We start from the raw sequence: 120380 nt of genomic DNA, 5'->3' as shown, positions 1-120380 counted from the left end.
AAGAGAACTGTAGTTACAATCTTCTATACACTTTTCACTGCATTGTTAGTAGTTACTTATTCTTATATCCTTGCTAAAGGTAACTGGTGTGACCTGGATATCTTGGTCTCAGCAGCCACTTTAGTCAAAAGGAAACCACCATAACTTAAGCACAGGCCTAACTGCAAAATAGGACACCCAGCCCTTTAGTCTTTAAACCTTGTGTTTTAAAGCAAAATGAAAATTTCTGAGATAACTAACTATAACACCAGTGAGATTAAAGATTAAACTCTGTGAGAAAGCTTCAGTGCGCGAAATGTGTTGTTTGTCGCTTTTGTCCAGCAGAGGTCACTGTTCATTAAATTTCAGCCCCACTTTCATTTTCACTGCCTTTCACGGGCCGCAAAAGCTAGTGCGCAGCCGCACTCAGCTGCACTGAGTCAAAAAAAAAAAAAAGAAGAAGAAATGCGGCGTGAGACCGGAAACACTGTTTTCAAAATAAAAATCGTAGCGCAGTAGAATATCGTCAGTCATCTTTATATAATAGATTATAAGAACAGAGTTGAGGCCACATAACCACTTACACAATTGCATTAACAGTGCTTTACTTATACATTTGCAATCATGGTTTATTAATTCCCCCTCGTATCTGGATTTAGAACCACATTTCAATGCTAAGACCTTTACATTTGTGTCTGAAATATTTAATTTGAAATTTAAAAAATGAATATCTAAATTATACCCGAAACGGCTTCGTATTTATTATTTCATTCCACCGTAACATTGGCCTGGTCGGTGTACAATTTTGAAATTTGTTCCCCGGATGTCGCACCGTCCAACTGAGACGCTTGACGACACGCGCAGACCTCCAGGCAGACGCGGCGGCGACAATCACGAAGTCAGAACGCGCGGCACGGCCACGGACGTCTGTGAAGTCAGTGTCCCGCTGTTTACCTGAACGTAGCCAACCCCGCGCGCTCTCTCGGACATAACCGATACACGGACACGCGCAGCGGAGAGGCGGAAAATTATGGCGACGTTGGGACCGGAGTCGGCTCGCCCCCCTCTGGGTTCTTCTCCGTTAGTCCAGGCTCACATCGGCAGCGCCAACCTGCCTCCCAACCGGGGCTTGGAGCGGGCGCTGGAGGAGGCGGCGGCCAGCGGCGTCCTCAACCTCAGCTGCCGAAAACTGAAGGAGTTTCCCCGGACAGCAGCCAACCACGACCTGTCGGACACGGTGGAAGCAGGTAGGTTGTTCTTTGGTGTATTGCACTCCCCCAACAGCCCATCCCGGTTAGCTTTTAAGAAGGGGGGGCACACCGGTGCTGGGCGGTAACTGCTCCCCGCTATAAACGCGTCACGGCGGCGTGGAGACTCCTTTAAGTAACCGCTGGACGTTATTTACAACATTGGCATTTCCGTTATCCACGAGGACTAACTGAGCGTTTACTCACGAAGCTGCACGGGTGGTGTGCCGAGCCCTCAGCCCTAGTGGTGTTTGCAAGTTGGAACTTTGGCTTCACCTGAACCGGATGCACAGTTGACTTTAACCCCTCCACTGAGTCGTGTTTAGCCTCCTGACTGGCCTCATTGTGACCTGAGATTTGTTCATTATTGAGAGAACAGTCATAGGAAAAGTTTCAAGTTTCCAAATGACTGAAGCCCTGTGTTTATGGAGGGCTATAGTGAAAGTGGGCACTGGAGCATTTATCACTGATCCGACTGTTCAGTGGAAATCCCCACTACTTCCTTTTAATCCATTACAAGATGTAAACAGGCATGGAGAGTTGGCTGAACCCCGACACACTCAGTCTGTGCTGTTTTAGGCACAACATAGCTATTTTCTTTCCAACCCAATCCCCTATCACGTTAATTACCAGAACACAAAAGGTTATGTGTGTAAAGTTTTCTAACATAAAGGTAAACAATAAAAAAAAGATGTATTTTTGCGCTGTAAAAGCTGAAGGAAAGGGTCTTTAAGAAAAGCAGATGTTGTTTTATATGAGGGTTCTTTGTTACAAAGAAGGCTTGATATAGGAGTCATGAGTTTAAATGTGTTTGCGCTCTAACAGACCAGTTACCTATCCATGTCATAGACTGTAGGTAAAAGATGGATGTAGCCACCATGCAACCATCAGTTGCTTACTGAAGACTGATTATGAAGTCCTGAGCTGAGTTTTTTGTTATTGTTGTCATGTTTTGATACTAGACAAGGACAAAGGGGTGGAGCTGACTGTGAAAGAACTATGCATACACCTAGGGTGATGTCTTGTGATTCATAAATAACTAGCTAATTAGCATACCCTAAATCAGGGGTGTCAAACTCAAATACACAGTGGGCCAAAATTCAAAACTGGAACAATGTTGCGGGCTAACATTAATATTTATTGAAAAGAAAAACTTCCTCCAGATATAAGAATGAATCTTTTCTTATTGACTCAAACAAGTTTTGCTGAAAAACTGAATATGGAACAAGCAAGGCTTAATACTAAACGATATATATATTAGCTGTGTAATACCAGTAGGCCAGCTCTAATAGTAATTTGGTATGGCTTCGCGGGCCAAATGTAATTACACTGCAGGCCAAATGTGGCCCACGGGCCAGAGTTTGACACCTATGCCCTAAATAATCCTGATTTATGACTCTAAAAATGATAATAATTTGGATTTAAACTTGAACTTTATTCAGTATGATCCAAAATCAACAACCAAGCCCATAAACTCATCAGGAAAGTGTTTACTCTGGTCAGAGAATAAAGGAGTCGAGGGCAATTTTAATGAACTTCTGTACAACATATGTACATATATGTAATAGCTTCCTGTCTGTGTGCTGGTAAGGCTTAAATTTGGCTCTGTGGCTGCATTAAATGACAATAATATGACTTGCTAAGTGGAACAGGCTTTTCAGAAGTTTGTGCCTCAGTCTTTGTGAATAAAATTATAGTGTGGGTTTAATATGTTATGTAGAACTAACTAGCAGTGTTCCGTATCTTTGCAATATATGTGTACAGGCTATAGAAGCAGTTAGCTTATGAAGTAGCGCTCCACTCTCTTGTTCATATGTGATCACTTAGGACTTAAAAATAAATAAATAACATGGTAGCAGCCAAAATGCTAACATTGAGCTTTCAGTGTGCTTTAGTGGTCCTAAACCAATGGCTGATGTCATGGTGGCTGCATCAGTCTTCTAAATACAGTCTATGATCTTGGTGTATAGGGCTTTGGAGTTGACGTCACGCCGCAGTGCATTGTGGGATCGCGGCGCCATGTCAGAAGGCCACAAATCAAAACAAACACACTGTGTTGGAAGCGGGACTGCCAGAACCTTGCTTAAAATCAACGCAAAAGACAAAGGGCTGTATCGCGACCGATTGCGCCCAGACGCCAAGAGATGGTACTTGGAAAAAATAGCGTGTGGACCCGTATGAAATAAGGCAGTGGAGTGGAAACCCAGACAGCCTACCGCCGTTGTCCTATCCCGATATCTTCGCTTACCCTGTCTGTGGAGTCAGCGCATACACGGCGAATCATTTTCGGAATTATAAATTCCTGGAGACACACATCAAGATTTGGCCATTTTTAAGCCTCCACGTTGTGAGTACGTTGACCATATGACCAAGATACAGCCAGCTTGCCAGCTGTGCGTTGCCATGTAAATAGTTTGCATTTCATGTGTATGTACTTGCTAAGTACAGGTGAACAGATCTTGAATAAAAAAAATAAACATACTTTTCTTTTCTGTTTCATATTTCATATGCTGGTTTGCCTGCAATAATGCCAAATAATAAGCTACTCCGTCAACATGACGTGATTCTATAGCATCACACATTACGATGTTTTATCTAATTATCTATGACCTCAGCGCATTCGAAATACACTAAAAGTCTATTAAGAGAGATATGAATTTATTTAGAACTCACCGGAAAGAAAATGCTGCGAGCAAACCAACAAAAAATTGGGGATGGCAGAGAACTCGATATCCGCTCATCTGACCGCTGCAATCCAAGCCTGACATCTTCGTTTAGTAATATCGGATACATGAAATCCCTCCCGTTGCCTCCAGGAGGGGAAACGATTAAAAGTGAGCCCATTTTCCAGCTTCTTGCCTTCCCTATCGTGTGATCTAACGTTGCAACCGACAACACAGCACGTACGAACCATAGCTGACGCTTCCGTGTACTTTCTTTGGCCTACTGTCATGGCGGGAGGGGGCGTGGCCCAGCTCCCGTGACATCACGCTCCAAAGCCCTATATTGTGAGTCTTGATAAGTATGGCCAGAAGCAGGACTGCCTTTATCCATACTGGGGTTCATGATTGGCATTTTCTTATTGATACATACCAGGTCAAACGGAGTATAGGATATAAGGTGCAGGTCTCTGTGGTTATCAAACAGTCAAGTTTTCATCACTGACCTACTGCCCTGATCCACATAATAGTTTTCAGTGTTCGCTCTGACATCATGTGGATTCATAAGGATAGATTTGGGGGCATGCTGGTTAAGCTGATTTGCTGTACTGTGCAGGCATTTTATCTTTCAGCTTTTAAAAGTAGTAGAAACACTGGGTTAGACACGTGCTCTAAATGTTGCCTGCTAATGCCATTGGCAACAAAAACTAAGTTGTGGCTGTCTTTGCTCTTCAGAGTAAGTGAATAAATGGGTTGGCTGTGCTACAGTGAAGACAAGTGACGTTACTTTGCTGCACTTCGGTCTCTAACTTTGTTTATGTACACTAAAAAAGAAATGTGGATTACGTAACTGCTGCGGAGCTCACGTTTACAGAACCATACACCCACCCACCCACGCATGCATGCACACACACGCACACCGCAGCAGCAGTATGAAGTCAAGCGATAGAAGTGATGGCAGTAAAATGAGAGTGTGAAGATTGCGTGCTACAGTTTAACAGCGTTCCTGCAGTATATATTAGGGATTCCTGGTCATGGACAAGACTTTGTGATCTGGGATGTTTTGTGTCACTTACATACCAAATGGCCTTTAGAGAATCCTTCTTATAAATCTAAGAGGGTGCTTGTCCTGCCTCTTATCCCTAAGAGTCAGTCAAGAGAAAAATATAAAGCAGGTAAAACTGGGCCCTAACAGTTTGCAAGCTGTAGATGTTTGTGCAATATGTGTCAGGACGCTGAAGACATTTTCCTTTAAAGTGACAAGATGTTGTTGTACAAAAATGTTGTTCCAGAGATTTATAGAATTGCTGTCAAGGGCCATTGAATCTGTTCTGGCAGCACGTGGTAGCAAAACTTCTTACTCCTAACACTCCTAACACTCTGTTTATTTTTTCTCTTTAATTTGATGCCAGTTTATTTAATGCTTTCTTACCATGACAGTCTCAAGGTGCATCATCCTGATGTAGTGGCTTACACATCCATCCTGGAGGAGACAGAAATCCCATTGGGGTTGTGTCAGGAAGGGCATCTGGTGTGAAAGTCTGCCAAAACAAACATGCAGCGTTACCTGCTGCGATGGCTCTATGAATGAGGGATTAGCCGAAAATAGCTTTTAAGGTGCATTATCTTAACCACTTCAGGAAACAGAAGGAGGTGTCAGATTAATGAGATTAATGATTTCATGTACATAGTTAGGTCATAAGTGTTTATTTAATAGTTTGTTGAGTTGTCACAGCAAATATTTGGCAAATAGGCCAAATGAGAAACAGTCTTTCTTTCCGTGTAAAAAAGTTGAACTACATATTTAATCCTTGAGTTATCTTTGTATGAGGAAAAAGAAGGCCAGTCTCATCAGGACATATCAGTTTTTTTCTGCACAATAAGGAAATGCTGCTGCAGGAAATGAAAGAACTGTCACAACTCTCTGGCTTTAAATTGTAAGAAACAAAACATGTAAAATAAGAGAAAAGGTCCTGATGCTCATTATACAATAGATAAAAGCTGTAAAACTTAGTCCAAACATATGCCTTTCATCACATTTCATCACATTTTCCAGAGCTGTCCACTGGGGCCAGATTGGAGCAGTTGGCAGGGTGATTTTGACCCCCCCCAGGCCATATGTATGACACCCCTGTTTTAGGATAAAGGAAGGGTTCAAAAAAGCCAGAGAAAACAGTGCAGCCATGAGGATTATCAGCCTTACGGGCTTCATGCATTAAGATACGTGGGTTCAAAATATCTGTATCAGCCAATATTGGCCCTACTGACTGGTACCTCCTGCAAATTCTGGCTCAATACTCGAAGATCATGGGATAAAGGGATAAAAAATTATAAATGGTCATTTTAAACATTTGGTTGCATGTCAGCGTATGGGTGTATCAAAGTATCTCTGGCACTGGGAAAAAGAACCGAAGAGGCTTGAAAATCCTGCTGTAGACATTTTGGAGTGGATATGACCGACATGCTGGTGTGACAGTAGTAAACAGTGGCGTGTTGAGTTTTCTGTAGTGAAGATGGAGGCGTCTCTGATCACACAGCAACTGTGATCAGTTCCCATGAAAAGAAATGAGATGAGACAGAACAAAGTGAGTCACTGTGACAGACGAGCGTGCTGTGGAAGCACTCGTCTTTAAATGCACACATGCACACGTGTATTTATATAAATCAGCTAAAGTGCACACAGAAGCAGTGTGTCAGAGTCGACAGAAGTGCAAGGACTCACACTGTGCTTCCTCCTAGTTTCATATCAGCAGCCGCGCAAGTCTCGGCTTGTAGTGAAACACAAGCTGGAGCTGCTTTCCTTACAGCCTCCTCCCACTAATGGCTTCTCTCAAACTAAGAGGTGGCTTTTTGTTGGAAAAGAGCTACTTTTAGAGTGTTTACAGTCACTCGGGTGAACCACGCTGAAAGGCGGGCTGAAGAAACACAGAAAGATGGCGGGTTTAACTCCTTTCTGCAGTTGCTGTTTTGGGCCTGCTTCTGCCTGTTCTCAAACCTCTATTTAATACTTAATCACACCTGATTCATACAACACACAGATGAAGAAGAGATTTGAAACATCACATCATAAAGCATCATTATAATTTTGTATGGTGCTGAAAAGTGTAAGGCACATTTTCAAAAGCTTCCTCGTGGAAGATGTTGCACATGGTTGTGATCAAGGAAGAGGGACTGAAACAGTTATAAAGGATAAAGAAAAAGAACATTGAGAACGAGGCCGATGTTGATTGTTAACAGGGTAAAATGTGGTATATCTAATTGAACGTGAGATAAGATTTATTAATATGACACGCTCAGGGAGGGGCTGCATATGTGTGGTTGCAGGTATTTATTTTAGGGTAGATTATATCACTTGTGTCCAGGAACTGAAAGGTGAAGGAAGGTGATTTTCAAACCAAACCAACCAGTCAGTCTGCTTTCAAATGTGGTGGGATCAACAGCAACTACCGAACCGTGTGTGTGTGTCTGTTTGTGTGTTTGGGGTGTTAAACATCCCTTAACTGCCAGACAGTTGAAAGATAAACAGAATGACATAATGTTTAGTTCTGAGGAATGACAAAATTTTAACCGCAGATTTTATTTATTTATTTTTTAAATCGCAATCATCCACAGCAATAACACGTAACTGATTTTGCTTTCATTTTATGCGCTTACAAATCCTCTTCTGTACCGTTCCTGATATAATTGCTATATATAAAAGTTCTAGCACTCAGGGTGAAAGTGTTTGGGAAAAATCTGAGAACTTGAAGGGGATTTCTGTTTAAAGATGATTCCAGGAAAGAGGAAGAGAGTAGGGAGATGATTTTTTTTCAGTAATAAAACTGATTCTTTCTGGTCACCACTGTACAGTTGTGAGAATGGCATGAATATTATTTTTCACAAAGTCTGTTTATGTGAAGAGTCAATATTTGCAGTGTTGGCCCTTCTTTTTCAAGAACTCTGCAGTTGGCCCTGAGATGCTGTCAATCAACTTCTGGGCCAAATCTTGGCTGATGGCAACCCATTCTTTCATAATCAAAGTTTGGAGTTTGTCAGAATTACGGTAGTGGGTTGTTGTTTGTCCATCTGCCTCTTGAGGATTGGCCACAAGTTCTCAATTGGCTTAAGGTCTGGGGAGTTTCCTGGCTATGGACCGAAAATTTCAATGTTTTTTTTCCTTTGCTACTTAGTTATCACTTTGGCCTTATGGCACGGTGCTCCATCGTGCTGAACCATTGTTCCTTACCAAACTGTTCTTGGATGGTTGGAAGAAGTTGCTGTCGGAGGATGTTTTGGTACCATTCTTTATTCATAGCTGTGTTCTTTGGCAAAATTGTGAGAAAGCGACCCCACGCATGAATAGTCTCAGGATGCTTTACTGTTGAGATGAGACAGGGCTGATGGTAGCGCTCACCTTTTTTCCCCCAGGCATTCTTTTTTCCAGATGCTCCAAACAATCGGAATGGGGCTTTATCAGAAAAAATGACTTTACGCCTGTCCTCAGCAGTCCACTCGCTGTACTTTTTTACAGAATATCAGTCTGTCCCTGATGTTTTTTGAAGAGAAGTGGCTTCTTTGCTGCTCTTCTTGACACCAGGCCATCTTCCAAAAGTCTTGGCCTCACTGTGCATGCAGATGCACTCACACCTGCCTGCTGCCAGTCCTGAGCAAACTCTGCACTGGTGGCACTCAGATCCCGCAGTTGAATCATCTTTAGGAGCCAGTCCTGGTTCTTCTCGACTTTCTTGGGCAACCTGAAGCCTTCTTCACAACAACTGAATCTTTACCCCTGAAGTTCTTGATGATCCGATAGTGGTAGATTTACGTGCAATCTTAGTAGCAACAACATCCTTGCCTGTGAAGCCCTATTTGTGCACCGCGATGATAGCTGCACGTGTTTCCTTGCAGATAACCATGGTTAACAGGAAGAACAATGATTTCAAACATCACCCTCCTTTTTAACACATCCAGTTCACTATTCTAACTCAGATAGCATGACATAATCTCCAGCATGCATTCCCACAAAAGATCCACGATCTCATTCTTTTGCCTTCTCAATAACTAATAATAATAGGCTTAAAGTTGGGGTGGCTGTAGCTCAGGTGGCAGAGCAAGTCAGCCACTAATCAGAAGGTCGGTGGTTCTATCCCAGGCTGCCTCCTGGCTGCATGCCAAATATCCTTAGGCAAGATACTAACCCCATGTTTGCCTACTGGTGGTGGTCAGAGGGCCCGGTGGCGCCTGTGTCCGGCAGCCTCGCCTCTGTCAGTGCGCCCCAGGGCAGCTGTGGCTTCAACGTAGCTTGCCATTGCCAGTGTGTGAATGGGTGAATGACTGAATGTAGTAGTGTAAAGCGCTTTGGGGTCCTTAGGGACTGAGTAAAGCGCTATACAAATGCAGGCCATTTTACCATTTAAAGTTATGACGGTTTTGTACAACAGTATCGGAGCTGCAGCATCATCTGGTGGCAGATGGCCACCAATTTAGTGACAATTTAATGACCTTGGCAATCAATTAAAATATTAACACTTAGATTCACCGAGTTGTACGTCTGGTACCTTCTAGTGACAATAACGATAATTAGTCCTCTAGTGATGGGCTAATGTATAAGGTGATCAGTTCAATTCAGTTTCATGTTCTTTGTTGGCTGCTCTACTTGCAGCCGTGCACTGATATCTAGCCCGAGAGCTAACATGGCATGGAGGAAACAATCAGCAGAGGGTCAGCAGGATCCAGCTCCACGGTTAAGTGTAAAAAATGTTGACTTACTCATAAGCCCTGTACCTCACTGAAAAAGGGACCTGGAGGTATTCCTTCAACACCGGTGTCTAAATGGTCCTCGGCCATGGAGCGCTCGTTTTGTAATAAATGTATCACTAATATACAAACATGTTTATATCTGGAAGGCTTGAATCAGAGGTGTACAATGTATGATGGGGCTATGAATTATTCAGTTAATTTCTTCATCAATTAATCATCTTCTCCTCATATTACTACATAGATGCAGAAAAACACTGTAGCTGTCTCTGTGCTGCTGTGTGGTTGTGTTACTGTCCTACAGTGGACACACTGATGAGCTTTTTGGTGTTAATGCTCTGCCTGTCTGCTGTGGGTTTTATGTGTGTGAGCATGTGCTTCCCACCACATACCCAGCTCTAGACAATACACATTTCTGCAGTGTTTGGCAGTTTTTTTAGTGGACAGACACGAACACACAGACACGCACACAAAGAGCTTTACAATATGTGTGTAAACTGACAGCAACAACCTCCCTGCGTTTGTCAGGTGTACTGTGCAAATTTTTATATGGAGTTAAAAAGTTCAAATTGTTCTCCACTTGTACTTAAATGCATTTGCACATAGAAGCATGTTCATCAGTATATCTGCGATTTATTCTGTTAATAGGCAGTTTTTTTTGTTGACCATCAACCCTAACGGAGTGAGACATTCTCTGACCATCAGCAGGTTGGATTGCCATATCTCAGCATTTTTTATTGCACTGTGGTTACTTTCCAAGTGTGTACATGAAAGGTGGAGGAAGTCCCAGAGCACAGACCAAGTTACCAATCAAAAGTGACTACAATGATAATAATAATAATGATAATAGTTTTTTTTTCATTTTTTGTTTAATAGCCAACCCAACTGAAATCATACCTTTAAATTATGTAGATCAAATTTTAGTTGGGACATTCACTATTTGCAGCAAGATGCTTTTGGAAAATTAGCTGCACAATACACAGTTAATAAATGCTTGTTTTCTGTTGCTATATGAATGCAGTTTATTTATTTCTACTAATATTTCTTTACTTTAGACTTTTCTTTGAGGAGGAATTTGAGAAGTTTGTAGTTTTTGTAGTGGTGCAACTGCCCAAACTTTAAGCCACGATTGTATTTTTTTATCCTAAAACTGCTGCATGAGAAGCGCTGTCACTGGACTGGTGACGTTCAGGGTGTACCCGCCTATCGCTATAATGTCAGCTGGGATAGGAGCAGATGCAGAGTGATTGGGGGAAAAGAAAATGAATACAGTAAAACAGCAGTCCGGGGTTTGCAGAGGTCTTAGATGCTGAAATTATTTACAGGGAATTTTTTTTTCTTTCCAATTTAAGTATGTTTTCCATATTTGTTGAAGAAATCTGTCAACACGACTTGTACTTATAGTCAGGTCTATTTATTTCACCAGATACCAGATGTAACGCAGAACGGGTCCTGACCCCGGGTCTGTAAGCAAAACTCTAAAGGGCCCTCCGACCTGACCAAAGAACCATTTGCCATTGTCACAGGGAGGACAGGTTTACTCGATCGCTCTTCCCGCAGTTTACTCTCATGGTGATTTTTCTTTTTTTCTGAAGAAAAGAATATTTTTTTTCTTTTTCTCATAGAAACTGTAAACAATGATGTGGGGTCCTTGTATAATTTGTGGGCAACTTGCTTATTGATCTGACTATGCAATATTTTACCAGTCAATAGACCAACAAGCTGCCACGTTGGCCCGATAGTGGTTTACAATATTATAGAAGTCATTAATGACACAGAAAGAGTGCAATAAAGGTTTGAAGGATGCAGCTGTGTGTGTGTCTGTGTGTGTTTAATGTGTGTAGATGGATGCATAATGTGTGCCTGAGGCATGATTTCTCCCCCATGACATTACCACCCTCACTTCCTATACCTCAGTGCTGTTCCTTCCCTTTCAGGAAGCGTTGGATTTCCAGGAATGTGTTGGGATGTGGGGTTAGAGGAGGCACTGTCTGCTCAGTGTTCGCGCCACACCTGAACGTAGTGACAGCTGTGACGGAAACACACACCCTCAGATCCTCAAACACTTTTATACTTGGAGGACAGAGTAACCACAGCAGAGTGGTCTTTTGAAAGTGTCAAAAAGCACAATTTTAATTAACACATTTTAACAATTTAGGGAACCAAAAGACAGAAGTGCATGCTTTCCTTCCTCATGATTAGATGCCTTAACATTACCCCTCACTGTGAGCTTCACCTTCAGCCGCCTCCTATTGATTTGTTCTCAGAGGACTCTGAGAGGGAGGACCAGCGGCTCATGCATATAGAATGAGGCAGTTAAAGAAGCACTTAATGGAGCATTTAATGGTTTTCTCTCTGAGGGATGAAGAGCTACAGAGACGCCAGTCGGAGAGTGAGGAGCTCAGGGACATCAGAAAAGAGCTCAGTGGACTGAGATGGAAAGTGCAATCTAACAGGACCGAGTCCAGGTTCTGTCAGCTTGGATCAGCGCATGGATGGGCAAGATTTTTGGAAACTGGTTTCACCTGATATATTGACAGCTCCTCAGAATATTTATCAAGTTTTTTTTTAATCATCCATCCAAAATGGTGATGTGATCCATCAGCTACTGCAACCTTCCCTTCTCTTACTCTGAAAGTTCAGCTGCTGCCAGTCTTCAGTGTCATTCAGCTGTGTTGAGTCTCTTGTCTTGTGGTCATTGTTCTCATCTGGAGAACCACTGCATGAAAGTTTAACATCCGTCTAACATCAGCCAGCAGCAAGTGCTGAGCCTTTTCTCATGCTGCTACGCTGTGCTCACAGACTCGGACTGCTTACATATCTTAGCATGCCTCCATACTACCACCACGAATGTAGGTTAATTCTGAGGGGAAGGATGATCTGATATCGTCGTGTTGGTGTTGTTCCCAGATCATCATGAAAATGTTGTTCCAGGTTCAACATTGCAACTGACCAATCACATTGTTGTGACGTTATTCTTTGGCGCGCCAAGCCATTCGTGCATTTATGAAATTCCAGTGTTGCAAGGACTATATCAATTCTGCTTACCGTTTATTAAAGGGTTAGGGTCAGGGTCCGTTGATCAGCGGACAGAGGCGGTTTCTCGCAGCTTAAGTACAGTTTTTTTTTTTACGGTGGTTTTTCCCGAAGTCGCAAAAGTCTGACATCACAACATTCTGATTGGTCACTTGCAACTGGAACAACATTTAGTATGATGATCTGGGAACAACACCAACATGACGATATCAGATCGTGCCTGAGGGGAAACACTGTCGTGTTTACTAAGTTAAAGGAAAGACAGTGGCTTGATGCCTTGCCTGAATATGTGTGTGTGTGTTTGTGAGAGAGAATATTGGGCAAAAACACTGAGACATAGAAAAAAGCACTTCTATGAAAAAACAACAACAACTTCATTAATGGTGGAAAAAAGATTCCTGATGAAGTAATAATGTCTTAGTCTTTGTTACAACTAACAGAGGTTTAGGAAGGATCTCATCAGAGGAGGCCATGACATATGGAACACATCTTTTTACACATCGAAACTGTCACACTGATGTCACATATTACATCATCTCTGAGAAATTCTGTGTAATTGTAGAAAAGACAGCAAACTCAGACAAAGTTCTAAAATGAGGTCAAGCTAACATTGAAGTTAGATCTGCCCAAACTAGGGATGTTCCTAGTGACTAATTTCTTACTCCATTATGAACATTATATGTTATACTCCAGACAAATGTAGAAGTGGATAGGAAAATTGATAGATCACTTCTGGATACATCAGCTTTTTTAATATAAGATAAAGAATAGAATAAACACAATGTCTTATTATCTCTCAGGTTTGCCACCAAGGACCTACTGTTCTAGGTTACTCAATTTTACAATCTCTTTTTTCCCACCTATTTTACAAAGTTGTTTGTCTACTGTGGTAGCCGTGGCAATGTCACTATTATCAATTAATTACTCATTAATAGTGATGATAATGGTGAACTGTATGTCTGTGTTTTATTTTATTATTGTAAGTGTAGTTAATGACAAAGATGTCCAGAGGCTTGCAGACCTTGCAGAGCTGTAAGTGTCTTTGCACTAGCTTTGCTCTTAGTCAGTGGAGCAAAAGCTAACCTGAAGATGGGTGGAGTTGTGATAATGATACTGTAAGGCGGGGAAATGAGGGTGGAGATGCTGGTTTTCTCACCAGCACAGAGGAGGGAAGTAACTGCTCCCCACTACATTGTGTTCAGGAGGCAGTGCCTTGGAGCTTTTCCTGTTAAGGAAGCCCAGTATCTCCCCACCCCCTCACCACAACTGTAAAGCGTAGCCGCAGCTACAGCTGGACTTATATAATTATTACTTCATGGCTGCCTAATGCAATGCTGATTTTTTTTTTATTCTCCTAGTGAAGTAAAACACAGCAAACATAAATTTAACAATAACACTGGAGGGTCACATACTTGCTGGCAGCTCTGAGAGGCTATCATTGGAGCTAAATGCTAACTTCTGTAAACTAACACAGTCCTTTTGTGGCCCACATGTGCTGCGCTTCCTGTGAGCAGCCTTTTGGACATTTACCGATAACGAAATTGAAATATACTTTTTCCACTTTGTGTATGATACCTCGGCTTTGGGTGTCCACTAATATCATCGCTCTGAGGAAGAGACTAGCAATGCTTTGCTCTTTAATTTAGCATTGATTGGTTATTAAAAGGCCCCGCGACAGACTGGTTATCTGGATGATATGAGGAAAGCCTTCGATGTGCAGTTGCATTATTCAGAACACCAGTGACAGTGACTTACAGTGTTGCTTAAGCAAAAGTCATTGAACTCGATTTAGTTGAAATCATGCGATACACTGTAGCCCCTCTGTTTTAAGGTGGTCTTTGGTATCAAGGCCCTCCTGTGTTATAACATTAAGGTCAGAACTTCCCAGTCAAAGCTAAAGACTCTGGGAGTCTGTGACAGGTTAATATTTCACAGATCAAACAATTATTTCATTAATGGTGGGAAAATATTTTAAGTAACCGTTAGTTACGGCTCTAACAGAAAGGATTAGGAAGGATCAGGAAGGCATGACTTGTGGGACACTCGATCACTGAGCATATAAGGAAAAGGTTTTTGCTTTTGATACCTGACACTTACCCATAAGCCAGGATTTGACTTGAGGCAGTATCATCGCTTTGCACATTGCTTGACACTGATGTCATACATTACATCATGTTTTAAGCATTTTTCCCCTCTTCTTCTTTCATGTTCACGTTTTGTCCTGTAGTCTACTATGTGCTTGCGATTACGGCAGTGCAGCATGTGTGTGGTCACATCTTGTGCGCCTGTAACTGAATTAGATCTTTTGAGGCTTTCTTCTATCAGTGTTTGTCATCTGCTGCTGCGCGCTGCACAGATCAGACGTGTCTCTGAAGCTGCTCTGTGGAGCTGAAAATACAAACACACTGACAGACCAAAGACCAGCCTCAGTCAGCTCATGTAAACCTGCTTCTCCTCCTTCAGCACATGGATTTATTACCTCAGGTTTGGCAGGGTTAGCTACCACCCTTCACTGATTCATGAATGGCGGTTGCAGATGTTAATGTTAACATTTAGACATGTACAGCAAAACAGAATGATTTTTTTTTTTTAAAGCTTTTGCTGCTCATTTAAAATCTTCTGCTAAAGAAATTCCAGAGAAGTGCAATGTACTAATGGTCCACATTTGCTGCAGGTGAAACACTGTCTTGCTGTGTGGTGTCCTGGAGTAACACTTACACCCCCACCCCAGCAGTCATGACATGGGAAGGTCCAAGGAAAATACCTAATTATTTGAACCGCTCGTCTGCATCAGGACGTCCCCACCTGCATTCTTGTTGGATAGTGTGCCCCTCTGAGCGGTCTCTCTAGATAACCTTGGAAGGGAACTAATTTCCTTCCTCAGGCCTTTTTGCAATCTGAAGGTCACTTCCTTCTGTTCTCTGCTGCACAGTGCACCGTGTGATTACACGTATAAACTATGTCTGCCTGTGTGTTAATTATTGTGAGCTCACTAAATCATCACTCTGCTATAGTGTCATTGTTATGCTTAGGGATACGCTCAGTTCTGGTTTTATACCAGTGGTCAGCTGAGAGAAACTGCTTCTTTTGTATTTAGTTTGTTTAGCTTCACATTGACTAATCACACCTCATCCAGCTGACTTACAGCAAGCTTTTTGTATTGAAGAGCAATAACATAACCTGACAGTTACAGATGAGCAGTGTTGGGAAGGTTACTTTTAAAATGTATTCCATTACAGAATACAGAATACATGCCCCAAAATGTATTCTGTAACGTATTCCGTTACGTTACTCAATGACAGTAACGTATTCTGAATACTTTGGATTACTTAATATATTATCATGCTTTTTACAACAACGTGAATGTAGTATTGCTGTGTGATTTATTACTATTACTGAAGGTCCGCGACTCCGAACTGTAGTAAAGGGACCTCTGACTAATACGGCGGGGTCCCTGTCGGCTCGTAGCCGAAAAATAGCTTTACTTTTTTGTGTGGGTCAACTTTGCTTGCGAGAGACAGAGAGAGGCGTTGAAAGGCTGCTCCAACGGAACTTATTGTTTTCGGAGGAAAACACGAACACGGTGTACAGTCGAGTCTTAATAGCTTACTTACAACTGGGCTCGTCAGGCACTCTTCTTGGCTGAAGTGGTTATTATTATATTTACATGCTTCCAGCTCCCGTTTTTCCTCGATGACAGCTCGTACCTTTCCACTCCCCTTTTTCTCCCTCCTCGCGCTCACAGACACATAACGCGTATGGCAGTCCATTCTCCCTGCAACACGGACTACACTGCCCATGATGCTACATTCTTTAGAGCTATGCTTGTAGCATTCTGCCTGTTAGCTTAGCACAACAACAACAACAACAACAACGAAAAGGCGCTCTCTCACCCAGGAAACACACAGTCGCAGAGAGAGAGAGAGAGAGAGAGGGAGAGCGTCGCCCTGTAACCATGGCAACCGTAACGCTGCCGCCTGGAACAACAGAACGTAACTGTCAAACAAAACCCAAACAGTCCTGACCCGCAACAAAATGAAACAGGAAAGTACCGCAGTGTAATCCATTTATTTCAACAAAGTAACTGTATTCTAAATACCACCTTTTTAAACGGTAACTGTAACGGAATACAGTTACTCATATTTTGTATTTTAAATACGTAACGGCGGTACATGTATTCCGTTACTCCCCAACACTGCAGATGAGCCTGGTGCCCCTATTCTTAATAGTCTCCTCTGGACCAGTTAAAGGGGGTGTCTTATATTTTTTTTTGTCTTTTTTTATGTTTTCTGCTCTCACTGAGTCTGACCTTTTGGCTTACAGGATTTACTTGTACATACTCTAATCTTATTATTAGAAATGCTGACTATGTTTAATAGGACCTACAACCCTGGGGCAGCACACACATGAAGAATCAGTCAAGCGATGGTGGCATTCGTCTTCCTCCGATGGTGCCTCTGGAAGTAGACAGACGTAACCTTCATCACCAAATCCGCTGGTGCCGCACACTGGTATTGCCCATTCTTCTCTATGGATCCGAGATCTGGGTAATCCTCTACCACGACCTCAACAAGCTCGAGGTCTTCCAAATGCGTGTTTGCGTTAGATTCTCCAAGTGTCCCTCCGCGATCGTCTCAGCAACAGTGCAATACGTAGTCAATGTCACCAGGAGCCCTCAATAGAAGAGGTGATGGAAAAGCAATGATTGCAATGGTTTGACCACGTCTGCCGCATGAGCAGCCGTCGCTTGCTATATCGCCCTCCTCTGCAGCAGCACCTCGCCCACTGGAGAATCAAGCATGGCATGCCCAAGAAGAGTTGGATCAAGCAAATTGAAAACAATCTTAAACAACGACGTCTAACCCTCAAGCAAGCAAAGGTCAAGGCCAGAGATTGCAAGGCCTGGAAGTGCATAGTTGACTGGGATGGAAACCCTACGGCACCCCCTGCCAACCGTCAACCAGGGACAAAAGAAGAAGAAAGATACACGCATGAACTACTTTGTTAGGTACACCTGTTCAATTCAGTGTTAATGCAAATACCTAATAAGCCAATCAGATGGTAACGTAGTTCATTTTGACATGCAGACATGGTCAAGATGACCTGCTGAAGTTCAAACAGAACAGCAGAAAGGGAGAAAAAGGTGAATTAAGTGATTTTTGAATGTGTTATGATTGGTGCAGCTGCTGGGATTTACACTAGTAAACCTTTACAGAGAAAAAAGAAGCAAAATATCCAGTGAGCAGCAGTTCTCTGAGCAAAAAATGCTTTTAGAAATGTTAAATATTGTTCTGTTAATTGTCCCTGAGGTTAAAGAGGAATGGAAAGACTGGTTCAAACTGATAGGAAAACAACAATAAGTCAAATGACCACTCGTTACACCCAAGGTATGCAGAAGATCATCTCTGAAAACGCTCTACGCTGAAGCAGATGAGAGATTTACATCAAAAATGTGCGGTTCACAAATCTGCTGAAACGGTGATACTGTCATGTCAATATGGAACAGAATGTGGGAGGACTAATGTCTCTAGCACCTTGTTGAATCCATGGCACAAAGAATTAAGACAGTTATGAAGGTGCAACCTGGTATGAAGCGTACAGAGAGCGTATACGAGAGAAAACGAGGTGAAGCATGCGTGGTCCCCTTTCAGACGATTATTTGGACACCAGTGCAGTTCTGCTTTTTGTTCATGTAGATCTGACACCTTCTGCAGTTTGTAATCTGTTATATGGTGCCACAGTCCATATAGCACTCTAGTTTATAAAAAAAAATTAACATATTCAGTGGAGTGGTGGCACAGTGGATTGCACTGTTGCCTCACAGCAAGAAGATCCTTAGTTCAATTCCACCATCAGGCCGGGGTCTTTCTGTTTGGAGTTTGCATGTTCTCGGGTACTCCGGCTTCTTCTCACAGTCAAAAGACGTGCAGTTAGTGGGGATAGGGTTAATATAGGTGTGAATGTGAGTGCAAATGGTTGTCTCTATGTGTTAGCCCTGCGACATACTGGCAACCTGTCCAGGGTGTACCCTGCCTCTCGCCCCAAGACAGTTGGGATAGGGACCCTGAAAAAGTCATTCAGTGAAGTGTGACCTATTGTGATCCAGTGAAATTTTAAAAATGTGTACTGCATAATAAAAAAATGAAATTGCATCCCAGCTTTAAAACAAAATGAGACCACCTTGTGTCTTTCTAAATCAGAGATGTACAGTTTTGGTCTGTCCTGACAGACGCTTTGAATAAATAAAGAGGAACTCTCTCTCATCCCTCCAAATGTAGGCCAGATTCACCCCCAAAACCAACACACACACACCTCTCTCTATCTCCCACTTAAATCCTCTTGGCATCATACTGTCATCCAGACACATACACACACACATCCATATCAATAACCAGTTCACTGTGATGAGCGCACACACTTTCCATACCCCTCTGCTTCAGGCTTATCCTAATTCACCATGAAGCACATCCCAGCATACATAAATAAGCGTTCACATATGCTCAAACACATACGCACACACATGCGTGAAATAAAATAAATCCACATCCCGTCTGATAAAGAGCTTGTAGCATTAAGTCGCATAACGTAAAGTCTGCTTGGATATAAACTTGACTGTTTGGCTCTCTCACCTGTCCAAGTGTTACAGTAGGTGAGGCGTTTGTGATGTTTGTGGATGCTGGAGTTATATTAATGATACTTTATTTCTGACTAGTGTTGTTGTTGTAATGTCTGTGGGCTTCATCTTTTCCTCGTTTGAGGTTGATGCTAAGAGAGTGTTTCATTTTTTCGCCTCTGTGCAGACTTTGACACACAGGATTGTCGAGATGGTGGGTTTTTTGTGGCGTGCCAGCCAATCAGTGTCTGGGCAATTAAATTATTTAGGAAAGCTTTGAATGTCTGAAGGAGGAGTTATGAAGGGTACCCCGGAGAATTAACATGCTGTACCAACTAAAAGCAGCACTTTTTCCAAGCTGAAAACGGCATCATTAAGCTAATGATGCTAACTAAGGAAATCAGTTTTCTGTGAGGGACAGAGCCCCTCCCTGGACGCTCCCTGCAGTTGTAGTATTTTGAATTTGAAGGCTTCATAACCTAACATTTCTACAATGCCAGGAATCATGTCTGTGTGTCAGTGTGCCAGGGTTTTGGTGGGAGTGGGTGCTGTTTTGTAAGCATGCCATCCCCTGCAGCCCTGCCAGTGGCCACACACACACACACACACACACACACACACACACTTGGCCTCACAGTTTAGTGATATGCCGACAGCAGAGAAAGATGTGGGTCAGTAGTGGGGGGTTTGTTGTTGCATTTGATGATGATGATGAGTGTGAGTGTGCGTGTGTGTGTATATGTGTTGACAGTGTGCCTGGTGGGTTGCCAGTTTGAGGAAACTCCCCCTCACTAATCCTGTTAATGTCCCTGCCTGCCAGCTCTCTTCCCCTTCTTCCTCCATGTTCCTTTTTTCTCGCTATTTTTAAAGGTAACATTTTTTCCCCTCACCATCTCTCACACTGTCTGAGTTCATCTTTACTGTAAAATCTCCGCTTCTATCTCTCTCCTCCCTTTTTTGTAAAACAAGTAAAACCTCTCTTTTTTTGATTGTTCGAGACTTTCAGTGTTTATCTGGGTTTTTTTTATTCTGTTCTATGTATTTTTTTTAAGTGTAGGGTCTGTTTTTGACTTATTGAAACAAATTTGAGTGGGTTTTTGTGTCTGAAGCTTCTCCATGAAAATAATTTGCACATCTTGGCTTTCAAATGAGAAACTTTGGTAGGAAAAAATAATAATACACAATGAATGACAACTGTTGGACAGTTTGTTTCTTGAAATCAGTGAAATGTCAGCATTGGTTTGGATTTAAAAAAAAGAGTCACATACAGTGTATTTGTAATCATCACTGACTGTCACTTTTACTCCCCTGTCTGCCCTGACAATAATCACACCAACTCCCTAAATCTAAATACTAATCTGTGATTGTCAGCTGGTCACTGGGTCAGACAGACAGATCCCCCAGCTTCTCTCACACACACACACACACACACACACACACACACACACACACACACACACACACAAAAGCTCAGAGGCGGTACATTTTCCTACTGGTCTGTGCAAAAGAGTTGTTGTACTTAGTCCAAAGTATACTGATTAAAACAGGCTAGCGTCTTGGAGTGTATATATTGCCTCGGCTTTGTGTCAACATGTGAACTTGCATAGATATGACTGAATGTGAGCATAGTAACTAGGGCTGCCACGATTAGTCGACTAGTCACGACTACGTCGACTATCAAAATCGTCGACGACTAATTTAATATTCGACATGTCGTTTGAAGCTTTGTAAGATCACAAAAGACGCAGGAATAAGCAGTAGGATTTAAGAGTGTAATAACGGACTGAAACAGAAGATGGCAGCACTGCATGTACAAGGATGCCAGCTGCCGTTAAGCCCCGAAGAAGAAGAAGAAGCTGTGTCCCAGAATTCATAGCGCAGCCCAGCTCAGTTTCCAACAATGGCGGCAGCTAGTTAGTTTTAATATTACTCTTATTATTCTTTCTGGGTCACAAAATAAAAGTTTAACATATTTTCAGGCGAGAATGTAGCTGTGTAAACCTCAAATATCTGCTCGGTTTATCAAGACACCACATATTTTCAAAAGCGCTCCGACGTTTTCGGAGACGTCTGTTACCCACTAGCTCGATAGCTAGCCGGGGGCAAGGCTCACTAGAGCCCGTGAGAACACCGGACTCCCAGCAAATCGTTTTCAAACCCACCGCCGTCTTTCGCTACTCAGGTTAAACATTAGGGGTGCAACGATACACAAAATTCACGGTTCGGTTCGGTTCGATACTTTGGTGTCACGGTTCGATATTTTTTCGATACAAAAAAAATGTTCATGCCTTTTTAATTTGTCATTTATTAAAATTATAAATATATATTTTAACTCAAAAGTACAGTTTTTAAATTTAACCCTAACCCTTGTGCGTGTTTTTTATTTTGACAGCGAATGCGCACCTGCAGACCACTTATGTGCAGCCCTGGTTATTTAGCTCATCATATTGCAGCCACAGAAATTATTTTGTCCATGAAACCATAAAGCTGCACTTTCTTTTTGCCTTATAGTCTGATTTGTCATAACTTCTCCGTTTTGTGGTAAGCTTTTCTTTGGCTGTCACTTCTTCACCCTGACCTGTCTTATTTGGCTCAGCAGAACTGAAATATAAATCCTGCTGCTTTTACACACGCACTCACATAAGCTCAGCGATTCTCTGCGCGATCAACCTCTCACATGTTTAAGCTTGCGGGAGATTTCACTTGTCATGTTTGCATAGTAAGCTAACGATTGATAAGACTATGTCAGAGGAATTGGTGCGCAAATTATCATCACTCACCAATCAGTGCTGTCGCTCTCTATACACAGTTCGCGACTGCAAAGTGAAAGCAAAAAACAAGCGCAAATTCAAATGCGATTTCAATATGTCACATATTGACAGTGGCTCACCGATGCCAATGACATAATTACCCAGCTACATTTCTGAAAGAATGCAAAAGCATTGACATATATTTTTCCTTCCTACAATAGCCCGACAGGGCAGGGAAGAGATGGTAGCCCGACTAAAAAAATCGCTAGCTCCAGGACGTCGGGCTAGCGATATTGCAAGCCCTGTATCTGATTGAGGAATCACTCATCTTTGGAAAAGAGAGTTTATTACAGAGAAATGTCTCTTTCCAAAATAAAAGCTATACTATCCGCTTCTTCTGGGCTATATTCTCAGCAGCATAAGGAGAATCATGTGCTAACGGCTGTCTAAATGACTCGGGTAAAGTTTGTAGCATGCGTGCTTGTTGTTTTTGTCTTTGCACTAGGATGATGTCGGCGTAAATGTGCAGTCATATTCGTTGTGTTCCCACTAGTGCTGTCAGGTTAATCTCGTTGAAATGACGTTAACGCCACAACACGGCAAATCTCCGTTAACGAGCTACCGCCGATCGCCCCGTGCATGGGGCTAGACGGCCAACACGTTAACGAGCTAACTGCGCTAATACACTAGCTCCCACCCATGTAATTGAGCATTGCATGGCACATCCAACATACTGTTTTACTTTAGTCCATGACTCGCTTACCTTCAGGGTCATACGTCACATGAAAACCAAAATAATTCCAAACGCCAGATCTGAATGAGGGTGGGGGAGGTCCATGTTGCAAGGAGAGCTTAACTTCTATCTTGCTAGCTTGCCCTGCGCTCTTCCTTCTGACTATGCTGTCTGTGTTGAGCGCTCAGTGGATCTGCGCTCGACAGTGCAGCCTAGGCGGAGTAGTCGAACGCAGATTCACTGAGCGCTCAACACAGACAGCATCGTCAGAAGGAAAGTTGATAAAATAAATTACAAATGTTGTATTGTTCGATACATACGCGTACCGAACCGAAAGCACTGTATCGAACGGTTCAATATCGATACGAATATCGTTGCACCCCTATTAAACATATATAAGTCACTTAGATAACTTAAAAATGTTATTGTTTGGCTTTTTGTAGTATTTTATTTGTTCCTGAGTAAATCGGTTTGGCTGAGATTAAAGTTATAGTTTTTACACAGCTGAATAAACGTCAAGCAGACAGCTGATTATCAGAAGTGTGAGATGCACGAGAATATACTCCGGTGTCCCGTTATATTTTAGATAGCAAGGAGTTTATTAAACTTCACCGAAACAATCTGCAGATTTCATTAAAATTTAATAAACTATCATCTTGTCTTTATTTTTAGTTAGCACATACCTTAAACACTTAAAGCTTTAAGCTAATGATAGTTATATAAGAGCAGATGCATGCTGGTGCAATAAGCTGTACGCTGTACGTCCAATGGATGCATGATCTGATTAGTCGACTAATCACAAAAATAATCGGTGACTAGTCGACTATCAAAATAATCGTTTGTGGCAGCCCTATTAGTAACATAAAACTTTCCTTCTCTTTGTTGCTAAGCTGCAGTTGGGACAAACTTGCAATGTCCCTCCCTCGGTCAAAACACGGCAGGAGTTTATTAGGAATGCACCAATTGTGAGATTATAGGCCAGTAGCGATCTAAACAATAATTTGATCAATAGGGGAGGTGTCATGTTTCAGTTGTTTTATTTGGTTTTCGTTGCTTTTACACCCCCCTTTGATTTGGCTATATTTAGTGTGCCAGTATCAATAGAGGGCATATGAATAGGTGCATTCATAGGATTTGGCCTCTATTTACACTAATGTGACACTAATGATATCAGACAAACAGTATCGTATATTCTGAACTCAGGATAACCGACTATGCCAAAGGTAGTACTTTGGTCTCAACAGTTAAACAGGAAGTGTCATCACCCAGTAAGTAGGGCACAGTGGTTAAAAAGACTTACTTTAAATGACTCCATTTGGTGCACTATAGAATTTGTAATATTACAGAACTGACAGTGGACACAGAAGGTCAAACTTGCATGTAAATGTTGCTAATTCACAAATCATTTCACTTCACTGCTCGACCATTAACATTACAACATGGACTGTGTCATATTATTTTTCTAAGGACTTAATTATGTAATACTGTGGACCCAAGTTAGGTCAGTGTGTGTGTGTGTGTGTGGGCTTGTTCGTACATGATAAAGCAGCAGACTGAAGTTTTAGGGTGTTTTCCCCTGGTCCTACTTTTCCTTCCAGATAGGCAGAGAAGCGAGACGGCAAGCGCCGAAGCAGCAGGACGATGAAACATTGTCCCCCACTGTCGCATGAGTGAATTATGGCACAAAAAAACAAACACACAGATTGTTGTTTTTAGGTCTGCTTTGTCCTTAAAAGGAATTAAGCCCTTTTGCACGCTGAACATGACTGTTCTCAGAGTTGATGTGGGTGGATGTTCATTTGGACTGCTTGGGCTCTGTTATGTAACAGTCGTTTCGGTTGTTCTGGAGAACAAAACATAGAGATTCAGAGACAAATGGAGCAAAGGGAACGGGTGACCAGGCAGGAGGGGGAGTGGCATGGACCCCCAAACAAAGTCTCATTTCCTTTTTCTTTTTAATGCGTGAACACATTCTCTCAGTCACCAAATCCCTTAAGGAGGATCCAGCTGAAAAGCCAAAATTACTCTTCAGGAGATTTGTTTTCACTGTAACCTTAAGGGGACTTCTCAGTTAATTTTTAAAATGGTGGGAAGTGACAGCAGGGAACAATGATTTTATATGTGAATCTTCCATTGATTTGGTGCTGCATGTTTGTGTCCTGGGCATCATAATAGGAAATATTTATGGACTTTGGCACCACCATTGCTGTTATTTCCTTGATTTCTATTTACATAGATGAATGCAGCTTCCATAATATGTTGAAGGATGCAAACAGGAAGTTTACATCCTGTTGTTTCAGTAGGTACTGCTCGGTCTTTCCTTTTTCAGTGTTTTTGCATGCATATCATTTTGGCAGCGAGAACGTGATTTGTGTTGCAGGGTGTAAAAGTACAAGTGCAAATTCTGAGCGCACTATTAAAGAAGTGAAAAACAAAAGAAAAATGACAAAAAAGAAACTCTGTGAACCAGTAAGGTTAGTCCATTTATCTAGATGAGCAGCAGTGGAAAGTCGCAGTTCTATGCAGAGACAGCACACAGATTTGCAGACTGTTGTCTACATACCGTACTTTAGCTCAGTGAAGCTCTCTTAGGACAAGCAAGGCAAGCAGGGCTTGCATCAACTCTGCTTGCCTTTGTGTAAAGTCACAGCACACGACTGCTTTAGGCGTTTACCGTCACCAGCGGGCACTGTCAGAAATATGTGGGACAGCCACGGTTTAAAGTCGGCAGGAACAAACAGTGGTCTGGAGTCTTCAGTTCACAGGTACTGTTACGCCCCAGGCTAGGGGTACAGGAACGCAACACAAGTTTGGAAGTATTGCCCCGCCCTGGTCCCCAAAACCATACACAAAGGGAAACCAATTTCTTAGTGAATCGTGATTTATTTTTCTGCACTGCAAAAGATGAAGCTCCGGGGTGAACAAAGGCCAAAATAACAAACAAAACAAGCTAAGTCAGGAGAAGGTGTTATCTAAAACCCTATGTGAAATCAAACATCAAACAAAGACAAGCGCTACACCTAACTCCCTAACTGAAATAAACAGGAGAAAACAGTGCAAGGAAAAATAAATAAGGCAGCTCACCCCTTCTGTTGCAGTGCTATTTACAATGTGCTATTTACAATGAAAACTAATGTACACACTATATACAAAACTCCGAAAAGTCGCACAAAGTCACAGGCACAAAAGTCTCAGGTTTTGGAGGCCAGGGTCAGGTCTGCTGCTGCTGTCAGTGGCTGCCCCGGGACAACTGCTGGTGAGGGATTTGAATGAAGATCACATGGCCAGGGGACCAATCAGCAGCCGTCAGCTCATCCACTCCGGGACCTGCAAAAACTTAAAGGCACAGACAACAACAGCCACCAAAACAGATTATGGACAGGGCCATAACACCCTCCTTCCCAAGACCAAACATCTCCCCTAAAGATGTTTGGCGCTTAGGGGTTCCGAAAACCACGTGACAGTGCATCTGCCAGTACATTCTCTGTCCCTTTTTTGTGATGGATCTCCAGATTGAAATCCTGTACTAAGAGGGACCATCTCATGAGCCTTTGGTTAGAATTTTGCATTCGGGCCAAAAACACGAGGGGGTTGTGGTCTGTGTACACAATGACAGGTGCTGAACTGGAACCGACATAGACCTCGAAATGCTGTAGAGCAAGCAAAAGAGAGAGAGCTTCCTTTTCAATGGTACTGTATTTCTGTTGGTGGGATTGGAATTTTTTTGAAAAGTAACCAATCGGGTGATCAACACCCTGCCCATCCTCCTGCAACAGCACCGCACCTGCACCGTTGGCACTGGCATCCACCTCAAGTTTAAACGGATGTGTGAAAACAGGGGCGGCAAGTACTGGTGTGCTGCAGAGGAGAGCTTTGGCAGACTCAAAAGCATTCTGGCATGTAGGGGACCATACGAATGGTTTTGACACACTTGTGAGACTAGTGAGAGGTGCAACTACATCTGCAAAATTCTTACAGAAGCCACGATAATAGCCGGCCATTCCAAGGAACCGGCGAAATTCACGTCTAGTGCTAGGCACAGGGAAATCTAGGATAGCCTGGATTTTAGCCAGCAGGGGGTGCACCTGTCCCTGCCCCACCTGCTTCCCTAGATAAGTTACAGTGGCCTTACCAAAGTCACATTTGGCAAGATTTAGGGTAAGGGATGCCTCTTTTAATCTTTCAAAAATCTCCATGAGTGTTCCAAGGTGTTCTGACCAAGTCTCTGAATAGGCTACAATGTCATCTAAGTACACTTCACAGTTTGCGACACCACCTAAGACAATGTGCATAAGGCGTTGGAATGTGGCAGGGGCATTTCGAAGGCCAAAAGGCATGACTGTATATTGGAGGAAGTGATCAGGAGTGACAAAAGCAGAAATTTCAGATGCACGCGGAGTGAGGGGAACTTGCCAATAACCCTTTAATAAGTCCAGTTTGGTGACAAACTTTGCGGAGCCAACCCTGTCAACACAATCCTCCATGCGGGGAAGAGGGTAGGAGTCGGGTTTGGTCACACTGTTCACTTTTCGAAAATCACTACAAAAACGTGGAGTTTTGTCTTCCTTCGGCACAAGAAGGCATGGGGAACTCCAGGCACTCGAACTAGGGACAGCAAGACCATTTTCCAGCAAGTAGGAAACTTCTTGCTGAAAAAGTGTACGTTTGGTAGGGTTCACACGATAAGCGTGTTGTTTGATCGGAGGGTGGTCACCTACATCTATGTCATGTTCGAGGACAGTAGTGCGAGATGGAGTGTCAGCAAACAGAGATGGGTAAGTATTGATCAGAGAACACACATCGGTGTGGGCAGCCTCATCTAAATGTTTTAGGTGGGATTTCAAATCATCCAATATTTCAGAGTTTCTGAGTCGGGAGCAACCCTCAGCACAAACGAAAGCTAAGCCATCACTTTCCGGGCTATACTGAGACGGGGATGCTGGCACAACTACCGGCACGGCAGACAGCGCAGCGGGGGATGAGGAGGAGTTTACACCTGCATCACGAACAAAATAAGGCTTCATCAGATTAACATGACACACACGACGCTTTCTCCTACGGTCTGGGGTACCTATAACATAATCTGTGTCACTCAGTTTCTCTTGAACCGTATAGGGCCCACAGAACTTTGCCTGGAGGGAGGATCCAGGAACGGGTAGGAAAGTCAACACTTTCTCACCCACTTCAAATTTTCTCTGCACGGACTTTTTGTCGAATTTCCTTTTCATTTTTTCCTGAGACGCGGAAAGAGCCTCGCGTGCAATTTCGCATGCTTTATGCAGACGCTCCCTAAAACAACTTACGTAGTCTAATACGTTCTGCTCGGGGGTAGCTGTGTCGGACAGATATCTCTCTTTAAGCAGCCGCAGGGGACCACGCACTGTGTGTCCAAACACCAGTTCTGCGGGACTGAAACCTGTGGACTCCTGCACACTCTCCCTTACCGCTAGAAGAAGAAGTGGCAGACCCTCATCCCACTCTCTTCCTGACTCGAGGCAGAACTTCCTCATCATGGCTTTTAAAGTCTGGTGGAAACGCTCAAGCGCACCCTGTGATTCGGGGTGATATGCACTGGATTTTCGATGCTTGATGGATAGCGATTTTAAGACCTGAGCGAATATCTTGGACATGAAGTTAGACCCTTGGTCCGTTTGAACTGATTTCGGCAAACCGAAAGTGGAGAAAAAGTTTACTAGTGCTCTGACAATGGCTTTGACTTTGATAGTGCGTAACGGAATAGCCTCGGGGAAGCGTGTGGCGGCGCACATTAAAGTCAAGAGGTACTGATGTCCTGACTTTGTTTTTGGAAGCGGACCTACACAATCGATGATTATGTGCTCAAATGGTTCCCCTAAAGCCGGGATTGGATGCAATGGAGCGGGAGGAATAACCTGGTTGGGTTTTCCACTGACCTGGCAAACGTGGCAAAAACGGCAATACTTGGTCACATCAGACTTCAAACCTGGCCAGAAAAAGTGACGCAGAATACGATGGTAAGTTTTCCTAATTCCTAAATGTCCAGAGAAACTGTCATGTGCGAGGCTGAGCACTTGGGGTCGGAATCTTTGCGGTACAACCACTTGTTGAAATACATTCCAGCCAAGATCACTAGATGAGGGAGGATGCCATTTGCGCATTAACACCTCATTTTCAATGCTGTAGACACGGGGATTCTGATCGCTTGAATTCGCGGCGAGGAAACATTTGGCCAAAGTCGGGTCATTCTGTTGCGCATGAATGAAATCTGTTTTGTTTACCTCAAAAGACAGGTCAGGTGTAGCGGGTAGCATTTTATCAGACACACATTTTTCGGCTTTTTCCACAGGTAGTTCAGCATTCTCAGGAACAGCTTCAGAACATAGAAAAGAGTCAGACAAGTCAACATCACCATATTTGCGCTTGTGGGCGCGTGTGACAACACAGGCAGGAAAAACAGAGGGCAGACTGTCAGCAGCAGGCTCAGAAACAAAAACAAAATCATCGACGGGGTTTTCAATTACTTCAGGGATCGGGAAAACTTTTCCATTGGCTAGATCATTCCCCAGAATCATAGTAACCCCCTGCACGGGCAAGCGAGCGCGCACCCCAACTGTTACCGGGCCCGAAACTAGAGGTGACTGTAGGAAGACTCTGTGCAGCGGAGCTCGTAACACACTCATTTTCACTCCCCACACGAGAGCATCAGCACCACAAAATGAGTTACTTGAAAAAGGCAACGCGCTTTCCAAAATGAGAGACTGGGCAGCCCCAGTGTCGCGCAAAATTACAATCGGCACGTGATCCTTCTCTATTCCAGTCAGTGAGGCGAACCCTTGTGAAATGAATGGTCGGTAACTGCTGTCAAGACTGTCATTTCCTGGTTCATCACTGACGGGATTAGGAGTAGGAACCGACTGAACAAAACCAACGCTTTTTGGCTTTTTCCATGTGTGAGTTTGCTCTTTGCGACGGAGCGACGGACAATTGGCAATGAGATGGCCAGTATCATGGCAATAAAAGCATTCTCGGACAGTCATGGGGACCTGATCAGGGCGCGTTTGACGCTTAGGAGAAACCCTCAAACTCCTCGCAGGTTTAGACAACGGCGCACAGTCATGGCGCACAGCTGAAAACGTAACGCGATGGGTCAACACAAACTCATCTGCGAGAACAGCAGCTTTAGACAACGAATCCACCTTTTGCTCATTGATATATACCACAACATTTTCTGGAAGACACGTTTTGAATTCCTCCAGCAGGACCAATTCTCTTAGCTGAGCAAAGTCCTTCACTTTACTTGCAGCTAACCACTTATCAAACAAGACAGTCTTCTCCCTGGCAAACTCTACATGTGTTTGGTTGGCAGATTTTTCACACGACCGAAACCTCTGGCGATATGCCTCTGGAACTAGCTCATAAGCCCTTAAAATAGTGGATTTCACAATTTCATAATCCAGGCTGTCATCAATAGACAAGCTCGCGCACACTTCCTGTGCTTTCCCCACCAATTTACACTGCAGCAACAAACTCCACACATCCTTGGGCCATTTCAAAGTGGTTGCGATGCGTTCAAAGGCATTAAAGTAAGAGTCAACCTCACTTTCCCTGAAAGGTGGCACTAAAGCAATTTGCCTGCTTGCATCAAATTGGGCAGAGGAGAATGAATCAGAAGATTTACTCACAATTTTACTCACTGGGGTAGAGGTAACATTGCGCTGTCGGGAAGGATCCAGCTCCATAGCCCTTATGCGGAGATGCATAAGCTCAACTTCTTTGGACTTAGTCGCAAGCTCCACCTCCTTCAGGCGAAGGGCGAGCCCAAGATCCTCCGTAACCAATCCTGTTGATTGTCCGGCTGGGCTAGCGTTTGGGATCCGAATGGCAGCAGGAGCCTCCGCCCCTGGCGACACCCGTCCACTGGCAGCTTGTGGGATGGTTGCAGCAGCTTCTGCTCCCGCATCCACCACCAAACCTCCAGTCGCCTCAACCGGCCGAGGTTTCGACTTCGCAAATACCCCCTTATCCACCAGCTGAGCTGTCAGGCACTGCTTAATTTCTGCCTTTTTAGCATGTAAAGGCACACTAACATTAAACAAATCTGCCACCAACAACAAATCCGCCTTTGTGCATCGATCCAACTTATCCACGGTGGGTTGTAGTGCAAAATCATCCACATCAAAAGTCATTGTGACTAGACCACCCCCAACACTACAAGAAAACTGCCAACCAAAAACTGCAGGCAACCCACAAAACACAACGAGCAAAAAGAACGGCAAAAGAAAAAAAAGGACGAGCCCCCACTTTATGTTACGCCCCAGGCTAGGGGTACAGGAACGCAACACAAGTTTGGAAGTATTGCCCCGCCCTGGTCCCCAAAACCATACACAAAGGGAAACCAATTTCTTAGTGAATCGTGATTTATTTTTCTGCACTGCAAAAAATAAAGCTCCGGGGTGAACAAAGGCCAAAATAACAAACAAAACAAGCTAAGTCAGGAGAAGGTGTTATCTAAAACCCTATGTGAAATCAAACATCAAACAAAGACAAGCGCTACACCTAACTCCCTAACTGAAATAAACAGGAGAAAACAGTGCAAGGAAAAATAAATAAGGCAGCTCACCCCTTCTGTTGCAGTGCTATTTACAATGTGCTATTTACAATGAAAACTAATGTACACACTATATACAAAACTCCGAAAAGTCGCACAAAGTCACAGGCACAAAAGTCTCAGGTTTTGGAGGCCAGGGTCAGGTCTGCTGCTGCTGTCAGTGGCTGCCCCGGGACAACTGCTGGTGAGGGATTTGAATGAAGATCACATGGCCAGGGGACCAATCAGCAGCCGTCAGCTCATCCACTCCGGGACCTGCAAAAACTTAAAGGCACAGACAACAACAGCCACCAAAACAGATTATGGACAGGGCCATAACAGGTACAAAAATCTGATATTAGATCAAACAAACTGATTTTTTGTGTGCTGCAGCACATGATGTGGGGCCATCATGAGCCATAGGCATACTATCCTATCCTCATCCATACAACTGTCAGTGAAGTTGTGGTTGTGGAACTTATGCATAAACATATCCAGCCGTCATCTTGTTTGGACTTTATGCCATAGGTAAGTCACTTGAAAATGACCTTTCTGAACAGGAGATCAGGAGAAGTTTGGAAATGGATTGGATTGGTTGGAATTCAGAACAGGGGACTGATAGTGAAATGGTCAATCTCAGAAATCTATTCCCTTCTACTGATCCAGTCTAACAATCTGTGCAGCATATCAATGTAAATTTAACCGAGACGTATGCTCGCATATATGGGTGCCAAGCATCGTCTGTCTGTGCTTGAAGGTTTTAAAGATGGAAACAACTATCACAAATCATGTTGGAAATTCTGTTATTATCTACAGCTTTAATTAATTTTCAGCAGTGCATTCACAACTCAGCAGATCAGGTCTGAAGAAGTCAGTTTTGAGGTGGTCAAGCAGTCAAAACAAGTTTCAAGTTGGAATAACCTGAAAAGTTTCGCTGATTTGACTAAATTTTTGAATGCATCACCAAATCTCTGTCTTTAGAGTAACTTAAGCCCCATCTTGCCACCTCAGGTTTCCTGCAGCACCAAACTCCAACCGCATTGTGGCCTGTGGTCATTCTACTTCTGTGAAATCTTTGACCAACAGTTATGTATTCATTTACAGTTAGATTTATACTGTTTCAAATTATAGCTGTCAAGGTCACAGACTCTGAAGCAGTGTACACCAGTGTTATCCTTTTTTAAAATATTTTTTATATATTTTGATGCATCCTGCATTTAAAATTAAGTTTAAAAAAGCCATTACAGTAAAATACTCAAACATTTTATTTTATATTAAAGAGAAAATCGTTGTGTGATTACAAACTCGGTGAGCCACATGCCAGTATATTAGATTTTTAGTCACTCACCACTGTTTACTGCCAAGTTACTGTAGATCATTTTTAAATAAATTTAAAGAGAGAGGAATGTTCTTGTGTGTGTGTGTGTGTGTGTTTCTGCCATAAATAGACATTTTTAAAACCAATGTGATGTTTTCTACTGGCTGTTTTTGTGAATGTGTGTGAGCGAGGTTGCGGCAGATGGACATGGGTTGAGAAATAGGTCATGCTGAATTCCTGTGGGAGGACACACACATACACACTGCATCTATGTTTAGAACTGGAAATGCTTAGACAAAAGCATTTTTTGGCCACAAGATGCACATTAACCACACACACTCAAGCACACACGCTTACTGCAGCTGCTGATGTGTACGGGATCACACACGTGTATGTTTGCACAGATATGACTCTGCATTCATGCAGAAAGTTGTTGTCATGGCAACCACGGCTCCTGTCATTCCACTTCCTTCACTTTTTATTTTGTCTTTTCCTCCCACTTTACTATTTCCTGTGTTTCATTCTTGTCTTTCTTTATTTGTTTCTTCATTTCTTCTTTTCTGCTTCCTGTACCGCATTCTTAGTATGTGGTTTCGTTTTTTGTTTTTTTTTCTGTTTTCCCAAGGGACTCCTGAATATATATTTTTTTTAACTTCAAAGTTTTGGTAGGAATCATCATCAGATATTTCAAGAGTCAAGCAAAGGCAGGGGAGGGATCATCAGCAGCAGTAACTCTATTAGCTTCAGGGTTGCAGATGAAGAATTGCTAAGATTGCTTCCTTAAGGGCCATCAACACAGGAAGAAACTTGCTCTTTGCGTGCGTGTGGCTTTGTCATGGATGGGTGGTTGCTTGTTCACATTCTAGGTTCTGCTTGCTTAGATAACCCTCTGATGTATTTGCTATGTCTCATGTCAATCAGCAGCATTCTAAACTCTCAACTTTGATTCAGTTGCTTTGAAGCTGAAAAAAGGTTAACTTCTCAGTGGCTAGTTTTTGTCGCTAATATGTCAGGGAAGTTGCTGCACTATCTAGTCACTTACTATCTGTGGTCTCTGGTCACCACATTGCTGCTAGCTATAACTTAGTGTTTTCATATCTATAGTTCGTTTACTTTGGTCCAATTCAGTTGATGAATTTGTAAACTTGTAGCTTTTTCCCGTGGTTTGGTTTCTTTTGAGACAGAAAAATCCAAGCGATATCTAAGTGAACCAAAATGCATCACTACAAACCAAGTAAGAATGGTTTTGCAGTGACACATTTCAGTTTAAAGTATCTGGGGTGGAGCAACAAAGGTGCTGTGTTCTGGACCACTGGAGAATATTACGTTCATTTCACAGTGACTTGCTAACTTGTACTGTGCTGTTGCATCCCAGAATGCAAAGGATTCGTGGCTACCAGAAGGAGTTTCGCTTAAACTTGCAATATACACCTGGTAGTTGGGGTCTGATTGTATTCGGATCACCTTCAAACCATAATTGAACCACTCTGGAATTTGTTACGACCTGAACAGACACCACCACAGACACTGCATTAGCCTTATTAGCCTAAATGAACGGAACTGTTGGTATCCACCAGGACACAGGCTGGTTAGAGGTTCACATTTTGAGTCATACTGAATTTATAATTTCCACTTTATTCTAAAAGGTGGCTAAAGCTATAGTTTAGGATGAGCCTCTCTGTGATCGACAAATAACTAAGGCGTGGGAATGTGTTACATCCAGTTTCAACACAACAAGATGGTGACAACTGAAGTGATGTCGTAGTTCTTACATCTATCTTTTATACACGGTATATGGATGTAGCAACTTCCAACATTGACCACATATCTAAAATGGTGAAATCTGTTGCTGGTGAAAGAAGACATTTTTCACATGATTTGCTTCCTATAGGCAAGGGCAGCCTTCCTCACGAACTGTCCAATAGTCAGTGGGAACAAAAATCAAAAGGGTGGTTTGTGGTTATCAAATATCAGCGTATTCGTTTCTTGGTGTTTTGGTTGGTGTCTGAGTATCTTTTCAGGGCTGCAGCAGTTGGCAGCAGCAGTTACTATAACAAAGCTGGTTTTCATCATTGTCCTCATCAGCAGTAACTCAGTCTGAGGCAGCAAGTTTTTCGCCCAGTGGCACCTTCAGCATCCTGGAGCTACTCCACCCGTCTGAGAGCCGGCTGTTTCCTTTGTAGGCAGCAAGTGATGAGAAAACCGCCAAGAAAAACCCCTTCCCCTTCCTTCCCTACAAACCAAGTGCTTCCCTTTTTGAGGACCCTCATTCACATCAGCTGCGTACCGTACCCTCATCCATCATAGCTACCTTCTAATTAACGTAAAGCTGATTCTAACCTGAACCTTCAAACCCAGTCTTACACATCAGAGTCATTTCATGGTCTAGTCCACTGGTGTCTGCTCTCTGAAGTTTGTGTACTTTTTTTTTTTTTTGCTGTTATGTGTCCGTGGAAAATTCATGGGCCCATTATTACTTTACGATAACAAACACGGCATTGTTATCGTTCTAACTGAATGCTTACAGCTGCTGTCCATTCCAGCTGTTACACTCGTGTTAAACATAACTCCACAGAACTTTACAAGCTCTGTTCAGCTCCAGTATACTGCTAATTGACAAAAATAGAAAGTGGGATGGAACTATTGGATAAAATCATCAAGTAAGTTTGGAATAACAACCACTCATTCAGAGTTCAGTGCAAAATATTTTCTACCTCTAGCCACAACAACCCTCCAAGTGCAGCTTTAATTGAACGTTATTTAAACACAACATCAAAATGTGAAATATTGTATTTTGTTATGTATATTCAAATTTAAGAGGTATGTGACAGTAACAAAACACTTGACAACTGAAGTGACCTTATTACTGATAGTTGACTGGGAATTGAAATGTCATTTCTGTTTGAAGATTCAACTTCCTCAAATGTTTCAATCTACATATCACCACAAATTGTTAGAAACTGTGTGAAAATGTCTTGTGTGTGTAAAAGTTTACACGAGTGAACAGTTATAGCGGTAACCACAGAGTTATTTCAGTGTTCACTCTAGCTTTTGCTCAGCTGTATAATCCTTGACTCATCTCCCCTCGTTATTATTCTGTTTTTTTCTCATGACATTTTCTGTCCTCTCTCTCGCTCTCTCTCTCTCTCTCTCTCTCTCTCTCTCTCTCTCCTTTTCTGTGTTGTTTTCTGCAAATGTGTTGGTTCTAGTTTTGAACTCTACACCTTTTGTTCTAACGCCGCACTAAGTATCTGGTTTAAAAGTGTTGCTCTATACTAGTCTGTTGTGTTTGTGTGTGCCTGCCTGCACATTTGTGTGTGTGGTGTAAAGCCTGTCATTACTGTACTACAGGGAGGAGTTCCTGTCCAACCAAAGGATGCAGCTGCATCACATGCTCAGAGAACATTTTTACATTCGAGGTCTTCAGACAGGCGCAGCCTGACTCTGCAGAATTCAGAGTTAAACCATCAGGAGCCAGCAGTCTTTGGTAATATGAGAAACATATTCATGCACTCTCAGCCAATACAAATGCAGCAAATCTCTGACAAGAATGGTAGCTCACAGGCAAAACATCTTTCTTATCTGCACTGGCCAGAAAAATAGTGACAGTTAAGAAAATTACGATGATGTTCATCACGTTATTTCCTGAAAATTCAGTCTCTTAAGATACAATGCATACTCATGTAAATAGCTATAAGTCTTCAACCAAAATTTAAAAAACTGGACTTATGCAGGAAGTAGACAACAACAAACTACGCCCACTACTTTAACACTATAACTGTGATCTTTTTGTGTTCAAAACCTAATTTTAAAACTATAAAGCAATTGTTTTTAATCATAGCCTTAACTTGCATGCAAGTTAGACATGCAATTCACAAGCAAGAAATAGCTATCCCTCAGTCCTCCTGGATTCAAAAGGATAGTTAAAAATAAAAGAAAAATACAGTATGGCAAATGTAATGCCTTGCAGAATACTGCTTGTAGAATGATAGTCTTGTGTTTGTGATCTGTCTTGTCGGTTTCGTGCTGCTGAAGTGAATATTTATTTTAGTGTCACTGCAGGAAATTGTTTAGCTAAAGTGGTTAGCCGCGGATAGTCTGTAAACTCCGGTGACCAGTTTGGTTCATGAATGACAGGCAAAACAATAACCAGATACGTGACTATTTACTTTTGGTATATGCATTTTAAAAAGCAGAAGCATTAATCAAGAACAAAGCATAGTGACAGCATAACATTACATGGCGTGGTTGAAAGTAGGGGCACAATACTGATTTATACAGAGTATGTATTACGCTACAACAAGTTGGGGTTATGGGGATGTCTACGGAACCGGCGTATAATGATGGCTAAACTGAAACACTTTACAGTGGATAATAACTCCAGAGTAGCTTATGTTGCAACCAGGCAGTAATAATGGTATTATTGTAGCTATGCTTACGGTTGGATGCATGCTTCGGCAGATAACATGCTCTGTTTTTGTTTTTGGATGATTTCAGTCAGATTTTTTGCAAACTTAGTAGTCTGCTTCCTTGAGAATTTAAGTAAATATACTACGTGTAATTGCTGAGTAGCACAACTATTTGGTGTCCCTTTGGTCACATTAGTTAATGCTCTGCTCTATGTGGTGGGTAAATAAGCAGGCTAATGAATTTAAAAGTAGCTAAACTTAAACAGATGTGAACATGGTCATTCTTTAGATCTTCTTTTATTTCCTCAGTCTCCCTTCCTTCCTTCCTTCCTTCCTTCCTTCGTCCTTTCTTCCTCACCCCCGCCACTTCTCCCTCCCTCTTTGTTGTCGCACTGTATTATTGTTAGATGACAGAGCTCTGTGTTAATCAGTGGGCACGAAAACATTCTCGTGTCTCAGCTGCTCAGCCTCCACATTCTTGCAGTGGCTGCAGTGTCTGTATAGTACAAGTCTTTGTATGACAAGCCGGGCTCTCACAGTTCACGTCACTAACACACTTACTGCTCTTTATCTCTAATGTCTTTCAAATAGTTTAGCTAGCTTTATATATTTCTCACAGATTGTGTCAGCCTGTCTTTTTAATTGTTGTTGTTGTTGTTCGTATTTTATGTTGTTTGATTTAGTTTCTCAGACGTAATGGAAGGAAAATGGTGTCTCAGCTTTGTCAAAAAATAGACAAAAAAAGGGTTCAGTTTTCTGTTAGCCTGCAGGCTGCCTCATGACCCTCATATTAACTCAAACAGTTTATGTAATTGGGGAAATTGGATTACTCTGAGCAGAGCACAAAGTATCAGTGCATGCTTGGTAAGAACTAAAAATGCCCTTACACTTGTTCTGTCTGAAAAATGCAGTGTGAAGCTGAAACACTACGTTAGTGCACACGTGTTCCTAATGAAGAACACGGAAAGAGCTTAAAACATATTAAACTGTAGAAGCTGTCATCAAATTTTGGGGTTATACTTGTTGACTTCTGACATTGGTTTGCCAGGTAGAGATGTCTGACAAATTAAGAGCTCTAGCTCGATTTGTATCTCAGCTCATGTGGAGGTTTTGAAGTGGTGTGTTAGACTGTCATCCAAGTTGGTATTGAGAGATCTAGAGAAACAACAGCGAGATGCATTAAAACTGTTCTGATGTTACATATGCCTAACAACAGATACTGTGATATCACAACTGCTGCAGACTGCCTTATTGTGAAAGACACGATGGCAGAAAGCAAAGTCGAAAATGTTGGATTTAAGCAGCCGAGGAAAGTAACTGAACGTCGTTACCAGCTCCCTGCACATATGCTTCTTTTAAAGAGACACCAGACAGAGTGTAGAGACATTTCACTACCACCTCAGATTGGTGGTCAAATCTCACATCTGATCCATGTACAAGCCTCACTGCCCTCTTCACTGACACAGTAAAGCACTGTGCCTTATTCATTCATGTACTTATTGCCTTGGAGCGTAACCAGACCACATTTCTTGAATTTGTACTGAGGATATATGCAGAATGTTTTGTTTTTTATTTCTTTTTATATTTGTAGGATTGTGTCCTCAAAACTTTAGTTTTTGTATTTTGTTACATATATTTATGTTATTTGATTAAAGCACAGCTGTGTAATGGTCTATGGTACATTTATTATGTTCAACTTCAGACAGAAAATATATATTTAAATTACAAATTACCCAGATATCTTAAATGAAGAGTAAAAAGGAACTGTTAAGCCTAACAGATATAGTGATTTATATGGTCATATATATTGATATTACTGATACAAAACAAGTTATCATGGTAAGGTGGGTGTTTTTTTTCTATATTGCCCAGGCATAGTCACATGGTGTCCTAAACATCTTATTAGAACCCTTTTTTTTCATGTTTTCCTTTAATTTTTCACTTCTTTTATGCCAAAATCAAAATCCCCAGCAAGCATATGTAATGTCTTCACAGTATTGTGTTGACCGTACTAAATCACTGTCACTGCTCTGATGTGTCTTGACTCAGTAAAACTGAAATACATGAAATTGTATCCTCAAAGACTGCACATTAATGTAACACTCACAACGCTGCTGCAGTTATGTCCAGTCTACTGTGCTGACGCAAGTCAATAAAACTTCCTTCAGATGGATCAGATGGATTAAAAGGCTTTTAATAGGAAACATCTGCACAGGAAACAGTTTGTTAAAAAAAAAAAATACAAAACCCGCCTGCTTTATTATCTCTGTGCTGTCTTTATCCCACAGTTGTTGTTGAATTATTTTTTATTGTGAAGGATCAGTTTTGTATTTCAAAGTTTTTTTTCTTTTTAAGGGAAAAAAAGGTGTAACTGTTATGTTAACTTTAGTGGACTAGAGTTCATTAGGTACACCTGGTTTACTGTTCGTTAACGCAGATGCCAAATCAGCCAATCACCAATTTCAGTCAATGGCAGCAACTCAATGTATTTAGGCTTGTAGACTCGAGCAAAGACAAGACGACTTGCTGAATGTCAAACTAAGTGGAGAAGACGGGCTAAGTGACTTTTAATCTGGCATCTTTGCTGGTGTCAGAGTATTTCAGAAACTAACTGTGATTTTCCTGCACAGCCATCTTTAGGGTTTACAGAGACTCCAGCGGCATAACACAGCATGCCACAAGGCTCAAATCACCTCAAACTGGTTTCTTGAACCTGACAATAAGTTCACTGTGTGTAAATCACCTCCACAGTCACCAGATCTCAGTCCAGTAGAGCATGGTGCATTGTGGATGTGCAGCCAACGGGATCTACAGTAACTGTGTGAAATCTCTGAAGATTTTTCCAGCACCTTGTTGAACCTGATCTTGAATCTGTTGCAAACAGTTGAGGCAAGGGGTAGTAGCAAACTAAAGAACTGCCCAGTAAATGATTAGTCTCCTGGTACCGCTGACTGGTTTATACACATTCATTCATTAATCAGTGGTTTCCCTCCTCACACCAGCAGCAGTGTAGGTGAAGTCTGGCTCTAACAAATTGTGGGGTATAAACGAGGAAGCTCAAGAGATAAAGTATCAGTTTTCACAGTTGAATTTCATCTAATTGCAATGTTCATAATCCCACACGTTGTCCTAGATGTCTGAGTTGGATTGACAGTGAATGGGAGAAAAATACTCATGTGTTGTTTCACATCTTAAAAAGATGCTGAATCAGGTTTAGGCGAAGTAAAGTCATTGTGTTCCTGCAGCAGGCTTCTTCTCTTTCTTCTTCTTAAGTCAGAGGTCACACAGTGGCAGCAATAGGTCATTTCCTTTTTCATATGAGAGGGAGAGTGTTGTTATTAACACAGGAAGCCCCACGCCTGCTTCTCAGGGTGTGCGCGTGTGTGCGTGTGTGTGCGTTTTGTATTTACAGCATGAAGACTTGTAGCTTTTAGGAATACCCCATAACAGATTACTATCTAATGGCTCTGTAATGGGTTCTTGTGAAACTAATCCAGAGCTTAAATTTGCAGTTGATTGGGAGTACCTTGTTATTGTTTAGCAGCATCAGGGCCTCGGGATGGAGATTATTTAAAATGGTTCATTAGGCATTAAACCTTGAATAAAATGCAACATACAAAAGTGTGGGAAAATTGATGTCAGAGGGCTTAAAAAAAGATGTATGGCTGAAAAGGACTACATTTAAACAGCAGGTTTCGCCTTTACGCCCTTACTGGTTTAGTTGTAGCCTCAAGCTACGTTCACGCCATACCTGAGTTACCATGTTTAACATTTTCTTTCTTCTTACATCAAAACACAAGTAATAACTGCAGCTGAAGTTTGAAACTTATTTGCTTTATTTTCTTTTCTTAAAAAGGGTATCTACAGTAGAAAAACTCTCATCACACTCAGTCACACAGTGGCTCCTTAAATATCAGTCATGAACTTTGTAAAGTCAATTGAATGAACTGGATGGATCATCCCCAGAAATAAGCCCATTGTCAGTGATACTGGATCCTGCCTTTTCACTCAATATTGCACAGATGTCCAATCCAAACAACAATTCGCTGCATCCCTAAAATATGTTGTTGCCATAGTGCCAAGTCCATCCATCCAAGTGTAGGATTTTAACAGGTACCATCAACAAAACACGAAACTTCAGAAACGGTCACAGGTGCGTCTGTGTAAACACTCAGTCAGGCCTGAGCGCTGGTATTGCTGATATGAGTGAAAAGAAGATCTATGTATGTCATGGGCTAAATGTCCTGAGGCCTGCATCATCACTTGTGTCACCTTACATGGCCTCACATATAGATACAGTCCAATGTATCTTGACAGATGTGTGTCTGTAGGATCGACATGTCCTTAATCTGTCCCTGTGTGTCTCGTGGTTTATAGTAGGTCACTGCAGCTTTGAACGCATTACAGTTTCCACAGTGTTGTTTTGGAGATTAATAAGAGCATTAACGGTGTTGAACGCACCTTACGCTCACACTCACACATACGCCCTGCCAGTAATAGCTTTGTGTTGTTGTGAGTTGAGTCAGCTTGCTGCCGTTTGCTCACCGGATGAAAGCAGGACCGGCGGGCTCTTTGTTTCTTGTTCAGTGTTTTAAATAGCACTTCCTGTTAATGTGTGATCCATGATGCAATGCGTTCTACGTGTGGCTGATGCCCAGATGCAGCTGTGACTTTCTTTTTTTCTCTTTGTTTTTTAAATTGATGAAAGCCTGCTACACTTGTGCCTCAGAGGAGCTGTTTGTACAGTTTGGTGTTTGTACTATTCACCAGCTTACAAAGCACATTCAGTAAAAGTGCCCTATTTTCATTGTCATTTATTTTTGTAGACATTTTTATGATGGAAAAATATATATATCTGTTCCTGTGTGTCATCATAGTTAAGTCAAGGGACAGAATTTGTATGAAGGTCATGGTTTTGTTGCTGCATTTTTCTGCATATTTCTTACCTGGTCTTCCAGCTTAGGCTTGGAGGAGGTGGAGCCTATCCCAGCTGTCACTGGTTGAAAAATGGCCCACACCATCTTAGCAACATTAGCATGGCATTGGCAGAAGCTAATTGCTATATTAGCTATATTATATGTGATGTGACATTTTCTTTACACTGTGACTGAATATAAGCTTAGCTAAGAAACATGATATTGTTGAATAATGAGCTGGCAGTTCAGTACATCTCTGGATTATTTATATCACAACAAGGTACTTTATATTGTAAGGTAAAGGCCCTACATTATTCTGGAGAAGACCCTAACTATCAAGAGACCCCCTGTGAGCAAGCACTTGGTGACAGTGGGAAGGAAAAACTCCCTTTAACAGGAAGAACCAGTATCAGGGAGGGGCAGACATCTGCTGTGACAAAAGACAAAAGAAACATCCACAGGCAGAAAAGAGACTGCATTCAGACTTTATCCTCTCATTGGTCACTTATTAAGGCAGAGTCGGTGTCTGGTGCAACAGCATTTTTTAAATTGGCAAGTCTCTGCACTCATTCTTATGGACACACATTTGTATTCAGTTTGTATTCTTTCATATTGAAGCTGAGTTTTTCCAACATAGATGCTTACTGTCACTTTCTGCAACCAGTTCAGCTCCCTCTACAAATAAAAAACACAACTGCTGTGAGATGATTTGTTGCTTTGGTCTGTTTAATATCAAATAAAAGAATTCCGGATTACTCCTGGTTGTTAGGCAGTACCTCTCTTGTTCCATAACTCTGGAACATTAGTATAACAAAAAAAATAGCAACGAGGTCTCTGCTCATAGTCTTGCTGGATATTAATTGAAAACCGTGACTATAAATACTGAATACAAAAGTACAACATGACTTTTCCCCGATTGTTTCCACCAGAGGAAATGAACTCTTGTGCTGTTCTTGCACCATTAACAAAACAAAATGTGTTTTTCAAGAGGCTCAGAGTTCAGCCTCGGCAGAACAATGTGGAATAATTGCACTGACATTTCTTGGCCTTACTGGGTTGCTGATAACTGAAGTTGATATTATTGTTGCTGAGTTACGGCAGGAAGTGATGTCACCAGTCCTGGCTTGAGCAGCTGACCTGAGTCCTCATGTCAAATGCTGAGTTCCTTGAGTCTGACGTCAGTCGTACCTCAGATTCACAGTCCTCTGCTGGCGTGTCTGTGGTGCTCCATGTTACAAGGGAAGAGAGAATTTAGTCCAAAATCTGCATGTTGTACAATACACGGAGCGAGAAATCTTAATGCATGTGTTATTGTTGGGTGTGCAAATAGGTGTATAGTGCATTACAGCAAATTGTTGTAGGTCCAGCTCCGACGAGAGTGATTACAAAGTTTTATATCGTACTGAAATATATTTAATTACCTTATAAGCAATGTTTTACAGAGACTTTAACACCAACAGCAAATAAAACACAGCCCGGGTTATCCTTCTGTCATCAAATAAGTCACTGAATTTAATCAAAATTGAGGACTGTATGAGTTATGTATATGTTAAATCAGGTTACCATATTTTTAATGAAAACTACAGTGTATAAAAAAAATTGATGGAGGCAATATGAGGTCACCCATTGATTTGTGGACTGTTTGGGCTGTCGCAGTCTTGGCCCTTTGAAACTAGACAACAAATTTAGGGAGGAACTGACTAAGAACCTCAAGTCACTATGCATGCCATGTCTTAAAACATGGCATCACCATCTATTGTACTCAGGGCCGAACTGAAAACCAATTCAAACTAGCAACTTGGGCTATGCTTACTAAGTTTATGGAGGAGGTAAACTGTTTTCTCAGATTCCATCCAGTCAGACTGTTTAAAGAGCCACTCCTCTGATTTTTACATAAGAAAAAGGACACATTGGATTCATTTTCAGACCTTTATATGAGTCTGTGGTGCTACCTGTCTTTCAACTTATTTTTGATTTTTATTACAATTAACACACCAGATGTCAAAGTCAAAGTTTGTTTTTGTTTTTTAAAACGTTTAATATTTCATTCAACTACTACTCAAATTGCTACCTTTGCATCTTTTATTATTGCAATGTGTCCTTTAATTGTTCTAAACGTTGTTTTTCTTGGTTTCCATTGCAGACCTGTCAAAAAACCGACTAACCGACGTCCCCTCAGAGGTATGCCATCTGGTTGCCTTGGAAACACTAAACTTGTACCACAACTGCATCAGGTCCATCCCAGACAGCATCATCAGCCTGCAGTCGCTCACCTCCTTAAACCTCAGGTACACACATCGACATACTTGGTGTCACTGCTGTTTTACGATATGGGAACATTTTCTGCAGCAGGGACTGAGGGAGTGAAACCTCTGTTTTATGAACATCAGGCAAGCAGTACATTTTGATTCCCATTAACTAGGTATTAAACAACACTCTGTGTTTTTGCATAAATGCAGTAGAATAATGTGATGCTGCATAATTTTAGCATATTTTAAATACTTTCTTCAGACAGATGGAGTTTTACACTCACTGATGCTGCATCACAACTGTTGAGCTGCATGCTTTGATTTCTAAAAGGTTCCTGATACTGTGGTTCCTTTTCTCTCATATGCTGAAATACAATAAATATACAGTGTATAGTGTTTTGAGTTATGTAAAAATTGTGTGTGAAGGTAAGGAGTAAGACATTGTGCATTTCTTTCTTACTGTTTGTCATTGTGGGTGAAGCCATTTGACAGATGTACATGGTTTAAGATCAGTTTGATTTTGTCTTTTTATTCTGCTTCTTCTACCCTCATGAGAATTTGACAAAAAAAGAGAAAAAACGAGTGCACAGTTGTACAGTTCTGTGTGTCTTGCACAATACGTGGAAAAACTAGTTCTGAGAGACCATAACCTTGTCCTTATGGGTTAGGGTGTTGTAATTAGTTGTGACAACTAAAGAGAAGCCGTAGGTAACGCATTATATCAGTGTCCTCACAAAGACAGAAGGACCTGTGAGTGCGTGTGGCTCCTGTCAGATTTGAGGCTCCGCACTCTGAACACAGCATCAGACTGAATGAGAGTGACAGAGCATAAATAAAGCAGTGTTATTGTCCTTTAATGTGGGCAGACTCTGCTATTGTGTGTCAGCTTTGGGTGGTAGCGCTTTCAGTGTTCGGCCCATCTGAGCTGTTGTACTGCTGCCTGGGGTCAATGCAGGTGTGTGTCCGTGTTTGTGTGATGTGCCAACAATGCTGCAGGGTGATCATTTTGCCAAGTGTCATCCCACACAGCTGATGTTCAGTTAACTGTTAGTTAACTGTAAACCTTTGATACACTCGGCTTATGTTGATCTTCACACACTGTGCTGTTCTCTGCCTTTAAAGGTCAAGGTTTCGCCACTCTCTTCATTGTATCATATCTGTCACACTCTGCAAGTGAAGGCGGCCTGAAATGTTTTGTGACTCTACATCTCAAAGGTTAAGTGTTTGTTGTATTTTTTTGAAGACACTCTAGTTCCCACCTCTCTCCCCTGGTTTGGTTTGTGCAGGGTAGGAGAAGAGGTGTCAGTCAAATAAACTAGCAGGTTCTCAGTCTTCTAGGTCACGGTAGCCTTGAAAGCTTGAACACAAGGAGGCGACTGGACATCTTTAGGTTTGTAAAGAAGTTTCCCCTGTCATCCAAGAGGCTTCTTCAGCTACAAAAACAAATTGGTGTCCCAGGTATTTCAATACTAATGGTTGATTGTCCCCTTTGGATATCTTCCTGCGGGCCATTTACTCGTATGACCTCTGTTAGGGCGGTTTGATATAACGATATATATTGGATGACGATATAAAAACGTCTATCATTTCCTGTTACGCTATTGTTTGTTTTGTGGTGTCGTAAAATAAACTGTTTACAGCAATATTTTTTCATCGTTTTGATGGTCACTGTAGTGGCTATATTAATTTCTTAAAGTTCTCTCTTTCTCTTATATTTAATATAACCACACTACGGACGGACAAGTGCCTGTTTTTACGTCCGCTTATTTGTTTAAGCTTAAGATCCTGTTGAGACTTTTCAAAATAAATCGAATCACGTTAAAGAGTATGCAAGAGTTTACAAATGAGAAGGAAAAAAAGAGCCGTCAGGTGCTAAAAAAAAAACCTTAGACTCAAATGGTGGCCGTTACAACTTATGTCTAAAAACTAGGGGTGCAACGATACTCGAATCGATATTGAACCGTTCGATACAGTGCTTTCGGTTCGGTACGCATATGTATCGAACAATACAAAATTTTTAATTTATTTTATCAACTTTTCTTCTGACGATGCTGTCTGTGTTGAGCGCTCAGTGGATCTGCGTTCGACTACTCCGCCTAGGCTGCACTGTCGAGCGCAGATCCACTGAGCGCAGCGCAAGCTAGCAAGACAGAAGCTAAGCTCGTTGCAACATGGCAACTGCCTCAACGCTACCTGAAATTGAACCTCCCCCACCCTCATTCAGATCTGGCGTTTGGAACTATTTTGGTTTTCATGTGAAGTATGACCCTGATGGACAAAAGTAAACCAGTATGTTGGTTGTGCCACGCAATGCTCAATTACATTGGTGGGAACTAGTGCGTTAGCGCAGTTAGCTCGTTAACGTGTTGATGCCGTCCAGCCCCACGCACGGCGCGAGCCACGTAACTCACTAATGGAGATTTGCCACGTTATGGCGTTAACGTCATTTTAACGAGATTAACGCTGACAGCACTAGTGGGAACACAACGACTGCACATTTACGCCGATATCATCCTAGTGCAAAGACAAGTGGAAGCAGACAAAAACAACAAGCACGCATGCTACAAACTTTACCCGAGTCATTTAGCCAGCCGTTAGCACATGATTCTCCTTATGGGGACCTGATATGTTTAATATGCTGCTGAGAATATAGCCCAGAAGAAGCGTATAGTATAGCTTTTATTTTGGAAAGAGACATTTCTCTGTAATAAACTCTCTTTTCCAACGATGAGTGATTTCTCGATCTATCTGATCGAGAAATCACTTTTTGTTGTTGTTGTTGTTTCAGCAACATTAAATTTAAAAACTGTACTTTTGAGTTCAAATATATATTTATAATTTTAATACATGACAAATTAAAAAGGCATGAACATTTTTTTGTATCGAAAAAATATCGAACCGTGACACCAAAGTATCGAACCGAACCGTGAATTTTGTGTATCGTTGCACCCCTACTAAAAACGTATAGTGTCATGCATCGGTTAAAACACTCGAATGCAGGTAAAGGACGCCCAGCTGTAAAAACTTCACGCAAGTTGAGTTGCCCGAGATTAACAGAATTTACAGAAAATATTACATTTTTGTGATTTATATCGTTGTCAGGACGATAAATGTTTTATATCGGGATATGAGATTTTCGTCATATGGCACAACCCTACCCTCTGTTTTATGAGTCGTCACATGGGCGAAGGTGCTGTCAGTCGTTGTTTTTCTTTTGTTTGTTTTTTTAAAATGACCTCTAACAAGAAAGCCTCATTTCTGCTGTTCAATACCGAAGAAATATAAACTTTTTAAAATTATTCAAAACACTTAGCTGTGTCTCTAATTAAACCTCTGTAACTTTGCTCTGCTTCACGTCAGCAGCATCAGGTAATGTTCATATGTTGAGTCATGGTTTTCTTCAGTTTTTGATCTACTGCAAAATATTTTCAGGTTATCTGCTATAAAAAGCCAGGGAAGAAAAATTTCCTTCATGTTTTTCTGTGTTTTATCCTCAGTTATTTTAACACAAAGGCATCTGCTGTGATGCTTGCACCTCTGATGAAGTCTCACAAGTGTCATCTTTGTTGTTATACACAGATATAAAAATATGGATATGTACTCATAAATGATCAGAATTATAATATTTCTGACTGTCTGAGTCAAAATCGAATAAAACCTTGTGGAGCGGAATCTAATCGAGTATAGAAATAGAAATCGATACCCAGCCTTAATGACACTCCCAAGTTCCGAGGTATCTGGAGCATGGCATAAGGTTGAAACGGCTGTGAGACCTTTTTTTTCTCCTTTCTTTTTTTTTTTTTTTTAATGCCTTTTATTGACAAAATACATGGGATTTTACATCAAAACACATACAAAACATCCCTCAAAGTCCATTCACAATCATATACAGGGCCCGCAAAATTTCAAAATTCCTGGTAGCCCTTTGGGCAGGCATTCTTCAGATTTTGGTAGCCCAAAATAAATTTAAGTAGCCCAAATAAAAAATAAGATACTTTTTATTGTATAATATTGTAAATGAAACAAAACATCAATCAAAAAAAAATTGTTAAAACACAAATTACAACAACTGTATAAAAATTAGAATCATCAACTCAAATATTTGGTTCTAATTGAACAGAAGTTTCTGTGAACTTGTAAGAACTGTGTAGAACATGAATCAGTCTGTGTCAGATCCTGAATCTGAAATTTCCACTGAAGTCACAGATGAGAAAATGCCACTCGACGTTGAGGGCATAGCATCTCCTTCATCAGCTTTCTCTTCCTGTGCATTGCCCTCCATTTCACCTCCATAATCGTCACTCACCAATCAGTACTGCCGCTCTTTATACACAGTTTGTGCTGTTGTAAAATGAAAGTGAAAGCAAAAAACAAGCACAAATTCAAACGCGATTTCAACACGTGACATATTGAAAGAGGCTCATCGATGCCGATGCCATAATTGCCCAGCTACGTTTGTGAAAGAATGCAAAAGCACTGACATATTTTTCCTTCCTATGATAGCCCGACGGGCAGGGCTGAGATAGATTTTAGTAGCCTGAGTGGAAAAATCGCTAGCGGTTTTGACATTTTACCTTTCCCCAGCCTATCATGTGACCTACTGAGGTCACCTGAGGCAAGAAGGGAGTTCATCATGGAACAGAGGTGGTGACTTACAACACCAGCTCTCTGCCTCCTGCAATGCAGTCTTAACATTTCAACCACTTCAACCCCGACTCACACCTTACCTCAGGTGCAGAAAACAAGCTGTTTGCAGGTGTGGTGTGTAACTTTGAAAGCTTTGTGCTTTGTTTTGAAGTTCCTGCAACTTGACATCATCCTGAAAGAATTGGAAGAAAGCAGTTTTCTTAAACCACACTTTTCCCACGCTGTCACACTCCCCCACCCTCTCCCATCATCATCTTGTTATTTTTTGGGGTGTATGTCTCCCAGTACAATGCACAACATTACAAAGAGACTGTGAATACAGTTAGATTTTTTTAAAAGTAACTTTTATTCTTACTTTCTCTTCTTTTCTTTCTTTTTTTTATTTTTTTGCCGTTGCTCCAGTGCAGCCTTTGTAAAGCTACGACTTTAAAGTAAAAATTCTTGGAAAAGCCCATTAGTAGCAGTGTGGAACATTGTGCTGCTTTGCCAGTCATTATGCTGTCACTGAGTACATTAGTAACTTAACGTAATAAAAAATGAACTGATGATATGATTTGAATGTTGATCTGCTCAGTAAACAACCAGACTGCATGAGCCCATGCTTGCAAAGACTGAAGTACCAGAAGTATGTCTGTGTTGAATATTTTTAAACACTGCAGCAAGTCTTGGTTGCAGAAAGGAAGTGTAATATCACATTTAGGCTTTAATACACACACAGACGAATAGGATGGACACTCTGCTTCCTCTCCAGGATATTTTTAGTCTTTAAAGTCCAGCAGCTCGCTGGCACATCTGAAACGCAGACCTCTGTGAGTGTTAACTTTTGTTTACTCATAAGTGCTTTTATTTTTTACAACACAAGGAGATTGTTAGTATATTTCAAAAAGTAAGACTTGTTGTGATTATGTATTTTTTCCTCCCTAAAATTTGAAAATGTCAGTTTTTGTAAAACATAACATTAAACTACATTGTGATTATTTTGAGTGCCGTTAGTCCAGACCACAAATATGCATTCAAAAAGATTGACTTTGCTAGGGTGTTGAAAACAAATCCCAAATATGGACCACACAGCTGCAAATATTTTGTGTGCCCTCTTTCCTCACAATGTTTACAACATGTAAAAGGAGAACAGTCCTGCTAGTGGTGCTTTTTTTCTGTTGTCCTAGTTACGGGGAAAAATATCTGGTTTTATCCGGTCCTGAGTTTATATGAAATTAAAGGGAAAATATAGCTGATGATGTGCATCTGCCACATTGCATGTAATTCGTCGTTTAATTAATTTAAACATTCTAAACAATATAATATAGCTTTGTTCATTGTGTTACACATTTACATGTGAAACACAAATTTCACTGGATATTTTACAATCCTATAAAAAGCTAGGTACACCATATTATTCAGGACCCATAGAAGCTCCATTAGAAGCAGTAACTTAAAGCTATTAAAGTTTTAGGAACTGAAGAAGCTTCTTGGATGAAGCTTCTTGGATGAAACGTCTTCAAGAAACTTCAAGAAGTTAAGTCTCTTTTCTTTCCAAGCTCCTTAGATAACTTAAAGTAATCATTTTTTGTCTCTCACATAGTTGCCCACTATTACTTTACATTTAGGTTGCAAACAGCTCCTTTAAGATTCTGCCAAACTTTTTTCCTTTGAAGGCAATGGCAACAGTTCTTTCTTTTTTCAAACATTCCTTTGTAGGTTTGGTGATCTGGTGTTTTTGAGATCATTATCCTTTTGCACAACCTATTTTTGCTGTCAGACAGACAGCCTCACATTTGACTGCATAATAATTTAGTATAAAGATGAGTTTATGATCAGTGCAATAACTGTGAGGTGTCCAGATCCTGTGGATGCAAAACAAGCCCAAATCATCATGCCACCACCACCGTGCTAGACAGCTGGCATAAGGTATTTATGCCACTATGCTGTGTTTCATTTTCAGCAAAAGTGACACTGTGCATTGTGGCCAAACATCTCATTTCACTTTTGTCCTGTCTGTCCAAAGGACATTGTTACAGAGGTTTTGTGGTTTGTTCTAAAGCAACTTTGTGAAGCTAGCTGTGCTGCCATGTTTTTCTTTTTGTTTGTTTGTTTTATTTAGAGGGAGAGGGGAGGGGCTTTGTCTAAGTATGCTGTCTTGAACTTTAACATTTAACATGCTAACTGAGGCCAGTAAAGTCTTAGATGTAGCTTTTAGGGTTTTGTTTCTCTGAAAATTGCATTGTCTGACCTTGGGGTGAATTTGCTGGGACATCCACTCATGGAACGATCTGGACATGTTGTTAATGCACACATGAAGGCTCCAGACCAGCAAACTGCTAGCATTTCTGCTTTTATAGAGGTCCTGAAAGGTGCTGATGAGTCAAGTCTATTTGATCATCAGCACCTGGCTGCTGCTTAACCTCTTATTCCCTATAGAAGTAGTAAGGGTGGACCTAGGGGTGGACAGTAAGGGTAGCTCAGAGCACTAATGAGCGACTCCAGATATTTAAGAGTATCTTCAAAGAGTGTGGATCTTATTTCTGGGTGGGTTGAATTAGTGTGTTTGGATTATTATTTGGAATCTGTTTCATTACTGAGATGTGCTCTGTTATACTATTATATACTATGCATATTTGAATTAATAGTTATTTGTGTAATTAACCTGTTCCATTAAAATATACTGTAGCTACTTGTACCACACCCAGTCTGCAGAGAGGATGTCAGGCTGTTCCACCTCTGGAGCTTTTGCAACATCATAGTATTAAAGTGTAACATTCTTTTTCTTCAGTGTCGGAGTATGTGTGGGAACAGCTGCATAAACTCATTTATACTGTATGTTTCCTGATTGCTATTTTCAGAACCCCGAGTCAGACGGGGTTTCGCAGTCTTGTGGTGAAAATGCGTGCGTGTGTGTGTGTGTGACTAATGAAGGACGGCTTCAAAAGGAGGAGCGACACCTGTTGTATTTTTTGGGATTTCCTGGAAATTTCATATATTGAATTGCCTTCCCTGTAGCTGGCCTTCCAGCTTGGACACTACAGATTTTATTAGACACGTGTAATCTGTTATTTGCACTAGATGTGACAACTCTCCACTTCTTCCTTCAAACTGTACAGGTCAGTCAGGCACCCACAGTGTAGAGCATGAGTACAATACCCCTGCTAGCTTTGGTCTGGTAAAAGTTGAGTAAAGTTAATTCAAAAGTGGTCGTGTCCTGTTTAGAAAAGAGAGATGAAGGTAAAAAAAAAAAAAAAAGACCCTAAGACAATAGACTGTTGCCCATCCATAGCATAACTTCCTCTGTACAGCGTTTCCTGCAGTGTGTCTCCTCTTGTAAAAATAGTAAAAAGACATCTTTGTTTTCATATTTGTGTGTGTGTGTGTAGTAAAAAGGAAACATTGCTGTGACATGTTTATTTCTTCCTGAGGGTTGCTGTAAGGTGCAAACGGCAACATAAACAGACTCGGGAGTAGGGATGGGTATCGTATAGGTTTTATCCATTACCGGTGCCAAACCGGTACTTTTGAAACGGTGCCGGTGCTTAAACGGTGCTCAAACCGGTGCTTAAAGAATCGAGAACACCAACTTTGTCCAAAAACCTATCATGTTCAGCTGTTTTTTTGTAAAAAGATAACAATGTTAGCCTTTTCTGCAGCTATGGGGCATATATGGTATCACTCTTGGCTGGAAGCAGTGCTTAAACAATGGAATAAACACAAACTTTGTCCAAAAACCTCTCATGTTTAACTATTTTCCACTTTTTCTTTGGTCATTTTAGCCTTTTTGGCCAGGGTGCAGGGAGTGTCTGCCATCAAACAAGAAGACAGTCGCATGTAGCTATGATGATCTTTGCTAGTTCACCTTACATGCATTAATGTAATAACGTGGTTAGCCTACTCAACGTAAATTACACACGAACAACATTAAGCTACTCACGCAGAGAAGAACGGCTGCTGCTGCCGTCATCATCCGTCATCATTTCTGCTACACTGGCAGGGCTAGGGGCCAGGACTCTCCTCTTCGGGTTCTTGGGGGATGTTGCTAACTCCGGGTCTGATAACAGGCACCACACCCACAGTAGATGTGCTCGGTGTGAGGTCTCGCAGCAAGCTATCAACTACGGCGCATTTCTCGGCTTTTAAAAAAAACACTATGCGTCGCCAGGTGTTTCATCGGATTCGAGGTGTTACCTCCTTTGACAGTATCACAGTATCAGCTTAAAGCACTTGTTGCAGGCTGCTGAGTTTGCATATTTTGCTGTGAAGTACAGCCAGACTTTTGACTGCTTTGCCTTGGGCATTTTTAATCTGTAGCTCTGCTCTAAAAGAACGTACGTACCTGGCCCCGCCTACTATCCTCGGAAACGTAAAATGATTGGCTAGAATCCAAAGTGTATCACAGCTCAGGGAAAAAAAGCACCGAAATAAAGCACCGAAATGTGCGCTGCTTTTCGGTCTGGTTACTACCGTTTATGTCAGAACCGGTACCCATCCCTACTCGGGAGTGAGGAATTCTTCCCTGCATTCATCGTTAACTCTCCAACTGTAATCTTAATAACGCGTTGAATGATTTGGTGGTAAAATATTCATGTAGCTCTTCTCCCTTTCAGTCACATCCCACTGGGCCGTGTGGAACATAAATGTTTAGAAACAAAGTTATAATTGCGTCATGATCAGCTTATCAGCTTATAGTTCACCTGTAGTCCAATGTAAAAGGAATGGCTTTTACCGTTTTAATCTTTTTTTATTTTAAAGCTCTTTAAAGATACTAAGTGGTGTAAGAAAAAAACCACATGAGCACGAGTGATCCCCTCGACTGAATGATATTTGTGTTTGCAGTCGTAACCAGCTGGGCTCCCTGCCGGCCTGCCTGTGTGGTTTACCTCTGAGAGTCCTCAACGCCAGCAACAACAAGCTGGTCAGCCTGCCCGAGACCATTGGACAACTGCAGAGGCTCATGGAGCTGGTAAGGCTGTTTTACCACTTGTGTCACTGTGTTGGTTTATTCCTGTGGCACTCAGGAGTGTGTAATAATATTTCTATTTTTGTGCTTCTTTGTCTGTATGTGAATATCTTATGCTCCAGTTGTGCTGCTCACTGCTTTTATCCCAGTCTGGAGAGGATTTATGGCTTATGTTTTTTAGCCCTTCTTCAGTAAGCTTTATGTGTCACATGAAATTTAGGGACATACGTCGTCACTCTCTTTTTATATTTCCTTGGCTCATTCTGATGTTAGATTTGTGTCTTTTTTTCTGAAAAAAGATACAAATCAGATCAGATCGTCGATTCTGTGCCCCTGAGTAGTGCCCACTCAGGGTCAGAGAGGAGTTTAAGTATCTTGGGGTCTTGTTCACGACTGAGGGGAGAGCAGAGCAGGAGATCGGCAGATGGATTGGGACATTGGTTGCAGATGCTGTACTGTTCTGTTGTGGTGAGGAGAACTGAAGCTGTTGATTTACCAGTTGATCTACGTCCCTACCCTCACCTACAGTCACAAGCTCGGAGTAGTGAATGAAAGAACGAGATCACGGATACAGGCAGCAAAATCTGAAGGGTTGCTGGGCTGTCTGTTAGAGAAAGGCTGAGGAGTTCATTTAATCGGGAGGGGCTCAGAGTAGAGTCACTACTCCACACATCAAAACAAGCCAGCTGACGTGGTTCATGGATCTGACTAGGATGCCTCCTAGGTTGAGGCCCTGGGGTAGAACCAGGACATGATGGAGAGATTATATCTCTCTGTTGTTCTCCCTGATGAGCTGGAGAGAGGGAGGTTTTGGCTTCTCTGCTTAGAGTGCTGCTCCCAGGACCCTGCCTTGGATAAGCAGAAGAAATGAAATGGAATTTTCTTCTTAAACTCATAATAAGACATTTATTTTTTACTTTTTCCTCCACAACAGCATCTCTTATTCTAAATCAAACAAGTCTCACAATAAAGTGCTGTATAATATATACAACTGATAGTGATCTGCGGGATATTTCACTTTATCCAGTGGTGGTGGTGTGCTGTGATTAGCTCATTCACAATGTGCGTGATGCTGACCGACCTGATCTGATTGGGTCAAACTTGTGAACAGAGTGAATTTTTACAAGGACTGACAGAGCTGTGCAAACAAGGAATCAGCAGATGGCAGCACTGGCAGATTGCTGCCTATGGTGTTAGCATTGTGATGAGGAAGATATTTTCATGACCCATTACACTGTCTGTTTTGTTTCAGAGGAGAGGCAGTATGCCACAATGATGCTGTTTTAGCTCTTTACATGGAATATTGCTGGCAGGCAACACAATCACATTGCTTGTTAGCACTCCTGTGCAGGGAGCAGAGGCTAATGAGAATGACAGTCCTCATCCTGGCCTGTTAGCTGAAAACGGTCTAGTTCTGGTCAGCAGCAGGACAATCGGGGTACATCATCACTTTCAGTCTTTTTAGGGTGAAAATGAAATAAGCTAAAGTGTCGTGAGCCAAACCTGACTCTAAACTAAAGCCCCGCCCACATATAAAGTGATTAGCTCATCGCACATTGTCTCTTCTAATTGATTCCCACTCCTTCATATGTCAGTCAGAAGTGTCCTTCACTTCAGCTAAAAGCAGCTACTGTCTGCTCAAACAAATCTGAGATAACTCAGAACCTGGAAGCTTCCCATTGCTTACTGTTATTTCACTTCTTGTCAGTATGAGTTTAATTCTTTGTGCTCAGGCAACTACATCACTGCTCTCACCTCTTCTTTATACCTGGACTCTGTATATGTGTGTGATATGGTATTAAAGTCTTATTGCTTATTAACTTTCCAGCAGCGTCCTCTCAGCATGAAAACCCAGCTCGACTTTGCACCATCTGCTCAGCTGTGATGTTTGCTCCCGTGCTGCCGAGAGCATTTCAAACAATTACTAATCATAAATATTAACCGCTCACTCCCCTCGTTTGTTTTTGTCCTCTGCAGGACATCAGCTGCAACGAGATCACAGCTCTTCCTCGTCACATCGGCAGACTCAAAGCTCTGCGCGAGCTAAACGTGCGCCGAAACCTTCTCTGTGTCCTGCCAGAAGGTGAGTGCTTTTCCCCCCCCCCAGTATAAGGCAAATTGCAGTGTCCTGTCTTTCTTGATGACTTTCAGAAAGGGAAGGCTTTCAGCTCTCTGTGTCCTAAAGACTGGTGAATTTTGGTTGGAAATCTTTGTGTTGACTTTAGGTGTGTAATTAAGGTGATTTATGTTCCCTTTAGGCAGCGTTTAAGCCTTTTAATTTCACTTTTCTTTTGATCCCACCTTACCTCTGCACCTTACAGAAGCCTATTGTGCACTCCGTGCTGTGACTCGAGGGTCGGAAAGTCAAGTCTCATTTAGAGTGAAACTCAGAAATGGAATAATCTCTTCCATATGCAAGACTGGGAGGTGCATCTGAGACCACAGAGTCCTCTGCGTGCACTGCCACACCCATCCTTGGGCCTAAAAATATACTTAACCCTCAGTGTGACCGAGGAGCGACCTCCAGCCCAAAAGGTCTGAAATAAGTCAGTGACACAGAGATGAGCAACAGCCACAAAGGTCTGGTGCTCATCTAGTGAGACAACGCCCAGCCTGACTAACTGATAGGCTGGAGAGAGACTGGCTTTTACATGGCGGGCAGCCATTTATAAACACCAGAACAACTCTGGATCTGCATGTAAGGCCAGTATCAGTACCCAAATACAATCTGACTACAGTATTTTTTTTTTAAGTTAGGGCCTGAGCTTATAGCTGTTTTAGTTATTAATGGGTCTGTTGATCTTTTTTTCCTGTTTTGTAGTCAATATAGTCAAGATATTAAAAAAAAAAATCAATTTCTGTCTTCATTGTCAGTTGTCCAGCATGTGGATAGTCTGATAAACAGAGTCGAGACATGGAGTCAGGCCAGCAGATAGTTGATCAGAATGATAAACAACAGCAACTCCAATCGCTTTATTCAGCCGGTTTGGATTTGTTGCTCCAGTTTCCTGAATTGTTACATATCCCCATCCCCTCACCTTTATGACCATCTCCTGGATTGATTGATGAGCTTTGAACTGGTTCAGAAGCTTAGTACCACGGTGCTGGGGGGAGGGGGGCTTCAACCAGGCAGACTGGACGGCAGCCCCGACAAAGGGAGGGATGTTGTTTTTGATTTAATATCTGTTGAACTTGTGCAGCTCTGAAGAGTCCCTGAGATAAGACCACCATGACTGCTGAGGGCTTTTTAAAGGTCGGCCAAGCTCAGGGTGGCAATAGCATAAAGTCAGAGAGTCAGACTCTAACTAGAAGATCAGAGCTGGTAGGAAAAATGATCTTTAAAGCCAGAATTATCATGGCAGCAGCAGCAGCTTTGGTTAGCAGCATAATGCATCAAGGCTGCAAGACTTTCCTTTATACATTTCATATTCCTTCCAGTGACATCAGAGGAGGCTTCTGCAAGTTTGTACCTCAATAAGTAACAAGTCATCTAATAATGCTATTAGCAGCTATTTATCAACACAGTTTGTACAACAGTATGTCAAACCCAGAAAGAAGAAAACATGGATGGTCTTGTAAAAATTTAGTAATTTAGTTATAACAAAAATCTGCATTGTGAAGAGAACTACAAGCCATGTCTGAAATCTTCATCTAGTCTCTAGCCTGAGTGACTCAGGCCCAAAGTGTAACATCTAAAGTAAATCAGCAGTTATTGTGTTTTATTTCAGGCACAGCTACTTTGCAGATTTCTCATCAGACAGCCACAGTTCACTAAGACCAGGAAAATGGTTCATATCAGCCCAGCTCTCAGATCTCCAGACCTGTGAGGTGGTGTGCAACAGTCAGATTCGATGCTGTGCATATCTGAACATATGTAAACAGACTGCTAGATAACTTGAGGCCTCAGTTCTTTTAAAGTTTTCTGTTTATTGTTCTTTTAAAAAAGATTTAGGAGTAATTTGCAAGTTTTTTCCCGTTTTTGTATACCGTTGCAGGTTAAAAACTTTGTGAACCCTAGTATATTTTGTTTGTGTTTCAGCACAAGATCTAGAACCTCAGATTTTGAGTCCAGTCCTACGAGTAGATGAAGGGAACGCAGTGAAAAGAGAATATGTAGTTTGTACCTTTTATAGGAATTGTCTCCCCTGCTGTCATGATTGGCCTGCTGCTGTTGTTTTTTTGGTTTTAAAGTCAGATGGTTTTATAATAAAATTGTTAGAGCCCTATAGATGAAATGTACACATGTGTCCTGAGTGACCTCAAGGCATAAGGGAACATATGTTTATGCATAATTTAATCGAGTACTGTATAGAGAATATTTTTATCCAGTAACCAGAGGAATGCTTTCTGGTGTCACCGCTCACACCATCACATGTGCTTAGCTGACATTATTACCGCCTACACGTGGTTTTAATTATGAGAAACTGTCTAAAAACTCTGTAATGATCATGCTGTCAAAATTGATGGGTTCCTGAGCTGCGCATCATTAGCAGTCTGCAGGATATGGTTCCCCCATTGGTTTCTGCCCACAAACCCAAACATCCGTCTGAGGATCTGTAAACACACACATACACTCACATAGAGAATTTCTTTTGGACATCTTACACAGGGAAAGAAGACAAATAAGAACAATGCGTTTGGTGGACCAGGAGTCCGGAAAGTTTATACATTTCTTGTATATGACTGTTTGCCAGTCTAGGTAAATGCACCATTAAAAACCTTCACAGTTTATCCTCAGCTAAAAGGTTTCAAAGAAAGGTTAATTATATAACTGCAAAGACTTAGAAAAGATAGAGAGATAAATTGCTTCACAGTGAGAAATATAATGCCTTTTTAAAATTTAGATGAGCTTACAGTGACTCTGGTAATAAATTCCAAATCACGTAATATCAGGGAGAGCCAAGCAGCTGGGGAAAACAGGCATTGGATAACATTAGCAAGCTAGTAGTCTGAGTGCAGTTCAGGGTAAGTTTTAGATCTGTGTTAACTTTTTGAAAAAATGATTCTGTGTTTCTCTGTTTCCCATATTTATGCTATGCTCAAAGAAACAGTTTGATATTTTGAAAAATGCATTTGTTCCCTTTCATTCATTGCAATTCTCGCTTTCTAAAAAATTACATTCTAATTTGACTAATTGTAGATTTAGGCGCAAAGACCTCATTAACTGAGCTAAATAGCATTAGCTCAGTTAATGTCAACTGCACTCAGTGAGTGCAGTTGAAGTGAGCTTCAAGGTCTCCCAGGTTCCTGTTGTTATAATAAGGTTGGGTACTTGGAAGCTAGCTTCAAGGTTGAGTTTATGGGCATAAATGACCATGCCCATAAACTGAACAGTAGAGTGCTTACAACAGTCAAAAATGAAATCCCATACCTGTACACTTCTTTAGGACTGGAAGTGTTTTTGCAACCACAGCTATTGCAATCGAATGCCATACAAATAAGGCATGCAAGTTTAAGGCACCTCAGCATTGGCTTCATTTATCTGCCCACAGAAGCTACGTTCATCTCTTATACTGTCTATGGTACCACCATAAGGGGGGTGGTGTTATGTCCAGTTGGATCTCATGGTAGCAGTGTTGTATCACTGTTCCAGTGTAAAACCCAATACCGTGGGAAGAAATACAGAAATACATAGAGAAATGTACCGTGTTTAGTTTAAAAGCTGGTTCCAAAGCTTGCTGCAACCTGGAATCTGTAATCAAGCGTGTGGTCAACCTCTTCATCTGACTTGTTAACATATTGGGTACTCTGTGAAGGTGTGCATGCTTGTATATTGACTCTACATAACTCTTTAAACATAAAACAGGCACTTTTGTTAAATTACAGCTTAGTCACTCCAGTAAAACGCTGTGTAAGAGAGGTGTTCCAGGTTTTCCAGGTTATTTTGGATTTAATGAGGAATAAAGTTCACATGAAGAGAAATAGTTTGACTCTGGGCTGCTAACAATTACAAACCTAGTCTGAAAATAACAACAAGAGCTGCATTGTGTTATCTGGTGGGAAACATGTTGGTGGTTTTACCCATGTGAAAGTGTAAGTGTGTGTAGTCTACTTGAGATCAACTAAATCAGCAGCAGGGGGGGTTTCCACTGTCACTAAACAAACTGCTGGTATCGGTCTATTTTAAAATCAGGTTGTGTGTGTGCTGAAGCCTCTTAGTGTAGTGTTATGGAAAACACCTGAATATCTGTAATTCTATGCAAATCACTGAAGCGTGTGCATGTCAGCAGAAACTAGATAATGCATGTTTTCCCATGTCCCACACCTGACTGGGCAGGTGGTATGGTCTATGCAGCTGATGCAGAAGAGTGGGCATCTTGCTCTGACCATTTCATATTTAATAAATGCCACTTTTTCAATATTCCTGCCCAAATATGTTGTTCTTTAGCATCTATTTTAAGAATTCCTGGTTCAAAATAACAAGAATTCACTCATTTCAGCCTGGTTAAGGTTGCAGGTTGATGCAATCTTTCTCATCGGTGCCATCAGAGAGAGGGCTAAGCCGTCTAAAAATAATTCTGCAGCAAGAAAATTCACAAAGAGCTATCTTCAGACGCAAGAACAGAACAAAGTGTTCTGGCAGAGATCATCCGACCTCCACAGATCTCACCACCATGGAGTCAGTCTGGATTACATGAAAACAGAAGACACTGAGACACGCCTAAGTTCTCCAAAAGTGATTTTCCACTCGCTGTTCCAGGAACATTAATTTCCCCCGAAAAAACTAATGTTCTGGAACTTTCCGGGGAGTGAAAGTTCATCCAGCACATTGTGATTAGCATTTTCACAGCAGGGGTAAAGTCCCGGGAAGATTAAATCCATTAGTTTGCTGGCATTTCAAAGGTGCAGTTTGTCTCTGTGGCGTGGGTGTGGTCTCTGGCCAGCTGCAGAGGAGGGGTGACGCAGTGAGCTCCCGGGGCGGCGCAGGGGCGGGGTGAACAGGTGTGCTGGGATCTGACAGTGATTGTGTCTCTTTATATGTTGGCAGTGACAGTCGGAGGGGAGAAGCGGACTTGACAGCAGAGAGAGAGCGGGAGTGTCTGTGTCCCAGTAAACAAACCACAGTATTAAATAAAAGTTCTGCTGTCATCATATTCGCTCCAGCGTATGTTTCTTGGGTCCAACGGTACAGTCTCAAATTTTGAGTGTTGTCCTCTGCAAAAATCAACCAAAAGGGTCAGACTTTAAACCTTCTGGGCGTCTCCATTCGAGTTATTGTTGGGCAGAAAGTAAAAGGAAAACAAACATGGTTTGGGTAAAAAAAAAAAGATAACCCTGAAGTTTTCTGCTGAGATATAATCCCCTTATGTGCTGCATTGTATATCACATAAGCCAGATCAAAACAAATCTGCTTGCTCTGAAGGAGCAGATAACCAGAGCTGTTTGCCTGATGTTTGTGCGTTTGTGTCTTCCTACAGACTTGGCTGATCTTCCTCTGGTGAAGTTTGATTTCTCCTGTAACAAAGTGTCCACCATCCCAGTGTGTTACAGGAAGATGAAACAGCTGCAGACTCTCCAGTTAGAAAACAATCCACTGCAGAGTCCACCCGCACAGGTACATAGACAAACACACACACTTTTGTCTTAATGTACTTTATATCTTCCACTATTCTTTGTGTCTGAGTCATGATTCGACATAAATTCTTGGTGCACATCTCTGAAAATTAAACCTACTTTATTTTTTTTAGATACCATCCTAATATAAGAAACAGACATTCATAATAAATTTATATTTTTAAATGTATCATTTCAGCTTAATGTTCCTGCACAGGGCTATTATCTGGCCATTACAGCAATCACCATGATCATAGCAGCATAGCAGCAGTATTGCAATAGGTAGTATAAAGCTATGTACCTGCTTTTGGAAATGTTAAGCACGAGCAGCTGCAAGAGCTAAAAAAAGACACAAGTGACTCAGCAGTCTTTGTGAATAAAGGCTGAAATGATGTAGAAAACAAAGCAAAGCTGGATTTTTACTTGATGCTGATTTGAGTCCTTTTTCCTCCCATTATTCAGATCTGTATAAAGGGCAAAGTTCACATATTCAAGTATCTGAGCATTGAGGCGTGTCGCAGCGAGAAGATGCCTGACTCTCTCTACCTGCCTGTCATGGGGCGAATCAACTTATCAAGGCCCACCACTGGCAGGTCAGTTACCGTGGTATCACACAGCTGGGGGGGATTATCTTCTCTTCATTATCAGCGTCTGCTCTTGTAGTGCAGTTAGACTGTACGTCTTTGACAACGTTCTGGTGTCGAAATGTCAATTCTTTATCATTAAAGTGAATAGGATTGCTAGCGGTTATGTAGCAATGCAATTTTTGTTGTTTTTTTCATTAATGGTATTCTGGGTGAAAATAACAGAGCAAGATGTTGAGTCTATGTTGACTTGTGATGGCAGTGTTGCCTCATGGTTCCAGTACCTAAAACCAGACACAGTGATAGAACTGCATCTGTTTGGCTTCTTGTCTAAGTAGCATGATGATACTGCAGCTGGTGATTGTTTTTTAGTTTCAAAGCTAAATGATGGGTTTCAAAATTAGCATGGGATGTAACCTGCAAGAATTCAGCGACTTAATTGTTTTCTTCCCCCTCCCAAAGTGTATAATCCGAGCTACAGTGGCTGCTGCAGGACAAACGTGCTTTAGTCAGCAAAAGAGCCATAGTGGCCACGGCTGGCCAGCATGTGTCTGCTACCAATTGTGTAAAAAAGACATTTTTATATTTTCTAATATTTGAATAATAGCAACATGTAACAATAAATCAAAAAAAAAAGAAATACATTTAAAAATAAATAAAAAGTGATATGTGTCCACTAAATATTTGCAGGGTTTAGCTTATTTTTTTGTCCTTGAGTCACCTCAAAAAAAATCTGGTTAGGCTCAGTCTGCAGTTTACCTCAGCTGTCAATGCTGCGTGAGAAGTATCCGCTTCTATTTACTATGCAGGAGACTGTAAAACTTTGTGAAAGGGGTCTGATGAGTCAGTAAAGCTCACTTCTCTGTGATCACAGTGATATTGGTGTGAGTTTTTGAGGATATCCTGAACTTTTCTGTCAGTATGCGTTGCATGGTGTTGGTGAAAATTTCATTGAAGTGAGGCTAACATTGTTGGACTCCGAGGCTTAGCGAATAAACTCTTGTACGATGTGAGAATATAAAAACTGTTTATCAGACGGAAAGTGTTATTTCTTGGACACTTGACTCTGGCATTAGTAGGTGTGATGTTAGCTTAAAGCGATTGTTGTGTAGCCAGCTTGTTCTTAGCTTTAAGGTTAGGAAGGAGAGGATGGACTATATCTTGAGTCTGAATGTGCTGACACAAAATAAAATTTGTCTACGAGTTCTCTTCTCCTTTGATGTACTAAGTTTATGAGAATGCATCATTTTGTCCTAAGAAATAATTACACACTAATTTATATTTATGATTACAACATTTGTTTTATTAAGTGGCCTCAAAGAAATGACTGACTGTACCTTTAACCTGAACAAAGGTTTCTTTCAGTTTTGTTAACCTGACAAAGAGAAAGTATACTATATATAACTACTGACATGGCATAATGGAATAGAATGATCTTTTAATTGTCCCTCAGGGGAAATTTGGGTGTAACAGCAGCAAGAAAAAGCTATAATTTGACTCAGTCGTAAAATCATGAACTTTTGAAGCTTTTTCTGTTTTTTGGTTCACATCTGAACTGTATTCCCAGTCCTGGAAATACTCATTTTTATTGAGTATTAGTGTGCAGGATACATCCACATCCCACTCCATCATTTGTTTCTAGAAAAGTTTAGGACATATGAGAAAACTAGCAAACAGAGAAAACATTTGAGACATTTGTTTCAAATTTTTGTGACTTTCAGGTTATTTATGAATGCTGTAAGTTATTTTAAGCTTTGGACTGCCAAGATAGTTGCCAGAAGCACATTACATCACCCCAGGGCCATTATTTTGAATGGTTTTAACAACATTACACGTAGACAGAAACTGTCTGTGATCTGAGCTTGCTCAGTTTCTCAGCCTATAGCCAAATCCTCCATTAGTCAGCTGAAACTGATCCTTTCTCCGGCTCCCAGCTGGGTAGCAGTGACAGACTGCCATCATACTGAAAGGTTTGTCCAAAATCGCATCACCGGTGTGTGAGATGTTCTCTGTGACTGATGAATAAAGGAATGGGGAGTGAATACAGGAAGAAAACATTTAAGTAGACAAAGGAATGAAAGACTACAATCCTTGAATGATGACACCTAGTAAGGACATACAAAAAAAAGACTGCACATATCTCAGGGACAAAAGAAAGACTTGTTGAAGCAGTCAGAGAAATGGGTTGATGGACTGCACAAAGTGATACAAAGAAAAGAAAAAGAAGCGAGCTAAACAGAGAGAGTGAATAACAATACAAACAGGAAGCAATGTAAAAAGAAAGAAATTGACAGATGAAACAATGGTAGGAATACAAACTAACAAACAAACAACCCCTGCAGTGCTGGCCACCTATAAACAGCCACACAGTGCCACTAATACTCATGGCAGCACAGGAACAAGCTCTGAGCACAAGATCCATATCACACCAGGTAAGACCCCAGGTGCAGGCTGTGTAAAGATGCCCCTGAGACAATCCAGCACATAACAGCAGGTTGCAACATGCTATCAGGCAGAACATACAGTGGGGCAAAAAAGTATTTAGTCAGCCACCGATTGTGCAAGTTCCCCCACTTAAAATGATGACAGAGGTCAGTAATTAGCACCAGAGGTACACTTCAACTGTGAGAGACAGAATGTGAAAAAAAAAATCCATGAATTCACATGGTAGGATTTGTAAAGAATTTATTCGTAAATTAGGGTGGAAAATAAGTATTTGGTCACCTCAAACAAGGAAATTCTCTGGCTCTCACAGACCTGTAACGTCTTCTGTAAGAAGCTTTTCTGTCCCCCACTCGTTACCTGTATGAATGGCACCTGTTTGAACTCATCATCTGTATAAAAGACACCTGTCCACAGCCTCAAACAGTCAGACTCCAAACTCCGCCATGGCCAAGACCAAAGAGCTTTCGAAGGACACCAGGAAAAGTATTGTAGACCTGCACCAGACTGGGAAGAGTGAATCTACAATAGGCAAGCAGCTTGGTGTGAAAAAATCAACTGTGGGAGCAATCATCAGAAAATGGAAGACATACAAGACCACTGATAATCTCCCTCGATCTGGGGCTCCACGCAAGATCTCATCCCGTGGGGTCAAAATGATCATGAGAACGGTGAGCAAAGATCCCAGAACCACACGGGGGGACCTGGTGAATGACCCGCAGAGAGCTGGGACCAAAGTAACAAAGGTCACCATCAGTAACACACTACAACGGCAGGGAATCAAATCCCGCAGTGCCAGACGTGTTCCGCTGCTGAAGCCAGTGCATGTCCAGGCCCGTCTGAAGTTTGCCAGAGAGCACATGGATGATACAGCAGAGGATTGGGAGAATGTCATGTGGTCAGATGAAACCAAAGTAGAACTTTTTGGTATAAACTCAACTCGTCGTGTTTGGAGGAAGAAGAATACTGAGTTGCATCCCAAGAACACCATACCTACTGTGAAGCATGGGGGTGGAAACATCATGCTATGGGGCTGTTTTTCTGCCAAGGGGACAGGACGACTGATCCGTGTTAAGGACAGAATGAATGGGGCCATGTATCGTGAGATTTTGAGCCAAAACCTCCTTCCATCAGTGAGAACTTTGAAGATGAAACGAGGCTGGGTCTTCCAACATGACAATGATCCAAAACACACCGCCCGGGCAACAAAGGAGTGGCTCCGTAAGAAGCATTTGAAAGTCCTGGAGTGGCCTAGCCAGTCTCCAGACCTCAACCCCATAGAAAATCTGTGGCGGGAGTTGAAAGTCCGTGTTGCTCGGCGACAGCCCCAAAACATCACTGCTCTCGAGAAGATCTGCATGGAGGAATGGGCCAAAATACCAGCTACTGTGTGTGCAAACCTGGTAAAAACCTATAGTAAACGTTTGACCTCTGTTATTGCCAACAAAGGTTATGTTACAAAGTATTGAGTTGTATTTTTGTTATTGACCAAATACTTATTTTCCACCCTGATTTACGAATAAATTCTTTACAAATCCTACCATGTGGATTCATGGATTTTTTTTTCACATTCTGTCTCTCACAGTTGAAGTGTACCTCTGGTGCAAATTACTGACCTCTGTCATCATTTTAGGTGGGGGAACTTGCACAATCGGTGGCTGACTAAATACTTTTTTGCCCCACTGTACATAGAACGCCATAACCAAGTGGCCAGCATAGTATACAGAAACATCTGTATACTATGCTGGCCTGGAGATCTCGAGGTCAAAATGGGAGACGCTCCCTAGGGTGGTCAAAAAATGACCAAGCTAAGATCCTGTGGGACTTGCAGATACAGAAGGGCAAAATGGTAATGGCTAACAAGCAGAGGAAGACAGCTGTAGTGATAGCTGTAGAAGATGTGGAGGATGAAGGTAACGGTGGTCCCAGTGGTAATCATAGCACTAGGTGCGGTGACTCCCAAGCTAGGCGAGTGGCTCCAGCAGGTCCCAGGAACAACATCTGAGATCTCTGTCCAGAAGAGTGCAGTCCTAGGAACACCAAAGATACTGGACCCTCAAGCTCCCAGGCCTCTGGCAGCGGACAGTTTTGCCTGGTTACGCAAATTAGCGTTAAGGCCTTTACACACAGTTTCGAACTTATATACAGGGTGGGCCATTTATATGGATACACCGTAATAACATGGGAATGGTTGGTGATATTAAAGTCCTGTTTGTGGCACATTAGTATATGTGAGGGGGTAAACTCCTCAAGATGGGTGGTGACCATGGTGGCCATTTAGAAGTCGGCCATCTTGGATACAACTTTTGTTTTTTCAATAGGAAGAGGGCCATGTGACACATCAAACTTATTGGTAATGTCACAAGAAAAACAATGGTGTGCTTGGTTTCAATGTAACTTTATTCTTTCATGAGTTATTTACAAGTTTCTGATCACTTATAAGATGTGTTCAATGTGCTGCCCATTGTGTTGGATTGTCAATGCAACCCTCTTCTCCCACTCTTCACACACTGATAGCAACACCGCAGTAGAAATGCCAGCACAGGAATCCAGTATCCGTAGTTTCAGGTGCTGCACATCTCGTATCTTCACACCATAGACAATTGCCTTCAGATGACCCCAAAGATAAAAGTCTAAGGGGGTCAGATCGGGAGACCTTGGGGGCCATTCAACTGGCCCACGACGACCAATCCACTTTCCAGGAAACTGTTCATCTAGGAATGCTCGGACCTGGCACCCATAATGTGGTGGTGCACCATCTTGCTGGAAAAACTCAGGGAACGTGCCAGCTTCAGTGCATAAAGAGGGAAACACATCATCATGTAGCAGTTTCAAATATCCAGTGGCCTTGAGGTTTCCATTGATGAAGAATGGACCCACTATCGTTGTACCCCATATACCACACCAAACCATCACTTTTGTTGTTCCAACAGTCTTGGAGGGATCCATCCAATGTGGGTTAGTGTCAGACCAGTAGCGGTGGTTTTGTTTGTTAACTTCACCATTCACATAAAAGTTTGCCTCATCACTGAACAAAATCTTCTGCGTGAACTGAGGGTCATCCTCGTTGAGATGCTGCAGTAGCTGGAGTTTGTAAGGGTGCCATTTGTGAGTAGCTAATATCCGCCGAAGGGATGTTCGACTAATGCCTCTCTCCAGTGACATGCAGCGAGCGCTACGCTGTGGGCTCTTGCTGATTGAAGCTAGGACAGCCACTGATGTTTCTTCATTAGTGACAGTTTTCTTGCGTCCACATTTTGGCAAATCCAACACTGAACCAGTTTCACGAAACTTAGCAAGCAGTTTGCTGACTGTAGCATGGGAGATGGGTGGTCTCGTAGGGTGTCTTGCATTGAAATCTGCTGCAATGACTCGGGTACTGTGTTCACCAGATATCAACACAATTTCGATCCGCTCCTCACGTGTTAACCTCTTCGACATGTCAATGGCTGTGAACAAAGAGAAACTTGTAAATAACTCATGAAAGAATAAAGTTACGTTGAAACCAAGCACACCATTGTTTTTCTTGTGACATTACCAATAAGTTTGATGTGCCACATGGCCCTCTTCCTATTGAAAAAACAAAAGTTGTATCCAAGATGGCCGACTTCTAAATGGCCACCATGGTCACCACCCATCTTGAGGAGTTTGCCCCCTCACATATACTAATGTGCCACAAACAGGACTTTAATATCACCAACCATTCCCATGTTATTACGGTGTATCCATATAAATGGCCCACCCTGTACACAGTGAAAGCGTTGTTTCTTTGTGAGAAAATTCATCTTTTGAAAAAATGCAATGTGGAAAAATTGAAGTTGACATCAAGCGATGATGAGCTGGTCCTGATGTTTCTAAACAAGAAAAGGAAGAAACAGAGATTCTGGATTCATCCGGTTCTCATGGGGCAGCAGCAGCAAGGAGAATTTCATGGTTTGATCCAGCACTTGAAGTTTTGTCATGACCGCTTTCATACATATTTTAGGATGTTGGTGGCACAGTTTGAACTCTTGTTGGCAGAGTAGGGAACAACATCTGAGGAGGCAGAGAAATCATGTCAGACAGTCGATTGACCCGGAATCTAGCTGTGTGTCTGAGGTAAAACTGTATTATGAAACTGGAACAGTACTCACATCTACAGAGTACAGTATAGAATGAATTTATGTCATTTCATCCATCCTCCAATCCAAAGTCGGGGGATTACCAAAGGCTTTAGGATTAAGGACTTCTAGTTTGTCTAACCCAAGCGATGTAATGTCAAAAAGCAAAGGAATAAAGAATAAAATATTTAAAAAGCTGGTGGGCAACTGGTGAGGGTTGGAGGGAAGTACAGTAAAAACAGAAATACATAGGAAATAAAAATTCTGCCTCTTCAGGTCCTTCAACACTCAGCTTCAGCTGAGTTGTTTTTCCTGCCCACATGAAACTCTCCCAGGATGTGGGCAGGAAAAACAGTTTCTGTTCTCCTGTAGTTCACACAGACTCTACACTTACATGTAAATCAGGTTTTCCTTTAGCTTTCATTCTTGTTCATGCTTTTGTCACTTGTCTTCTTGATTTCTTTGATTAAATAAACTCCACATGACACACAAGATAAAAGCATCAGCAACATCCAGGGTATGAAGGGGTGACCTAGAGGGAGCGCTGATATTGTGTGGATATAGAGTCCATACATATAAAACGCCAGAACAGAAACCAGACTGACAAACTACAGCACCGCAACAGGTCTACTTTCTCTTTCTCTGACGGTTAGTAATTTTCAGATTGGTTTTAAGCTCATCATTTGTTGCAGCTGTCATGCTTTGCTGTTTGGCAGATTTTTCCCCCCATTTTATTTCTGCTGTAAAGACGTTGGGAAAAGCTGTAAACTCTTTAATGCCATCAAGTTGAGGATTCTGACTTGTCTGTCTATGGGAATTAATTTGGTTTTGGAACCACCTAAAGTGGCCACTCCAGAAATAACTACCGTATATTTCGGACCGTATATAAGGCGCACCAGATTATAAGCAAAACAAAACAGTCAGATAAGTCTAACTTTACTCCACTCATTCTTCTTGCATTGATTCATTAATGTTGAATTCTCTCTGCTGCTCTTTTCCCATGATGTTGCAGTGTATTAATGACTAATCTGGTATTGTGGATGGATTTTCTCAGTTGTTCTCCTGACTGAAGTTTGGTCCGTTTGTATCATCCTGCCATGTGATTGCTTTTGTCCCTAACCATCAGGAACCCTCACGTTAACTTTTATCGAGTGGAAAAATGTTAGTGTTCATCCTCCAGCTTCACTGTGTTTATGTTATACTAACATAGCTGTGTCGCTAGCAATCACGTAGCACATTATATACCAGCTAGCCCAACTTCAGTAACCCTACAAAAGTCACTGCTGTTTAGTTTTCTGTCTTCATTTATGTTGGAAGTGATAGCAGAGCTGTACGTTTTAATTTTTTCAGAAATCTCTCAGTCAGAACATGCTATATCATGCTTAGGTGGAAACTAGCGAACTAACTTCCTGCTAACTTTTAACTCCGTTAAATTTAATAACTTCTATTTTCATGGATGCCTGGATGTTTTAACTTAATTGTTACACCTGGTAAAACAGCAACACTGATCATTTTATTAAAGATGAAAGAATTTAGAATTTAGTTTTTAACTCTCAGTGATGCTGCAGTGTTCATTTAACTTTGGGACCTGAAGTAGACGGAGTTTAGGACCCAGATTACTCCGCAAGGCTCCTGACTACGGTAGCCATAATGCTCCGACAATTCATCAAGCGGTGCGCCTTCATAGCTTACCAAAGTAATACTAAAACATTTTTTGGCAGATCTTTGAGCGCTGTGTACCACATAAAAGCAGTTCGAGGTCAGTAAGCACAACCACTGTCGAGTAAGCACTGTCGATTTTTGAGAAAATTAAAGGTTTTTAAGTGTGCCTTATAGTGCGGGAATATGTTAACCCCCCCCCCCCCCCCCAAACCCAGTAAGTTGCTTATTGGTTTATATGTTAATATGTCAGTTTTTGGCTCCATATATTTTCAATTAATACCAGCAAACAGCACCGCCTGCATTTAGATTCAATACACAGTTGGTGACGTCACTGATTTTATGGGAAATGAACTGGTACTTATAGTGGTTTCCATTCTAACTGAGCACTCAAAAGTGCTTTATGCTACAGCCTCACCCATTCTCACACACATTCATACAAGCACTTTTATCTCACACTGATAGATGCATCAGGGGCAACTCAGGGTTCAGTATCCTGCTCGAGGATACTTTGGCATGCAGACTGGAGGAGTGCCGAGCGGAACCACCAATCTTTGAATTGGTAGACAAGCCGTTTTTGATTGGCTGTGTTTTCCATGCAGGGTTACTGAAATTAGACCAATCCCTGACTTTGACAAGCTATGATTCTGAAAGACAGATATGCTAAAGTTCAACTTCATATTTATTTTAACAGAAGTCTTCTATTCCTGCTCTATGATTTCTTCTTAGTCGTCTTCTGTGATCCTCAAATGCTTCCGATTCTTTTTTCGTCTTTCACTGAAACATTATTACAAGCCATCACTCTGAATTTGTTGTTTCTCAGCTTTGTTTTTCATAAACATGCAATGCCACTTTTACTCAAAAAAAGGCTGTGGATAATAAATTAGTACGCTTCTGTGAGGTGCAGTCGTTTGCCGTCTCACTCCAGAGGAAGCTGAGAACAGAGTGATGCTATTTTTAAAACCCCATTAATACGATGACCTTAAACAGAGCTAGATAAAAATGAAACCCAGCATGGCTCCGTTTACGGTTTACCAAATGAAGAAAGAGTGCCCCGCCAAAGTAAAACAACCCAGTCCAAGTTCCAGATCTGCTCACAGCATTTGTATATGGTGGCATATTTTTTTGGCTATTACACGATTTTTAGTCTTTTAGTGACATGATGAGGATGTCAGGGGGTCAGAGGTCACAGAGAGATGGATGAACCCTCATTTGTCTCAGACTTAAAGTGACCTGTGTGGGCTATTATGAAGCAACTGCACTTGTAGAATCATGATCAAGGAGATGAGATGAGAGGAGCGACACTGTTGCTCACAGAAGGGTTATTAGAAAATGCTGTGTGTGCGCGTGCGCGTGTGTGTGTGTGTGTGTGTGTGTGTGTGTGTGTGTGTGTGTGTGTGTGTGTGTGTGTGTGTGTGTGAGCAATTCCAGCGCCTCATTATTGTTCAGTTGCTTGGAGACTGCCACAGGCCAGTGTTCACACGGCCAATTAAAGTTCCCCAGATGCCCTTGTATTTGACTCCTGTGTGTTTTCTAAAACACTGATTTTTAAAACCTTTTTTCAGATCTTCCCTTGATCAAATAGGGATGTTTTATCACAATAGAACAAATATATTTTATTTGTTCTATTATGAATAAATAATAAACATAATAGAATTTGTTTAATAATGCTTTAGATTTAAAGATTATACAGAGTATGACAGGTCAGTTTGTTTAAGAAAAGTCATACAGAAAAAGTTGATTTAAACTCTATTTGAAGGCTTACACTTTATTATTATTATTATTATTATTATTATTTTAACTATCATATTAACCACTCAATGAGCTTATTTATTGTTTAATATTATTTTAGGCTTCCTCTGTCTGATCGCATCAAGTCGTTCTATTCATAGGCCAGAAAAAAATCACTTAACTGTCTAAGTAATATAAAACATTAAGGAAGCTATGACTTTAAATCAATGAAGGATTAAGTATAGGAACTTCATGCCATCCATGGGGCTTAATAGAAAGCTTGGCAGTGAAAAACATGTGACATTGGATTGTTTAAGGTCCTAAATTAAATTTTGCGTCCTAAGGTTCAGAAACTTTGTACATAAGTTTTTACCCCTCAGCTGTAAAAGGCTGATGGAGTATTCTTGTCACTCCACCGGGCAGGCTGGGCGGGCAGAGTGAAAACCTAACCTAAATTTGAGAATGAGATAACTTGAGAATGAGGCAGTGTAGGAGCTTCAGATTGATACCATAGGTGTGTCTACAAAAAAAATCTTGAACACGTTTGAATTGCAAAGTTCAAGTTTCATTGAAATCTTGTGAACCCGATAACTCCAGCATGAGCTTGAAATCAATAACACAGGCACGTTTACAAATCATCTCAGACTACTCTGAACCTCTGTGACATGAACCTAAAGTGAAAGGTCAAAGTTCAAGTTTTCTGAAAATCTTGTGAATGCGATAACTCGAGAAGAAGGTAATGTAGGATTTTCAAACTGATGCCATAGGGGTGTCTACATAGCAGGCTGAGCCGTACTACTGGTGGTTCAGATGGGTCTCTCTTTAGTCCTGTCACCTCAAGAATTTCTCCTCATTACACATTCGGCTGTCTTTACATGTGTAAAGTTAAAGAATGCTGAGAAGATGCATAAAAATACTAAATAAATTCCTGAAGAATACTTCAGGCCTGGGAGAGGGTACGTGCAGACATGCAGTACAGTGATGGAAGTGAGGATGATGAAGGTTTTACTTTGTTTGCTGTGGTCTGTGTATTTCGGTTGTAGGTTTCATTTTTAAATGTCGATTGCAGTGACGTTAAAAAAAGTTTTTGTTTAACCGGCTTACACCTGTAGATGCCCTGAAACTTTCATGACAGCAGTTAAAGGTTAAATTGAAACAGCCAATCAGAATTTACACAGCAGTGTGAACGCAGCATGAGAAGCAGAGAGGGGAGGGGGAGCATTCTCTCTCTATCTCCCTCTCTGTGTCATTGTGGCTCTCTTGCTCTTTGTCTCGCCTGTGCATACACACACACACACCTGCCTCCTGTGTGTGTGTCAGGTGTGTGACCTGTGTCTTGTGTCTGCAGTGTGGAAGACATGGAGCAGCAGAAGAAGCAGGACAGTGACTCAGGAGTCGGCAGCGACAACGGAGACAAGAGACTGTCTGCTACTGAGGTGTGTGTGTGTCTCTGCATCTGTGTGTCTGTGTGGGGGGGGATTTTGTACATTTGTACCAATATGACTGTAACATGTTCAAATATAGGTGTATAGTTATGTGTGTGTATATATCCATGCACAAATATGTGTTAGACATGTACTTAATACACTCATCTTTACTCCTTTAATCCTCATTTTCTAATCACACCAGCTCATCTTTTTTTCCTCTGTAAGTCGGTGTATCTGAGTGAGTGCGGTGACATTAAAAGACGGACCCGTTTAGACGTCACTCACTTTTTCTGCAAATTGTTATTTCTTTTGTGGACTTGTGAGCAAATGATTGTGAAAAATGGCAAAAAATGAATTGTTACATTTAAGTTGAAATAAATGACAAATAACTGAAAATTTGAATATTTGACTTTGAGATTCTCTGACGTGAAAATGTATTATTAAGAATTGAGTATCTTCTGGATTTGGTCTTGAAATGAAATACTGTTAGAGCGGAGGCACTTTGGCCTCATCTTGTAATTAGGGGCAACTTTTTTCATTTGAACTGATAAGCTAAAAGTTTTTCTGTCTCTCGTAGTCTTTATCCGTGCAGTGCAGAGGAGTTTTGTAGGATTCTGTAAACTGACGTCACGTCGCATCAGTGGGAGTCAGAGCTCTCCTTTTCATTTTAGAATGAACACATTTTTTCTTTGTTACTAATTCACTTTTTTGGTCATTGTTGAGATAGAAAGCTGTTCAAGGCAGCAGCTAGCTCCAGGTCTGCGAAACTGAAATTATAAACTCTAATTTGCAACTGATATGCTTTTCCTGACCCAAAACTATGAGAAAAGTAATAAACTACAACTGAGAACATTTACACTTTTAACACTCATCAGTTGTTGTGTTCTTGTGTTGAGGTTCTCACAGTTTTGTTTCAGCTCTGAAGCCGTTTAATTGCTTGTTTCAGCCGTCAGATGAAGACAGTCTGAGCCTTAATGTGCCAATGAGTCACATCACAGAGGAGGGAATCAGCAAAGACGACTCGAGTGAACACATCAGCTCTCTGACAGGTACACACACACACACACACACACACACACACACACACACACACACACACACACACACACACACGCACACACACACAGAGTGTGGCGATGGTAGACAAACTGTATTATGCTATTTATTGTCACCTGGTTAAACTCTCTGGACAGCCCGGATTCATGTGAATGAATAGTGTGTGCACGTGCGCTCTTTTTACTCGTGCTTTGGGAGCATAAACATCATCTGGACTTGACTCCGTTGAGAAAAAGCATAACCAATTAGAGAATGCACATTGAGTGATTCAGTCAATGATTATGGAAAAGAGGAAAGAGTGAAGTAATCAACAGACTTGCACAATTATTATTATTTATCTGCTGCTGGATTTGTTCATGCAGCATGAAGCAGGGCTCAGCACCATCTACAAGTCAGAAGATCCCGTACGAGCCCTGCCATGCGATGTGGTTCAGCAGTGTACAAACTGAGGGTTTAGTAGTTTTGCTTTTCTAACCTGTCAGCTGTGTGTGTAAAAGTATCTGGGCTGTTGAACTCTATTAAAGAACAGCAGCAGCTCCCCAGACACAGTTTAAATAGACTTCAATCAGCCTTAATTAGGTTAGAGCTGATGGAGGGTCACATTTACTGAACTGAGATGAGTGAAAAGAGGTTATTTATATTTCCAAACAAATCCTTAATCCTGGCGTCACAAAGATGTTTTACGTATTATATATTTGACAAATGTGTTGTTTTTAAAATAGCAGCAAGCTCCTGCTGTGGTTTTTATTATTTATCGCCAATTTTCTTGTGAAAAGTTTAGAAAATGAATGAAATTTAAACAAACACAAAAAATTAGGGAAAGAATTCTCAAAGGTTTTAAGAGCTGACTTAAGGGCTGACTCACGCACCTGACCTGCTTTCCTCCAATCACTTCTCCTGCACATTCTGCCACTCGACATCTGTCTTGGCAACGGCTCCGGGCAGATATTTGGACAGTTCTTTTGAAATCCTTGTCTAAGTGCAAGGAGAGACAGCCATAACTTGAAGTAGTGGTTCAAAGGTTTGGCGGCTTTGTCCCCAAACAAGATTAAAGTAGCTTTCTTTTTCCTCAGTTTATACTTCTGTAGTGCATGCACACAGTTTCACTGCATCTCAATCCAATCATCTGCTCATCCCACCATAGGACTGAACACGTTCTGTGCCAGTTTATGTGACGGAGGTGTGCCTGCTGACACTCATAAATATGTTTCAGCTGTTGATTGGCTGTTTGGGGCTTGGTGCCAAATATTTGCCATAATTTTTTTCAGGATTCTTCAGTTCTGTTTATTTCCTCCATTTAGTGTCTAGCTAGTTGTGACTGGTGAGCTGTGATCAGACTGTATTTGTATCTGTGTTTTATTTCTTGCACATTGATTATAACTTTGATATTTTTAAAAAGTGAATCTGTTTGAATGAGTATAAACACATAGACAAAAACTGTGCTGCGTTACGCATGACTGACTAAAATTGATGGAGCTGTGACGTTTACAAGTCCCTTTATAACTTTGGTTATGCAGGTAATTATAATCCTTCGTGGGTTCACTTTCATGGGAGTTGTGCTTTTGTGCCCATATTTTTCATATTCTATCAAACCTGTGGTGCAGAATTCTACAGCCTACACTTCAGCTTAAAACTGAGAGTTCATGTTTCCTTCATTTCAGCAGACCCAAACTCTGACTCGGTGCAGCTGATTGAGGAGAGCCCTACGGAAGCCCTGAGAGACCAGAACAGAGACTCTTCTCTCAGCACTCGCTTCATCAACTACATCAAGGCAAGAGCTCGTGTTGTGTTGCGTCTGCACACCTCTGAGTGCTTCAGTTAAAAATTGATGCAGTAAATGGTTCACTTCATGCATAATGCCTCCCTCTGATTGAGGTTATGTAAAACTATTATGTTCACTGGGTTACTTTATTCCAGCATTAGTTACGCTGCCTGTCGTTTTAGGCTCATGCGGTTTGTTTAAATGGAGCCTGCAGCATAACCTGTCACTTTATGTTAATCTCAATTAAAATTCCTTTTAGACTTAAAAGTTTTGCTTGAATTGTCATGAAGAGAGCCAGCTCTACTTAGTATTGGAGTTCATCCACCTTTTTTAGCTTATTCCAAGTTAAAAGTACAAACGGGTTTCACATCATCAAAACTCAGTTTTTACCTCTGCCGATGTTATTCTCCAGTTGCACATTGCTTCTAGTCATTGAATTGGCCGTGAACTCCTCTGTATACCAAAGTACTCTACAGTCAAATTGCAGAATAAAGAGTTGCTGTTAGAAAAGAGTAAGAAACAAGAAAAGCATAAAGAATGGAAGGAATGGATGAAGAAAAAGGACTCTGTTTTCTAATTGTACGGAGGAGAAAGTGGTAACGTCTCTGAGTCGGACTGTGGATCATGTGATTTCTGCAGCTGTTGCTGATTTGCGTACGCTTGTCTTTGCAGGGTAGGACGGCAGCAGACTTCGACGAGCCCCTCAGGATAGAAGAAGACTCTCACTGGTCAACACAACAAACGTAAGTTCGTGAGCATAGTGTCGTTTCGATTTCCACTTTATGACTCACGTTTAGTTTCTCCTCATTTATTGGTAGATTATTGTATTGTATGTCATAATTAGATATTTTTCTTCTACTTTTATTAGCACAGGTTATTCAGTATCTTTTTGCAGCATCATTCAAAATCAGTAGTGATTTTTTTTTTTGTGTTTCTTTCTGTTGATTGATGGCAATTTAGAATCTACAAGTATCCTCTGAGGGATTTTACCAGCTGTGATTTTATGATATGGCACCATCATCACCCGTGTAAATACACTGTACATATACATGACTCTCATTTCTATCTTTGTGGCTGCAGGTCAAAAGTCACAGGGGGCACAGAGCTCCACATCGACATGATCAACCAGCTAAAAGAGGCTGTGGAACTGCTGCAGGACCCCAGCAGGTGAAAAACACCAACAGCTGAGTGTTAGTTAGAGCTAAGTGACACCACAGTGAGTCTATAAGAGTATCCATAGTCTGTTTCCCTTTGCTGAGTAATAATTCATATCTGCAGCACTATGTTACCACTGCTGAACTTACTTAAACTATGAGAGAATTAAACTTGACTGAAGTCATGTTTTTGTTTTTAGTTTGTTTTTCTCATTTGTAAGCCAGCACTCTGTGGCATTACTATTGTGTTTTGTGCATCAGGGTGAACACAGAGGAAGATTTGTCTGGAGTCCAGCTCTATCCAGTGGAGATGGTCACAGTGGACGAGTCACTCAAGTAAGATTCCATGAATCTGCGTTTTACGACTACTTGTATTATGACTGTGGAAAAGGTTTTGGCCTGATGGACTGAGGGGTTGAAATGTTTTTGTGTTAAAAATCTTTTTCTTTTTTTTTTAGCTCCGAAAGCATTCTACCTCTATTTAATTCAGTTCGGTTTTATTTATATAGCACCAAATCACAACAACAGCTGCCTCTAGGTGCTTTATTTTATAAGGTGGAAATCCTACGACAATACAGAGAAAACAGAGAAAACGCCAAACAACAGATGACCCCCTATGAGAAAGGGCTTTGATATAAACAGGAAGCAAACCTCCAGCAGAACCAGGCTCAGGGAGGGGAGCCATTGGGTGAGGGGAGGGAGATGGGACCAAGACACGCTGTGGAAGAGAGCAACAGATTAATGATGAATAATGATTGAGTGAAGAGTGGTGTATGAACACAACAAAAAATCCATCAGTGTGTCCTGTATGTCAGACTTGATTACTCTGTATCATCTTCTCTGTCAGCCCACAGTCAGTGACAGCTATCATTTTATTAACGTTCAATCGATAGCCTCAATTTGTGTAAGTAAATATTCTGTCTCACAATTTTGAGTTTGAATTGAATTCATTCATTTAAAAGGAACAGTGTATATTAGTGAACATATTAATCTTAATATGGCAGAATTAGCAAAAAAGGCTACTTTTCATCTGTAGTCCTTTGCTGTAAATGGGCTGAAAAATTGGCTATTACAAAGAATTCATCATGCATCTTTGTAGAAGACAGTTCAATGCCATCTTGTTCCTAAGATGCTTCTAAACCTAAATTCTGAAAAACATAAAATAAATGTCTTTTCTTGTATTTGGGCCAATATGTTCGTTCCTGAAGATAAATGTAGTTCTGATTCTGTACACTGTTTTATGTAGGGTCATGGTAAAGTAGATCACTTGCCCTTATTTTCCTTTTTTTTTCTCCTTAGCGGGCAGGACAGTGATGACGGCGCCACAACACCAAAGGTACAGTATGAGCTCGTTAGAGCTCTTTACCTCTAACACACATACATGGCATACATGTTTCTTAGTTTCTTATCTGGAAGGACTTCCAGGTTGGTTCAAACTCCAGTTTGTTGGCCAGTAATTTATAATAAAATAGCAACATTCACTGTGTCTGAAGAGTTCTGCTAAAACTTGGATTTTGAGCTTTTTGTTGGATTTCTGGGTCAGCAGGTGGCAGTGATTTTTATTAATGAGAACTTTCGGGAAATGCCTGGTGGCTCTTCTCTTTGACAAAAGCACCAGAGGAAGTTTCAACAGATGAAAATGTTATTTTGGTATAAACATTTTAGAGGAAAGAATTGGTACTTGCAGCCAAATAATGTTCAAACTCTCCTTCATTTTTCCTTCATGATCCCTGAGCCATCCAAGCAGAACATGCAGGGTCATTTAGAGGGCTAAAGACCCCCTAATATACTGAAGGCATAATTATAGTATAATATGGGATATATAGAGAGAGAGACTAGAAATGAAGAAACCTTTTTCTGGCCTTTTCTTATAGTATTTCAAGTCCTATCCACTACCACTAGGTGGTCCAGTTTGCAAAGACACCTCTCTCTTATCTAAAAAATTTATTAATGACTATCCTCAACAGGTGGAAAAGTGTTGTGCGTTCCTAGATAAGTAAAACCTGTAGGTATGCTAGTAACAGAAAATACTTACAGCTGAAACCTTTGATGCGTCCTGTAGCAGCACATGGATGAAGGTGGCTGTGAGTTCCAGAAGAAGAGACAGATGATTCTAGAAAAGGCCAGGTTTGAAGCCCAGCTTGCGTGCCGGGAGTATGAGTGGCATATGTCGATCAAGGTAAACGTAGCACCAGACCTCTGGATGTAGTCTCTGTCCTCCGAGTGAGCTGTCTACGGTCGTGCTTCGCAGTGATCCAACGGTCGTGTGTCTGTTTGCTGTGTTAGCTGCCGATCACACCTCTCTGAGCTTTTCACGTGTCGCATTTCATCCAGCAGCCTGATCCACATGTGAACAGAGAGGGAACGTGTTTCTCTGTTGCTACATGCGAGTCTCAATCTTTCACCAGTTACTCGCAGGCTTTCTTGGGAAATTACTAACTGGCTAAACTGAAGGTGGGTTTACTGAAAGCCTTTGTAGTGGACAGTAGAAAAACAAGTGGCTGGTGTTTTCTCTCTCCCATGTTAGTGTGCAACATTCATCTGCTGAAGTGGCTGTGTGACTTGAGGTCTCTGTGTTTTGTTTGTTTTATAATTAACACTGTTTCAGGGTTATTTTTGTAATTTCATGAACTATACAGTATATTATGATGTTTACTATTTATTGGATTAACACCAAAACTTTGTTTTTTTATATATCTGTACTACCTTTATTTATTTCTGGGCTAAAGCATCGGTTAAAACATCCAATGCTTAAAACAGTAATACCAGAATTTGTCTTTCTATTGCTTTTTCCTTTTTCTTTCTATTATTGTAGGGTCTTTACCATAAAGTGCCTTGAGGCAGCCGTTGTTGTAATTTGACAATGGTTACAAATAAAAAAATAAAATTGAATTCAATTGAAAAATTGAATATATTTCTGTTGTAAAACATTCCCTATTTCCTCAAATTAGATTAGGAATGATAGGTTTCTGTATGGAAGACACTGAATTGAATGTACCATTAAGTTTATGTTACATGGGGTGTTTTGGGCAAGGTCTGTTTACATTACCAAAACTTATGGATGTTGTCTAAAATGTTATCCTGTTTTGTCACAATTAATTGTTCTTTGTTTTCTCCATTATGTTAACATTTTTTCTTGTGTTTAGCTAGCTAACTTAATGTTTACAATAGCAAACCTGTGACACTATGAGTGCAGTGGGTTTCTGCTTTGATGGTCATCACTCTTTGTACAGGGCTGTAAGCAGCATTGTATTTAGAACAAATGGAAATCAAAGAAGATATATATTGCAGTGTGTTCTGCATATATTTTAAACTGCTGTTGTTCACATAAGAAATGCAAATTCAGGTCAGATGTTATTACCAGGTGAAAATATGGAAGACCGTAGGATTTTTTTTTTTTTATTTTTTTTTAAATAAAAATAAAACAGTCTTTGGAAAAGAATATGTACCTCTTCAATTTTGTTGAATTACACATCTCTGGAGCGTTCGTACTGACACTAAGCTAGTCTGCTGTATCTGTGTTTCTGCTGACCATATGAGTTGAGTGATGGTTGAAGGCAGAGGAGGCAGGAACTGAGTAGAGTGTTGTTCTGAGTTCAATTTTAGGCCACTGAGCTCCTGTTAGTCTGCACAGGTTCATCACAGGAGTGAATGTGTTTCTGTGTACTTTATCTCTCTCTGTGGAGTCATTCATAAGTCTGTGTCATTGAAAACTGCACATGAAGCACAGGATCAAGAGTGTCCAGCATTTTTTCATTAAATTGACTAAAATAGGACTGACTTTAATTTTTGTTTCCATTTCTGTTGTTGTAGCGAAATGACAGATCTCCAGTGAGCGGACCTCCATCCTTCTCCAGCCCACCCTTTGGACTGAAACCTCGTTCGGGTGAGTCAGCTGAGATAGTGGACCAGGTTAACTGGAGTACCAGATGTACAGGTTAACAAACTGGGGGTTTTTTCTGGACAGAGTATACTTTCAGTTACCACACTGTGATGATTTAATGGCATTTACTATGCTGGTCGCTGAAAAAAAATGCACAGTCTGTGTATGATGAACACCTGATTTTGACATGAGCTCTGTTGCTCTAGTCATACAGTTTGTAGCTTATGTAGTTTTAATTTAAGCTTAGCCTAGAGCTCAACATTCTAATTGATATAATCCATATTGGTTAAACAAGAGTGTAGGAAATTGTCTTTCTTTTACATGGCTTTATATGGCTTTAAAATCCCTAAAAGCAAAACTTTCTACAGGTGGGTGAAAAAGCAAACACACTTAATTATTTTTCTTCTAAGGCCCTAAAAGGGTGTCAGCTTTAATACACTGCTGGAAACGTCATCATAATAATGTTGGTCCAGGATAAACATTAAAACTGACATTGTTTGAGCGTTCAGCTAATGCTTTGAAAAACTCTTGCTCACAAACCAACATGTATACCTAAATTTGACTAACAGCAAACCTAATTTGGTAATATATTTATTATTTTGTATAAATTAACAACTTGAAATGCTTACCATTTGTTCCAGAATCTTATACAGAGTTTCATACAAACTAAGGCATTTTTTCCCGAACATTGCAATGCTATGACATCATAACAATGTGACTGGTCAGTTGATCCTGGACAAACAGTATTGAACAACACCAACACGGGCATATCAGATACACCGCTGGAAGCCCTGAACTTAGTCATTAGCTTAAAGCGAAGCAGCAGCAGTCATGTTGTGGCAGCTTGTGGCGCCTGCTCATCAGCTTTATTTGCAGAATGATAGAAAGCTTCTGCCCCATGCTTTATTATAGTTGGCAACCATCCAGCTTTTGTTTGCTGTTACCAGTGTGAAATGATGCTAACCGCTAATGAAGCTAACATGATGCTAACAGCATGTGAGAGTGATTTGTAATGTGAAATGCCACTAATCTTTATTTTGTTTTGTGCTGTTTTGTTTTGTGTCTTGTCATCTCATTCTGTTTCTTTGCTTCACCTTTTTTACCTTTTCTGATTTACTTGTTTGTTTGTTTTTTGCCTTTTTTTGTGGCACTTTCATTTCTCCTGCATGACCTTTGATGTTAAAAATCACATAAACACTCATTTAATCTGACCTGCCTGCATTTTTGAATCAATACCTGCTTCATTGATTCCTGAAAACTAATTCACACTTTCTCCTGGTGATTTTTGCTGTTTTTCGGGGTGTGTTTTTCGTGGAATGAACTTTGCCTTGCTGTACTTGGTTCACCTTGATGCTCACCCTACCACCACCACCTCCTCCAACTACCTTCCTTGCACTACACACACCCCCCACCTCCTGCGTCTCTGAACACTTCCCACTTCCCACCCGCCTGGTTGTAGCTCCACCCTCGCTGCCCTGCTCGCCCCCGCCTTCCTGTCTCGACCCCTCCCTCCTCCCACAGGCCTCGCCCCTCCATAGAGATACACCTCGTAGCCATGACGACGGAGGCAATCACAACCGGGGTAGGTTCCGCTTTATCTGCTAATTGGCCAGATGACACACATCTGGGCTGAGCTGTCTGCTGACAAACCCTGGGTAGGGACCGTTTTCTCTTCAAAGCCAGAAAAGCCTGTCATTACTGGTCTTTAACTTTAAAGGTGGTCTTTAAATGTGTTTTAAAAAACAAAAAAACATTTTGAATTTAGTCTTTTGTCTGTTGTTTTTCTGTTCATTAGTCCACAACTTGTTTACCATCCTATGTCATATCATATCATTTTATTTAACACCAGCAGCACTCACTAAAAGTGAGCGTATCAGAATTGGTTTTCCGAGTCATTGCTAAGACAGCTGTCATCGCCCCCCCGTCCTGAAAAGGATAAGCAAAGAGGATTGTTAATTAATTAATTAACTAATTAATTAAGGGTATATCATTGGGAATTACTGATCTATACCAGGTTTAATTTCAGAGTTCCAGGAACAGAGCCATTAAAAATGAAAAACCAACCTGATTTGAATTTGGGCGATCTCCTCTTGCAGTCACCTCCAGTGCATGTAAAGGAACCATTTCCAGCACAGTTGCTCTTGTTCTGTCTCTCCATGGAAACCCCATTATGACTATATAACTGTCAACTCTGACTTCACCACAGCCTTCAAACTTTCACAGCCATGAGTGCACACATCAGCTTCTCTCCATCTGAACAGCGTTGCTATAGTTTTGTATTTTTCATTACCTTTTTCAATTTTAGGTTTTCTTTTAGTTTAGTTTTGTTAGGTTCAGTTTTAGTTGTAACAAGGCTTTATATCTGTCAGAATAAGCATTATTGATACACATGTGTAGGTCCTTTAATCCCAGTCATGACATGCTAACCATTCACAGCCTGGTTGTGCTGACAAAAAAGACTAAAACTAAAGGGAATTCCAGGATATTTTTGTATTTTTCTGTACTGTTTTTCTTTTCTAAGTTGTGCTTTTTACATTTTTATTTTTATTTCAAACCAAAATGTTTTCCCCACTGAGCTTTTAGTGCAATAATATAAGGGTGACCATTTTAGCACACTGGAGGCTATCGAGGAGGCGCATCGCAGGTTGCAGAGAGATATTGAAAAACAGCGGCTGTGCTGTGGAAGCCATCCAGGCATGAAGACAATGGTGTTGAATGAGAGATCGGGTATGGTTTTTTATTTTTGATGAAGGAAATCTCGGAACAGATTGTTCTCAATCTAGCTGTGATCCTCGATAATGCTCTGAGTCTTACGTTGTCCTTAGTGACAGGGAGGCGCTTGCCAGCGACGTTCTCTGCTGCCTCCACCACTCTCTGTAGCTGTTGGCATAGCAACTCTCACTGTGGAACTGTGTACCCCCCTTAATGTTGCTTCCTGTAGTTCTCGCTTCTCAGTCCAGTGTACCGGCTCAAATTTTGGGGAAAAAAGTCTCAGCTATTTGGCAACTAACTGACAATATATTTATTAGTTTTAAACAAGTTTTTGATTTGTTCTTTCTCAAATATTTGTGTGGTCTGATAAATTTGTTGAGCACAGTACCTCAAAAAAAGAATTTGCCTGTTGTACCTGCAGAAATATGTCACACATAATTTTTATAATCTTTTAGAGTTAGCCTGAGTGGCGATTGTAAAAGAAAAAAGGAGTAAAGGAGCTGTGGCCTCCTTCACTTTTCCTCCTCAGTTAAAGAACAAGCAGTAATGTCTGATGATGTGGTGTTGGGCTGTCAGCAGGCATCTGAACGTGCAGACATTTAAACTGCAAACACTGAGATTTAAGGTGAAGCTGAGTTTTTTATAAATTTTATTTATTTTTTAATCTTGACGACAGCGTTTTGGACAACCTTTTGACACAGAGGGTCTGAGTTTGTGTTCACCTGTGGTTTTAAGAAACTTTATTGTCATCTCATCAAGCTGCGACTCACTGGCTCCTCTCGTTGGTGCGAATGGGGACAGCAGCTTCCTTTCCTTTGAAATTCTGTCACAGCTTTCTCTTCATTTCTCTCGTCCACTGCCACTGTGTGTTTCTTTGCCTCAGACCACACGTTAGGGTGTTTCAGATTAGCTGCTCTGCATGCACGCGCGTGCATACGTTTGTGTGTCGAAACAGCAGACTGTGATCAAAGACGAGCTTCACCGCACTCTGCTTTCATCTCCAGCTGTTCCCGTGTGTGTGTGGTGGCTGTGGACTAGCAGGCGCACGTGGTAGAAGTTAGAGCTGATGCCATGATTTGTGCGTGCGACTGCAGCTGGCTTGTGTAGAAGATCTAGAAGGTCTGAAATTTACATTTCTAAGAAAATAGCTATTGTAACAAACCAAGTGTTTTGTTGCTTCTATATAAGTGAGTGTGTTCTAATGACTGAGAATCATCAAATGCAGCTTGCTGATTCAAAGGAAAACCCCAGTGCCTTACAAACTGGGGTCTAGTAGTGTGACACCTTTGCCCCACAGTGCAGGAACCACACGTGATCCACAGGTGGCTAACCTGGGGGGAAATTTGCCCACATGGGAGAAATGTGAAATTACGCAATATGCACAAACTCACAGGTACCCACTGGCACACTGAGTAAACCTGTTACTGGTGGACCTTACATCTTACTGAAGTTGTCCTTCTTGCACTTGAGCAAAATGAAAAAAATGTTATTATTAGGGGTTTTTAATGCGTTAATACAAAGAATCCCAGCATTTGTTTTCACTTCTGTTCTCATACTTCACTCCAGAAGGAACAGTTCTGTTTTGTGTCGGCTTTGTCGTGACACTGCCTGCATGTGTTGTGAGTTAAAATGTCTTAAGTCTAACCATCACATGGCTTGCAGCATCAGAGACCGTATTAGGAAAGTCTGATACACACACACATACAATTGGAGATGTATGCGTCTGTGCATGTATGAAGTATCAATGAGTCTGGCTTTCGTGTGCGTCTATTTTCGGTTCCTATATTTTAAGCGTCAGATAATGGTCCCTAAAGGGGTATCCTACTTCCACTGGAATAGAGTCCAAGATAGTAGATGGATCACAGCCGTGTCATATTTTATTTATCTTCATCAGCACCAGTTTCAACTGTAGACCACAAAGTGTGGACATGTTTTACCTGGTTGTGACTTTAGGACAGGGTTCACACTTGGATTAACAGTCAAGTTTGGCTGGGTCATTTAGCTGTAATGTTTAAGGTTGGGTTAAAGGGGATGTGAAAATGCAGTGTGTCGAGGAAGGTGCTCACAGAGCTAGAAGTTATTTTTGTGCGGCCCAGAAGAGAGCTGCATTTTAGTCGTTTGGTCCATAAAAGGCTCTGATATATTGCGGCGACTCTTAGCTGTGAGCTGTTCACACACTCGCTGTAATAACTCTTGAATGTTCACAAATCTGTTACTAACCCTCAGAGACTCTTTAAACTTCACTTTCTCACCACTTTCAGTTTTAAGTCTGACTCATTTTCATTTCACCCTTGTAACATTTTACATGTGTTTCCCTTTTGTGCCCTCGCTATATAAAAAACTTTCGAGTGTACTGATGCTGAACTTAAAAGTACAGTGATTCGGTCTGTTGATGCTAACTTTCACACTGTAAGCTATCTGACTCGCGTCTTTGAGCTGCTGCGCTCTCAGTGTTTGCTGTTGTAAGGAGAGCATCATTAGTTATCTTTCAGTGGCTTCCTGAAACTCTTTTTGAAGCACAACATTTCTACACGAGCCCCCCTATGTGTAAGCGTGATAAGATGATGACTAATGGTCCGTAATGGGTTCAGGCCTCAGGGAGAATGACATCATGCTCCCATCGTCAGTGCGCCTGACCTCATTAGTGACCAATCATCACCTTGTGTGAGTGACTTCAAGTGCAGATGCATGCACAGACTGTGTGTGATCAGTCTTTGAATACTTGTCTTTTTAAACATGTAACTACCATCATTTTTAAAAACTATGTGCCAGTTTTAAAAATGGTTATGTAAACCATCAGAATCCATAAAAAATAATCAAAGGACATTTGGATTACTTGATGGAATTTACTGCAGGTTACACTAAAACATGTTTTGTTGCAAATGTTTATTTTTTCTTCCTCTTTATCCATATGAAAATGACTTCTGATCTCATTTACACTGACTGAGGCAAATCAAAAGTGGAACTAAAGAGGAGAGGAACCATCCGACTTGTTATCAGCAGTCAGTTCACAGGTGTGCATCTCTGATGGTATGATAGCAGCAGAAATGTATATACAGGTTTTAGAGCAAAGTCCTTCATATTTCAGCAAGACAATGCTAAACTGCAAGTATTACAGCAGCATGGCTTCATAGTGGAGAATCTTTCACCAGTTACAATCTTTCCACACATTCTGAAATGTAAAATACAACAAAGAAGCTGTTTAGCAGCTACAATCCTGTATCAGTCAGTCCAGCAGCTGCTCTCCTCAGTTCCCCAAATTTTATGGACTGTTGCTAAAATACGATGTTACTACATATATTATGTAAATTGAGATGCTACAGTGCAGTAAACCCAACTTTTTTGAGACCTGTTGCTGCCATCATATTCAAATTGAGCTAATATATTTTTTCTGTGTTATGCTATAAATAAAAGGATTTATGAGATTTGCATGTATTTGCATTGTTTTAATTTACATTTTGTACAGCGTCCCATCTTCTTTGGAATCGGGTTTATGTAATCAAAGGCCAGGAGCGTTTAATCAATTGTAATCAAAAAGGCAATCAGCCAGTCTTTGATAGTATACTAACCTGATTGGATACCCTTCAGATGTGAGCAGTTACTGTGTAACAGCCTGTTATATCAGCTCCTGCTGTTTTTTTAAGGATTCAATCATCCAAAGTCAATATTCATTGCTTTTTGTGTTTATCCTTGGAAAATGTGGTTACCTTTGCTTTTCAAGTCTTGTCTTGTCAAGCCTGCGTGTGTCTTTTTCATCTCATTTCACTCTCATTATTGGAGAATTGGCCTCAGTTCTACTGCCCAAGCCGAGGCCTGTAGTCCTGGAGGAGACGGCAGGGTTTAAAAGATGGAGCTAAAGTGAGAGCTAAGAGAAGGAAATATAAACTCTGTTCCGCCACAGTCATGGAGAATTTGAGGTCCTTGGGCAATAACATGGGCGTGCTTTGGTGAGCTGACGTTTCTACTGTACACTTTCACACTAGCTTCAGCCTGAACCAACACACTGTTTGGATCCCTCTGTCAGCTGATTCAGAGAGCATCCAGATGACTTATGGTGAATGATTATGGATAATAAATGGATCTCGACCACCTCTGTACCACTTAATGACAAGCAGCGGAGCCGTGGACATTATGAAAGATGGCTGCAGCCACCATGATGAAAGATGTTCCACACTTATTCTTCTTTGATTAATATTATTTATTTATTGCTTTTATTGTAAACACAGCCTGGGATGCTCTGTCAGTATTGCTGCAGTTTGTAGTCCAAATTCTGCTTAGATTGTGATAGTGTTTAATTTTTTATGTTACCAGTTACAAATCAGGAGGGTATTTGGAGGAAAACGCCAACAAGCAGGACTTTGAAAGCCCCCCCATGAAAAAAAAACCTTCAGAGAAGAGGCACAGAAACAAGATGCTACAGGCTCAGAATGTCCAGATGGCAGAGAGACAGAGAGATATTTAGAGAGAAGAGGAGGAAGATGATGAAGAGGAGGGAGTGTTGAGCAGCTTGTAGCATGACGTGACCCAGAATATAAACTGAGTGAGAGAAAACCGTTTGCCCTTCACCATATTCCCCTTCCTCTTCGTCTCAAACGGAGAGCTCAGGCCAACCAAATTATTTTTCGCACTAAGACGATATTCCATTATCCTTTAGTAGACCCCAGCTCCTCCACCTGCTGTTTCACCAGAGGAACTAGGCTCCAAGGTCCAAGTAGATTATTTTACCAACTCAAAAAACACGTCAACTTGATCAGTGGGTTTAGTCAAAGAGCTTCATTCAGTTCCAGAGGAATGTCAGTGTTGACAGTGCAGAGTTGAAATGTGGGTAAAACTGTTGAAAACATTCACACCCTGAAGCCCTCTCATCTTCTCCTCCTCAAAACATGAGATGACTCCCACTGAAAAGCCTGGAGCTCCCTCTGGTGGTCGCTCAGTGGAACTGCACATTCACAGGCAGTGTTCAGCTTCATTCAGCTGTAAGAGGCTGATGTATGCGTGTGGAAAATAGGACAGTGAAGAGGTGAATGATTCAGAGTTTAGCGGTGTGCCTTTCATGTGTGTGGGTGTGTAGGAAGAGACCAAGTGTGTTTCACACTCTGTCCTCCTACACACGCTAAATAAAAGTGCATCTCGTCATCTGCATTTCTAATCCAAGCTTCTCTTCACTTTCTGCTCCAATTGTTGATATTATTTAAATTGAAGCTGGAACAGTCCAATCCCAGCGGCTGTTTTGATCTTTAATTTATGCTTTTAGTTGTTTTTTTTCAGGCAAAAGTAAAGCGACTCTGCAAATATTTACATATTTATTTTAATCTCCTCAAAAGAACGAAAGAGCCGCCATCTGTCTGCTATTTTTGAGGGTAAACTAAAGATCTGGTATGTGGGAATACATATATATGTATATGTGTATGTATATGTATATATATATATATATATATATATATATATATATATATATATATATATATATATATATGTGTGTGTGTGTGTATGTATATATATACATACATACATACATACATACATATACATATGTGTATATTGTTACATTTACTCTCCAGCTTCTCTGCTGGAGAGTAAATGTAACAAGGATGGGGTGTTGATGGTGATTTGCTTTTTTGCTGAGAGGCAGCAGGACAGTAAGCAGACAAGAAACTTTAGAAGGACTGGTATCTGGGGCAGCAGCTGGCTGAGTCTGACTGAAGGGAACACATCCACCTGCCAGGCCCTCGAACACTCACTAATTAACACGTCTCTCATCTGTTTCATGTGTTTTTTGAGACACAAAAAGACAGTCGACTGTCTCCCTGCTTGAGCCTCAGCTCAGTAGGCCTGGTAACTATTGCCTGATTAATAGATCAGCACATTAAAAATCTGAGTGCCTGGAAGGTTTGTGACTCTTTTCCAGGCCTTGAAAGACCACAGCACATGAGAGACACAGAGGATTTAACGTTTAATAATCCATCTGTCTGGGCTTTTTTTCCCTCTGCAAGCTGTTTATTGGAGCCCTAATTCCTCCTCACATGACGGCTCCTGTGACAGAGCGGGAGCGAGCAGCATGCTGAGCTCTGACTGCACGAGTGCATGTGAATGCTGTGCTTGTGTAAACTTTCCACAGAACAGGTTTTTTTTTTCCTCTCACGTCAGTTTGTGTCACACACTCATTCTGGGATGTTTGTCTGCATCAGGCTGCACAGTGGATGAACTGAAGTGCAGCACCAAGGCCCAGTATTTAAAAAATGAACATTACTTTTAACTTTGAGTCATGCAAAGCTACTGTAGTAGTCCTAGGATACAAATATGGAGGTTTTTTTCTGTCCCCTTTTCCAGGTTTTGACAGACGTTCTTTTCTCCGTCGGTGCTCCAAAGTCTTTGTGGATTTTGATCCTGCTGTGTGATTTAGTTAAAAGGAGTCTAAATTTGTGTTTTAAAGACCTGCTACTGCATTTTTAGTTTCAGTAGAATATTTAATATCTTGCAGTCTATCAGCTGCTTGAGAAGGTCTTTGCTCATTGTTTAAATGCACTGCTGGTATTTATTGTGGCATATGATTATTAGATTTCCCGCCTCCAGTGGCAGCTTTTCAGTCTCTGCTCATCACGGCAAATCTCTCCTTCCTCAGACGTCTGCTGTCCTTGTTTTATCTCTAACTGGTACTAACTGTGTACTCCTGCAGATGCTTAATGTGTTATGTTCCATTTTCTTTTGTTGTTGCTGCAGTGTTCCTGCGGAGCCACAAGAGCCTGGAGTCTGTGGATCCTCAGTTCACCATGAGAAGAAAGATGGAGCAGCTGCGGGAGGAACTGGAGCTCATGGAGCAGCTGAGAGATGTGAGACAAGCTAATGTTCTTTTATTTTTTTATATTATTTGAGTGGGGGGTGGGGTGTTATAGATCTGATATGAGCTTATGTCAAACGTATCCAGCCTGCATGACTGAGTTTAAGCAGGTTTTCACCCTGGCCAGACTAAATATCTGTCTCCATAAAAGCCTTCATTGTATCTTAACTGCAGATTTGGATCATAAACCCGGAGCTCCTCTTCTGATTTAAAATCAGTCTGACGCTCTGCATGGAACCACAGGGTTTTGTTTGTTGTTTTGTTTTCTTAGCTCAGCATTTTATCAGCTCAGTGAAATCTCACTGAATGAAAATTGCAAAGATGTAAGAATATATGTTATATAATAATAATAATGATGGTAATAATATACAATTATATCTTTATATTTATGACAAGTGCATCAAATGACCTGGACGTTTTCTTTAGGCATATATTTGTTTCTGTAAGCCAGAGGTCTCAAACATAAAATCAGGCACCAGGAACAGACCGGAAAACACACTGAATAAATGCATTGAATGGCTTTGGAAAATTATGAAGAAGGGCATGAACTTTGGACTTTTAACTGTATCTTTAGTTTTACAACTTTTGCTACTGGTAAAGACCTCCCACATAGCCATTTATACTACACCAAAAGTAATAAAATGATAGATAAGCAATTAAATAACACAAAAGTTCCTGTTTTCTTACTACCCACTGTAGGTACGTGACAGATGGACAGTGTGCTACCAGAACTTTCTTTGTAAAAGAGTCGTGCTTACAGGTTTCTTTCATGCACTGCAGCAGTATGTCTTTGTGTAGATAAACTGAAACATGCTACTGAAATTGGGCTTGTTTTTGGCACTTTTGGTTTGGCCTCTTGGGATCAGAAAGGGCTGTATGTGGCCTGCATGTAAGTCAAATGTATGTTGGAATGTGATGTAACCAACAGACTTAAGGATGGTTGTAACTAGTTAACCTTTAAACTAAAGAAAACTTTAAAGCCTGTCAGGGAAGTCCTGTTCTGTTTCTTTATGGTTCGTTTTTTTTTTTTCATGTGAAGGAACCCAGAGCTAAACTAATCTCCCACTTTGCTTTGTGTTTTGCCACACTGAATGCGATGCGTTCAGATTTACTGTGACTCAGTTGTGCTATTTGGAGCGCAAAAGAAAACACTCAAACATTCATTAACTGCATCTTTGAGCTTGACCCCATCAAAGCTACGGTTTTCGGGCAAATTCTGATTTTCAGTCATCTAAGTGAGTTTATGGAGGTTTGTTTTGGACGATATCATCAGGATGTCTGATTCTGTTTTCTCTCACTGTATGATACTGCGATCCAGTCCTTTTTACTCACACAAAGCTGCTTGCATTGTTTGCTCAGAGCATCGAGAGCAGACTGAAGGTCGTCCTTCCTGAAGACCTTGGTTCGTCTCTGATGGACGGCGTCGTGCTCTGCCATCTGGCCAATCACATTCGCCCACGCTCTGTCGCCAGCATCCACGTCCCCTCACCTGCAGTGGTACGTCTCACTGACAGTTGCAACCTTTGACCCTTCGCATAATCACTGGATGAGCGTTCAGTTTCCCATTATCCCCTTTAAAGTGTAAAAAATACAAAGTTGTGTTTCTTAGTGTAGCTCAGTAAGTTGTTATATTTGTCTTCCAGCCCAAACTCAGCATGGCCAAGTGTCGGAGGAATGTGGAGAACTTTCTGGATGCCTGTAGAAAAATAGGCGTACCAGAGGTAAGAAGTGCATCTTTGTACATTAATAACACCTTTACTAGAAGCCATGGCCTGTCTGAACTGGGGGCGGATTTCAAGTTGCATGACTTCCAAAACCTACTTAAAGTCTAATCAGTTATTACACACCCAGAGTCTGAGTCTGTCTGACGCTGCAGTTATCAGGTAATACCATGATGGCTACTGTGCAGCCCCACTGCTGCTGAAGGACATTTTCTAAGCCTGTGCTGGGATTTAAACCAGCAACCTCCAACCTGAAAACGCCCCCAGTTCTTCAGAGAAACTCCCAACTGAGTCCATTTCAGCCTGATTCAATGGGTTGTTGGCTTGTTGTTGACACAATAAGTCAAAAGAAGTGTCCTGCAAAAATCAGATCTCTTCAGCATTAGGGCTATGATTTTACTTTAATGACACTGTAGCACTGGCACCTTCCATTTCCTTGTAATTTATATCAGAAAGTGAGGTGAAAACTACAATTAAAGATTTTTGCCAGACACTAAATTATAAACCAGACATGGAAGGAAAGCTGATGGTTCTGTGTGTCTAAAAGCAACTTTTTGCAATGTCATCCTTGAGCAGTTAGAACTGATAACACAATTGCATTATTTTTTTTACCTTTATGCCACTGAACAATAAGTAGAGCAGTCTGACACAGGTTGAACCCAAATCTTACGAAAAACTTAAAAACCACTCAGCTTTTTCCCACGGCTGGTTAAATATCCTTTCTGCCTCCTTTTTGTTCTTTTTCTCTTTTTTGGCTGTCTAATGGGGTCGTTTAACTTCAACAATGCTGACTCATCACCGCTGTCATCGCTGCCTGCAGCTTACAGCTTCCTCCATCATGACAGAAGTCAAAGTGGCAGCTCCAGTCTGGTGCAGAGCATGCTGGGCTGATTGTGTTTACTCCTTGTGCGTGAACACACTTGTAGAAGTTCAGATTTGACTTTCCACCTCTGCACTGATTTAAGGAGTGTTGTTGTCCAACTGAGAACATATGTTTCATGCAGGTTTTTGTTCATAGACCCTGTGTGGTGGATTCTGAAAATAAAAAATAATAATAACACAGATTTAAAGTGAAAGTTCAGCAGTGTGCACAGTGATGAGCTAGATGTTAAATGCACACTTGATGGTACTTTTTATAAAAAATAAAATCGCTTGAAACGCCAAAACTTCCTTAAAAGGAATTGAAGCCCTTTTCAAAATAAACTTAAACTATAGTGAGAATGTGAAGAAACAAACACTATGAAGTGTGTCTGTGTGTCGTGTTACAGAGATGTCTGCCGAGTCCATATCAGCCTGGAGTAGGTTCCAGATACACTCTTGTGTAATATCTCTTTGAAACACAAGGTGGTGCTCAGACCCTTTAGTGCAGGGGTGGGCAACTCCAGGCCTCGAGGGCAGGTTTTAGATTTCACCCTGGGTCAACACACCTCGATTAAATGATTAGTTCATTACTAGGCCTCTGGAGAACTACAAGACATGTTGAGGAGGTAATTTAGCCATTTGAATCAGCTGTGTTGGATCAAGGACACATCTAAAAGCTGCAGGACACTGGCCCTCGAGGCCTGGAGTTGCCCACCCCTGCTTTAGTGGTATTGGCTCAATACCCCCTTGAGACATTCCAACATTTTTCAGGTCAGCCTTCAGCCTCAGTCAACAGTTTTTTTTTCTAGTGACCAGATCGAAACTAGGTCACTAGAGAGAACTGTGTATTCCCTGACTGGTTTAGAAGTGGCTGCAGGCTGACATCAACTGCAAACAGGGTGCTCTGAAACCCTTGTGATTGCTTTGTTTGCTGGTGGATGGCTGCAGTTGCCTTTAGATTGATGGAAGACACCAACCTGTCTGCCTTTTAGTCTTCAAATTCGAACCCAAAAACATTTGCCTTCAAAGTAAGAGTTGTGCCTTACCTCTGCAACAGATGCATTTCAAAAGGAGCAGCTTTTATGTTACACTCTAGCAACCACTTGCCAACTTGTTGAAGAATACACATTCTTGTCTAGCAACCAGTGGATACCAGGGGGAATCACTAACTGGCCTTTTAGAATGAGGCCTTAGCAACTGATTTCATGGCAACTGCCAGCAAACACATTTTTCCCTAGCAACTGAAAGCTGGGCAGATGGTCACTGACTGCTCTCTAGGTCTGTGACTGAGGTCTTAGTAACATGAAGTTACTAAGGTCAAATACCAAGATGGCATAAAAGTCAACTTTCAAGACTGCAACCTGTGGATAGCTACCCCCAAACCTTTTGTTAAAGTGCTGCCACCTTATGGTGAATGACTAACTTAAAGCCAGTAGCTGGTTAGCTTATGATAGCATAAAGACTGTACACAGATGGCCTTTTTTTTCTGAGGAAAAACATCAGTTTGTCATTTTGGCAGCTGTTTCGTATGCATTTTGGGTCTCCATAGGAAACATATTTTTGTGCTTTCATTTTTTTATTCAAATTATATGAAGTTGAGTTTTGACACTCACGGCCTTCCTTATTATTAAGGCCGATTATACCTTATTAGGTTGAAAATAGCTCAGCATTTGAAATGCCGGTATCTCTCCATTGTCCTTTGTCACTCATCAACCAATCAAAATTTGGAGAGGGCAACATTTACAACATCTCAACTGCAAATAATTGTAGAAGAGAAAACTTAGGCTCGCTTTTGCTAGATTTCTATAATTTTACATAACAATAAATGTTTGAAATGTGTGCTGTGGAAATGAGACCATGGACAACTATAATGCAGCATTAGTCCAAAGACCTGGGTCATTACCAAGGTACTTATGTTTCCCAGCAGGCTGTGCAGAATTAAAGTCTACAGTCAGGAAAGAAAAGTAAACACAGAGGGGTACACCTGCTGTTACATCCCAGCACACCTATAGTTCAAGGCTACCTGGCAGGCAGACCTTGTTACCACTATACTCATCCAGGCTGACTGTTTCTGCTTGTTTCCAGTTTTTATCTGTAGCTTCATACTGCAAAGCAAGATCAGTCTCAAGGAAAGCAAGAAAAACTACTCATTCTGCTTTTCTGCAGTTGTAGAAACAGAAAAAGACTGGCTTTAGAGGTAGAACTGCTACAGATCTAGAGTTGAGGTCACATTCACAGGCTCCATTTGCCAGTTTAAGAGAAACAGGAGTACGGATTTTTAACACGGTGCTGCTCAAGGGTGCAGGTTATTAGGGGAAATGCAAACATTAGATTGTTTTTTCTGCAATCTTGCATTAATGCAAAAAAGTAAACAGCAGCATGTGTGAGACATGTGTCAGGGTTAATTGGTTATTTTATTACACTTTATGATTGGTAGTTTGATTTTTTTTATTTGATGTTATGTTGATATCTGTGTGTTTGTTTTGGGTTTGTTTTTTTTGCTCTCTTATCTGTTAGAAAATTAAAGTTCAAAGGTTTAACCTGCCTTGACCTTTTGACCTCCATCTCTGCTTGCTGGCTGTTTTCTGGCCTCTGTGTTCGCTAGCCGCCATTTAAGCTGCAGCCTGACTGCTTTACTAGCAACCCTTCTGCAAAGCTTCCCTGCGCTTATGTGCTAACAGCTTCTATGCTAATGCGCTGGCCTGCTGCACTGGCTCTCCCATTAGCCACCTCACCTCTTCATCACTGGACTGCTTACTGGGAGGACAAAGGGTTCTGCAGAGGTTCTGAGCCATCCTCTCAGTAAGCATCCCTCCTTCCCCTGCTTGCTTCACCACCAGCTCCTTCACTCTGTGACCTTTGACCTCTGTATCCATTGGTTAACCTTCTGCCTTTTCTCTTTTTTACTTTCCGGCTGGATCGCACCACGTATCCCTCCTCCTTTCCCTTGTCTTCTTCTTCTCATCAACCTTCTTGCTTTTTGTGGAGAATATTTAACCTTTTTCTCATTTCTCAAACTTCAATCCATTTTTTTTATCTACACACTTATGTTTTCCTTCACTTGTTGCCTTTTTTCCTCCTCGTGTCTTTTACCTTTCCATCATATTCTCTCATTTGTTTCATCACACATTCCCTACATTCCATTTTATTGCCCTATATTTCTCTTTCTTCTCTGTCCTACTTCATCTTTCCCATCTTTGCTCCCTTCATTCCTTCTCTTCCAACTTCTCCCACTATTTTTCCTCCTTCCTCATTCACTTCCTCATTTCTTCCCTCCTTTCTTCCTAATGGGGGCAACAGTCGTCCCTCTGCTCACCTTATGACATCATCCAGTGCCGCCTGCAGCCGGTTCGCACCACGGTTCGGGCGCTGGTTGCCTTGGATCCAGACAGGAAACGGGAGGAGGCAATCTCAGCTGCAAACCCCACTTCCCCTGGGGCATCAGAGACTCCCTTATTAGTTTCTGTAACCACTCAAACTCCGCCTCCTGCCTGGCAGATCTGGGACCTTATTGGTTCGAGCTTAGTTCACATCCTCTGCCTTGTTCTGCTCTTCGTGGCCTATAGTTGGACCGAGCTGACGTAACCGTGACACCTGCAAGCTCTGCGTTCTTTCTGCCCAGGCTCCTCCTCCTTATTTCTGCTGAATTTGTGTCACACGGGTGGGAAAAATTTCATTTAGTGGCTCTAATCACTCATCTGTTATTATTCGGTCAGTGTTGCAGTAATTAAGTGTTAAATTGCATTCTGTGTGGTGCTAAAATAAGAAAGAGGAATACTTCCCATAAACATAGTGGTCGATGCAATGAGTCTGTTTTTGGAGTCACTGATGGTCAGCCAGTCACCAAATGTAACCATGGCGATCTGTCAAACAACAAGCTCAAATAAACACATGACAATCTAATTTCCTCACATAGAATCTATAATATTTCTATTATTTTTAATGAGCACCATCCCATGTGACACAAATGCAGCATCAGCATGAGTGGATGCCTCTTCTTTTATCCTCCTTTTATCCTTCTATGACGTCTTTGCAATAAACTGACACATAACAAAAGCAGGGCATGCAGAGTAATAGGTTATCTGAAGTCAATGATGTCTTATCAACATGTTGGCCAGCAGAGATAATCACATCTGTGCAGGACCGAGGGCTTATTGCTTTTCTCTGGGTCACGTCAGTCTGGGGCTCTGAAACGGTTGAATTTCACTGAAATTTCTTGCAGAGGGAGTGAATATGCCAGTATTTGTACCACTTCCATAGCAGTGATCAGATTTTAATTTTGGATTAGTGGGCAGTATTTTGCAGCCTTTTGGAGGTCTAGTGGTGAACTGACTGGAAAAGAAGCTCTGAAATATTGTCTGAAAATATTTAAAAGGTGTGATCAAAGAGTTCTGGAAAGATCACTATAAAAATCCTAAACCATGCTGCATTTAAATTTGGCCCCCTCTTCACTTTCAACCTTATCGTCTATTCTTAGACAATTGCTATTTATAGGTTTCTCCCTGAAAGTCCTCTTAGGACCATTTGCTCTGTAAATACATTCACCACAGTTTTCAGACCAGTGAGAGCCCACATTACATTCTGTTTCAAACTTTCAAACCTTATTGCTGGTGATGACATTTGATGCTCTGACTAGAACTGAGCACTTGAGTTTAAGTCCACAGTTCCAAGGTCCAGAGGAGGCACTTCAGGTTTGAAGAATGACGAGGAACATGCTGCATTTTTCTCTGAATTGTTCACATTGTTGAGCTTCATGGATTCATACCCCAGAATCAAATACTGAAACTTTCTGGGGCATTGAAGAGAGACTACATGGTGGAACCAGCCTTATTTTGTAGTGTGTACTAGCTAAATGCAGGAGTTCTTTGTCCACAGAAAGGCTACCTTCACTTTGGTTTTCCTTAATGCAGCTTGTCCACTTGTCTTAAAAAAAAGAGAAAGACTATATCAGTGGATGATCAGTCTTTGAACGCACTGGAGGAGATCCAGCACCCATTAGTGCAAGTGCACAGGGACAGAACAGGACTTCAGGGAAGGAGTCTAAAAATAGTCTGTACTGTGAAAGCGGTCCAGAGGTGCACAAGAAGATGAACTTGAAGTGGGGCCAAACTTAAAATGGGAGTGCTTTTTCTTTTTACATCTTTTACATCACGGGCGATCGTGGCTCAAGAGTTGGGAGTTCGCCTTGTAATTGGAAGGTTGCTGGTTCGAGCCCCGGCTTGGACAGTCTTGCTCGTTGTGTCCTTGGGCAAGACTCTTCACCTGTTGCCTACTGGTGGTGATCAGAGGGCCCGGTGGCACCAGTGTCCGGCAGCCTCGCCTCTGTCAGGGTGGCTGTGGCTACAATGTAGCTTGCCATCACCAGTGTGTGACTGTGTGTGTAAAGCGCTTTGGGGTCCTTAAGGACTAGTAAAGCACTATACAAATACAGGCCATTTACCATCTTTAAAAACCTTTACCAGGTTTTTAACCTGCACTGGTGTGGTGGTTTACATACCCTCAGTCAAATTACTTCTTGGTCTGTTAATAAAACGTCCCTGTGCTAACAATAGCTGATGATGCTTCTTGTGTGTATGATTTACTTTAAGTTAATGTGGGAATTGATACCCCAAAGAACTTTCCCCGTCTTGTAAGCTTCCAAACACCACCTACTCCACTACAGTAGCAGAACAGAACACATTCACATTATGATGGTAGTCTGTAAATATGGAAGACACAGTCAGGTTTTGAGGTCAGACAATCAAAATGTGATTAAAGTGGAGACTTTCAGCTGCAATTCAAAGAATTTAATGAAATGATTATATTAATTGTTTAGAAATTATATTTTATACACAAATCCCCTTTCTCAGAGGCTTAATATGTGGTGATTGCATAGTAAAACTAAAAAACTGTTCACAGCCAGGTAAGGCTTACTCCTTCAGTATTCCATGACAGATTAGGCAGATTATAGACCTGTTTTACCTAAGACACGAAAATATAACGGCTGTAATCATTCAGTTGTATTTTATTGAAAGTGAAAATGGCAAGAACTTCTAGGAACTGGGATTTATTATAAAACGATATCTTTAAAAAAATTCTCATAACTATAAATACAAAACATTTAAAGTAAAACTAGTGCGTGCATTCAGAGCAGTGGTAGGAAACCTTGTGTGTGGGTGCCCTTTTGATCTTAACATCCACCAGCCCCTCTTTTTATTCTCTCAGTTAGATCTTTTATTTCAGTTAAATAATAAATAGATTATAATTTGTTTGTAGATTATTGTTACACTGCAGGTGCAAATGTAATGTACTTGGTTTCATGTAGCACTTTTCTAATCTTACTACAATACTGTTGCTACTAGTCAAACTTTAACTATAAATTCATATAGCACTTCATTACCTTCGCTTCCATGGCAAATTCACCAGTTACCATGATACCTGTGATAGTTCCCCCATGGACTCTGTCTCCAGTTTACATTAAAAATACTCACAGACATGGCATATTCCATATTTGTCCCACACTGGGGACTCAGTCTCAGTACGCCTGAATGTGCAAACATTTGTAGCATCTTTACAATATAAAATTTTCAAATCTTCTAATTTCACTGTGTTCTGGGTTACTTTAGGTGAAGTCAATCAGTTTTTAATGCTGTGCAATGTCAAAACAGCTCAAAATTCACCTTAACAGTATAAAGGTTAAGGAGGTGGGAGTATCAGGTGTACAATCAATGAACATCTCCATGAATGGAAATACAGCAGGCTAACAAGAAGGAGCAAATCACTGGTTACACGTAGAAACCGTTAGCCCAGGGTAGAGTTTGTCAGAAACATGTAAAAGAGCCTGCACAGTTATGACAAATAGTCCTTTAGACAAATGAAACAAAGTTCAACAGTATCAGAATGATGGGGAAAAAAGAGCAATGGCTCATGATCCAAAGAAAACCACATCACCTGTCAAACAGCACAGAGGGAGTGTTATGGCACCGACCTTTAAGATCACCATGACTGATGGTTGATGATTTGATTGCTGATAAAAGTAGGATGAATCGTGAAGTGTACAGGGCTGTACTCTGGTCAGATTCAGCCAAATGCAGCAAAACTGATCAGACAGCGTAACACAGTAGAAATTGACAATGATACAAAGCATAGCGTTTTCTCAAGGCAAAGAAGTTAGATATTCTTCAACTCAGTCATCTTAACCGAGAAGAGCAGCTTTTCAGTTACTGAAGATGAAACTGAAGACACAAAGACCCAAATGAAGGTGGCCACAGTAAAGACCGAGCAAATGCTGTGAATCCAGGGCTGGAGCATAACGGTATTTGTTTATATCCATAAATGACTTTGTCATTGACAGCAAAGTATTTTCATCAATCTGTTGAAAACAATCTTTATATTTCAAATCGTGTAAGTTTGTCCACTTACTTTTGAGCCTCTGAAAGTGGTTGACTGTAAAAATGCAATACTTTTGTTAAACACCTTGAATTAAAGCCGGAAGTCTGCACTTCAGATACACAATTTTGCCTCTGTGCACCACTGTGGTGTACAAAGAAAATGCCACTGTATTAAGACAGGCTGAACTTGGTTCTGACCGGCTCTGGGAAAACCGACCCAGTCAACGAGCTCATTTGTATTTTATAGTGTTGTATAAAAATCAGGCAAAATCTCAGTTAAATTCATCTTCATGTTTTCTTAAATGGCATCTAATCTCACGCTGCTGTATTTTTACTGCATGTCACACTACAATGAGTGTTACAGTTAATGATAATAATGATGCCATGATGATTTGTCAAGTGTTAACTTGGATGTAGAAACTGCAGACCTCCAAACTGGCTGCTACAGTACTGCTGAGGTCCTGTTTTATCATATGTGAACTTTTATCCGACGGCCCCCTGCTCTTTTGGAGTTTTCTGTTTTTAGACTGACTGAAGTTACAGACTTGAATATGATTGATCCCGAGTATCAGAATGGGTGAACTACAGAAGCACAGGTTTCCTGTACGGAGACGCTCACCATTACAGAGCCACACAAACAGTATTTGCTCTTTTCCTGACGTCTAAAGTCTTGAAGCAAACGGAAGCCATATTTCACTTGTTGATTATTCAAAACCAGTTGGATGTATTTTCATGTCTTTGTTTGCCTAAAGGATTATTTAAAAGCTCTATTTATGAGATGTGTGATGTTTTGAAACTTGAGGAAAATGTGAATTTTATTTATTTTTACGTTTGTCCGGCACCTGCAGAGAGAACATTTTAAGTTACATCACTGAGCTCTGCTGCACCCTGATATGCAATGTGACTGTTTTTGGAGAATATTTGAAGGGCTAAAGTAACCCGATGAGTTTATAAGTTATATATTAGTCTTCTGTATATGGAGCAGTTGCAGACTGTTCTGTTTGAATTGAAAACTAAAGGAATGTGGACATGTGCCCACTGAATCTTTAAAGACACAGCTATGCCTGACAGCTCACTGGGTGAATGAGAACAGAGGTCTTCTCCAGTATTTATAGTTTATAGTTGTGATGGTATGAAAATGGTAAATATCTTTATGTATGAATGATCGCCATGAAGCTGGACAACAGATAATCATGTGATTATTTGAAGTAGTTTACTGCTTGTTCAAATTCCATGAAATGATTTGAAGAGTAAATGTGATTTGCTGTCGATGCCACATTCTCTGCACAGATTTCATGTAAGAACGATTATTTTTATGACCTGTGTATGATATTAGAACTTGTTAAAGATCAGTAATAAATACAGTTTAGGGATTTTTTTTGCTCTTCGGTGTCATTGTTTAGGCAGCCATAGGTCCATCCATGTGAAATAAGAAATGGTCAGAGTACAACTAGGATTTGATATTGAAACCTTTTCAGGTCTAACATGTGGAGGTTTCATGTGCTCATTTCATTCCCAACCATATTCAGATCTACACAGATTCAATAAAATCACAAAAAATAGAAAGTGGACCAACGTCAGCTGTCATCTCCATGTTCATTTTTTTTTTCATGACCTGCATCTGGTTTAGCCATATGCAGACTGATGCACCAATATAAAATCATGCTTTTATGTCTGAATAAAGCCACTTTTCTACAAGAGTTTTTTTTTTCTCACACATAGTGTGTCAACCAATCAGATTGGACGAAGAGGTGACATTTAAAAAAAACTGGCCTTATTTTGGACATTATATTGCAAACAGGGACGTTTGACTTGCAGATGTATCAAAGGCAGACACATTGTGCTCATTTACAATAACAATTACAATACTTTTAGTTTGATGCTGTGTTAGGGTAGCTTTGCATAATTCTTAATTCAAAACAATCCTTAATTATACCACAGTGGCTTTGGTGCAGCTCCTGAGTTCATACCACTCCCTTTAAACCAACATTCTTCTTACTGGCTGCCACTAGCACACAGTAGCTCTGAACAAGGCTGTGTGCCTGTGTCATCACAGGTGGGCAGTAAAAAAAAAAAAAGAAAGAAACATAGCTTCATGGTTAGAAAATAAAGCTAATGGTGAAGTGCATTACAACTGCATTCTATCAGAAGGCCACCGGATGGTGATAGCTGTTGTTGCAAAAAGACTTCTGGCCTTTAGAAGATTTCAGGAATACACCTTCCTCTCTTGTTTTTTTTTATTATGACTCATATTGGGTAAAATACTAAAGTTTATTTAGTAAATCTCTATATATATCACAGGATATATCTGTGGTATGAAAACATGCGCTCTTTGATTAACATCTTGTCAAAGTTATTAGCTAATGACTTAGGATTGACTAATGAAGTCAGAAACTGAGTCCACGCTTCAGACTGCTCCAACTGAACTGTCTGAGTGTAATGGACGGTTAACTTAGCATCACGTGTTGCATCGTTATAAATAAAAACTCTAAACTAACTCTCAACAGAAAAGCAGCACTAAGCTAAGACGAAGCTAGAGTTGCACGTATTGAATGTGCAGACATACGTGCAATAACAGACGTTAGATTTAAGTGTTGACTAAACCCAGTGCCGCCTTTGTCTCTTTCCTGTCTCTACTTCTGCTCCCACATTTCTTCCTTCCCTCTCTCTCTTGCTCTCTTTCTTCTCTCCTGTTGTTTTTTTCCCTCCCTGCTTTTGCTCTTGCAGGACAAACTGTGTCTTCCTCACCACATCCTGGAGGAGAAAGGCCTGGTCAAAGTGTGCATCACGGTGCAGGCTCTGGTGGATGAAGCCTCCCCCAGACACTCTGCCCTGACGTGAGCAGTAAAGATGGGCGGAGCTTCAACCGACTGACACGTACCACAGACACTCACCCAGATGAAATCGCTCATGTGATTTCACACAACGCTAAAAAAAAGCCTCCGATCCTTCATGAGCTTAAGTAACAGAGTGTTTTTTTTGTTTGTTTGTTTTTTAAAATAGTATTCAAGGATAAAAAATGGTGTTAAGGGAACTAAACCCATCAGAAGTGTATTATCTACTAATTCATAAGAGGACAGTTTTTTTGGAGAATTAAGATTTTACCATCGTGCCAAGCCAAGGGTGTGCTAGAAAACTCAAATTATCTTGTTTGTTTGTTTGTTTGTTTGTTTGATGTCATCTTCTTACACTGGTTGGTACCAAACTTTTGAACCATGAAGACCAATGTGACAGAAAGTGAGATTGGATTTTGAGAGTAGAACCAGAAAAGTTTGGGGAAAATATCACAAATAACGTGAGAGAAAAGGCTCAAAGTTTAGAAAGTGTCATAATATATTATAAAAAATATAGATTTATTCTTTTGAAATAATAATTTTAATCTTAAATCTGCAATTTGGGGAGGAGGGGGTTTTATAATTCTTCCATTCAATTATTTACCTCAATTTTCTTTTTTTTTTTTATACAACTTAATTGGTATATTCTTTAAAAAAAAATGCATCTGTGTTCTCAAAATCAATGTTTTCGTTCTCTGACTGTGGCTCTGGTAATGTGTTGTTTTAAATCCACGATTGAACTCTAAATTGCGAGCGGATTGGCTGGAGCCAAAGCCTTTGGCGTACTGCAGTCGCACCAACTTCACCAGGTTATATCATGGTGTCTATGCACATGTTAACAAATGATTTTTATTAAATTATCAGTTATCAGTTATAAATTATCAGATTTTTTTTTCCTACTGAGGTTTCTGGTGAAGTGTTTTTGGACTGTGTGAGTAATTAGTGTGTTGCTCTCACTACCCTGAAAAGAATAAAACCAAAATACTTTAGTCTTAATGTAGAGGGAGTCGGCTTTTACCTGCAGTTTGTATTTAAACACAAAACTATTTATAATATAAAGAGATGCAGAGAAAATCCGCTTGAGTTGTTATATACAGTCAAAAAGAAAGAAGGCCAAAATATTTTTCTCTAATATATTTTAGGTATAACTGTATGTGTTTTATACATTTTTAGTAGTATGACTTTGTGTGGAGCTGTCTGCTCGTCCATGAGGCAGGTCTGAGTGTGCGTTAGTCTGGGGACACTAATCTGTGTTTCTCAAGCTTCTGATGGATTCTAGGTGATTATTTTCTTACCCTCTATCCTTTTACGTGTGTTGGTAGTCAGTGCTCACATAAGGAACCTGGAAACGTTTTCAGACTTGGTCCGTGAAGCTCCTATTGTGGTATTTGTCATGAGATGCAGTTTGCTAATGTGCCAAAACATGTGGTGGTAGTGGAACAAATGAACAAACAAAAGCAAAAACCAGTCAGTGTTTCAAGGGAACATTATGCATCACTGTGGTCGTGGATGGATTACTGAACAGGCCTACAGTTACAGGGACCCACGGTCAGGGTGGCCCAGCTCAGAGCCCCAATTTGAAGGGATCAGCTAATTTCATCTGGAACATTAAAAAGAAAAAGAAAACACAGACCCAGGGTGACTACAAAGAGATAAAAATCAGCGACAAAAGGTCACAAAACAACCCACCAAAAAATGGTAATAACAGTGACTCACCATAACTACAAAGAGACAAAAAATGAATGCAAAGAAACAAAACCAAAAGTACCCACAAAAAGATAAAAAACTGACTCCTCATAACTACAGAGAGACATGACTACAGCCAGACAAAACAAAAACTACCCGCAAAGAGACACAACACACTCAACATGACTACAAAGAGACACACAATAACTTAGAATCTGCATCTGTAGAGACAGATAATAAAAAACAACAGATGGTCACACCACAACAACAAAGAGACAGAAACTAATCACAAACAAACAAACAAGCTTTATTTGTTACATACACAATCATACAGAGTACGACATGCAGTGAAATGTTTTGTGTCCGAGCTGCGAACAGGCTGCAGACGTAGCCACGCCATTCCAGGGCTTGGTTTTTTAGCATGGGCGGTCTAGCCAGGACCCTTACTGTATACACAAGTGACTACAAAGAAACTGCAAAAAACACCACAGAGAAACATTGCACTAATACACACAAAACGACTTCAAGAGACAAAAAATAGACAACATCCATGAGGACAAACAGACTGACCAAAAAAACAAACCCATTATACTGTAATAGACTAGAGGCTCTGGATGATGTCATTCTCCACTGTAGAAGGGGTCTGCGCCCGGGGGCCTGTTGTTGAGTAATATGTCTATGTCTGAGCTTCAGGCCTCGTAGACCACCTGAAACTGTATGTGACTTTTATATTTCAGGTGTGTGTGAAGACGAGATTTTCATGTAGCCATCGCCCTAGCTCAGACAGTCTCAGCTAGTTAAGACTCTACCATTTTTTTTAAACTCTTAAAACACTATTTAAAAAAAAACATCCCTAGGTTTAAAAACTTGAGTCTAATGAGGTTTTTGCTGCTTAGCAGTCAATTTGAAGATGTTAAAATGAAACGCTCCTCTGCTGAACAGTTGAGCACATGAGGGGCTCGTGAGTGAACTGGTTCTACCCTCTGAGGTTTAGGCCAGAGCTGTTGGTGTGTGAGATCAGAGACTGTGTGACTCAGGGTAGGTTTGGGTTTACTACACTGTTGGCCCTTCATTCCACAGCCTGCTACGTCAACAGTATCAGTGTGTGTGTGTGTGTGTGTGTGTGTGTGGTCATGAGTGCGTGTGAAATCAAGGCAGTTGCTGGTTGGTCTTTTGAAACATGTGGTTGTGCAGACCTGGCTCAGACTGAGATTTTAAAGGGGTAGTAGGAAGTATTATTTTGAATAACATTATTATGGACTTTGATCAGCCTCTGCTGTGTGATTGCATTGATACACAACAGTTATGTTGTACTGTTTGGCAGATTTACATGTCAGACAAGTGCTGGACTTGTTTCTGAAACTAAGGTTTATGCTATATAGCAAGTTTAACAAAGCTACTTTTTCTTTGCATTAGCTGGCTCGGCAAAACCTGAAACCACAGTCATCACATATCACAACACTGTTATCAGCGTCCTGGGTTAACACGGGCGTTCTGCTTCAGGCTCCGGGTGTGCTAGCATAAAAGTGAATGTGGGACGCCTGATTTGACTGTTTTTATTCACAAAATAAACCAACCATGTACTGCCTACTGCAGTCTTATCCAGGAATGTACAGGATATAAAATAAATGACCAGTTAGTTATATGTTTAGCATAAGTTACCATGGTCATTAGACCAGATTTTTAAAAAGGGCTGCACTTGAGACATTTGCTAACCCAAATCTTCTTACTGCCCCTTTAAAACAAGCATTACATTATGTTTTCCTCCTAAATGCCGGAATGTCACCACATGAAGCGTCTAACACTCTTGAAACAGCGGGCTTGTATGAATGAGGGATTACATTTTTTTTTTTTTTTTAATTGTTTGTTGTTGTTTTTTCCTGTGCAGCTTGGAATCCAAAGCTTGAGCTACTTAAAGATTCAGCAGTAATTAGAAAGAACTCCATAATAAATAGATAAATGCTTCCACTGGATAGATTTGACAGTTGCCAAAACAAACCTTTTTCTCTCCTGTGATAAAACATAAAGGATTTAATGTAAATGTGCTGTATGCCTGTGTACATATTATTTATCACAAGGATTTTTTGTATTGTTGAATTTGTTTGTTCATGTACTGTATATTTCACCATGAAACACTCACATTAGCAAATAAAAAGCTCAATATTTTTTTTAACCTAGAGATTACATTTGTTTAAACTAAAACAGACCATAATTCTTCCATCAATAAATCCATTTTTCTGCCACTTATCTGTGCCACAGGGGCAGCGGTCTAAGAGGACCGATCCTATCTACTCTGCTACCAGCTGCTAGCTTATCCAGAGGGAGACCGAGGGGTTCCCAGGCCAGTCAAAAGACACGATCTCTTATTTTAGTCCGATGTCCTAATCATCTCAGCTGGTTTACTTAGACTGCGGGGGAAAATTACTCAGAGAGTTGACTGAGTTATGTGTTTAAGGGAGAGCTCAGACATCCATCAGAGGAACCTCATTTCTGCTGCTTGTATCAGTGATGTTGTTCCTTCAGTTGCTGCCCTGAGTTCGTGAACAGGGTAAGAATGTACTCATTCGTCCCTACAATGAGCTTTAGCAACTGTGGATCAGGGTGCCAGTTCCCCTACTGCTCACTTTCAACCAGCCCACAAAGTACTGAATGGGGTGCCGCCCCCTACTGTGGCTACTGCCCCTGAACCCCTCTCTCAGGTGAGTTAACTGGTCTGATGGCTTCTTCTTCGTAGGGGTGTTTTGAATCATTCTTAGCCTGTCCCCCTCACCCAACCTTTGCCTTGGGATGACCCTACCATTGCTCCTGGGATCATGCAGGCATGCATACCCCTCCACTCCACAATAAGTTGTTGATTCATGCAGGGAAACATACTTATTACATTCTTAATAACAATGTAATAAATATTAAATATAACACAGTACAGTGAGAAAACTACCACTATGAGGATTAGCATGTCGGCTTTAGCTGTGACATAAGTAACAGAGCCGGATGATTCCAGCTTGCTTATTTTGAATCTGTATCTGCATTTCTTCACATAATCATGCCATTTTCCACAGATCTGTGCACATCATGTCACAGCGTTTTGGGAAAAAGCAATAAAACCAAACTGGCTGCTTCCCCAACAGAATCTGCACTTTAAACTTGTATTTATATCTTTGTTTTGGCAACTGAGCAAATCTGAAGTCACCTTTGAAAATGAGATGGAGAGTTAAAGGGCCAGTGTGGGGGGTTTACTGGGAGCTATAAGTAGAAATGTAATATTTACTTGTGTTATTATAGGTCACCATCAAGTGTGAGATCAGAAGGAACAAACCAAACACTGTCTCTTAAGAGGGCTAAAGAGTGGCGATGCCACTAAATCCTACACACTGATCCTTTAAGGTTCCAAACGTGACGCTGTTGTAAAATATGTAAATGTGTGCCTGCTGAACCTAAAGCAGTGTGTGTTTGTTTTAAGGTTTCATCTTTTGTACAAATCTATTGTCCAGAAACAGCCTGTACTCACATTTTTGTACTTTGACTGGGAGCACATTTATTTTTTATGTGACTTATTTTCAGGTTTGTTGAAATTTGGATGTAACATACCCTTTTGTAACGCTTTGTGAACCTTTGTGTAAGTTTTTGTTGTACAGCAACTCAAATCCACATGCATGAATAGTCCCTGTAACGTCGCCTTAACTGCTGTGAATACTGTATATACTGTACTGTATTTCACTTTATCAGTAAAGACCTCACCTGAAACAAAAGTCTGTTGTTGGCTCATTTTTTTGTATAATTTTTCTTTCTCCTCCCTTGAATTTCTCTAAAATTTGACTCTATTGATGCATCATTTCTGATACTGAAAGAGTCTCTTCGGTCAAACTGGACAGCATTAATATAGCGTGGTTCTTGGTGGCAGGAGAAACTAGAGTACTAGAGAACGTGCACATCTTACTTAAAGACCCTGTCTGGGTTTGTACCAGGCAACAGTGCTAACCACTAAGTTGCACTTGGCAACGGTAGGGAGGAAGATTTTACTTTTAACAGGTAGAGACTTGCAGCAGAACCAGGCTGACAGATGAGCAGCCGTTTGATGAATTGAGGATAAAGGAGGACATAATCAATCCAAAAGGCTTGAAACAGTGAAATATCCCCCAATAAAATCTCTAAATGGTAAAACATGAACTCAATATTTATTTAATTCAAAGGAAAAATGTCAAAGTAAGTCCTTACATGAAGTTTGGGAAACGTCATATACTGTATTTTTGAGCTTTTTTTTTAATGTATATTAGCCATTCTGAAGTTTAAAAAAACAGCATGCATCACTACAAACTGATGTTTCTGTTACTGTTTTTATGACCAAAGGATGCAAGAAAGAAATGTTAACCCCTTAAAGCTGGAATTGACTTTGAAGCTCATTTTAAGCTTTAAAATTGTCTTAAGGGCCGATTATATAACTGCAGTCACAAAGATGAAATAATCAGTGCCATCTAATCTTAAAGACCTCATGGTACCATATTACCCCAATAGAGCGCTACACTCTCAGACTGCTGACTTACAGGCACCCACTTAAGATTAGCCTTAAAACGTTCCCAGTTGGTATTGCTGATGGATCAGGTGAACCTTCATTACACTGCTTGACCCAGGCTGCTGCTTCTTCACTCACCTTATTTTAATCTGTGCTTATACACCACTTTGCATTTAATCACTAATAATTACTAAAACTGGCTCTCTTCCACAGTGTGTCTTTTATTCTCTCCCCCAATCAAATGCAGCAGATGGCGGCCCCTCCCTGAGCCTGGTTCTGCAGCTTTTCTTTCTCTCTGTCACCAAGTGCTGGTTCATCTGGTGGTTGGGGTTCCTTCTGTATTACTGTCTTTACCTTCCAATATAAAGCTTCTTGAGTCGACTGTTCAAAGTTGGTGCTTTAGAAATCAAATTTAAATAAAAAACACTCAGCAGCAATGCAATGAAGACAAAACACCAAAATTTATCAGCAAGATTTATTTTTTTATTTTATTCTTATGAAAGACTGACAGGTCTCCACATGCTGGCAGTCGGGTCACAAGAATACTTCCTGATATTAGAGACGTGGCTGTAACCACACCTCCCCAAAAAAATACTAAACACAGAAGTTTCTCTTCTCAGAGAATTCAGGTAAGTGCTTTTCACAGTGAAGGCACAAAGGCTTCTAAGTGGGACGAATTGTCAGTGAGCTGACATGCTTTGTTTAGTTCCCAGAAACGGGTATTCGGTGAACTCAGTGCTACAGGAAGTCGGAGGAGAAATGAAACACTAAAGGTGAATGATGGCAGCAGGGTCAGAGTGATCTGGCTGGGGTCAAACTGCGGTGGCTGTTCAGGCATTCAGGTACTTGGCGTGGTGTTTGATGTGGTCGTTCATGAAGGAGTAGATGAAGAAGTAGCTGTGGTCATAGCCCTGCAGGAGGAAACAGCATACAGTGACACAGATCAGGTGTTGCATAAATATGAAGATCAAAAATAAATAAACTTCATTTTCTCAGCTGCTGTACGACTTATTTGAAGACGTTTCTGATTTCTCTGACAAGAATCAGAGCTTTTACTTTGTAGAGACTACAGGAACTGACCGGCTGCAGCCTGAAGACGACAGGGATTTTCTTCTCGGAGCAGACAGCGATCAGGTTGTCGGGCAGAAGCTGGCTAGCTGACAGGAACTGGTCGTCTCTGCCTTGATCAATGAGGATGTCGAGCTGAGGACCGGAATACGAAGCTGCCAACACGGTAGCATCGTACGCCTGAAAGAAATAATGACGAGTTGCATAAGTCACATGATCATGCTCCATTATCACCCGTTTCTTCTGCTCTGGTGGCCAAACTCTCCTTGTTGACACTCTCATTGACTCTTCATCCAGCAGCTTAGGGGTCATGTTTTAGTAGGTTCTTTGGCCACTAACTTCAGTGCTCTTACCTCCCATGTTGACCTATCAGGGCCCAGGTATCCTGAGAAAGCTTTCTGTCCCCAGGGACACTGCATCGGGTTACAGATGGGAGCGAATGCAGACACGGCCTGCAGGAGACACATCAGGATCTATCAGCATTTTTCAGTTATTCAGAATGTGTTTCTACTGATGAGAAGAGAGAGGACAGCCGAGGCTGACAGGATGCAAGAGTTCTGGTGATGTGATATTTTGTGACAATAAAATGTTTCCACAGAGATTCCTGAAGTTTTAATGAAACAAATCTGATAAAGAAAAATGATTTACTAGTTTCACTGGTGTTGGCTTTTTAAAAGAGTACTTGGGCAAACTAAATAACTGAGCAATTGAGACATGAAAACCAAATCTCATACAACCAAAGAATCCACCACACCTTACGTCTCTTTAATTCTTGGCTCTTTACCTCACAGTATAAAGTGCCTTGATGCCAACAAATGTTGTGATTTGGCACTTTATAAAATTGAAAATTTAATAAATGCAATCGCCTGTATAATCCCATCTATCTGAGCCTATCTACACATCTTCATTAGCTCTGATTTTCATCAGTTTTTGTCCTTATGCGTTCGTTTTTTGCACCATTTTTATCAAGGAAAAAAAAAAAAGAAATGGTCGTTAACGAGCAGATTGCTTCCAGCGTTTACGCAGCTTTACTTCAATTAGACTGAAGTCAGAGTCGTTAGCAAACATCTTGTGTGTAGATGTGGAATATTTCAATTAGTGTGTCCAGATACACTTAAAACATTTAATTTAATCTGTCTGATAATTGGAACGGTCAAAATGACATACACAGTTCACAGCTTTTCATTATCCCTGGCACATAGCAAAAATTATTAAAAGGTGTAGCAGAAGCAGACTGACAAATTAATCACAGGAAATGTTATTTATGATTAAAAAACAAAATAAAAATGAAAGCTAATTTAAATCTATTAGAGATTATAGAGATGAACCAATTGCCCTCATTAATGAAGCCTTTTCTCTTGTACAAGTGAATAGTACAGTACCTTGTATTTCCCCGGGTTCTTCAGGGCACAGATGAGCGCCCCGTGGCCGCCCATTGAGTGGCCAGAGATGGACATCTTCTCTGGGTCGGTGGGGAAGTTAGCGTTGATCAGTTTAGGGAGCTGACAGAGACGAGGCAGACTATTTAAATCACAGGAGCTTTAGGAAAAACAGGTGTTGCTGGACGTGGAAGACTTAAATCCGTCATACCTCCTCGGTGACGTAGGCATACATGCGGTAGTTGGTCTTCCATGGGTCCTGGGTGGCGTTGACGTAGAAACCAGCACCAGTGCCAAAATCCCAGCTCTCATCTTCGCCTTCAATGTTGCAGCCACCTTAGGAGGGATGACAGATGGTTGGTCAGTCACAAAAGCTCTAAAGATGCTGAAGCCCCACCATAACCTTCATAGAGATTTCACTGAGCAGAATCAAGACTTCAAAACAAACCGTGGGAATCAACACAAAGACGCAAGCGCACTCGTGCTGAGGTGCTTACTATCAGATGGTGAACTTACGGGGGCTGGTGTCTGGAGCTACGATGATGATGCCGTGCTCCGCAGCACCGAGCTGACTGCCGGCTTTGGTGATGAAGTTCTGCTCCGTACACGTCAGGCCTGCAGAGAGACAGTGAAAACTGATGAGCTGCAGTCACCGCTGCTCTGAACAGGCATGATAGCTTATGATCAAATCATCTTCTGAAGGCTGCCCAAATACGTTCATTTGATTTCATGCTTCACAAAAAAGTTTTTAATCAATATCAGTCAATATTTTAACATTTTTCACAAAATTCAACAGTTAAGCTGTGTTTAAGTTATCGTTCATACTACAGTCATTTAGAAGGAGAACCTGAGTGATTGAGCCACGTAAGGATAACAGTGGTCGAACACCACAGAGTGAACAAAATTACAGCAACAATTAGTACAACTTGAGATCTTGTTGCCTATTGATTGGGAGACCAATCTGTCAACAACTGTAAAAAAAAAAAAAAAAATCCAATGCAGTTACCTGGAAATCACTGATTCTTCCTCGTCACAATCTAATGTGACTGAGGCTTTACTGTTACCGTCACAGTGAACTTTTATTTTCTTTATAGATTTTCACAATTTGCATAGGTATTTCTACATCCCTAAAAACATAATATAGCCATGCATTTATTACCAGATTTGCTATTATGCCACCACCGTTTCACCCTAACATTTTAAACATATCTCCATTACTTTTAGCAAACAACTTTAAGCATTTACAGTTGACCCTTCGTCTATTATTTCTTTTTAACCATTATGTTGAAGCTACTTTTAAATATCTTTGCCACTACTTATAGATGACTTTACGCTGTTAGCTACTTTTGGATATTGATAAATATCTTTTTTAAAATTTTTAGCAATTAAAAATATTGAACAATCTATTAACTGCTCTCAGCTATTTGTTTCTTTCAGCAAACAATTTATCCATTTAATTTTAGCTAATTCTACAGTCCATAACTATACACCTATCGCTTTCAGCCAATCATTTAGCATGGTTAGCGAACTTAAAAATCTTAAGCTAACAGGTATAAATTTGAGGGTTTTTTTGCTAATTTGATTTAACAGTTCTTTACAGTGAGAAAATGTTCAATTCTGACTTAAAAAATTGAAATCATCATCATTCTCTTTTTCTCTTTTTTAACCAAACTGAGACTAATTCCAGCTTTTTGCCCTCTCAGGTCTATTTTCTCTTCTTCAGTTAAACAAACAATGCATTGTTTAGCACCTGTCATGCATTATACCGAGTCAGGATGTTCCTGTTGACTTATTTACTAATCTTTTAAACAGGAGAAAAACTCCTCAACTGATCTAAGAAAACGTTTAACATTTACACACCTTAATCTAATGGATCAAGATAAACAATGACTCAAAAACTCACCAGAGAGCCAGTACATGACGGGACACTTGTCGGTCTCAGCCTTTGGAGGCAGATAGACTGCAAACTTCATCTTACACTTCAGCTCAGTGCTGCACAGAGTAAATACAAACACGTTAGTGCACTCTTCTTACACATTTATACACTTTTACGCACATGAGAAAGTCACTGAAGGTGAGGCCAAAGGAGTGTCTGAAGATGTGTCGCACCTTTCATGTTCAAAAACCTTCTGGAAGCCACCAGCGCACTTGTTGGAGGACACTAGTGTGAGGGCCATCTTTGATCTGAGGACATACAGCAGCAGAGTAAACGCAAACACAGTGTACTCCTGCTTAAAGTAACTCAGACTACATCCAGCCCACATTACTCAACTTGCCCACTGGGTGAGATGGTTTTGTTTCACAGTAATGTACACATCTCTTATATCGGGTGCAAATGTGAAGCACTGCATTATGGAAGTTTAATGATGCACACAAGGATGTTTCTTGTACTAAGCACGCTTTTAAAGAGCAACAAATGACACTATTTTTTAATAATATAAATACAATGAGTGCAAACTGATATTAGGATATAATATCTCTATAAAAGGTGATAACAGAGCTAAAATACAAACTGAACTTCCTGAACACACTCTTTATGACGTCTGTGACAAACTCCAGCCTCCTGCGACCCTGAATTGGATAAACGGATGGATGGAGGCCATATTATGCATTTCCTTATTTTCTATCATGTAAATACTTGGACAATGAAAGCTCAAAGTAAACATGATAGAGTTTGAAATAATGCGTTCAGTGTCTGTACAAGCTCAGCTGTCACGCAGCTTTTCCTACTCTTAGCTCTTTATCACATCAAAGACAGCAGGTGTTGCTAATATGGTCATCTAGGCACTGAAGCTACCTTCTGTTTGCAGAAGGCAGCCAATTAGAGGAAAGCAGGGTTAAAGGGGGTTGTTTCAGTTAAAGGATGAGCTGAGGAGCTAAGCTGAAGCCACATTTGAAGTAAATAAGAGTTATTTTGATCATGAATCATACTGAGCGGAGTCTAGGAAGATCGAGGGGGGATATAGAGCTAGAAATGAGCAAATCTTCGAAATATGGACTGCCTGGCTTTCATATCCTACTAGACCCTAATCTTTATGTGTAATAAGGTATTGTGATGTAACTGTTAGTTACTGTCCACTTGGATTGAACTTGGCTTAGTTATTAAAACTATTTATTAGCAGCAGCACTGATAATAAGTCAGGTTAAGAAGCATTCCCATTTAAAAGAACTTAAACACTCCATACATGGCTCCATGAACAAACAGGTGAATGCTCAGCACCAATCTGAGAACCTTTCCATAAATGAGGCCCCGGATTTGATAAGCACAAACTCAGGTAGCCCAAACACTAAGCAGATGCAACTGATGTCGCGGTGGTTGCGATTAACGTTCAGGCTTTAACTAGGACGGCTAAGAAGCGTCCGTTACCTGTCCACTGTACTCACGAGGCGACGTCGCTGCAAGTACAGTCGGCGGACTCTGAGAAACAACGGTAAGTCTCAAAGTCTAAGGCAGCTGAGCAGCAGCTTACAGAAAATGTCAAATCTGACCACAACAGCAACGAATACAACCACAGGTCAGTGTATGGGCTGCTGTCACCCTCCAGCCTTGGCTTAAAATAAAGTTAACCCCTGGTACTAACGACAGTGACCAAGGCAAAGCACCTACAGTACAACATTCAATCCAAATTACGTCCTGCGTGACGCCGAATTAAACATAATCGCTTTCTATACATGCAACATGTCTTTTAAGCCATTCACACTAAGCTTTTGTTAAGATTATACACAGACGGAGTTAAATTGGTCAGCAATAGAATAAGAGTTGGGCGTGCAAGGATTAGCAAGTAAAGTTAGCCCATGTAGATATCTTTGAGTGGCATTTTTAATTTCTGTCTAAAGTTACATAAGTGAAAACACGGGGACGCAGCAAAGCAGCAGCAGAACACATGACTAACACATACCTTATTAAATCAATCAATTTATCAGTGTAACTGGATAAATTGCTAAAGTCCCCGCCGATGCCGTGCAAAGCACAGAGAGTCCACAGTACGACAACGTCAAGGTTGACGTGATGACGCCACCCCCTAGAATATTGCAGGACTTGATGTAACCCTAGATAGACGCTAGATGGCGCCGGTGTTTATCAGGAAGAATGCTGCATTGCTAGTCACAGAGCAATAACCAGTAATACTTAACAATATTGTTTGTATTGTTTATTATAATATCTTTATTTTACTTGTTTATCGGAATAAATTCTTAATATATTAAGAATTAAATCATATACCTAAATCATGTATCATATTTTAGGAATAAAACTGTAACATTATAAAACAGTAAAACAATTAAATGGCAAAGGCCTTAAAAGTCGTTTTTTTCACTGTTAGACCACAAGATAGAGGCTTTTCATAGTGTCATGTTGTAACATTTATATTATAATATATAATATATAATATAATATATAATATTTATATTGTAATAGTGTACTCCACAAATTATAATTCATTCCAATTAGTCTGGATTTGTAGGTCTGCATAATTTGTAGTAAACCTGAGTGTTTTAGGGGGCACCTGCATTGCCCATGAATGGATAAATTACTCAGACATGTAAGAACTGGTAACCTCTCTTGTCCACTTTTCAAAAGCAGAAGAAATCTCACTCTGTGATCCAAGATAGACAGAAAATTGCATTTCTCTTCCTGTTATTTGTTTAAATTGTGTATGAAGTCTCATTTCACTCCAATAAAGTCTGTCTATGTTTATCTGATTGTCTCTGTATGTGTGTAATTCTGTTTCTCTGCAACTCTCAGTCTGTTTTACACCACCTCCCTAACTTCCTGCAGGTTTGCATCTCCTTTACTTTTCTGTCCATATCATCAGTTTTTCCTGTAATCTTCACTCTCTTTTACCGTAAAGAACAACTTAGATTGTGAATAATTTATTAAATACAAACAGAGTACACTAATACTTGTGCCCCGTCTGTCTCTGCAGCTGCTTCCTAAATTAGACCATTTCAAATCATCCACCACCCCCTCATCTACCCACCCCCCAACTGAAAAAAACCCACCACAGATTAAATTCACTCAGCAGCCTCAAATACACTCCCAACATGATTATGGTTACGCCTGCAGCCATGTGCTCTTGAGGACTCCATTGAAAACCGAATTTGTCACACACAAACAGTTTTCCTGCTCATAATTCCATCGTTCACACAGTCGGCTAGGTGGAAGGGGAAAAAAAGTAACGTTTCTATAAAAGAGATAATATTTTCAAAAGTAATGTCATATTTTAATAATTATTCCACAATTTTATTTTGAGAATAAAGCTACAATTTAGCATTCCAGATTTACAAAATTACTGGGAATCTAGTCTTAATATATTAAATATTCACAGATACCTAGTTCAACTCTAAAGGCTAAAAGAAAAAAATGCTCTTCAGTTTTCATATTATTATTTGCTCGTGTATGAGATCAGCCGATTCCTGTGTCATCCCAGTAAGGCTAACATTTTGCAGTCGAATCCATTGCTATAAAAGCATCATCAGGTGATGAGAGCTGATTTGGCTTCTCTGAGATGCAGAAGGCAGAGCTTTTGTCCCTGCATACGAAGTGGGGCTTTCATCAGTAATCAGCACCGTGACTTGCTGTGGAAGTGCAGGTTAACATACCATTCTTTTGCAAGGAAGAATCTGACAATCTTCATAGAAGACCTTATTTTATTTCACATCATTTTTCCTTTATTTAACCAGGTAAGATGTCACTGAGAGTGATATCGCAGAGCGAGACAGAGGGAACCAAGCATCTAATGATTAAAGCCAATGTCAAACTGAAATTTGATGATAGTGTAAAAATAAGTGGTCAAAATGAAGTACACAAATGAGATTCAAGATCCTTTCCTTACTGGCATTCACCACCATTTGCAGATTTTATATCATGTATGATGAGTTTATAGTGGAGGAACCAAGTGAAGGACACGAAGGAAGGTGAAATGAAACACAAGCAAAACAGTTTTTTGGCTGTTTATCAGTTCCAGTTCTTCAGGAATTGTTGTCCAGACTTCTTGAAGGACATTCAAAGCTCTTCTTTGGATGTTGGCTGCCTTTTGTTCTGTTCTCTGTCAAGATGATCCCACTCTGCTTCAATAACGTTGATGTCTGGGCTCTGAGGAGGCCGATCCATGACTGAGTGTGTCTAGTCTATAAAAGTATGTTTTTACTGCACTGGCAGTGTGTTTGGGATCAGTTGTTACCAATCAGATGCTTTCCAGATGGTAATGCATGGTGGATCAAGATCTTACGTGCTTTTCTGTGTTTGTAATTCAATCAGTTTTGACAAAATCCACAGCGCCCTGAACTATGACAGAGTCTCCAATGAGTTTTCGAGGCGGCTGTAGACATTCACGGATATATTTCTCCTCTGACCTCCATAGAAGTGAACTAAAATTTTCAAATTTGAGTTCATCACTTCATTAAACCTGCTGTCAGTGATTCTTAGTCCAGCTCTCATTTCCTTCCTTCTTGACAGCAACCGTTCCATTGAGACCATTTCTGATGTGGCTTCAGGGATCAGTAGTCACGTGCTATACATGGTAGGTTGGAAATGATTGGGCTAAAACTGCATAGCTAAATGTATATAAAAGCATCCACAGTCAATTTAGAATCACCAGTCAACCTAAAGAGTATGGAGTCTGGACTATGGGAGGAAGTTCAAGCACTCAAAGAAAACCCACCCTTGCAAACCCAGCTGACCACGTGGCTTTGCATTAAATAAGATATATGAAGTTTAGTAACTTTAATATGCAATCTGAAAATGTTACTGGAGTAAAATGAGAAATCTTTAAATCACATCTTTAAGTCACACTACCCAACTTTCTTTCGCAGAAGCTCAGTTTGACCGGGCTGTGTTCACCTGAATGTCTAATGCAAAGTGAGAAGGCAGAAAATCTGCTTCTCTTCTTCAGGATAATTTTTTTTTATTTTTACAAGGGTTTTACCAGCTTGCTATGCACACACACAAACATTCACACGTACACACGTACACATGTTCTGCTGAGAAACCTTTGATCATGGTATTCATGTGCATGGTTAATTACCGCTATCCCCACCCAACAATCAGTGCTGCAGATTGTTGGCTCAGTCCAGCAGGAAAATACACGCAGCGCACCACAAAAACTGCTTAGGAATGGCTCATTGTACACAACATACTGCCCGAGGTGTTGACCCAGCCTGCAAACGCTCCACATTCCAATTTGACTGAGCATCACGATCCACAAGCAAACAAGCTGCACCCACTGGGCATGTGCCAGACGCCATAGTACACCCCAAGAGGTCCCCAGCAGGTCAGCTGTTTGTGACAGCATAAAAGAGGCCCACACAATATTGCACAGGTAGCTTACTGTTGTACCACATGTGCCCGAGAGAAAACAACAGAACAATAACGCAAAGAGGCCAGAAAGGCACACACACACTCACACATACAGTTGTCATGAATCCCACTCAAGCAAGTTATTGGATTCTGTTTCAGTCTGATTAAAATCACAACATCCTGACACGTGCCGACAGACTAACGATTGGCTTCTTCTCTATATTGTGAGTTTGTGTGTTTTGTGTTATGGGTGTCTGTTTACAGTCAGGTTGGCATGTTATGGGGACTCGTTTGGGAAAAGTGTCAGGGCTCCAGTTTTCACAGTACAAAAAGACCGAAGACTTCCACAGGGAAACACAAAAGACCACAAAAGAAACTCAAAATGACAACAAAGGGATCCAGAAATGATTCCACAGTGACAAGAAATTACCACAAAAAGACGGGAAAAGCACAAAGGAATACAAACTAGGAAATAAGACACAAAAGGCAACAAAGAACTGATCTACTGCTCAGAATAATGGGGCACACAAAAATAACACTCACATGTTGATGTTTAACAGGTGAATGCTTAGCATGTTCACTCGTTTCCTAAAGAACACCAGCTTTGGTGCTTAAGTAGCTCATCCCATTTGAGTTTAGCCAATAGGATGGCCATCAGCTGATATCGGGTAGCACGGAGATCAGCTGATACTGAGATGTTTCTCGGGCTGCCAGAACCAAAGCTCTGCTTGATTAAAGCTCCAAGGGGTGTGAAATATGCCAATAGAGTAACTGTCGACCGTTTCAGTGTTTGCATATAAATGATGAATTAAAAACCCGTAAGAAATGAAAACATAATTCAGTTTCCATTTCCTAATTCTGTCTATTAATAAGGAGCTAATAACTGGATTGGACATGTGATCTTTTAATTACTTCATTTAAATGCAAATTTAATTAATCAATTCATTG

General features: G+C 40.9%; 2 protein-coding genes and 2 long non-coding RNA genes across 11 annotated transcripts; 2 read left to right on the top strand and 2 right to left on the bottom strand.

Moving 5' to 3' along the window:
* Positions 1 to 833: 833 nt before the first annotated feature.
* Positions 834 to 108927, top strand: lrch1 (leucine-rich repeats and calponin homology (CH) domain containing 1). 8 transcript variants are annotated; one of them, XM_040012553.1, is made up of 20 exons: positions 834 to 1226; positions 44107 to 44251; positions 53681 to 53807; positions 55782 to 55887; positions 61223 to 61359; positions 61821 to 61951; positions 73223 to 73310; positions 74248 to 74350; positions 76022 to 76128; positions 76792 to 76862; positions 77200 to 77286; positions 77535 to 77609; positions 78573 to 78609; positions 79336 to 79452; positions 81087 to 81159; positions 82616 to 82738; positions 90589 to 90698; positions 92066 to 92203; positions 92350 to 92427; positions 96589 to 97334. In XM_040012553.1, exons 1-20 carry the CDS (start codon positions 1010 to 1012, stop codon positions 96871 to 96873), a joined length of 2355 nt encoding a protein of 784 aa, XP_039868487.1. In that variant the 5' UTR covers positions 834 to 1009; the 3' UTR covers positions 96874 to 97334. The 8 variants fall into 8 exon arrangements, 7 of the variants coding, with proteins under 7 accessions (XP_039868487.1, XP_039868486.1, XP_039868490.1 ...); XM_040012552.1 differs by having other exon boundaries at positions 76019 to 76128; XR_005693289.1 differs by lacking the exon at positions 96589 to 97334 and adding an exon at positions 93996 to 96550 and having other exon boundaries at positions 835 to 1226; positions 76019 to 76128; positions 92350 to 93774.
* LOC120721914 lies at positions 23516 to 39275 on the top strand. Its single transcript, XR_005693290.1, has 2 exons — positions 23516 to 25519; positions 31663 to 39275. It is a non-coding gene; the product is annotated as an uncharacterized LOC120721914 (long non-coding RNA).
* Positions 41889 to 48259, bottom strand: LOC120721915. Its single transcript, XR_005693291.1, has 3 exons — positions 48103 to 48259; positions 42389 to 42393; positions 41889 to 41902 (listed from the first exon to the last, which is right to left on the bottom strand). It is a non-coding gene; the product is annotated as an uncharacterized LOC120721915 (long non-coding RNA).
* Positions 108928 to 110149: 1222 nt separating the features above from the next.
* esd (esterase D/formylglutathione hydrolase) lies at positions 110150 to 116168 on the bottom strand. The gene is made up of 9 exons (XM_040012560.1): positions 116035 to 116168; positions 114245 to 114319; positions 114039 to 114127; positions 112652 to 112750; positions 112347 to 112471; positions 112139 to 112258; positions 111110 to 111208; positions 110769 to 110936; positions 110150 to 110599 (listed from the first exon to the last, which is right to left on the bottom strand). Exons 2-9 carry the CDS (start codon positions 114310 to 114312, stop codon positions 110519 to 110521), a joined length of 849 nt encoding a protein of 282 aa, XP_039868494.1. The 5' UTR covers positions 114313 to 114319; positions 116035 to 116168; the 3' UTR covers positions 110150 to 110518.
* Positions 116169 to 120380: the final 4212 nt, after the last annotated feature.

Source organism: Simochromis diagramma, unplaced genomic scaffold (genome assembly GCF_900408965.1).
Source record: "Simochromis diagramma unplaced genomic scaffold, fSimDia1.1 OVJJ01000612.1, whole genome shotgun sequence".
NCBI lineage: Eukaryota > Metazoa > Chordata > Actinopteri > Cichliformes > Cichlidae > Simochromis > Simochromis diagramma.
This window is presented reverse-complemented; position numbering and strand designations above follow the sequence as displayed.

Coding starts and splice junctions, on each gene's coding strand:
- lrch1 (XM_040012552.1), top strand. CDS start 1,010: ATGGCGACGTTGGGACCGGAGTCGGCTCGCCCCCCTCTGGGTTCTTCT. Junction 55,888..61,222: donor TCTCTGTGTCCTGCCAGAAG/GTGAGTGCTTTT, acceptor GTCTTCCTACAG/ACTTGGCTGATCTTCCTCTG. Junction 77,610..78,572: donor ACAGTGGACGAGTCACTCAA/GTAAGATTCCAT, acceptor TTTTCTCCTTAG/CGGGCAGGACAGTGATGACG.
- esd (XM_040012560.1), bottom strand. CDS start 114,312: ATGGCCCTCACACTAGTGTCCTCCAACAAGTGCGCTGGTGGCTTCCAG. Junction 112,472..112,651: donor AGCTCCAGACACCAGCCCCC/GTAAGTTCACCA, acceptor ATCCCTCCTAAG/GTGGCTGCAACATTGAAGGC. Junction 110,937..111,109: donor CTGATAGGTCAACATGGGAG/GTAAGAGCACTG, acceptor TATTTCTTTCAG/GCGTACGATGCTACCGTGTT.